The sequence below is a fragment of the Eutrigla gurnardus genome (genome assembly GCF_963514095.1).
Source record: "Eutrigla gurnardus genome assembly, chromosome: 3".
Taxonomy (NCBI): Eukaryota; Metazoa; Chordata; class Actinopteri; order Perciformes; family Triglidae; genus Eutrigla; species Eutrigla gurnardus.
Genome location: NC_139917.1, coordinates 22,329,331 through 22,473,509, shown reverse-complemented (window position 1 = coordinate 22,473,509; position 144,179 = coordinate 22,329,331). Strand labels below are relative to the sequence as shown.

Genomic DNA, 144,179 nt, shown 5'->3' with positions numbered 1-144,179 from the left:
CCAGACTTGCACTTGCCATGTTTGGTTAACGTGGTGGTTAGCTTTATTTATTTTGCCCATTTTATGCAGGATTCACCCCTCTCAGGATGGGGATGGGGAGGTAATAAATCCGTGAGGTGTCATCGCGTTTCCCTCCCCTTTGCCTGGCATCTGCGAGTGCTACGCCACTTCTGATTAGTGCCGCCTTTCCCTCCCAGAAAGCCAGCAGACAGGAACAAACTGATTACTGCCCATCTTCAGGGGATTGGAGACACCTAACAGGAGGATTACATTAACATATTAACGGACGCCCCTCACCTGCAGCCCTCCTAATATCGCTGCCATGCTGCTTTATTTTTTTGGAGAGGGGGGCTGTGTGTGTGTGTGTGTGTGTGTGCATTTCATCTTCCGATTCCCTCTCTCAGGGTGCTCTATCTGTCATTGATGATAGGTGAAGAGGAGCCTTTGAAGTTTTTTCCGACATAAAAAGGCGCAAATAAACGCAAACACATCCTTTCAGCTACTCACATGAAATTAGGACCCGCTGCAGACGGGGGGGTAGGAAGCTGGCCTCCGCAGCCACACCTAATCACTCTGACGGCAGCAAAGACTTCAGTCTCTGCTCTACTGGGAACATCCGAATTAAGAATGAGGGGGGAAAAAAAGAGCGCTTTAATCTGCCTCAGCTACTTTTCCACTGTTTTAAACAATGTTCCGCGGAAAACAAAACAACAAACAACGAGCGGAAGAGGGGAGAAAAGTTGTGCCGCCCTCTGAAATAAATATGAGGAAACTTTGAGTTGGTTGACAGAAGTGTGGATGAAGTTGACTCTGGCTGTGATATCTTCACTCTTTGATATTTCTCGCTGTGGAAAAATCGTAGCGTGATCCTATGAATCAATTACAAGGGTGGACGGGATAGTCCCTCCTATGAACTACCTCAGAGTACAGAGTAACAGCACAGACAGTGATAGTTATCAGAACTGTAAGTGTGAGAGGGGCTCTTCGCACATTATTATTTGAAGCACTGCTCCGGACAAAATGAGCTAACTGCCAAAGGAGATAAAGGGATTTAGAGATTCAAAAGAATAGAGATTTAAAAATTAATGGTGGAAAGGATTTGCCTTCATGTTTCTACAACTTGTAAGCAGAACATGACTTATAAAGAGTCGGGCAGACAAATTGCTTTTTAGAATAAAGTGATGGTGAAAGGGAAAAAACAAGCTGTGAATATTTAATGGGTACCACAGCCTCTTCACAAACAAATCAATATGGTGATAGTAAACATAAAGAGGCTCATACTGTGGCATGCAGCCCGGGAAAGGAGGGAGGACAGGTGTCAGTGGGCCCAGCCACAGAGTTTAGGTTCATCTTGACATTTCTGAAGGTTAAAGGATTGTAACTGTCCATCCGTGTCAATCACTTTGCCCAAAGGTCACAGCTAGTCTATTTTTCATTAATTATACCCTCAGATGTCTTCGGAGCGCACGGACACCTAACAATCCCAACTCCCTCAACAACAGCCGCTGAAAGGTTGTAAGAGAGGAATACATACATAAATTTATAATTCAACATTTACAGCGAAAGGCCTGGTTAGGTTTGATTTCAGGCCGATGATTTCTATTTGCTCCCCGCAATTAAAAAAAGACAGTGATCATCCTTTCTATCTATATTAGCGAGACAACGGTGCTTAAAAGGAATACTTGATGATGCCTTACTGATCACAATCACAGCAGTCTGTAGCTGAGAGTCGAAACGCGCTCAGTGATTATGAAAGATCTGCTGCTCGTCTGCTTTTTTCGACCGACTTTTATTGGTCAACGTGCCCGAAGGAGCGTTTTATTTCAGCTGTGCTGAGTTGCAGTACAGGGTGCATCAAGCCTGGGGAACTATGTGATGGTCTGATGAGTCATCGCTATGCATCTGGATGAATATACATTTGAAGAAAACCAAAGATGCAAACATTCAATCTATAATAATATCAACGGTCATCTACTAGGGGCCATTAGCCCGAATGATTGCTCTCCAGTGTTGTACAGTAGAAACTAAAAACAACATTTTACACCACCTCACAGTTCCTTTTTCTCTCACGGCGGTCAGGATTTCAATTATGCATAGAATCAGATATAAGCCTCAATAAACGTGCATCAGATGGTCTGAGGATTGGGAATTGTAGAAAAGACATTTGCGGTGGACATGAGGTCCTTTTTCTCCAAATTAGTATTTGATATACATATAGTTTGAGTGCCTACATTTTAGGAAAAGTATTTGTTGCGGAAGCCAAACCCTTCGAGGAACAAAAATAAGACGCATTTCAAACTTTTACTAACACAATGGTGCACATGAGGCTTCAATGAAAACATGTAATTCCCCGTAGGACTGCAGACACAGCAACAAACATTTGAGTGCTAAAAATAAACTGGTTTTGACTGAAGCAAACTCATCACTGACTTCTATAAATTGGTTTCAACCATGGGTCTTTAACGGGTGGACTGATCTAGTCCGAGAGACAAATGGGAGGCCACTATTGTATTGCTACTGGATATAAAGATTAAAGCCAAGGACAAAACAGTCCTAAACTGAAACATATGAAACTGAGAACAGTGTGCCGAGTTACCCGCAAAACAGCGCCGACTCCTGCTGCAGCTGAACGGAAACGAAACAAAACAGATTTCTTCTTTCTTTTAAGATTTCTGCTTTTGAACACGTCTTTTACATCATAGCTGTCTAGTGGCACATTTTTTGAAATCATCATGAACGAACTTAATGCACAATCATTTTTTTTTTTTTAAATATGTTACTTTTTCAACCCGAAGTGTTGATCCAGGAAACCACTAGAGGCGAACCTTCCCCGTTACGTTTGCAATGACATTACTCCAAAACAGCAGCTCGCCAGATAGATACAAATGGTCATATCCTTGGTTCTATCAACTTTTAAAAAAATCTGATTTTAGGCAAGTTGGATATTCAAATATAGTTGCATGCACCGGTAGCCATATGTGGGTTCAATGGTCTGCAGCATCCAGCAGAGAGAACTGGCATTCTTAACACATACTTTTCTCTGAATTGTTCCATCCTCCCCACAAACAAAGTGCCAACATGGACAACATCCAGAGCCATCGAGAAAGGAGGAACGCTTACTCTTGACTGTATCAGAAAGGTGACTTAGGAAAGGACAAGCTTGAGATGCTGCAGTTAATAAGTAAACATTCTGGGACATTCTTATTTGCATAGCAGTCTTCTGTCCTGGCTTGTATTATGATCATTTTGTTAAGTTTGTTTGTGTCTGCATCTCTGTTGAAGCGTATTCAGATTACTTTACCCTCCAGAAACTCGAGGTCTATGTGTAGATATGTGCACCATGACCAAGGAATCACAAGGAATACCTTTTTCTGTGAAGCCCTTGCACCTTCTTACACAGAGGCCTTTGGCCTTTGTAATACTTAAAAGCTTGTGAACACGGTTGTAAAATTTACTGGACATTTAAGTACCTGCTGTTTTCATATCGCTGCTGTAATTCAGACTTCTGTTTTACTTACTGTGGGCAGGCCTTGTGAACGGGATTATACAGTCTTCTTGTCTTACGCTGCCCGTCACCTTTGACCTCCTCTGGAGCACTAAATGCTTTTCTTGTCTTACCATGCGAAACAAGGCTGAAATAACAACGTCTCTCTTCCGCTCGGGGGGCATGTAAGAAAATGGCACACAACCTGAATTGAACAATAGCATGTGCACTCAGAGCACCTCTCAAAGCATTCCCCGAGCAGGATGCTCCACTGCTGTGACCAAGCCCTAAAGTGAGCGCTGGACTCTTCTGAGGCATGAAATAATAATAACATCCCACTTCCGTCTCCCTGGCAGAGGGGAGGGGAGGAAAGTATACGAGGGCCTTCTATTGTCACCGTTCACTAGAGAGATACCAGTATCCCCGAGACTTTAATGGGAAAGACAATAGGGCTGGCCTAAAAAGGCTTCCCATTAAAATTTAATCAGAGACTTTTGTCTCTCACTATATGTGACGATCTGTGTGTGTGTGTGTGTGTGACTACAGGGACAGGTAACAGCACTCACAGCCCATCTTCATCCCCTCTCATGTTGTTTGTTTCAAGTTCACCCCTTCCCCGCACCTTGGGAGAGTTATTTCATTTTCTCCCAGGTGTGTCACTATCCTCCTTTAACCACCCAACCACATGGCAACTGCTCAACAAAAATGTTAAGGGCAAATTGGATTAACACCACGGTCTATGGCCCGGGCACTTAACAAACACAGATGCACTTAAGGGAGCCCACAGAATGATTTGTGACTTAACAAAGAACTGGAGAGATGGAGCCTGGGCATGACCACAGGACTGGTGTAATATGTCATCTACCGGAAGAGCTATCAGCTCAGCCTACTGGAAAAGGAGTAAACTCCCAAGTGCTGAAGGTAAATTATATAGTGGCAACCGCTTCTCTCCTACTTTTGTGGCTGAGACAAACATGTTTTTGTCATCAAATAACAAGTTTTTTTTTTTGCCTTCAGTAGTACTCATATTAGAGGCAACTTCTTTTGTTTGCAGTGTTGTATCCTCTTTAATAAAGACAGTTTGTACGGAAAGAAACTTTTTCTTTTACTTGAGCAATGAAGTTGGCTCATCCTTGAATCTGCTGTTTTCCACACGCTTTGATGATTACTAACTAAAATATATATTTTTTTCTTTTAGATTTTTAGCATTATTCGTTTTCTTCTGGGGCAACCAGCGAGACGAATCAATAGTGGAGGTTAACGTATTAGTATGATGAACGTGTTGACTTTAAGGAAGGAGAACTGACCCCAATAAACCTTGAATAAATTCCAACATTATGCAGCTGTGGCCTGTTGCATTAAAAGGATTCAGGGAAAAAAAAAAAAGCATGTTCATTACTCTCGCTGTCTCTCATTCTCCCCGTCTATGTCTCAAGTTGTCCAGTAGGTGTGTTTAGAGAATGTAGAATTGCATTTAATTATGTCAGATAGCTCATTATGAGTGGAATGTTTTAAACGGACGATTAGAAGGCACATTGTATAAACAGCAGAGGGGTTAAAGGCTAAAAAGCAAGTGCCGAGGTTCTGCACAGTACAAATGAGGCTTCATTTAAATACATATAGCGAATATGTCTTTTGTGCTGTCTTTACTTGTACTTTATTTCCGTCATACAAAAAAATCCATTAATAAATGCAAATACTACAGGGCCGTATCAGTATCATCTGGTGACATTTCATGGCGGGGCTTAGCCATTGATTACCTCTCTATGCTTTGTAATTGTTTCTTCAAGGTACTTTGATCCCGTGTGCAAGTGAAGTTCCACATATGGATTTCTTTCCAATTAAGGCTGGAATTATTCACAGGGGGTTCACCCTTGACGGCCGGCAAACAATGACATAACATTGGAAAAACATTTTTGAACCAATCGATGAGAAAACAAACCAAATGATGTTGGCTGAATGATAAACAGCTCTTCTCCCTGGACCTCCACCATCAGGCTCTTAAGAGGTCTGATGTCAAGTAGAGTGACAAACACACACACACAAGTAAACACACAAAAACAGGCCTGATCTTGTAGTCTCGGAGGCAACTCATCCTGCAAGGATTCTGCACCACCTGGAGATGGAGAGAATAAGCAGGTAGGGAGTCGAGACCTACGGGGAACACTGTTCCAAAGGAATGGCTTTATGGAAATGAGGGTTAAAGGGAGCATCGTCCGCCCTCTGATAGGGAGCCTATGAAGCGCTGACACATGCCCCCCCGCCACTCTCAAACATGAAACCATGTTATATGAGAGGGGGTCACCGTTCGCCCTAATCACGGCCGTGACATGACATGCTGTAGGTTGCCCCTCAGTGTTAAATATTTATGTCAGCACCGCCGTATTGCCTTGATGGCTGTCAAGACTTTGACACATGCTCTCTCTCTTTCTCTATCCCGCTCTCTCTTTCTCTTTCCATTAAAATTCAACAACAAAAACGGGGAAAAATTGCAGAAAAACACCAAAACACAAAAGGCGTGAGTCTCATGTATTCACAACAGTCAGACACCTTAGTGTATATGCAAAGGCGTGCGTTATTTTCACGTGTTTCTTTGCTTCATACACAACTCATGCGTCAGTGTTCAGAGATGGAAAAGTCCAATTGGGAAGCTGTCCCAAAGACAGGATGGAAATGATCTAACTAGCCCTATCTATGCACAATTCACCAGACTGTGGGAAGTTTGTGTTCTAATTAATGTCGTCCCAGTTAAATAACCTACAATTAGCTAAACAGTGTACGACGCCGAGCCGACATGTGGATTTGTGTCACCCCTTGATTAACTTCCGTTCTTTAGCTCCGAGTGATTTCACTCACATGACCCGATGTAAAAGGTTTTGGGGGGTGACTGAGATCACTGGAGACAGTGCTCTCCTCCTCTAGTATTGCCCGCTCCCCCATGATAGGTGTCAAAGATATTCTAATGAATGTCAGAGTACATTTCAGGGGGCCATGCTCCGTACAAACCACTGGAGTGGCCCATCTTATGGGGCTGCCAAACCCCCCTCCACTGTAAGCTCCCCACCACTCTCTTCATGTTCAAGAGGGTTAAGAAGATTAATCAATGTCAATGTCTTTTCCCTTTTGAAGCCAATAAGGTGCACACTGTCTGGCCATGCCCAACAGAACATCACTTTGTTCCGTCGCACAGCCGCCCCTTCGCTGCCCTCACTGACCCCCCAGCAGTCCCACTTGTCAAAGTCAAGGGGGCGTTTGGCGTTTGGTAGAGACTGGCCTTCCGGATAGCACTCAGCTCCGCCCTGCTTGACCTATTCTCTGATATTTGACCACTCGGTTGCAAGACACTTGCTCTTTCGAGCTGAAATGTCACTGGGGCATCTTGTCAGCTCGCAGACACCTCGGCCTGACAAGCGATTTTACTTTGGTGTGCTACAAGGCAGAAAATACAGGGCCGTGGCCGTGGCCTTGACGCACACAAACTGTCAGCTAGCCAGCAGGGCTACTTGATTCTGACTTACTGGCCAAGTGTTAAGACTCAGGAATTGTGTAAAATAAAAACAATGTAAATCTGTGGCTGGGACATTATATCAATATCTGCAAAAATGATGCAGGCCACGCATAAGAAATTAAATATGTAGTCCTGTGATCTCTGGCAACAGCATGAGAATGCACTGAACGAGTCTAAGTGAAGAGTTTGGTTTCATTAATGACAACAACTTAAAGCAGGTATCCTGGGAACTAGATGACACAAAAAGTCAACTGATAACCTTTGACTTCCTCTGCACTTATAACCTCTGGTACTTTCCCCCTCACCTCCCATCCCTCTCCCACCCATCCTCTCTCTTTTCTTGTCATTTTGACCCCCATCCAGTCTATTCACCTTTACGGTTTTCACTAAATCAGCATGTTCTCCAGTTAAATGAGGGAAAGCACACCCCCTCTCCCCTTTCTTTGACCGCCAGTGGCATTGCAGCATGAAAGAGAAGGATGGGGATTGGAAGTAGCAGTCACATCATTTCTGGTTTGCGCAACCTGCTCAAAGTTTGCAACTAAATGCTTGTCTTCAGTCGAGCTGACAGGGGAGAAGTGGGTGCTCAGTGAACCATGGCCGGGCTGCCATGAAATGACAGGAATCATTGGCATACATTTCAAACAGCCTCGCGCTATCCTATTAAAGTGCCACATCCCCACTTTAAAACAGACAAGAAGGAATCCGCTTTGATAGATAGAGACTAAAATGGCTTATTGATTTTCTCACCCTTTTTTTTCGTTGTTAGGAACTTTTAAAAATTAGACCCCAAACTTATCTTTTTTTTTTTTTAATTGCAATAGATTGGGAAAATAAGAAATGTGGTCTCTCGTGACATCACAGCTTCTGTCTAATTAAATTAATTGAAATGTTCAAATTGTAATTAAGGAAATACCACAGCACAATATTCCAACTATGGATTTTCCTGTAATTATAGGATAAATATATTAATTTAAATGTTGGGCAGAAGGATGAAATAACACAGTACAACCTCATTATTAATAATGACTGTGTGGTTGAAAAAACGCTATTTAACATTGTTAATGTTAAATTATGGTGACCCGAATGTAATACACCTCACTTTTTAATTGTTTCTTCCACAGCGTTTACCAGTTAATCACATTGTTATACGTTAGCCCTCCTTGTGTACAGTTTCAGTGGAGTTTCTGGCTTGAGTTTAGCGAATTTTATTATGCCACAATTTGTTAAATCACCCAAAGATAACGAGTGATCCAGTAAGTCATTAGCAAACAAAATAAATTAAAACGAGTAACCAAGCAATAAGGCCCTCCAACAAAAGTATCTACTGGTGGCGACTGAAATATTCCATGCACAGCATAAATAGATATTGTGCATATCTGAGCTGACTTTATTTTTTTTCATAATGCTGATTTATAGTTGTTTCTATTAATATCTGAATGATCTAATATGAATAGAATAGAGGGATGGCAATGAAAAAGTATTCACCACAGATACTTGACTGCTTATAGCCTTTTGATTTAACTGCTTATAGTACATTTGACCCATTATGACAGAGGAAGTAAGGAGACGTAATGGTCCTTTAAGCAGTTTACAAAGCTGTTAGAGGGAGTCATGAAGTAGAATCAGACAGGGGGCGAACAGTTGGACAATGGTAGAAATGTTTGAGGAATTCGATTTTAAAAGTGGATCTTATTGCGTTATGCTGATGGTTTGAAGTGATACCCGTGAGGTTAACACTGTAAGGATAACCATGCGGCTCATATCGAAAGCTCTAAAGTGCTAAAGACCAATTGGCAGATTTCTCCACAGAAGCTCATCAAACTATTTTGTTTCCCAAGAATATTTTTAGCATCACTCCAAATTCAGCAACGTGGCTCAGCGAGATGCGCGACTTCGTAAATATTGTACTGGAAGATAATCATATTAACATAATTATTGCAGAGCTGCCCGAGGCGAGTGGTGGTTCATCCAGTGTCAAAGGGCTTGTGCCTGGCTGCAGGGTTGGATTCGATCAGTTATCTCCCAAACATCCTTATACTCATGTCAACTGCCCACATTTTTTTGATAAAAAATACATTAGGCCTACATTTTGACTTAATCGAAAATTGAGGAACACCTCGACACAGAGCGTGTTGATTTAAACTTGGGAGCAGTGCTCCGGATGTATTTTCTATGCTCCTGCACGGCTTGATACAAACACAAATCCGCGGGATTAGCCTAATCGGTGACTGTGGCCAGACAAAGTCCTAACAGCCTTGTCAAATGCTTTGTGCCTTTCAGAATAGAGACTGTGTTCTGGCCCATCAGTTTCATAAGGCCTACATTATGGATCGTTGAGTACGTTGAGACGCCCATAGCAGGGGATCTGCTGCCATGCTTGATTCCCACACTGCTCAGCACAAAATATTACAGCCGTAGACATGACATGGTGTAAAACACAATGATCCCGGGGCCACAGCCATCTTCCCCTCATCTATCATTCAATCTTCTCTAATTAGGGTCTTTTTGTCACACTGAGAGAGGGGCACTGAGTAGCACTTCTGGGGATGTGAATGGTACAAAAGAGAGGGTCTCATTTCCATGTGACAGTGTGATGGAGATTGAATGTGAGCTTTAGGAAGATAAATGGGCATCCCGCAAACCTCCGACACTATCTGCAAAGCTGCTCGCTAACCCTCCCAGGGGGAATCGCTTAACTGTGAATATTTGGGGCCTCTTCCCTTAACTTCTGCTTAGATTTGTCAATACCATGTCAGGTCTCCCACGCATTGCCTTTAAATTAGCGAATACGCCGAGGCAAACGAGCAAATCAAACCATCGGGATAACGTTCAATACAATGATTTTAGTATTCAATTAGGTTTTTGGAATTGCAGGTGGAAAGAGTGTTTGTCACGTCGTTGTAGAATAAAACCATGATAAAATAAAATGATCCGTTTGCCAAATAAAATAGCAATTTTAGTCACAGGTTTACATTTTGACTGTCAGTAATTATTAATAATTTGTTTAAGAGGCAATTTAAAGAAGTTCAGATGATATGTAGAAGTTTCTCTTAAAACAAACTACTATAGTACAAGATATTTTCATTGGAAATTCTACAAATATATCTATTGTATAAATATTATTTTTACTATTCTAAAAGGGATTCAAAACAACTTAACAAAAAAATATGCTGACATATGTCTTTAATATTTCTATTCCCTGTACACCATGGTCGATTCTTGCCAAGAAAAAGGTCCTATTACTTTTTATTATTTTAAGTCCAAACTTAAGAAAAACACAGATCAACGGTCAATGATAACATTGTATCATCACGGCAATTTCTGATAACTTTACAAAATAGAGCTAATTCTCCAACTTAAGAAAAGGTAATTATTTCACTTTTTCTCAAATAGTCTTCATTCGTGACAGAGTGTAGGCGTGCACCAGAGGGGATGAGTGAATGTAATTGAGTGTCAACGGGTGTAGGGTGTGTGTGTGTGTGTGTGTGTGTGTGTGTGCAGGGAGGGGTCAGTCTCTCTCGCTAACAGCCCCAGCGGCCCTGCTTTAGGCCCGGTGACAGGGCTCTGTCTCTCAGCCACACTTGACTGGGTCCCGCTGACACTCAACTGTCAAGCCGGCAAGCCCTCAACCACCGCCCTAACATGCTCTACAGCTTCACCCAATTAACTTGCTTTCACTTGACAACGCGGCAAAGAGCTTCATAATAGGTGGTCAAGGTGCAGTGTGTCTGCTTTCGCCCCTCTCTGACGACTAGCAGTGCGCATACACACACACATCGGAGCGTCTTGCCCCCGCCACCCGCCTCCCTCTGCTACCTCTCAATGCCTTTGTGCCTCCGTAGATCTTGCAGGCGTCTCTTGGCTGCCTCTGCCTGTTCAGTGCACTGTGACAGCGGGAGGGCATTGATCCAGGAGAGGAGGGGGGGGGGGGGGGATGCAGCGGGGTACAAACGGTCTTGCACGAAAACCCCACGTTCACTAATCCTGCTGGACAAAACCCACTATAGAATACAAAATGATGTATGCAGATATGCACGTCTTTGAGCATCTATGCCTGCATGAACGCCTGCTAGCTCGTGTTAACATGCGTCCATGCACGCTTTGTAGTTTGGTGTGTGCCTGTGCATGATATTCATGTGTATTTGAGAAGGTGACTGTGTGAGTGTTTGTGAAGTGGCATAATCTTCAGCTCTCTCTCTCTCTCTATTAGACATTCAGCAAGTTGGACACCAAGCCAGACTGGCCGATGGAAGGAAAGTGATTTGACCCCCGACTGCGCGTTTGGGGAAGAGGGTCTTGAAGCATGTCAGCTCCGCTCAGGCTCCACTTCCCCTCTGTGTCCTTCCTATTTTTTCCCTAGTGCCAGCCCCAAACTTTGAAAACATCCACCTTAATAGGACCTAGTCAGCGAGAGCTACTCTTCCGTCTATCAAACTGTGATCCGAGGTGTCAGCCCGGGCCGGCTTTGACAGAATGTCTCCAAACGAACAGTACAATGGTGTTTCCTTCCCCAGCACTCGGTCTACTCTAGTGTAGCCCCCTGACTGCCTGGCCTCTCCATCTCACCACACCACCTCTCCACTAGTTCGCCTGCTTGATTTCACCTCATAGAACACCTTGCAACAGTGGGTTGACTGACAGCCACAAGCCAGCCTAATTGTTTTCTTTGCCAATTTAGAGCGCTTCAGTCTTATTTCCCTTCTTAAGGAGATGAACTTCCTGAAGACGGAAGATGTATTAAGTAGCTCATCATGTTCTGATCACGATGCCGTATCAAACATGTGCTGCTGTTTTGCCAGACAATGCGATGATTAAAGCAGCGAGAGAACCCTTGTGTATACCTGGCATCGTATGTTTCTAAATTACATGGAGTTGTTATGGAATGTAGAAGCTAAAGTTTTATGCGCCTGCAGTAATTTGACCCAAAACAAATGCCTTATACCCCAAACTCCAAATCGTGTATGTACAGAAAATAAATATTGGGCTAAAATTCCCACAACATAACAATCCCACTAGATCCATTCTTCACTCTGCCCAAAATAATATAATTCACTGCTGTCAGGCCCTATGGCATCCCAAATTTGAGCAGCATCGATCGAGGATATTGACCATTCACCAGATGCAACTCCCTGCGTTTTAGCACAGTGCACCGAAATTATATCTGGCCTTCCTATTAAACAATGGGCTCCCCAGTGGTCCCCATTACTGCTTAATAAGTAAAAACAAATATGAGGAGGTGGAAATTAACATTAGTAACTATAAGACATGCATTAATTTGTATCACTTGCAATACTCGCATGGACATTTGCAAAATGTTAATGAAGATAACCGTTCCATGCAAATAACAGCACTTCCGTTTTGTTCAGATTTTTGTAATGCTCCTGAACCTTTACATTTTCAATGCTGTGCCTCTGGGCATCCTTCACTGTAGACATCCACTGAAAAAACAGAGAGCGACTCGGAGCTCCACGTTACTGAGGCCTAAGTGTTGTTTGGTGTGTGATCTGATTGCGATGTTGAGTTTTAACTATTAATACAACGTCCGGGCTGTATTAGGGTATGCTTCAACCGCCAGAATCTCTCTGATGACTTCCCCCGGCCGAGGCTTTATCCAATAAATTAAAAATAACACAGCGAGCTATGTGTGAATCGGAGCTTCTTTTGCACCCCAGACCATTTTAGGTGAAGGAAAATAAAGTCTCTTTCTCAAGGCTCAGAGTCGAGGCGAGCAACTGAGATAATAGGCATGTGGTTTCATCCGGAGTTTTTCGCAGCACACCTGAGCTGCAGTGGAGTCCCGGTCTCTCTCCTCTCCTAAACCAAGTGCACCCCTTTGGCTGCCGGTGTAGTTTGTCATTCAAATTGTATGAAACTACTGTGGATTACCATGACGAGGAGGCCAACAGCACTCCGGCTATACACGGCAGCCTCTTAAGACACTGCTTGATGTAGTTTTCTCATTGTGTGTGTGTGTGTGTGTGTGTCTCCCACTCGACTGCGCTGGTGCTAAGATGGCAACACTTGCTCCTCTAACCATCCTTGAGTCAACAAACGAGTCCACACTAGGTGCTATTGGAGGAGCTCCCGGTGGTTTCCCAAGTGGCAGCCAGAGTTGGTGGAGAGACACACACACACACATACTTTCACACGCACCGGTTCCAGACTACTAGCTGGTCTCAAGGACACTCATGCGGTTTCACATCTAGTCAACCACCCAAATAGACCATTTTGGTCTTCCAGTTCACTTTAGTATCCGTTTCCACAAAAAGAGAGCACTGGCACAATATTATTAACACTTAATCATTTCCTCTGACCTAAATGATTTCTTTATGGCGCTGTGGAAACAGCAACCAAAGTCAATTGGGTTCCTGGCTGAGTGTCAGAAGTGTCTTCAGCAAGCCCACATACACACACACACACACACACACACACACACACACACACACACACACACACACACACACACACACACACACACACACACACACATGCACACATGCACACACATATGAACACATATGAAATGCCTATGCATTTGAGTTGTGACTGCGTTTACCTTCCTGCTTTTCTCAGAATCAAACATATAATATGAGTGAATCTTGCTCATATGTGTATTAAAGTGAAACTGGAACTTAGTGTAAATATTTCTGCACGGGCCCTCAAGTATAAACTGCCTGCTTTATGTTTTATGCTTCAAATTCATGCCATGGCTGCTTCCTTTAGTGAATTTTCTATTCATATCAGGATAAGCGGTCTGTTCTCAGGAGTACCATTAGAATAAGATAAGTATTTAGCTTCAAGGAAAAAGCCTTTGAAAAGAAGCCCTCGCTGTTATAGTAGCAGCAGCAACATATCTGAGAAGGGGAGACTCATTATTTGTTGGAGCGGGATGTGGCTAAGAACAATTCCAGGACAGAGATTACATACAGTGACCTGTATGTTTTTGCTCCCAACGTTTCCCATGAATCAGTGTTCGGTTCATCCACTGCGTTAAATGTAATTTTAGCCCACGTGAATTAATAATTTAATTTTACATTTAAGAATGTGGCTTAACTGAAACTTGGCTGCAACCCTGTTTTTTAAGGAAGAAACGGCAGTCTGGAAAATAATTAAGCAGGAGAGGGAGTGAGAAACGGAGACAGACGTGTGTGTGTGAATGGGAAAAGAGGAGGAGGGGGCCGTATTTTAATGCCTGTTGTCACCACGTAATGTCCTCACTACGACAAAATGCTGAGCCAGAGAAACCGGAGAAGACTTTTCTAAAATCCCCCTGCTGCCTCCAACATATCTCTGGGATATTCCAAGAGCAAAACGTATAAATCTGGCTCTTTCCACATCCAAGTCCCTCTCCTTAACACTGAACTCACACACATATAAACACACACACACACACTGAGACGCACTAAGTCCCTCAGGAACTATGACTGCAGTGTGAATACATACTGCACACCAGCGGGCCCTCGTTGGAGTTGGCCTTGGCTGGGTTATATTGAGCCTATAATAACATGCTTTCAGTGAGACAAGGTGTTGGTCCTCTTTAAATTGTCCTGCTACCAAGTCAAATTAAGAACCTTGTGTCATCTTTCTCTGAGAATCTGCCCAATGAGTCACACCTCAATTATTTGCAGGAGGTTTAAATCTGGACAATCCCTGATTATTGTTGAACACAGATGAGGGGGCCGGCGAATCCCAGGGCCATTGTTTAGTCAGTCGTCTCCGCCGTTTGCCAGTTGCATTCCATAGTCCTGCCATGATTTGTTTTTAATTTACTTTCTCTTCCCACAGCTTACATTTTCTCCCCATCTCTCATCTCGTTATGTGCTCGCGGGGTGCGCACAGACTGTTTGTGAATGGATGCGTGTCCTCGCGGATGTATTTATTTGTTTCGGTCAACCACAAGCCGGCGAGCTGAGGAGGAACCGTCATTTAGCGTAAACAGTCGGAGGGAAGGGAGGGGAGCGAGGAGAAGAGAGAGGGTGAGGTGGGGGATTAAAAAAAAAAAAAAAAAAGGATTTGAGGAACATAAGGAAAGACAAAAGGTGGAGCATGTTTGGGAAAGCAGCGACTCTCCTGCAGGGCCTGGGGGCACGGCGGCGGCGTACGTGGCCCGTTCCCCCACCTGGAGCTTGTCAGGAATTTAATGCCGGCTCTAACGTCTGAACCGCACAGCAGGAAAATGAGGAGGAGGAGGGAGAGTCGTGGGATAGGAAATACTCCCCACCTTCTTCATGTCAAACACAAGTCTGTGTGTGACTGTGCTGTTGCTGCCACCTGAGGGACACATTAACATCCCCCCCCGCTCCCCGCCAGACTCATTCCCCTCCCCAAGTCGCACGCATGCATGTACAGAGACACGATTACACAAATATAAACAGACTCTCTTTCACAAACTCACTGACTGTCTTTGTTGCCTGCCCTCGGGGTCGATTAGGTCGCAGGAGCAGGCCTGTCCCCATATGGAGGCTTTTGGTCCCACGCCCAGTTTGATTTCCCCTCCGCCTCGCTGATTAAATCAAGCTGGACATTTCTGAGGAGGTGGGAGAGAAGGAGGGAGAGGAACAAGGGAACGAGAGGGGAACAACTGCCAGACTTTAGGCAAGCAGCGACGCGCCGTTCCAGATAAGTCACACACACTTGTCTTCCCTCTTCCCCCGTCCATCTTTCCCTCCATCCTTTTCGTCTCTCAAAGCATTCCAACGCTTGAAAAATGAACCAACGTATGTGCTTCATGACGGAGCGAAGCAAAAATGTCATCTGTGGAGGAAGGGGAATGGCAAAGTCTTTAAAAAGTACATAAATCTAAATTACCCTGAAGGACGTGGTGAGAGGACTCGGTAGTTGCTAACACGTTCATGGTCACCAAGCTGGGCGAAGCAGCAGGGGAGCAGGAATGTGGGACAAAACCTGCCAGCTGGCTTTAGAATGGAGGACGTTCAGCAAACTCAAGTGTCCACGCCGATGTGCTGCCTTTGGTGGCTTGTCATTTCACACTCGTGTGTGTTGATGCCAAATACTTTGTGTCAAAATAAACCAAACAACTATAATGCTACCATATAGACACTGATGCCTATGTAGCTATTTAGTTTCTCGGTAGAGTCCATCAACGAGTGATGAGTCGGAAAGCTGTGGTTCTTGTGGGGAAGTAGGACAACAACAACAACAAGCTGGGCTAGTCCGGTATACTGTGTCTTAGAACGATGATATCATGACTCAGTGAGGAGGAGAAAGCAGTAATCATTCATCCCCATCAACCCCCTCTTACATAAACCGTCATTGATCTTCCTGATCACTTGTGGACAGCCTCACAGGAGTGAAAGAAGAAACAAACAACTGTACTGTCCCGTCTACAACACACACAGATATGCAAACGCAAATAATACGCTTTGTGACAATTTAGGGAGATTTGCAAGTGCTTGCATGGGTATTGTACATGCACAGACTAGATCTAAGGTTCTGTGTGACCACTCGATAAGATGAAAGTCTAAACTGCCTCCGTAGTCTAGCTGTTTTTGACTCTGGAGGACTTAAACCAATTTACACGCCAGCTCCTTCCACCTCCTCACATATAGCCCCATGATGTTTAAATTAAAGAGGGAGGGAGGGAGGCAGAGGGAGGGAGACAGAGGGGGGAGCAGTGTAAAAGAGAGAAAGGGGAAAAAAAAGTTTCCTGAACATAGTAGAAAATTATTTTCTCTGGACAGTTTTAAGAGTCGACATCCTGTGCTGGAGTTCTCTAATCATCACCAGCGCAATTTACAATCAGAACACACAGAGAGCCAGTTCAGACCAGCTCATCTGTTGACTTTGGCCACAGCTGAGCTCCGCGTCCTGCTCTGTGTGTGTGTGTGTGTGTGTGTGTGTGTGTGTGTGTGTGTGTGTGTGTGTGTGTGTGTGTGTGTGTGTGTGTGTGTGTGTGTTGCCATTTGAGACTTGGGTGACTCGGCACTGGGCCCTGACAAGGGCGGGGTGAACGTCTGTGGGGCTGAGGCGACCGCACACATGCACATGTTCCCTCTCTTTCTCTTTCATGCACACATTTGCATGCTGTGCGTTTTAGTTTTTTTTTGCACAAAGGCACACACCATAAAAAACAACTAAACAAACATGGAAATGCACACATGCATGCATAAGTAAGATTTGGGCATAATTGAGCACTTGATAAACACAAGATATGCACACCAACAGGAGACTATTGCAAAACACACAGCCTCAAAAACAATTTGGACAGATGTATTACCACAAAAACACACACACACACACACACACACACACACACACACACAGTTCAACGCATACAGTAGGCTACATGCAGGGAAAAAACTTCTCCATCCCCATAACACTCCTTCAGTGTAGCCGTGGTTCACATTGCACAGCCCCTTGTGTACATCTGTGTGTGTGTGTGTGTGTGTGTGTGTGTGTGTGTGTGTGTGTGTGTGTGTGTGTGTGTGTCACAGTCAGGATACTCTCCCACCCACAGTTTCCTTGGCTGGCCTCCACCTAGCCCAAGCCCAGTGCGGTGCTGCTGCCTTGCCACAGGGCTGAACACAGCTCACTGTGTGTCTGCCCCCTCACAGCCCCAGACTGTCCCAACCAATGTGCTTCTGATTAGGTGGCTTAATTACAGCTGTAAAAACAATGTTGATATAAGCCTCAAAATTGCAGTGTGTCAGATACTATTAGCCAACCTTGGACTCCAGCCATTGTTATCCAACTCTTCCAGCGACCCTCCCTCCCCTCTGGCTCCTCCCAATGCTTTTTTTCCCTCACCCTTATGATTTTTTTTCCCTCTCCCCTCCACATTTTCTTCACTCTTTCATGTCACAAGCTGCAACACAGGCCAAACGGCCTGCAAATAAACAGCGGTGGCAAGCCCATTGACCTTGACACAGCCAGGAAAGTCAAAGGAATCTTTCTGGAGGACCCAACATGATGGAAACACATGACAATAAAAGAAAGAGAGAAAAAAAGTGAAAAACATCCACTTCAGCTGATCAGGTGTGAATTACACTTCATTTATATAATTGGCCCTTTGGCCTGGCGTGCTTGACCTTTTTTTTTAGTGGTCTGTGGTTTGTTCAAAATAAGGGCTCTGGGTCTGCGGCACTGTAAGAGGATATTCTATTAGCAAACATTGCAAGACAGCAAAGGCTTCCAGAGAGGAGAGGTCAGACAGTCTGGGACGGGACACAGGACTTGTGTTTTGGGCTCTTTGTGTTTCAGTGACAGTGACTAAGGAGCGGCAGTGCGAGGTATGCCAGAAGTCTGGTCCAGGGAAAACTCTGCAACACCGTTGAGTGGAGGCAAGGAAGAAAAGCAAAGTAAAAAACCTCAAGTATGCAAATCCTGGGTGGTCCCATCTTTGGACCGGTCCGAGAGAAAGTCCCCTTTTTTCCGTCTGTCTCCGTCCTTGAGGCAACTTCAACATCCACTCTCCTGAGAACCAGGTGTTGTGGATGAACGGCAGACATTCATCAGTCTCACTTACAGCTAATCAGCTGAGTTAAGACAACAGGCAGCGGAGAGACCAAAGAGAGTGAGTAGAATTTGACAAAAAGGCGGTGGAGTGAACCGAGGGACATGCCAAGGGCGTGTTTCCAAACCCCGCAGCCCTCCACGGTGGCCTGCCTTAGCCCTGTGGCCGTCTCAGCCGCTGGCACTTCAAGGTTTCCCCAAATGTGTTATGCCAAGGCCCCAAATTCACATTGGAATGAAGAGCGAGACACCGAAACGAAAGCGAGGAAGCAATCTACCCGGGCCCGTATTGATTCTTGTGGACCAGGCAGGGTGTGTCTCTGCATTTCCCAGCCTTGAAAGGCCGTCTTGTCACTAAAGGTGGAGGCAATACAGTATGCCATCGTTTGAATAATTGATGACTGATTCCTAAGTAATCAGTGTCCTCACAAGACAATGCATTCCCTCTCTCCCTAGTGGAGAGAGAGAGCTCGGCCTGTTTTTGTCCCAATGCCTTTAGAAGCAAAAGGTAAAAGCTTTAATGCACTAAAGCCACTGGAAGTGCTCCCTCTGAAGGACTCCCCCTGGAATCGGCTGCGATGGTGTGCCTCTCCTTATGAGGGGGGCCTATCAGAGTGGCCTTCCAGTAAAGTAAGCGGGAAAGAAAGAGAGAGAGAGAGAGAGAGAGAGAGAGAGAGAGAAATTAGGAGAGGAAGACAGAGTCATTGAGTAAGATGTGTGAGTGCATGTATGTAGATGTGTGAGTGCACGCTCATGTGTATGGGCTGTAAAATGCTTCCTAAGTATAAAGTTTGTTTAGGTGGCAAGAATGTTTTCAGAAGTGCGTGTGTGTGTGTGTGTGTGTGTGTGTGTGTGTGTGTGTGTGTGTGTGTGTGTGTGTGTGGAATACACAGCTCCTTCCTCTTAACAGGAAAGGAGTACAGTTAATAGCATCACCACCCTTTCCCCTCACGCAGGACGTTGGAACTTCAACCAATCTGACCCTGAACCGTCTTCACAATAATGTCCCACACATCTGACTCCCCGAGACCCCCCCCCCCAAATCAGATGTCCACAAAGCACGAAAATATCCCTATCAATATCTCTGCAAAAATGATTTGGCTGCCATGGCTGCAAGATATATGAATACAGCAACAACAAAATACTTCAGATGCACACAGTTGTGGGAAGGACAAGCCAATAACTACCCGGGCTTATCTCGACAGGAGCAGGTAATTAGTGAGCCGGGGTGTTGTTTCTTCAGGAGAGCCGGGCCCTGAGGTCTCTCACCGGGCCTGTGTGCTTTTACCATGTGGGCTCCTTGTAATACAATGACACAGACACAGTCTTGTTATCACCTCGTCAGCCTCAAGGGTCACACAACACGGTGTCCCCGAAAAGAAGCATGAAAAACAACATACAACGCTTTGACTTCTGGGAACCACACATTATTACATCCACAATATAATCACTGTGTTTGTCTTGTTTAAGCGTATAAGATGTATTATTGAATTCATGCTATTAGAAGCTCCAGCATAATTCCACGTAAGTAAATCCACCAGACTCTGTTGTTCCTCCTCGGCCAGTTATCGAATACCAAATACCTTTGCGTTACCAAAATGTACGTGCAACCACAAGTACTGGAAACTGTAAAGCGGAAACTGGAATCAAGTGTTTTCCAAGTGATTCTTACTCTTAGTCCTTTGATAAGATAGTTTCTGATTAAAAATCTGAATTTTGCCAAGACTGTATTGTATTCGGATAAAGATCTTGAACGATAGATTTGATGAAATGGGATTTTATAAAAGGAAATTTCTCATATTCCTCACAGTGATGGATGGAAAAGCATCGTTTTACAGCTGAAACAATCAGTCTATTAATCATATAGTACATCAAAAGAAAGTAATCTGCAACTATTTTGGTAAACATTTAATTGTTTGGGGTTTTTTTCCCCCCTATTTTCTGAAAACCAAAATATGACTTTGGAAATATTTCAAAGATGAATCTATTTTAAAAAAGGAATCATTAGCCAGCCTTATATGGTTTTTAGTATCAGTGTTTGTATTCCAACTGTTACCTTTTTAACTAATTGTGTGAATTTGTTTTTAACTTCTTTCACAAAACAATTGTATTGTTTTGTTTTTAGATGACAGTTGTTTTTAATAAAACAAAACAAAAAATTAACTCTGTCCCAATGAACGTGGTGAGGTAAAATGTAAATTACAGTGAGAAAGTGCACACATATTTCTAATTGGTGTGCTGAAATGTTTGTAGGAAAGAAGTGAGATCATTTCAATATCAAAGGCACATGTTCGCTTGATTTGCATTAAACAGGGAAGGGTGGGAGCACATTTGGAGCTAAGAGGTGGTCCTTATCCCAATCAATCAAGACATGTTACATGTGCAAAATCACATAATTAAAAATGCACAAATATCATAACTTCTCAAAAACATCCAATTATGATTCCTTTTTATCCCTTATCACATGCCTCTCCTGTTTTCATTATGTTGTGACAGATAAATGAAACATTATTTAATATTTAGTGATGAAACAGGCAAGAAACTCCTCTAACTCGTGCTACAGAAATAAAATTGAAGAGACGGTGAAACTCTCGGAGAAATATGCTGAAAGTGTCAATGCCGCTGCTTGAATATGGCAAAATTGCTTATTTTCAGATTCAGCCACATCAAGCATTTTTTTTATTTATTTTTTTTTTCTGGCTGTTTGTAGAAGAGCTTGCATATTCATGACCCGCCTGTTTTGAGAACCTGTCACTGAGCCTGTTATGTAGCTCTCCCTGCCTTCCTGTTTCAGGATGGCTTCAGAGGCAAAAACACTCCATCAGACTTAACACTGTCCAGCTGACACAGTCGGGCAGTAAAACTGACAGCCAATGGAGTCCGGCCGGGCAAATGAACCGGACGTAATACATCACTGACATAAGGGGTCACCTTCTGTCACTGGTTGAGTATCCACACATTCATAAACACACATGGAAAAGCACATATACACATCAAAAGGACAATACACCCTTCATCCTATTGCATTTAAACACACACACAACACACACACAACACACACACAACACACACACACACACACACACACACACACACACACACACACACACACACACACACACACACACACACACACACACACACACACCATCGCTTGCATCCTCCCACTTCCCTCCTTTTGCTGGGTTAAATCCAGCAAAACCCCAGCCTTGTATTTGACCTGCCTCCCACCTCAGCTGTAAAAGAGCGAGTGCAGGAAGGAGGAGCTGGTAAGCACCGGGCTTCCCACTTCTCAGACAAGAGCAACTATGGATTTCTGACTTAAACTTGGCTAGTTAGAAGGTCAATATAATATTGAAATGCATGGGAATAATTCCCCTCCTGCATGGACAGCTACCTTCATAAATCTGAAGGATTAATAAAACAACTGGGTGAGGGTTTTTTTTTTCGCTGCTATGAAAGTTCTCACTGACAGCTTATCCCCTCGTGGCTCTGTGAGACAGAATAGGTGTTCGATGGGAGATTTATCAGCGTGGCTGGAACACTCGGGTCAGGAGCCCCTCATGTCGAAATCCTCCACTGACAACACCGTATGGGCATACAGTTTGCGTTTTGCGTCGCCGCGCATGCAGGCATATATTTTAGTTCCAGTGCGAAGATAGTATTGTGTAAGTGGTGGTGTGTGTGTCATCAATCCAGCTTCCTCCTCCCACGCTATATGACTGCTGCGTCCCCCCCCCCCCCTCCTCCTCCAAACCCTTCCCTCTGCTGCACAGCCTCTGTACACGGAGAGCTCAGCACGGTCCCCGTGGAATCTCCCGTGTCAGTACATTACCTTATAAGTGGAGGCATTGACTGTGGGGACTCTTTGATACACATTCACATACAGTACAAACACAATTGATCTTCAGCGGAGCATCGGAGGAGGAGGAGGGGGGAGGCTGAAGAAAGATCTACACACATAAGAGATCACAGGCCTTCTTGTGGAATAAGAACTCGGAGTGCAAGAAGGAGCAAAACGCTTCTTTGATAAGGATGTGACAAGGAGCAATGTTTCCCAGGAGCCAGCCGCGGAGCACTAAACACTATCAGCAATCCGGCGAAGGCTCAGCGCGCCACAGTAGAAATGTAATATTATCCTATCTGTGCAGCCTCACTTTGGGCATAATGTGACTGGCTGTATTAATTATACATTTCTTTTTCTTTTTGCATGAGCAGATTTTCCCCTCAGGGATGCTAAAATAATGACTCCGTCTTTTGACAACATTTGCAGCTCAATTAAAAAAGTGTTTATGTCAATCTTCCCCTGTGTGGGCGCTGCCGGTTGGCTGTGTACACTGCAGTAAGGGGGATGTTGTCATCTACTCGCCGCGAAGTTCAGAGGCCTTAGGTTGTCATGACAATACACCGGGGTCAAACTTCAGCACTGACTTTTCTCTCAAGGCAAAATACATATTCAATGCAATCTCCGCACATACTGGTAAAAAAAAAGGAATTATTTACTTGTTTATGTTTCAGAAATAGGGGGGGAGAAAACATACAAAAGTCAGCAAGTGACTAATCGATTCCTCCTCCATTTATATTAAAAATAGTTGAAGAGAGGGGCGTTTGTGAGGTTCAAATAAGTACTTTCTCTCAGATGTGGATGCGAGCTCCGACAGCAGTCAATGATATGTTTGAAATAAAAATAAATGAATTGACGTGTTTTCGCTCTCAGCCAGAGGAGAGCCCTAATGAGAGTGATCACAGATGCCAAGACCAAACACTTCAAACAAAGGCAGCTTGTTCTTTCATACATGAACTGAAAAAACCCTTTAAAGATATTCTCTTTAAAGAAATATATACAAATCAAAGAGTGACAGAAAGAGATAATGGAATGATGTTATCTGGCGGAGAAAGTCCAAACTGAACAATCACAAATGGTGGGTCTCCCCGCCGCGCTAACGACTCCGCAGCCTCACAGTATATACTGTTAACAGTTGCTATAGCTGTCCGTATTCAGATGAGTTGTGAATATAAGGAGTGAGCGAGTGAAAAGTCCTTCTTAGTCTATTTAAACCCTCCCCCGCAGGCAACAGTATTTACAAGGAAACGGTTATCATTTAGTCTCTGTTGCGGATCAAAATGTCAAGCTCCACAGAGAATCTGAGCAGTGCTGTTAGGGCCAAAAGTGCAGTTTTAGAGCCCCAGGATCTGAGGGAAAAAAATGATTTACAAATGCCCAAATATGTCTAATTGACCTGAAATATAGCCTGTGTGCAGGAACTGTTTGAAATCAATACGAAGAGCGAAAAGAATATCCTTGAAGAAACATTTCAGAAGATCATACCGCATGTCTTTCGGAGCAGCGTTATGAAGTATGCAAGAATTATGAAAACAATCAAGAAGTCACGAAAGGTCGAGAGAATTAAAATCACAGCGGTTGTGGCAAATTAAGAGAGAGTAAGGAACAGCGGTTTTTCACCCCGCACAACAGTATTATAGGAGAACACGCAGCGCTACTGTGGATTATAGAAATATTCGGTGGATTTTAAAGCCGTTTGTGAGTGAATTTCCACGTAACCTATTCCCTCTGTATTTGTTTATGGTGTGTGTTTAGTGGGGTAAATCAATAGGCAGTATTCCAGGCCTTGATTGGATTCACAATTAGCTTGAGACCGTAGGTTTGTTAGATTCAGCACAGCAAACCGACCTTATTGTCTTTCCCTCACGTCAACCGCCACGCCACGCCGTTCCTCTGCGCTGTCCAGGTGCCTTGTGGGTAACGGGTGAGGACTGGATGGAAGTTCCTCCTGTGTGGCAGGCGGGCCGTGACAGCTCCAAGATGCTCTTTGACCTGAAAGGAAGGGAAAACAACATCAATGGTAATTCCCCTTCAAACACATTAACTGGGATGAACTGGGTCCCTCCGAGCCCCTCTGAGTGGACTCGCATTGATCGCAGAAATCCATGAATAAATTTAGCACTAATTGATTTTTTTTTCCTCCTTAGAAAATAAATCTCTAATTCTGAGTAGAGGCAGAGTATGTAGCAGATTGTGCAACCACCTTCCTTTTTTTTTAATGTGTAGGAAATACATTTTGAGAACCGACTTAATGAGCTACAAAAATATTCAGTGTCCTCTCAAACCAGACCTCCGATCCAAGGCGCCTTTTTTTTTTTTAGCGCTGGCAAGAAGTTTTTTTTATAATTTTGTGACTTGACAAGAGTTGATGAAAAAAAGTCCACCTTGAGCTCAGTTACTAAACAAACAAAGAAAATTCACTGTGTTCGGATTGCCGAAGCAACAAGCCCAGAAATTAACACATCGGGTCCTCTGGATTTCAGCTACCTTTTAATTGCCTTCTGTGGGGATTGAAGTTGGAGTTGGAGGGGAAATGGTGTCACATATGCATTTGCAAAAGCTCCACATGCCTTCGCCCTGCCAGTTGGAAGAGGGAACCCGTCAATATCGGTGGAAAGCATTTACAAAAACATACCAAGCATCAGTGTAAATTCTGCACTGGATTTACAAAGGGAGAATATGTTGAAACGGTGAAATGCCAACGCAGTTTTATTCGGACAGATGGAGGGGAAAATGGTGTAAGATCAGTGAGCATCTCCATATTACAAAAGGGAAGCTTAAGAAAATTGCCTAAGGGTTTTTTGACCAAAAACATAACAAAAGAAAATGTGTATGTAAAAGAATATTTTAGAATTTTTTTATCTTTGAAAAATCCCCCAAAATTGGAGACAATATTTAAAAAACATTGTCCGTGTCTTAAATACAAGCATCTCATTAAGCTATTTTAAAAACGAGCTATTTAGCCTAAGGACCGGTATAGTTTTAAAGCAGAGTACTTATCTTAGTCTTTAGTATTATTAAAGCTGATTGAATACACTCTGGAACAAGCCGTTTGCAGTTTAATCAATGAATCCTAGTTTCCCGTTTTGATCTTTTAGCGAGACGTAAAAGTATTTTATTTTATATCATGTGTTTTGCCCTTTGCTTTTCAAATGATTGCTGTGGCCAAACTCACTGCTCACAAAAATAACATAGCTTCGTGGGTGAAAATACACGCTTTTATTCTATGATGTGATCAAAATCAGACAGATATGAATGTTTGATCTGTTAGAGTAGTTTATAAAAAAAATAGGGTTAAATTTACAATTTAGGGTATAATAAGTGCATCATATTTTATTGTATATTTCAAGTTGTCAATTGAAATAGTCAGGGTGCTTATTCTCAGTAATGATTGAGGAGTCTTGATTTGAGAAGTTGCAGATTCAGGTATCATACTGCCACCTACTGGTTGAGGCTTTTCTCAAAGCTGCTCAGTCAGTCAGAGTGCACTCAAGTGAGTTCCTCCATGATTGAAACTATTCAGTGATTTCAGTAAGGACCGCTTCTACTTCAAATGGCATCTATGTGAATTAAATATTACATTTAGTTTTACTTCAAATGATAGATAATATCCTCAGGCATCTGCATTAACTAAGGGGAGGAAATGTCCCGTGGGTGCCCTGACTAAACATCGTTCCCTGGGCCTTTTAAAGCACATGTAGCTGAAGATGTGGTTACGGTCTATCAAGAATCCCTTCACTGACGAACCTCGACTGCTCAGTCGTGCAAAAAAAAAAAAAAAGTGTTGCTGAAATGTTCCTTTTTGTTTGATGGATGAGTTGTACACATAATGGCCGGGCATTACCTCTGCAAATAAACCAGACTTGACATTGCCCTGCGCCGGAACATCTGGGACGCCCCAAAGACAGGATCAAAGGCCCTGCGCGTCCTTGGACTATCTGTGCCAAACATGCACAGCGAGCTCAGGAACGGCTTTCCAGTGCATCTCCGTCATCATCATCTGCCTTCGCTGCGTTTGTAAGTCATCAGCTATTTCTGTTTTAATTCGTTGCAGTCGCGTTCCTCGGAGGATTCGTCATGGTAACAGCGGGGCTGAGATGCAAACTACAGAAATACAGTAAATCAATTTGCGAGCTTATAGTCCCGCAAACAATAAATATATCTTTGGCTAAGTGGAAACATGAATATGATGTTGAAAATGAAGTGTTACAGCCTGATAGATCTCTCAAGCACTTTTTTCCAATTGACACGTCAGACTGAACAGCATATCAACTCGGCTCTCATCTGCACTATACTGTGGGGGCTGGCTGTGCTACAACACAATCCACATTACTTTGTTTGGAGAGAGCCAGCCAACTGCATAACCTTAATTAGTCAAGCTGTATTCATTCAAGTGATTACAATGCCCCGCACAGTAGTGAAGAGAAGCATCTGTCACTTAAACTCAAATGATTTCTCAATCTCTCCACTCAGAATACATTTCTCGTACATTCTGAGGATTATTGGGGCCAGAAATTAAATGCAATCCTGTCTGGGGATGCCACTAATAATATTTTTTTTTATCATAGGTTGGTCTGTATTTTAAAAAATATATTATTTTTAATTGATTGTTTAGTCTAAATGTAAAGAAAATTGAAAAAAGTGATAAATGCTCGAGTCACAAACTGCTTGTTTTTTCAAAATCAAAGATATTCAATTTACAATCTAGAGAAAGGCAGCAAGTCATCTTATTAAAGAGGCTTGAACAAGCTCTTTCCCCTTTTTCTTTGATTAAATTACACAATTAAAATTGTTGGCGATTTATTTTATGTTAATTAACAAATCGACTAATCTTGTCCAGAATATTCCTACATACATTTAAATGGCAACAATGTCAAAAAAAGAACATAGCAAATCTTTATTATAATGTTAGTTCTGCCAATTGGCAAAAAGGACAAAAGGGAGGTTTATCTGGGATTACTTTTTTTTCCCAGGTGCATGATTTTCATTGTGTTTGCCATTTCTAAATCTCCCCAAGGCTGTGCATCTGCTGCTCTCCAGCCTGCACAACTGGGCAGAAAAAAGCAGGATGTCACTTTTATGAACTAGCAGCGGTGGAGAGGAAGGAAAATGACGCAACCATCAGAAAGTGGTTTGGATGGTGAAGCAGGGGCCTTACGAGGGGCAGGTTGCAGGGATCGCCCGCACCTCGGCAGATGTGCCTTGGTGTCACTCCACGTCGGCAGCCGAATGAATCACCCAACAGATGTTTAACGTCAAGGCCACGCCAGCCAAACACACGCACGCCAGCCATGCAAAGATATGCAGACGTACAATTTATTACTACATTAGGAAGTGGCTCCACAAGGGGTCAGAGCGAGGCGTTGATGTTCACCTTCATGCGACTTTGCCAAAAAAAACAACAAAACAGAGATTTCCCTGAAGCTTTACACTATTTTGTGAGATGGAAATAAAATCTTGTAACGTTCCCGTTAATACCCACAATACACTGGTGGAAATGTAGTTGTGCTCCAACTCTCTGAGTCTTATGGAATGTTTTAACAGGATAATGTATTTTCAGACGGCCTTTCTGATCCTTGTCTCATATCAGAACACAACCAGTGGATTTTGAAAGAAAGAAGATATTTTAGATTACTATCAGCATCCGCCCAAGGATTTGCTTCTTTTTTCCTTTTAATGGGACCTTTCATGGCAGAATTAAGATATTTTGTTTGTATCAATTTCCCCCCAAAAAACTACACACAGATGTATTTTTGTAATGTTTGAGGGTTTGTTTCAGGAGTTGTTTTGGGGTGACGAAATGCAACGCTACTATAAAAAATTGCCAATGCTATAAAACCAGATGTTTTCCACCTTTGTAATGTCATACTACCACGCTGTAACAAAACACGTTTCCACATGTGAGATTTTATTGATGATGGGGGGAGGGGGGGTTTGGTTTATTAAGACTATGGATTTAATTTCATACATCCACAATTATTTTATTCTCTGGAACAAGTCCTGAGCCTACTGTCATGTGAGGTAAACAATCACTCAAGGATTTGAATGATCTTCTCACAGAACCAATCATTTTGTGCGTAATGGGGGTATTTTTTTTTAAAGTGTGCCTTGGCACCAAGAACATTGAGAATGGCTGTGAAGGTAAGGAGCTTTTAATAAAGAGTTGCTGGATCTTTGAGAACATTCTTGAGGCCCTTTTCCCCTCTTTTGGAGAAACCCAGGCAGATAAAAGGAAACACTCGGGTGGATTAAAGTGTTCAGAATGTATCAGCATCAAACCACTAGAGTTTTTGCCCTCTACATTTTTCAAACGCAGTCAATAGATCTAAATATTTTACTGTGCCCTGGCCGATTTATTGTTTGATGTTTAAAAACTTGTGTGGAATGAAAGAAAATTCATTAAAGAAGATGGCCCCAGAACGAGGCCCTATACGATCAGCTTTGAAAGTCTAGTTTAACTGGTATATTGATCATTCTCTTTCTTCTGTGACAAAGGCCACCAGGGACGCTGGAGGTGTCGGTGGATGAAGGCGCGCTGCCAATAACACCAGACGTGTGTGTGTGTGTGCACTGTAGGTGAGGCTGGGAATTACACTACTGACACCAACAAAAATCCAATAACTCGAAAAGGTCCAAACAAACATCACATTTTTTTATTTCTTGCTGGTCAAAAGAAGATTTCTGTGAGATAGATGAAGCGATGTGTACTTGAGGGTTTTGATTTTTGAAATGCGTGACAGATAAGACAACATTTGTGAACTTAATTACACAGCTTTGAGGAGCCACGGGAGATAGAATTTTCAAGTTGAGTGTTTCCCCGTTTCATTGAGCATTTAGCCTGTCGACGAATATTCTAAATTTCAATCCGAATTGTAAAAAAAAAAGCAGATATTCGTATGTGAAAATTAATATTGAATTGTGCAAAACCAGCCAAACCTTCCATGGCTGCCCTGTTTGCACTAAATGCACCGCATGACAGGAGTCACACAACATCTTTCTTTCAGCTCCAAAACATTGAACCAGCAGACTTGACAACTGTCAGCAAGGTCGGCCAGGCTTTAAAGGTTCTCTATTCAGAGCATTAAAGTAAAGAAAAACTAATGAGAATAAAGTGTCTGCTCAGGTATAATAATAATACCTGTGCATAAAATCAAGTCCTGTGTCCCAATAGCTAGCCGCCACTCTGCACTGCACTCATACGGCGGTTACTGATAACGTTGTCCCCACAGATGGCATTGTTGCTTTGCTTCATGTGTTGGAAATGTGTCTTTAATTTGATCATGCTATTTTGGAGAAGAAGAAATCTCTGCTGGGTTCACGAAACCAGATACTAGAAAGGTTCAGAGAAATCCCAGAGGATCAAGTAATGTGGATAATAATGTCGTCTGTTTTACAATGACATTACAAGATGTCGAGGCGTATGAGCTTGTATACAGAGTAGGGACTGAATTTCACACATATTAACACTGGTTCCTAATGCTGGGGGAAATGACTGCTCTTTCTCCTTAAAGAAATGTTTTAAAGGAGATATATGGGCAGAATGCTTACACAATGTATATGATACCCATATAGATTTCTGCTTTTCAAGAAGTTGTGTTTGTTAACCTCCTTTAAAAACTACATAAAAATGCACTTCTTCTCTTACATCAATTGCTGTTAGACTATACCTCCCCAAATGTAAACTGGACTAAACCACCAAAGCCCACCTAATGGGTAGATTTCTCCAGCCGTGTTTGCTGACCACTGTGTTCGGCAGCGTCTATCTCAATCCCAGCTTCTGTTTGCCACAATCTCTCGCATTTCTCTTCCTCCCCTGCATATCTGTGCCTTCCTCTGCCTTATCAACCATGAAGATATTGAGTGGAATTACCATTCTGCAGCTGAATCAGCGACTCAGTAAATATGGAGTGAATAAATACATTGACCGGAGGTGAAACAGGTCCTTACATTCAAATGCAGGCAGACCTGCTGGGCCGTCAACTCCCATGAGCAAGTCAAGCTGCTCACTCCGGAGATGCTGGTTTCTCCCGTGGCGTAGAGGCGGGATAAAGAGGGGAGTTCAAGGCATGTCAGTGTCTCTGTCATTAGCAACATGTTTGTCATAGCAAAGGCAGGTACTTGAAGCTCATGAAATATGGCGCAGACTTTTAACAATATCATGAACTACTGAGCTGCTGGAAAATTAAGAGTAGCCCACGGGGAAATAAGTGCTGACAAATTACCCTCCTGCACTGCTGCAACTGAGCACACAACACTCACTGGCTCACTCCCCGCCGCCACTCTGCATGGAGCTCGTACGGCCGAGAACGCCGTCCTGACCAATGGGCATAGCACCCATCCTCCGGTTCCCCCTCAGGGAAACAGTTAACTGTACTTACTATTAACACCGTTAGAGCTGCTAGCACCGTTAGCTGCAAGCCGCCAGCTCAGCCGCTGCCATGGTGGGAACCGTTGAGAGGCAATAAATGTGCTCTCAATCGAATATATATAGCAGCTCTAATGAAAAACATTTACAAGACCTACATTTCACCAGCAACTCCAAACTGTCAATTACAAGGTTGAAAGCAGCTGTTGTAGTTGTAGCTGTTCCTGTGGACGATCTGTGAGGAGATGCTGCCTGCACCAGAAATAGCACTTGACTGAAGTTTGATTTAAATCTGTCAAGAACGCTTGTGTTGCAAAACCACACAGTGCTTAGTTCATCATCAGGAGCAGTGCTCGTCTTTTTATTGCAACTTATTGCTAATTGGACACTGGAATGAGTGGACAACAATGACTGGCATTCATTTATACCATTAACTGTTCAATTCACATGTCCTACCAATATCTGCTTTATCAGAGGCATTAATCAGAGCTTAAGTTTGATACTAAGAACATGTAGCCACACATCGGCATTGCACATGATTTTAGTCTATATACAGTTAAGTGTTTTTTACCCTGGATTTGACAAATACTGGTTTGAATTATTTATTAAAAATGGCATCCAGTAGTTTTAAAGTGTTGCCAATTTTCACATAAAACTAGACAAATTAATCAAATGCATATACTTTTTATTGCCTCAGTGAAACTGTCCATCAGCCCTCTGTCCTTCTGACCAAGTATGTAAGTCTCCTTTGAAAAGACACACAGGACACAGCAGGAGGGGAGATGTGATGTTCTCTCTTTGTATTGACTGACATGTCTGATGAGGGCCCATCCTGCACTTTGGCAGGAGGGTAGGCAAGCATGCAGAGGTGGCGCCCACCAGGGTGCAAGGAGGGGACGACATGGTCGTCCTTCATAGATATTCCATGCGTGGCTTTACCCTCAGCTGCCCTGTCAAGGTCTGTGTATGCCCCTCCAAGGGGGCTGAGACAGGGTCATGGATGACACCCGCCTCTATGCCATACGTGACAGCACAGCTGGGCCGCTTAATGACAGAGGGGCCTGGCCCAGCACACACCTGCCCATCCTGGGCAGAGCAGGCGACCTCACGGGGAGAAAGAGGACCCGCTGCCACGTTCGATGGGCAGATGTTCCGGAGAAGAGACAGCTGCACTACAGGGACCCCTTCATTTCTCTCCTCTCTCCTGTAATTGAAAATCATGTAAAAGGTCAATTGTGTGATACTGGCTGTCCCTCTCTGCGAGTTGTTCCTTTCAGCCAGAACATGACAAAAACAACATTGACTGGATGACAGCTTTAGCCGCAATTACTGCCTATTTAGCTATGGATGTCCATGTAATGACGATATCTGTAAACATTCCCAGTGAATAAATCTCCATACACAAAGAGGTTTGGGCCATCTGTTGGAGGCCATGGATAGGGGTCCCAGGGAGAAACCTAATCACTGGGTACATTACACAGACAATGTTATGACATTTGGACTCCAAATGAAGGAGGACTGGAAGTGGGGATGTAAATACTTTTAATTGAAAACTCTATCAACATTTGCTGAAAAGCAGGCCAGCACCTGTGTAAAGAGTCCACTGTGGTGCAGGGGGTCAGTGCCCGTCCTAAATAACAACAGAGAGTGACCCTTTTTCTGGGTTTCACTCTAATGAGAAGTGGCAAGGTTCTGACCCCCACAGAATTGCTCTCCGTTTGTGGCCGTCTTAAACAGAACCAGCTACAGAACTGTCACACACTATCAGCCTCTCTGGAGGTCCGCAGAGGTTTCTAGACCTTCATAGACACAGTAACCATCCAAATAGACAATGTGGACTCATCAAGTGATACCAAACAGGGAAATGAAATCAACTTTAAGCCGCTTTCACAAGAAATCTGCTGTTTGAAGTATGAGAACCTTGGCCAATATTTTTGAGACGTTTTTTTTACTTGACCTAGATAAATGTAAGTTTTATGGGAACTGGAGAAGGTACAAAATGTTTAGGTGCTCAGACTATGAAAGGCATTGTTAAAGCTAGTGTGCCAGTGCCTATAAATGTGACATCTTATCCCACATTTACTTCAATAATTCAAGTTTGATAAAGTTGTTTTCTTGTAATGAGGAACATGTTAGGGCTCACCCACAAACATGTGGTTTTGAGGAAACTCTTTAACGTTTTAACAAAAACAAGTGCTGTGACTTGAGCACCAGCACAAACAGAATGGAAACAATATATTCCATAAACTCCCCCAAATGAGAACGTTATCAATAACACTTGTGTCTGCAGGAAAAACAAAATGAAGCTCTTCAAGATGCATGTTTCTGGTTTGAATGACCGTAGGCCGTTGCCAATAACAATGTTACCCGCAATCACGATCCAAACCGCACACCCTTGGCACAGCGCGCTGTCACAAATTATGTTTTGATTCTGACCAAATGCAACAGCTTCCTGTCTGGTGCTGTTTTCTCTTAACGTCTGTTTTATTTTCCTGATCCAAATACCAACTAGGGGATGCTGTTTTCACTGCAGAAAGGACATATCTGAGTAGTTAGATGCTGCAGATCCTAGATAACCTGAGAACTTCAAGAAAACAACACCATCTGCTCTCTAAACCCAAGGAAATTCTTTTTACACATTGTTATTCCATCACGGACTTAACTAGGGCTGCCCCCTGAAAGTCAATGAGTTGAATCATCTGTCGGTGACCTCCTCAGTCGACTTGAAAATCTTCAAGGCGTAATTTTTTCTCTCTTTTTTTTTTTAAGAGGCTGGATCAATGAAGAACTTTTTTTGTGTTCTTTTAAACAATGTAATCATAAACACATTTACATATGAATGGTAATGGCAAGGGTCAGGTAAGACACAGACACTGAGGACAATCTGCCTGCCTACACACAGAGAGGCCACAGTGAGCACTAAGTTCACAGCACTGAGAAGCAGCAAGGTCTAGGCAAGCCCTCTCATGAAAGCCACAAGCCACCTTCACCTTGGGCTTTTCTATCCCGACCTTGAGCAAATCGCAGCACACTGCCACAGAGGAAATGAACCAATCGGGGGCCAGCGTCCAGGGGCGGAGTCCCATTACGGGATCGTCCCACACCAAGCTAAAGAAAAAGCAAGATAAAACTGTGGTTGGCTGCATTTTACTATGTTAATGTGATCAAAGTCCTATAAAAAAAAATAGAAGAGGAACGAATATCAAATACTCTCATGACTATGGTTCATGTCCAGAAAACCAAAATATATTTATAATAACTCCTAAATTTAAAGGACCAATGTGTTGGATTGGTAAAATGGCAGGCTCCGTGGAAGAGGACCCGCTCCCTATCATGGTCTAAATTAAGCTATTTTTCACAGTGAGTATCCACTACTGAACGCATAATGATGAATATAATATTCCATTTCTACTAATAGATGCCCCTTAATCCTACACACTGGTCCTTAAAATGGATGAGTGTGTGTATGCCATTTGTATGAGAGTTTAATTGTGCAACTGCATGTGTGTAGCACACAAGAATGCACATTTCAAAGCCAAGACAGCTCCTGGGCTTGCTGAACTTTTGCTTGTTATCAGGAGCTGAGAGTGAAATGGAGAGAATTGATCTTTTGTCTACTGGAGGTGCACTCCCTTGGGCTGGGCCGCTCGCTTGCTCACTCGCTTGGCTGCTGTGCAGAGGGCTCTCTTTCTCATCCCCCCCCCCCCCCCCCCCCCCCCCCACCACCAGCATCCCCTCGCCCCCCTCGTTCACTCTCCCTCTCCCTGTCTCACTCTCTCTGCATGGCGGTTGCCTCTCCTCCAGCTGACACTTGTCCTGCCGTTACTGGGAGAGATGTGCGCTGAGCTGCTGACACCAGGATTGATCTTCCTCCTTTTCCCCATAAGCTCCATATCAAGCTCCTGGAGACTCTGGATGAGACAAAGAATGGGATAAGGGTTGGGGAGGCAGCCGGAGAGGAAGGGAGAGGAAGGGAGAGAAGGGAGAATATTGTCAAGTCACATCACCTCTTCAAACTAACAATGTTTGGTGCAGCGAAGGAAAATAGAACACAAAGTTGACAGTTTTATTGGCGGCGGGAGAAGGAAGTTCACTCTTTTGCTAAATTGTTGCTCAAAGTGACACCCCACCACCAGCAAGTGGATTTTCTTATGCTACTAACAGCAGTTATTTTTCATGAACAGTCTCAGTGGTTAACTATTTCCTTAAGTGAAGAAGAAGAAGTATTAAAAATGAAGCAGTTGCATCATTCTCTAAATAATAGACCCCAACACTTGCCAGGACTTCGACACCACATTTGTATAAGTGAAATCCTCAGCGGTGTGTTTCTGAGTCAAACTGGTAGATTATTGTGCACACAAGATGATTTTGAGGTCACACTTGACAGCACAAATGAAATCGTCACAAGTTATGAATCAGGCTAAAGGTAGCACTACTTTCAGTGTTGTTTGCTTACTTTTATTGTCTTTCTGTTTTGATTGATGTTCTTGCTAAGACGATACATTTACTCACATGTGCCACCACTGCATGATAGTTTTACATCAGCACAAACACACAACACACACACACAACACACACACACACACACACACACACACACACACACACACACACACACACACACACACACACACACACACACACCAACATGCTGTCTGTGTGGAAGGTCTTCAGCGTGAGTGAAGAAAACAGAAAGCTCACCGCTACAAGTCCAAAATAAGCTGTGGAGAAACATTCAAAAAAATTAATAGTTGGATATAAATGCACAAATTAAATTCCTAATAATTAGTTTTGTCTAATTTTATGCAAATAACCAATATAGATGGCAATAAGATAAAGTAAAATGTTGATATTTAGAATTCTTGAGGGTTTACGCTGACTTTGGCATGGTTGAAATTATTTTTCATGATGGTTCTAGAAAGAAAAATAATCTAGAGTCATGCTGTTAATTATAGCTCTTAGTAAGTAAATCGGATTTCTCAAAAATTGGCAGATCAGGCTTTTTTTTTTAAATCAGAATTGGTCAACTGCATTGCAATTGCTGCATCCCTGTTAATTATTTGCTGTGTAATTTTGCTACGGTTTGAGCAATGTTTGAGAGGCTTATTAAATTTTAATTTTAGAGTTATAGTTTCATTAACGCTAAATTGCTTGGTATTCAATGCAGCAGCAGTGGCCTATGCAATATTCTTTTACCCAACAAGCAAGTCACAGCTGAGTCACCAGGCTTCATTGGAGCATATAGCAGAACTCATTATATTTCACTCTTTGGACTCTTGTTTACATTATGTGTTGCTTTGCTGAAAGGCTTGTACTTACCCATATCAAACTTCCTGTGTTATGCCTTTATTTTATAATATACTGTATAAAAAGGTGCCTACACAGCTCATGTGCAATGCAAATGAGTGAAAACTAAAGAGGAGGAGGTCTTTATTGGCAAGAAGCTAAACTGTAAAGGTAAATAACCTCAGACTGAGATCCTGGCCTGTCAAAGGATTGTATCTGTGACAGCCCTCTTCCATGAGCTGCACTGCATTTGAAAAGCACAGTGAGCATTATATTGAACTCCTCTTAGTAAGGCTGTTTCAACTAAATTCATTCTTTAATATTTTAATTTTATCAATACTGTCTTGATTTTTGTGTCGTCAATTTTATGAAATATAATACTTTTCTAATGACATGTTGTGTGCTATGGTCTGAACTAAAAATATCTGTTTTCCCCATTCTAAAAAATGCAGTTTGTGGTAAAATAGCAAACAATTGTGCAAAACACCCAAGTAAATCTTTTAGAAAAATTCCTACATCTGCACCTGCATCTAGATTTCCACCAAAAATGGATCCTTCTTCTCTGGTTCATGGCCTAACCTTCATCTAAATTTCATTGCTATATGTTGACAGATTGTTCCAGTACCCTAACTAACAAACAGCCCCCATGGCAGATCTACAAATGAAAGGTTTAACATATAATCTAAACTAATAATTACACAGAAAATAAAAGCTATGCAGTCATAAATAACACAATCAAAGATTAAACACTTTGATCAAACATTGTGTGCTGCCATACAGTAGAGGATGTATTCTCAGTGGCTCTAGTGGACTTCTGTTGTGATTGTAAGCCCAGGCATCTGAGTGGATTTGACTGGGGATCTTTACAGTTATTACTGTGTTATTGGTATCGTGAGGAGAGTAGACCTGGGAGGAAGGGTTCAGGGTGGAGGGGGGCAGATGGGGGAAGTCTCGCAGCAAACATGATAATTTGCGAGTTAGCCAATTTCAGGAGGCTGGATGGCCCGATACCCTTGGTAAGCATCTGAGAGCAGGGGAGACCGGAGTCGAGCAGGGCAGACCCGTGCGGTAGGAAGATGAATCAAGCTTAATAACAAAGGTTCTAATTGCCCCCCACAACCCCACAACCCCACACCCCCACCTCAGAGCTGAACTCTAATTACGGTGAGAACACAGTGCACTGTCACCCAATATTAAGTTGTTGAAGAGCGGGACGAGATAATCGATAAACACTTAAGTTGGGGAGGGGGGAAGGAGAGGAACAGAGAGAAGCGAGAGAATGAAAAAGTAAGATGCCCCTTCCATTCAGTGGGAACCAGCAGCACCCAAAGCCCTCCTGGCTCATGAGAACACCATTGGGATGGTCCAAGAATGATTGCAGAGCAATAATCCTGAGCGCACAACTCACCACCCCCCCACCATCCTCCTCAACACCCCAATACAAACACACACATGCACGCTCATGTGAACATACAGCACAACGTAGAGCCCCACCTTCCCCACGGGCTGCCCGAGCACGTCCGTGCGTCTGAGAGGAAAGGTGAACACGGTCACCCTAATTACAGGGGCCCCAGCTCTCTAGCTCGCTACCACACTAACACACACTCACCAGGCATAACTAAAGACAGGCCAATTAGGGCGAGCGGGAGATAAGGGAAGTTTTATTTGTATACTAATTAAGCCCCTGATGAAATTCAAAAGGGAGGTGGTGAAGGGGATTGGGGGAGGGAGCGGACGCGTAATTGTGTGTTTGAGAAAAGGTTGCTTTAGGTGCGGTTATCTGAGAAGCACAGCCTTGAGATAGTTGCCCCCTAATCCCATGCTGAGCCCCGGCTATGCACTGCAAGGTCTCTCATAATTTGATCTGTTACATATGAAATGGCAGGCTCCGACAGCGAGATCATCAGCATTGTTTATTGTCTATTTGATCCTCATTTCAGCTAAACATAAAATAAGTTGTCATGCCAGAGAGACTGTTTTGAGACCTTTTTTCTTTTTTTGGCCCTACTTTGAGTTAAAAAAATCTCAAGACAGTGTGGATGAACTGCCAGCATAAGCATTTTTAGCAATGCGCGTACACATGTTATAAATAATATTTCAGGTTTTAACCTCACCAAAGTATGAAAAAAAGAGGCTAAAATATTAACTATCCTAAATAGACCCTTCTTGTAGATTTTGACTTGTCACAGCGGGTAAAGCACTGGTTTTACTTCTAGCATTAAAATACAGCCCTGTTCTACTCAAGCATCCTAGTAAACACTTATAGTGAACCAGCATGCACCATGCCAGGACCTGAAACAGCCTCAATTTAATGGTATGCAGCCATTGTTAAGGTTATTACCTGTTGGTTTCCTGCCATGAAAAGAAAAAATACTCACACAAACTATATTTGGGTCAGCAGGTAGTCTAATTAGTCAATAATCAGTAATAAAATGTTTAAATGGGTTATTAAGTCTTGATGTTGTAGATCAGTGACCTTATTACCTTGTGACCCTTTACATGCCATATTTTGTAACAGGATGTACTCAAGTGCCAGTTTATTAGGTACACTTAGATAAAAGAAGTGCAGTCTAACAGAGCAACACTGCCATGACGCCTACCTTCTTTAAGGTTATAATGTAAAGAGCATTTTGCAGGATGTGATACTGTTGAACTATACTTCATTATTCAAAGAGGTGGTGTGTTATCTAGCCTATGGTCATTGATATAAATGGGGCCTCAAAATAATAGAAACACTATTCTACTGTCAGTGTAACCCAATACAATTCAAGAGCACCACCTTCAATCAAAAATAGTTGAATAAGCACCACTCTGAAACCGCTTCAATATAATAATAAAAAGGGAGGATGTGTATTAGTTAGATGTCTAGATGTACCCAAATTAAACTGTGTGAAGAAATATGTCTTGTCCTCTGATATATGGGCTTGTTATACAGCTAAAAGATGTGTTGTATGCAGTTGATGTCCTAACAACTTAAAGCTAACCTAAAGCTAGCTATAAGTAAAAAATAAAAAAAATAAAAAAAATAAAAAATGGCTGCTGGGCTTCATGTAGTTCAATGACAACACCAGCCACAACATCATTACTTATGTCAAAGATAAGTGGCCCTACTGCATATCATTGAACATTTAAAAACAAATGCAACTTTACACACTGACACAACACTGCTGGGATAACATATAAAGTCAGCTTCCTCGTATAATCTTAGCTAGCAAGCTAATATTTTGGGTACAGTCCGAGCTAACGCTAGTTAGCCGCTTACCTTCCCAACATTAGCGGTATTGAAGGCCCACGTCAGCGGTTGCTTACCTGTCCAGTAAATGTAACGCCAGCTCCGTGTTCGTAAGTCCAGACGCTGAATCCACCTTTCCAGGGTCCCACCAACCGCCCACTCGTGTTTTAGAGAAACGACAACGAACTACGAGCTCATTCAGTCCCCCGGTGAATTGTTTGATGTGGCAGACGTCATCTTTCCGCCAACCGCGAGGGGAATCCCCGGAGATCGCGGTCAACGTGTGACGTCAGAGCATGATATCCTCCTTGATTGCCGAAAATGACAACTTTTGGATTGCTCAAAAATGTTACCATCTTAATAAAAATGTGTTTATGGCGAAACTAAAATTGCTTATGATCAAATGAACCGATAAATAAGCTTTTATTTTAAAAAAAATAAACATATGAATAAATACAGACAAAATATCTATAAAATCCATGAGTCATTTTTTATTTAATTCCAGCAGTATTAATTTGAAAATGTACATTCCAAAGTTGGTCTATATTTCCAAACACAAACTTTTTATCAATCAATCAGCAACATTTACTTTCTCGTAAAATTGAAATGATACGCGGCAATAAAATGAATAAATGAAAAAACAGCTACGCAGTAGATTTATTAAATGTTGCTTTGGTCCAAATAAAAGGGCAGCCAAACATCCCCTTTATGTGAGACAATATTTACTATTTATTGTCATTATTGTTTTTGTCTAATATTATTTTTGATATAATGAGAATGACACTATAGGCCATATTTGATTTGTCAGCTACATCAAAGGTAAAATATGAATTCATAAATAACTGCAGTATCTCAGTCAACGCGGGAGCATATGCAGAAGAGTGGCGTTCCATCATCAATGTTTCTACTTCAACCATCTTAAGAGATCATCATTAACAGTCAATGTTGAAGCAGTTCTGTAAAGATCAACCTGGCATTCATCCGCTTCATCAGAAGCATCGTTTCATCCCTTATTAGAGATTATCTTCACAGAGACCCCCCTGGAATGTGTTGTCACAGTAAGCCATGTCGGGTTGGTTATCAAAGTGGGTGCCCCACGAAGCTTTAGCAGAGCTCCCTCATTATTGGCCTAAAAAAAAATAGACCCCCATGTGGCAAGATCTTCAAAAAGTCAAGCAATCTGGATGATTTGACAGTTCACACCAGGCGGCTGTGTTGCTCATTTCTGAGACCAATTCTTCACTGTTTCTCCTCCATTTTGCAAAGCTCTCTGCTTCAAATTGAATTTGCCAACCAGCACATGAAATTATTAATGATTCGGGCCCAAATTCTTAGTATGTATGCTGCGTTATGTCAAGTGATAAAGGGAAACGAGATATGCAACTTATCATTTAAACACACATTCATTCATATAAGTGCAGCACCTGTTACACATTACAGGTCAACCACAAGAGTTTTGAGATATTGTCTCACACAGATTGAAATTCAAGCAAGTTTGAAGATAAGATAACTGAAATTCTCTCACTGTCACATCCTACCATCAAGTGGAGTACACTTTCAATTTCAAGACATCATTTTAATATTTAATATCACAGTCCAGTGGGAAAAAAATATTTGGATTTCTATTGATTCTCAATAGTCCAATTTGTTCTAGAAAATCTGGCCCAATTTTCAGAAGACAGATTGTGCTGAAAAAACAGACTAATAAAGATTTAGAAGAGTGATAACATTCAGCTATGACCGTGCATTGTGGATTCACTTGCCAGCGAGGCGTTGGAGGAAGATTTGAATAATTCATCCAAGTTAAACCCATTAAGAATATCTGTGTGGACACTTTTTTGATGTTAAAGCCTGTGTATGATCTTAGAGTGCTTTCAAACTATATCTGGCTTTACTTACGGTGTCTGCTTTCCCCTGAAGCGACAAAAATCAACTGGCTGCTGTGTTAATTTTGTAGAAGTGTACAGTACGGAGGTCTCCGCTGCGGTGTGAGGCCAGCTCCCCCATCAGTGTTTCACTGCTCCCCCTGCAGCCTGAATGAGGTCTCTCGAAAACAAGAGCATGACATGTTTTTGATGAAAAAAATAGGTGTGAATATCTCTTACTGTCAACGGACTTTGAGTCATCAGCTCAAAACTTTGATTCACATCCTACTTTTACATCACAATTTTATCAGCTTGACGAGAGTATCACAAAAAAAACATGTGAGAATCGCCACTTTCTACTCTCTTATTAATTCATATGAAATTAATGTTGTTTACTGATTTTCTGCAAACACATCAGTCCAATCTTCATCCATCTGATAGGTTTCCCCTCTTGAATTTCACACAAATATTTGGAGGTGATGCAAACCCCAGCAACAACCACAGGGTTAAAACAGGGTTGTGAGATCTCAGGGAAACATAAATCATCAAAAAATCTCCCAGAGTGCTCCACTGTGAGCGGCAGACAAAGAGCGAGCGTGCAAGCATTTGAATGAAGGGTAATTCAACACGGTGCTTGTCATGGATCGCAAAGAAAAACAACGTTTTGTGATTGCCTCCTACAGCATTAGAGCTGTCAGAGCTAGGGGTTTTTTTTTGCCCAGCGGTCACTCCGATTTTCAAGGCAAGAGGGCTCGACGAAGCCCCCCACAGCGATGGCGAGAATCAGAGAGTCGAGGAGGTTTTGGCGTGTGAAGCAGGTGAGGCAGAGGCTCACCTTTGGGCCCTGACTTGTTTCTCCCAACCTCGACATTGTGGGAGGACCTCTGCCGGCCTTAGGGATATCTAGAGTGTACATTTTGGATGTCCGTCCTCCAGTTTGATCCTCAACAAACTCCCTTAAAAAAAAAAGGACTGCTTATCAAGCATGTAACGGTAGAATCAGCCCCTCCTATGTTCACATATTCCTGCTGTGTGATGAATCCAGCAGGGATTAAAACATGACAGAGGCGAGCCTTGTGACCTCGTGGTGATTCCTTCAGCAGTTATTAGCCGGGGGCCACTAAGGAGAGCTCGGGAGAGCTTCCCACACAAGAGTCAGCGACAGGCCCTGCGCAGGAAAAACTGCCAGCGAAGCACAATAAAGATAATTAGCAATGAGACCACTCGCCGCCCGTAGCCCCACCACCACCAGCCCCATATCCCCCTGATATCTCACCCCCTTCATCCTCAAACTGTGCTTAACTCATCCCCTCCATCTCCTCTCCTCCATTTAACCATGTTCAGTATCTGTCAGTCCAATAAGCATCTCATTCACGGAGTGGTAATGTCTCCGGCTAGTGGAGCAGTGGAGTGGTTTACAGATTTCTGGAAGAGAATAGCTCTCTTAAATTTCTTATTTCCACATGTGTGTACTTCAGTCATCCTGCAGTTCTTTATTTCTACATTTTCTTATTCTTTTCGCTTATCTTGTCTATGTTACATATTAATTTCCTGCGAGGATCAATGAAATATCATTTATATATGTTTTCATACAGATTAAACAAGCTAGAATGTGTTCATTGGTGAGCTTTACAGCTGCTCGTAGGTGGATTTTCTTCCCTTTATACAGAGTCTAGCTGTTTTCTCCTGTCTCGATGCTAAGCTAGGCGTACAAGCTGCTCATATTTACTAGGCAAACACAACAGCCGGAATCAATCCCCTCATCTAGCTCTCGGCAAGGAAGCAAATAAGTCAATTTCCCCAAAATGTCGAATTGTTGCTTTAAGCTTAAAATAAAACAGTGTGCGATGTAACACACCGAGCATTAGCGCTTGGATTCCAGGCCTTAACACCAAACCCTCAGTCGGAGCTTTGTAAGAAGCACATAAAAAAAAAAAAAAAAAAAAAGCAAGGTCGTCTGGTGTTAAGCAACCCATTACTGGACCCACGACACTCCACCATTATCCCAGCCCTTCAGCCGTGTTACTTCAGTCTGAAAACAAGGTAGTGTAATTTAGAATGCATTTCAGGGCAATTAAAATTTCTCAGGCACAATTACTTATTCCCCCAGTGGGGCTGCCTCAATCAGTCTATGTGTGTAATGGGTTTACGGCCTTGACGCGGCAAACATGTCCTGCCTATCTGCCTTGTGCTCTTCTCAAGGCTGTGGTTATTAATTGTGGCTAAAGTTGATAAATAAAATCACCAGTGCTCTTAATGCTAATTAGTGTTTGAGATAATATTTATGATTTCATAAGCACATATTTCTCCAAAGGCTCAGGCATTGTGCCCCCTATCCATCGGTCATAGGCTGTCTTGGATGTAATCTATCTTTGGGGAAAGCAGAGGCCGAACGAGGGGCCAGAGGAAACACAGGCAGTAAATACTAATAGTACTTAGTGGGTACTTTGGGAGCAGGAGTATTTCAGGCTATTTATTGAGCTGGGCTACTAAAGCGCAGATACTGGTTTTTACTGAGAGAAAATATATGATAAGTAGGATTGCAACACAGCATAAACAAATATTCAAAGCAACGTGTAACTGATGCTTTTATATTAACAACTGGATCACAGGACTGCTTGAATGTGAGACACTCACACTGTTTTGGTTCACTCTCACCGCTCTCATCAGGGCCGTTTCCAGATGTTTTTACTAGAAGTACCTGATCAGAACATGCACATGTGGGGTTCTGCAGTGGCTGCCAATTTCTCTTAGAATATGTAAATATAATCCTGCAAAAAATGCTTTATTGTTTCAGAAAGATGATAACAGAAATGCCCAATGAGAGATTTTATTGAGTTATAAAAGCTAGTGGAACAGAGGCTAACCCGGTCGTGATGTCATGTCTTGACTTTCTATATTAATGCTGATGTTCCTATTATTGACTACTATTTGACATGTTCGCCGTAGCCACATAATGAGGTGATTGATAAAGATTTGTCAGTGTTGCATTAAAAGAAATCAGTTAATCGCAGGTTATTATATATCATGTAATAAGTGTGCTGTAGAGAAAGGGTAACAGTAAAAATGTACAGATGTGACTGAAAGTTATTTTTAGCTGGGGCTTTTTTTTTTCCTTTTCATTTACAGAGCAGCTTTGTGGCTTGATCCATTGTGGCTCTCCAGTACTTTGTAGCCTGCAGTGAGCTGCTGAGATGATCTTGACAGGAACCGCTTCCTCTCACTTTCCCAGCTCACAGGCATCGAGAAGCACTTCAGCTACTTTTTTTAACATCACAACATGCTGGTGCCAGTGGCTCACTGGTCTGACTATTGATCCAAGTCACCACATCAAGGTGAGCATCAGTGCTGCAGAGTCCATTGTGGGACCTCATCCTGAAAGAGCGGAGCTGTCCACAGCTCTAGGCGATGCCCGTAAGAGTGACAAGTGCTGAAACCACTTCAAGGAGGCTAACGGTGCCCTCAGCCCTTTCTAGTCGCCGCTTCAAAGCCGAGAGCAGCCTCTGGCAGTTCGCCCCCTCCTCTTCCTCCCTCCCTCCCTCCCTCCCTCCGGTCCTCTGGGGTAGCTGGTCCTCTTCTCCTCTCCCAGGGCCGTCAATGTCAAAGCATGAGTGAGTCCAGTCAAAGCTAGTCGCCCCCCTTAAACACACACACACACACACACACACTTGTTGTTTTGTTTTTTTTCCCTTTTTCCCTTTAAGTTTTCTCTTTCCCTCTGATGCGGAGGTCCCATCCCCTCTGCATGACTGGCCCTCACTGACAAGTGGAAATCACAGAGATCCTACTGGCAAAGGATGGAGAGTGAAGAAGACTTCAGAAGCGTGTACCCTACAGCTATCAGTGTCCTGAACTCCAGAATGAAGACACCAAGCATAGCTCCTCAGCTATATACTATCAACAACTATAGTGAGAACGTGTTCACAAAAAATGTAAAGGGGGGGGGTTTGCTTCATGGTGATTTTTTTTTCTTTTACTTTCTAAGATAAATAAGTGATAGAAAAGACGGAAGAGAGGGAGCTTTACTTTGCCAAAAGGGACCTTGGGTTTTGCCCTGTGGGCATGGCAGCTTTCATTTTCCTCTTTCCTCCGTTCATATTCCCAGTTGGTTTCCGGAGTTATGATTGAGTTTCACATATTGGAGTTATATCTGGCAGCCAGACTTGTTTATCTGCTGGGGCCGATAACTGTACTGGCCAGGGTATGAAGCAGAAAAGCGAGGGGAGGGAGAAAAGGGAGTGGGAGGGAGATACAGACAGACAGACCACTCATATATTCTCATCTCCCCCAGTCTTTTCTCATTGATTTAGCATGTCTTCATCAACAGCCTCATCCAGGTACCGCGTTCTTCCTTTATCTCCCACTCCAGCTTAGACCTCTGGTGTGAACCTGACGGAGCACCCGCCGAGCATGCGTCAGCCGAGGCAGCTGAAAGTGGACTAAACAAGGCCACGGATGTGATTTGTAGGGACATGTGGATGCCATATTACATTTAATAAAAAGAAATCTGCATTTCAGATGTCTGTTGTTTCTGAGATTGAATGAATTCATAAATAGATTTCATAATTTACCGTCCCTAATATCCATGCATTCTTACTCAGGGGAACGCATTCAGTACAAACAGACGTTTGTTCAGGTGAAGGATGAAATCCGGAGAGAGGAAAAGGGTTTTTTTTACCGCGAAGGGAGCCTGAAAATAGAAGTAACGGGTGACAGAAGGCAACACACAATTTGGCTCAGTTATAATCTCACTAAAACTTCCGTGTCACAACACCTTCAAGACAGAGTCTGTCAAGGACTGACTGCTGATGCCGGTTGAAAGGAAAGTGAGACAAAGAGACTTGGGGAAGGTTGAGAGAGAGGGGGGTGGGGGGGGGGGAGACGACTGAGGGAAAGCGAAAGAGAGAGAGCAAGCAGTGCTTGCTGGACCCTGACTGCGTGCGAGGCCTCAATTATTCATGCGGCAGTGCACATGTCAAGAGCCCACAGACAAGCACAACAGCAAGGCCGAGCGCAAATCAAACAGCGCATCCGTGGGCAATGCCCACAATGCACCTGGAGGAACACACCTCGGCGCATTTCTCTGTTGTTCACGGATAAACAGAGAACAAGGCTACCTGAGCACTGTCTGATTCTCCTCAAGAGCCGAGAGCTGCTGGAATAGTCTTTGTTTGTTTGGGTTTTTTTTGTTTTTTTTTCCCTTTTATATTTACTTGCTTCTGTTTTTGGCAGAGATGTTGGTGCCAGTGGGTTCCATCTTTTCATGGCTCATTAGCCCGCTGCTTCATTCACTTTATCTCTCTGAACTAGCTATTATGCCCTTAGTGTTGTATAAGTCCACTGCCTCTCTTTGCTAGTCCCCAACATGTCTACATTAACTACGGCTGAGGTTTGTCTCCGCAATTGCTGGAGGTTCACGGTCGGCTCCAGACTTTCATTCTCACCTTGTCTTAGTTTATCGACCACTGCCTCTCTCTCTATTCTATTTTTTTCCTCTCCATATACTCCCAAGCCTGCTCCTGACACTTGTGCAGACTTTTTTTTTCAATATTATTATTGTATTGTTCACGACTAAAAAAAAAATGGGGCATGCAGCGCCAGAAATCGCTAATCATTCAAGAAATACTCTGATATTACTGGCTTAGATTCATTGTGGTGCAGTACGCTGCATGCTTTATGATTGATCTATAATTGTCATGCTGTCATAAAATACCTTGAACACTAAACTAAATGGCTTGTTTGGGAGGGTTTTCATATTGCCATACAGGGAATCTGCACAGGGTAAAGTTAAACATTTGTCATGTAAATGTTCTGTTTTTCTTGCTCTCATGACAATGACCCATGATTCCTCCCGACTACGCTGTGATTGGCTCAATTGTTTTTACATATTAGGCACAATTAGAACGCCTCAGAGGGGAATGGACAGTCGTAGGCAGCTCTAGAGTCACATTTAGGTCGTTTTGATATTTTTCACACGACTTTATAAATTATTTAATAACCACTCTTTTGTTAAATTTCATTTTTGTGGCATATATTGTATCTCTGCCAGGACATTTGAAAAGAGCTTTTTAATCTCAAAAAGAACATAAGTTTTACACATTTTGTTGTTTATAACTCATCTAAACCATACCGTCTCAGTCTCAGCAGCCTCACTTCCACTTTCACTCAAAGGCCGTCCTTTTAGCGCCCTCTTTGATTGTCTCCCTGCTGTCGTTGACAGGAAGCACTCATGGGTCACCTCGGGTCTGCGGAGGCACACTGGAGTCTGGGACAGTTGCCCACATCCTTGGGAGGACTGCGAGGACACACAGGCAGCAAATGTTTAACGGCCACATGTGCCTGTGTGCATGAAGAGGTTCAGCCAAAAATAGCTCATTCTAACACCCATTAAAACATTATAATTTTAGCCAGGGCAATAAAAAAAATAGCACACATTCTGTGAAAATAGTGTAGCTGTTCTGCCATAAAGTCGACTTGAATTATGCCTTTAAAGTTCTTTTTTAACACTGTCAGGGAAGTGTTAATCAAAATATACGTTTTAGAGTTCATAGTTAGTGGTGGACTGCATTTTATTAAGAGGTGTTTCTAATATTCTATTCCTTCACGCATGATCATTATTATGATATATATAAATAGAATGCAGTCCAGTACAACACCGTCTTTATCTGTGAATTTACACATTTCTGTCTGACCAAACCTAAAGATTATGAGCTGCGTAATGGGACAGGACAGCTGTATTGGATTGCATTAGCTTGTACAGGTGCAGCTTATAAAGTGGCCAGAGTGTACATCATGCGTTTTTTCATGATATATATATATATATATATATTTTTTTTTTTACAGTATTTCCACAGTTGCCCGACTTTTGCAGTTGTATAGATCCTTGCACATCACACATGTATTTGTAGACCTGTGAGACAACTGCTCTCTTGTCAACTCGTTCCCATACTGACTGCAGCTTTCTACTATACTTAAAATAAATTACTGGCCCAATCCCTTTGCGATTGTATCCTGAATTTAATTTTCACTGGCCTGACAGACATAAAACGTGCATCGCACAGGTCGAAGGAGCGCAGCGGCTCTGGGGGAAAAAATCACTTTCTTGAGACATCATTTTACCGGTCAGTGAATCCCATTTCTTCCTTTGTATGGGTTTCTAACCTGCAGTAAATGCAATAATCTCACATATTTCCTGTGGACCTGAACTGCTCAACATCAATTTAGAACAATTTTCAAGGGAGGGCACACAAGCTCTATGGGCCGTTTTGATTTTACTGCAAATTTCCCTTCCCCTTCCCTTCCTTGTTTGCTTGGTCGTGCAACATTGATATATTTTTTACGGGTGAATTGGCTTTTTTGTTTTAAGAGGGTGAAGTTGAAGCGGCACCCAAAGGGCACGTGAAAAGAGGACCGTGAGGTTTCAAACACGTGTGCAAACAAGGGACTTTCTTTCTTCTTTTATATTACAAGTTCAACAATAAGACAAGCATCACAGGAAATTACCTACAATTGCTTGTGCAATGAACACTGCCACCATGTGTGGACTGTTATCTTTGTTTAATGATACAGCAAACATCTGGGAATGAGGAATGGGAATGATGGGGGGATTGTTTTAACTCAAGGCCTAGTGTCGCAGCTGAGAGTCACGCTTGTTCACCGTCCAAGAAGCCTGACATGTGAGTGTCTGCACAAACACAGGTATTTACTGGTCCTTAAAGCCCAATAACATAACCCTTCTCACACCTTCCATCTATCAGAGGGAAGTGAGGAGAATGCAGGGGCTAAAATAAAAACAAGCATTAATACTTTTCTGGATTGGATACCATATTGCGTTCTTACTCAGAGATTTATCAGCGGGTTGATTCTCGCCCCCTTAAACCCCGAGCAGCCGACCTTGGTGTTCTCCATAGTGGCAAATAAGGGAAAAAAATAAATTGTGCAAGCTGAATATTGCATTGTGTTTATGTTTTGACATCTACTGTGAGCGCTGCACACAGGTCCTGCTTCTGCTCGGATAGCTGCTGGGTTAATACAGGCTGACAAGCAACATGATGAGACGTATGTGTGGAAATGTATTATTTTGTGTACATTTCTGAAAGGCATAAGGGGCCAAAGTGTTCCAGCAGCTTCCCGGGGAATTTTAAGGATAGGTTAGTCTAGTCTTGAAACAATACTCACATGCCCAGTATGGACATGAGGAGCAACTAAAGACTGCTTTAATGTACGCTCGGGCATCTGAATGTTGTTTTATTAATGGGTTGAAAAAAATGTGAACTTATGCTTTAATATTACACAATGCACTGTAAAAAAAAAAAAAAAAAAGTCCATGGGGCTGTTCTGGGTATCACATGATGATTGTGCAGAAGGCCAGAGACCTATTTAATTTTCAATGGCCTTTGGTTGCTCTTAGTGGTTTTAATGATTTACTGTTTTCTAATCTGTTTTTTTTTTTTTTAATAAAGTGCGCTTACAAGTTTTTATTCAGTTTTTGTTTTAGATGTGTTCACAGATTCTTTTGTTGTTTTAATTGATGTTATTTTATGTTCACTTAAACTTGTACAGCACTGGTCCACTTTGTAAATGTGCTATATGAATAGATTTGACTTGACTAAGTATTTCACAATATAACTTGTTCTCAAAATTGTTGTTCTATGAGGGAGGTTATGACTTATTGGCCGGGCACATTGACCTCTGGGTCACTCCAGTCGTCAGCATGAGGCTGCCAGGAAGTCACTGCACCCGGAAAAACAAACAGTAGTTACAGACAGACATGAGATCTGCTCATTTAACTGCAAAAGAAGTGTCAAACTATTCCTTTAAAATAACAAGCAAATGGCCTATTCCCCAATACAAATTGAAGATGGAAGGATAGCGAGTCTGCAGTGAAATTATTAGGACCAGTTATTATTAGTAAAGCCATTGTAAACTGCCAGAGTAGAGCTAATCACACCCTCACTGAGGTGTCATTGACCTGACACACACACACACACACACACACACACACACACACACACACACACACACACGTATTCCCCACATCTCCAAGCAAGAAAAAAACAGACTGACTCATCCCAGGTAAACACAGTCGGCCACATCGGTCTGCTGCGTGGACACCGAAAGCCGGCACAGCAGCGTGCTGCCCTGCGATGGCTCCGGTGACTCCTTTATCAGCATCCCATCATTTATGTTGTGTTAATTAGGTCCCTGTGGCTGCGGCTGGCAGGTAGCAGTGGCTGGTAGCAGTGGCTGGTCCCACGAAGGGAGAAAAGGGATGGAGGCGGGAAAGAAAAGGGAAGGGTGGTCCTCCCAGACATAGTCACATTAACATGCCCTCAGCAAAGGCACCAAACTGAGATACAGGCACGTCATAATTAATGTTAGTGAATAATTAATGCGGCTCGATATGTTTGTGTGCACGCTCGTGTGATTTTTGCATGTTTACCCGCGGCCCCGCGTGATTTAGAGAGCGCAGCATCCACTCCGAGGTGCCTCTTCGCATTCTTTGGCCGATGAGGACAAATGTCATCGCGTGGAACCTTGCAGGTAAGCTCGGCTAAGGCCCCCCCCCAGCTCAGCCGTCCTATACCTGCTCATTAGCCCAGGACGAGGTCAGCGGGTCAGGCAGGGGAGAGCCGCAGCACGGCGGCGCCGCGGTGCACGGGGGCCGACACACAGGCGGTCCTGCAGGCCCCGCTGCTGCGTTATTAGCTCACAGTCATGCTGCAGAGGGCCAGTGCAGGTCGCACACTATGCACCGCCGCAGCTCCTATGAGGACGCACACAAGCACACAAACGCACACACGCGCTAAGCTGTGAACAGCAGAATACAAAATAGAGTACACTCATAGAGAGTACTTCCCAGAAAACGTACTCACACACACACACACGCATAAAAAGGCAAGGCTGAGTGGTATTAAGATCCGTATTGACAGAGTGGAATCCCATAAGCACCCCGGTTCTCTCCGTATGTCAAATATTCCTCTAGGTGCGGATCATTCAGTTTTATTACCTTGCTTTAAAATTCAATTGCACAAGAGATTTAAGTCTTTTGTGGAATAAAACACACACAGATACACACATGCTCTGGAGGTATTCCTGTATTACTAACACAGTGAAACACAGATTAAAGGACCATATCAATTTGAGTTAAATCCATTCATATATTTAAAGGCTTTTATAAATAAATATAAGATAGGCCTACTACTTCAACTTGGCATCTCCATTTCACGCTTCTTTATACTTCTGCTACATTTCAAAGGGAAATATTGTACTTTTTACTCCACAGTCGGACCATTTCCAATCTGTTCTGTAACTTTCAATAATCAATTCACGTTTCATTCAAGTTTCCTAATTTTTATGAAAGTTGTAGAGTTTTTTTTAGTGCTTTAAGGACTCGTCATCTGTGTTGGCTTGAATATTCCATTCAGTCCATTCTTGACCTTGGAAGCAGCAGCTAAGTCAATTTGGGAGCCGTTTTGATTACTTGTTTATGTTGGATTGTGCCTTTAATGTCCATTATGTGTACGTATTCCATGTTCCTTTAACTTAGGTAATTTCATTTGATCTGGCATTAAGTTTTGCAGCACTTGTTATATATTTCAGAAAATAAAAAAAAGTTTCACACCCAGTCAACAACATCATTTATGCATCTGAAGCAATGAGGGAATATGCCTTTTGAACACACATTACAGAGGCACGGCCTGACAAGCAGTTTTATTTTTCCTTTTACATACCCCATATAGAATGTAATAAGCCCCCCCCCCCCCCCAAGACATTTAAATTGCTAATCACCACATATCTTTAATATCATACAGACAATAAATAATTTAAACAAATGTCCAGTCGGCATAATTCAGTAACTCCCACTCAAATCCCTCTTTATTTCCAATCATTCCAACCTTGAAACACTTTAATCCGGCGATGTTAAATGAGATGAGAATGAAAACATAATTATGGCAGCAGTGGCTGTTATTTAAACCAGATCAAGGACAAGTAGGACTGCGGGGATGGAGGGATACGGATAGCCATGGAGGAGGAGGAGGAGGAGGAGGAGGAGGAGAGAGCTGTAAATGGGCCAGATCCTCCCAGACCCTTACTTGGTGTACTTTACACCCTTAGTCCACGAACGTCTTCATGAACTAAAAAAACTAACCTTTAATGGCCAGACGGAGAAAGAATAAAGGTAAATCAAGTCTCATACAGACTATTCATGCTGTCGAGCTAAGAGGCTTTTGTGTTTTACTGTAACACCAACATTCACACAATTTGTTTGATAGCAGCGCCGGAGCCGAACGCAACCCGACGCAACACTGTTTACCATTTGTGCTTGGGTATTTGGCACTGTCCAAGCGTTGGAGCGTTTTGCGTCACTCTTGCATCAGTGAGCTTTGAATAAAGAAATAAAAGTTTCTCTCCTACGCGTGTCTCGAGCTGCACGTAAGAAAGAAGTAGGTAAAGTGCTCAGACCCCCCCCAAAAAAACAATGTGCCTCTGAGTATCCATGACTTTGTGGTCAGGAGCGAAGGAGTCGCTGATGGAGAGAAAACAGTTATTTGATAGCAGTGGTGTGTGGGTCCAGATGACTTTGGCTGGGCGTGGTGGCCATGAAAGGAGGGGGGGTGGATGCTGGCCAGAATAGCTGCTGTCTGTGTTTGTGCAGCAGCAGCAAGCCAAAAGGAGCACGTCTGCTTTGTGCCCAGAACCTTCATTGCCCGTGCAAAGCCACCTTAGCCCGAGAACAGGAAAACCACTGCAGGAATAACAAGTCCAAGATGTTGGATAACATAAAGTCTCTATCCACAAAAGTCAGGAATCAACATGAAGAATGTCAATGTTTGCGCAGAGAGAGAGAGAAAAAAGATAAAATATACATTTATTCAGAGCCTGTGCGAGATCAAACAGTAAAATTGATCTGCTCTTCCTTCAACCCCTTGCTCCGCACCCTCCCCTCCATTCCCCTTCTCACCAAGTATCGACTTTCCACACGGGCCATCGCCATGACGACTCCAGCCTGGCCCGCTGTCACCTCTCCTCGGGGCAGAACCCTGACTATTATGGGATGCGGTTCATTTGACTGCCTTGGGCTAAGACGCGTTCGGAGGAGAGCACAGAGCCCCATTCACACACACACACACACACACACACACAATCATGAACTTCTTAACGGGGCCCTTTTGTCTCGCAGCAGTGAGCCACTGGGTCTCGGGGGCCCCCTTCAGAGCACAAACTACAGTCTAATCAAGACTACGACTGTGAGCCAAACTAATGCTACAATTCTCCAGGATCCTCTTGCACGGATCCGACAGGAAGTCAGATTACTCACTGTGGCCCATCAAATTTAATTAATCGGTCATTTCCTTTAAATTGCTTCTTTGCTGACAGTTGGTTTGTTTTTTTTCACAGTCAAGAAATATTGGCGAACTTTCAAGAATTATAAAGGATTTTTTTTTTAAAGTAGGAAGTGACCTAAATTTAAAGTGACATCCTATATCCTGCAGTATTTCAACTTGGTAGGCCTCAATGGTGTGAAAAGCCATTACAAAATAAAGAATATCAGACTTTTAAATTAAAAGCTAAACAATATTTGCAAATAAGAGTCCAAAAAGAAAAGAGTAGAATAGAATGTTTAGAGGTCAGTCCGTGTGACACAGTTGTTAGGAACATCTATCATTAGATAAGATACATTTCGTTGATTTTATTCAGCAGCTGAGTAGAGTTTAGAGACTATACGGAGCGTAAATGTCCAAAATACAATTCATTTGATACCATAAGTGAAGAAGTGCTGTTGTGGCTGGACTGACGCTGGGTTTGGTCCAGTGGTGCAGATATGGATGCAACAGCTCCCGTGGAGGCAGATCTCAAATTGGTCAGGAGGAGGATCAATACCACCAGGAACAGATAGAGAGAATGATGGGCATCCCAGGCATCTCACTGAACTAGATTACATTAGAAACTGAGACACTGATTCATGACCAAAAAGTGGAGGAAGGAGGAAGAAACAGCCAGAGGGGAGTTTTTTCAGGATAAGTCAGCTCTTAAATTTATGGACTCGTTTATTGTTTGTAGTGTGAAGTCAGTCTTTTCAGTTGAGGATTTCCAGTTTTTGGGTGTTGAGAGTTTCGGGAAATGATATTTGTTGCTATTATTTTGTTTGAAATTAGTGTTACAATTATATTGAGTTGAATCCTAAACAATCTCCCAAAAAACAGGTAATGATTGCTCATACAACAAAAATCAATGTATTCCTTCCTCATTGTGATATTTAAAATATACTATATAAACTAAAAGTTCTCAAAACACAAAAAAAATGTCCCTATGATTATTTATACTATTTAATGTTATTGTATTATCAATTCTGATTCATGATGTAACGTATGAGCATGTAAGAAGAGAAAACCTCACAAGCCCGTCAGAGTGGTTTGTGGAATATGGGCACCAGATTTAATTAAAGAAAAATAAAAAGAGTGTGTCTGTGCTCCAATTCCTTGACCTAAAGCTCCTCCTCTGGTCAGAGCTCATCAACACTGGATATCATTTTCAAAAAGCCGTCTGCTGTTGATCATGATCTCTGCTTCTCTGTATTCCGTCAGCCTCTCGTGTGATGTGACAGTGTAGAAGTGGGTGACCAGTGGGTGGCCCCTGTGAGAGCCAGCCCAGAGGTCAGTCGGGTACTGTCCCTACGAGGCAGCCCTGCGGCGGGTCACCTGCTGCCCGCTTTCCCCTCGTTATTTATCTCTCCCTGACAGTTCATTCCTCTTCCTGTCAAAGCCCCTCCTCTTCCATTTCCCCGTTTCTTCCTCTCCTCCGCTGAGTTTGGCACCGGCCCTCCGATCCTTTCGCCAACACCCGGCTACAAGGGCCAAGGCGTGCTGAGTCGACCCCTCCACATCACCCCCGTCCTGGGTCATATGACATCCAGCTTCAGGGGCCTCCCTAACGATGGGGGCCGGGCCACGGGCCCATAAGTGAATGTCCAGAGTGTGTGAGCTGCTCTGGCCCGGCTGGAGGGGCTCCTCTCAGCGGTCCACCAGAGGGGTAATTACCTCCCCAAGTTGGGCTTGGAACTGGACTTCCTGCCCCCTGAAGTCTCCGTGGACTGACCAGGACGCAGTAACCCCCTTTCATTAGGAGCGCAGCTTACGGGTGGAGGAGCCTGGAAAACAGACAACGTGAAGGCCCTCCTTTGGCCGGTGATAAATTGGTTAGCCTTGCAGACGGAGGAGGGGTGGAGAATGACACTCAGAGGACAAGAAGGGGATGAGGAAGTCACAAATACAGTGCAGGAGGAGAGGGATTCTACAGATAAAAATATCCAACGCTGAACTACAGAAGAGATGAGACACAGGAGCTGTGCAGTTTGGCCTCTATTTCTGGGTTGTATCAGCTGGGGAACACACACTATAAGGCATGGGGCCCGAAGTACGAGCAAGTGGTGGGCATTAACGTCGGTGCGGCACATGGTAATCACAAGAAACTAATTGCTATCATCTTTGCTCAGTCACTTAGGCCGCGATTATCCCAAAGCCAGTTGGGTTTCTGTACCTTCCACTACCTCCCAGCGAGCATAGAAAGTATAAAAGCGACACGGTTCGGGGGAAAAAAGGAGCGAAGTGAACATGTAATTAGCAAGTGGTTTCATGTAAGTGCTCTTTGATTTATAATTCAGCATAGCGAGAACCCCTGCTACCCAAGGCTAGTGCTCCTCTGAATTAGCCCTGCGACTGGGAAAGGCTGCATCAGGGTGTGGGGTGGGGGGGGGGGGACCTGGCTAATCTGTGCTCTGTTTGAGGTGAGTTTAAAAAGGGAAGGAGACGTGAGGTCCATACCTGGACACATCAGATCCCAGAATATGGCAGAGGGAGGTGTAAAGCTGGACTGTTATGTCTCTCTCTCTCTCTCTCTCTCTCTGATGAGATGAAATGGTGGTCGGAGTCGTAAATGACCTTTTCAACTCGACTTCAGAGAGAAAAGTTTGATATGATGAAAGCTGCTCACGTGCAATGGGACGTACGCGGCGGTGTATACGTACGTTGCCATGACAACGCATGACCATGCTAGCCTTTATCACTCACGGTATATGTGGGAGAATACGCTTGTCTAGTCGGAGACGAATATTGGGATGGGATTCATTCCGGAGGGAGCGGACGTTGAGATGATCACGTACAAGTATGGATATGATATTAATACCAAGATTGACAAAAACAGGTTATTAGAACATTCACAAAATAAATGGTCAATGGTTTCAGCTTGTAAACGCAAAAGATGCATCAAACTTAAACCTCTTGTCTCTAAATCTCTAACAGGGTCAACTCCTCGACCCGGTCCGCTCCTTTTTCTGTTTTTCAGTTTTTTCAATTCAAATATGATTTGCTCGAGTTCAAAAACTGTTTTGTGTGTATTAAATGGGCAACGACTGCATTTTGTTGTGCATCCCTGTGTTGGATAATAACAACTTCTCCTTCCATTCTTGATAGTTTTACAGTTTCCAGGCTGAAACCATGTGTATGAAGTTATTTTCTATGGGAATTGAGCAACATTATTCCCACTCTAACTGCATCTTTGATAAGGGAGGCTTTTCTGTCAGCAGTGGCCTCATTTTTTTTCCTCCGCTCAGCCTGGTACATACTGGATTCTCTTTGGTCCCCCATGGGTCCAATGATCCCCTGATCATCCTATATTCTGACGCCCTTATAAAGCTAATGTGCTGATTTTACGTTTTCAACCTGCCGTGATCCCCCACAATCCCCTCTGTTCCCTCCGGTTCCGCTTTAACACTCAAGCGAGGATCCGCTGCCGCTTTGATCACGGTCCCCCGTTAAAGGTTTAAAACGTCTCAATTCCTGACGATTGTTGGGGCCTCTGCGGTTTACGTTAAGCATTTCCCCATGCCCCCCTGTCCAAATTCAACACTCCTAAATGAGGTGCCCACTCTCCCAGCTTCCCATCCCAGCGCTGCTTTCAAGTTCCCCCGATTGGGTGCCGCTGCTGTAAGCCCTAGATTTTGTCTCCTCCATCTTTGTCAAGCCCATTTGCCAAATACAAAAAAGACCCAATAAGCTAGGTCTTCATTGCTGCTCTCCAAAGTAATCCCCAGATCTCCCACTCTCTCAAAAATCAATGCAAAGGTTGAGATGAGGTGAAACTCCCTTCTTAACTCATCGGGCTGAGAAGTGATAAAGTCTTAGGATCACTTTTGGGGTGGGGGGGGGGGTGTAATCATTGTGGCTCCATGATGAAACTAATTGTCCTATTTCATGCAGCATTTCAGAATGTCCTTTATCAACACACTTGGAAAACAGGAGAAGAAGGTGTTGATGCTGCTGATTAAATGTTTCTAGAGTTGAGTTCAGGCAGGGAAAAACACTGAAAAACAAACTTTAGAGCTCGCTGGAGTCCTCTTTCTCACCACCTGTAGAATATCAGCCCGATATTCTCCCACTTTGTAGCTCCGGAGAAAAATATCTGGGTCACTCTGGATGTTTGACTGTTTTAACTGACGAAGGGCAGCCATCGGTTGTTTGCTGAAACAGGTTCTCACAATTTAAATGTAAGGATTTGCGGTTGGAATTGGAGTAAAGCAAATATAGCAAAATAGAAAACGAACAGCCTATCCTGTTAACTACAGCTTGCTATTTACCCATCCAGCAGATACAAAACAACATTTACTTGATGTCATATTTCTGGCCACCTGGTGAATGGACGTCCAATATTCACTCTCCATTTAGCTCCGTTTTGGGTCTCCTGCAAACCCCCTGAGGGACAACATTTGGCTTTTGAACAGCTAAACGCTCCATCATGTTCACCGATTGCGAGTGTGCTAACTTCGTCTGTTGGTGTTTAGAGCTCGGCAGGCAGCGCACGGTTTATTAGGTTTCGTTTGTTTCTCCTTTTGTTGATAACAGCTGCTAAGAGCAGTGATAGTAAAGTCAAACAATAAAGTTCAGGGGGCCGTAAATCGAGACAATAAAACGCACCAAAAAGCTATGTACAGCTGAGGGGAACTGCAGAGAGGGGTGAATTATCTTCTGTCAACTAACGGACCTCGAGGTGGCAACATCCAGGTCTGAGAAGTGAAGTCAATGCGGAAGTGCCTTTAACTTGCATTATTTTTAGTGACTAGAAAATGACCCAACTTCTCACTTGATTTATTATCTCAATAAACATTTTCAAGTGCTATCATCTCCAAAACAGCATGATTTTCTAAATGATGGGCTTTAGAATAAAATAGACAATGAAGCAGGCTAGGCTTCAGGGCGGGGCTACCTGGTTATTGACAGGTTGGCCTTGTTCTCGTCTTACAACTTTCACCTTTTCACGGTGTGTTTTCACTTCATCAACGTTAATTGTCACATTTTGGTTGCCAAAAAAAAAAGGTCAGCATCCGGTCGCACTTAGCTCCGCCCTCTCATGTCACTTCTGGCCAAAAAAAAAAGCATCCACCTGCTGACCTTGTCACTTGAAAATGTTGATTAGAGCAGCTTTAATTGAGCTTTTTTTTCTTTTTTAATGCAAATAAACTGTTGCTTTTGGATATGAAACATAAGAGTCAGCCCGTTGTGATACCGATCCAATCTGCTGCCTCTGCATCAGCTCGTCTGACTGAAGAAGGGGGCTAGTGCTGGGACAGCAGTCTGCCAGCCAGCCTTGGCTAACGTCAGCCTGACGGAGGCTCCAAACCAGTGGGGTGGGATGTTCCGCTACAACCCTCTGCCCTATGGTCTCCCGTCATAATTAATATGTTGTTGTATCAAAGTTGAAGCGTTTGCCTCCGAAATGTCCCGGCGCCCAAACCCCCCCGTATGAAAGACCTGACCTCCAAGCAGCTGAAGGTTGCTCTGCAAACTTGGCACACCCCCGAGTGAAAACATCTGCTTTCCTCACAGGCAGGACCGCCACGGACCCCACGTCTCAGCTGGTTCCCACAGCTCGGAGAGAGAGCCCTTCCCCTGTCCTCGCGCACTGACCCCCACATTTATAACCCCAACCCCACCTCCCCCCGCCCCCCGCCGCCGCCTGAGACCTCCTCAAGCCTCGGGCTTAAGGCCTGGACCCCTCCATCACCTCGTCCCCTCTTCCCCCTCCGTCCAGCATGTAGCACCGTGCCAGTGTGGTCACTTTACTGCTGAGAGGAGTGCTCCTGTCTTGTTATACCCACATCACAGCCTGTCGAGAGGAAGGGGGGGATGGAGGAGGAGGAGGAGGAGGAGGAGGAGGAGGCATCTGTGCTGCTCCCACAAAGCGGCGACTGTTGGAACGCTGACAGAAGCATCTGTCATCCCCCTGCCTTCACACACTCACCTGCTGTCCGAGGGCCCGACGCTCTCCTCGCTCAGCTTTCTTGGTGATTGCGTGGATGCCTCCTTTAAAGTTGTTGATGCAAAAGGAAACACCGTAAGAGGAAGTGTGACAACTACGGAGAAGTACACACTTCTATTTGCCAAGTCCTTGCCAAACGAAGCAGTATTTATTAAAGAATATTGCGATGGTGTTAATGAATGTACTGACCTGTGTTGCGACTCTACTTTATCATTCTCCAGTGGCAACCATTCCCCGAACATGCTGAAGGGTTGCCAGCAGTTAGGGGAAAGATGCCAATCCATGTGTATGACACACACATTAAAAAAAAACACACACACAAGCTCAAGGACATCATCACTCATTCAAGTCCAGGGGAAGGTGCCCTTTAGACGATGCCACGCGGAAAAGTGTAAAAACTCTGATTTCACTTATAGTTTGAAGCATAAAAACCTTCATTTATTTACATTGATAAGATTCTGTGTCTCTGTCCTCTTTGGCCACACAATGGAGTCACGGAGGAATTATTCAGTCCATTCATTTAAATAAAAGCAGAAAAGCAAACTTGCTTTGGAAATAGCAAATACTTTTAAGGTTTAAGTAAAAGTAATTCATAATAAATAAACAATTTCCCACATCTTAAGGTGATCTTTTTACATTGTCTTGTTTTATCCATCCAACAGTCCAAAATCCAAAGGAATTCTGTTTAGTATTGGGAGAGATTGGGAACACATGTATTGCTCTACGTGGTGACGGCTGAGCCTTTGGCTTGCAGCTAGTGGTGCTCATAGCAATTACAGAGCAAACTCTCACGTGCTGACAGAGCTAACAGTGTTCACGGGAACCAGAGGTGCTACATCTTTACATGGCAAATCAAAAGTCAGGCCTGCAGCTCGCCAGGCTGTGTCTCTTTCCTGAAAACCCGAAAACCTTGTCTGGTTTCACGATGTGCCAGAGGGCAGCCGGTAAAGTAGGGAGGTGATTTTGAATGGCACCGCTCATATATAAAGTAGCTCCTCTCAGCATGGGAGCGAGGACGCGGCAAAGAAGAGAGGCAGGTTAACAAATGAGTGAGGAAGGAAAGCAGGACTTTGTGGCCCTCGGAGACAGAGTGGGCTGGGATGTTCTGCCAACAGCTCGTCTGCCAGGGTGAAGGAGACACACACGTTGCATTCATATCTGCACACACACACTGTCATCTCTCTACAGCTCCATCCCCGGCCTCTGTTACAGCCTTGTGTCTGAGCAGGAACCCCACTAAGCTGGCTGGGGTCCAACACCAAGGTCTCTCACCTCGCAGACTGGGCAGGGGGCCCTGCTAGCTCCTGTGAGTTATTCCTGGGCATGGACCTGGGTTCCACCTCTCTGTTCTCCTTTTGTCTCATCCACCCGCCTCTGGCCCATCCTGGCCTCCTCGTCTCCCTTATCCCCCTCTCTGGGTCCCTGTGGCTGATGAGCCTGTCCTTCAACCATCAGCATCTTCACACACACACACACACACACACACACACACACACACACACACACACACATGGTAGACTTGGATTTATATAAGATTGCTATCCATATCAGGCCACAAATGTTGAGGTCACCTTCATATACTTTCACCATCTGCAGTGTTTTATTATTATAGAGCACCCCAGAGCCCAATGGCTGACTTATGTCAAGATCATTTTTTTTGTCTTAAACTGTTGATTAGTTTGTTTAAGTTTGTTCAACCTAATTAAAAAAAATCTTGAGGAAACAAACCATCAGTTAAAATAAAAAAAACTATGTTTTGGATCATGATTAGAATTGAAAGGATTTTAACTAATTGTCTTTTTTTTAAAGCAAGAATGTAAAATATTATCAAGTTCCAGGTCCTCATATTTGGGAATTTGCAGCTTTTCTGTTATATCACTGTACATGAGTATTGTTAGATTTTTGGACTGTTGGCTGGACAAAACAAGACATTTGAAGATATCAATCCGGGATCCAGGAAATTGTGATGGACTAGTAGTCCGTCACAATAACTAGTGACGAGTTAATCATTTGTAATTGTTTTTAATGGCAATATCAATACCTTTGATAAAAATTCGAACCAGGCAACGCATAATGTGAGCTTGCTCTTCTAATACCAAAACCTGGAAAGCAATCCATCATTCCTTCCTTGCTACACGCCATGTGTAAAGCCTTCATATCGCCACTAGAGGTCACTCGATATCATACAAAATGGAGTGAAAGGCTTTTCAGCATTTTGTCCATCGAATTGACTGAAAATGAATGTAAATGAATAACACGGCCATACACAGACTACACGTTTCACAGAGCAAGAGCTTGAGGTTAAAGTGGAACAAACGGTGAACAGAGAAATACATGATTTGTCAGAGATGTGGGCCATATTGTGCGGAGATAAACCTTCTGTTGTTGTTACTGTAAAGCTGGACCCTGCCGCCTCAGCATCAGTACCAAGCAGGACAGAGGAGCCGCTGCAGACCTCCCACTCTGATGCTATTTTCAGGTACCAAGAATAACCCATATTTACACCTATCCGCTAACGCACATACATAAACTAAATGGTATAAGTCGTATTCGTGTACAAAAGTAATGTCATTCGTGTCTTTGGCAACGACGCTTAGCGTGCCTGTATCTCATTCTTAAATAATAGTGTGAGAGCGCATGCGTGGAAGTTAACGCCCACTTTTTTTTCAAACGTCCGTCAAGCCGAATGCTAGCATAGACGATCTCTGTAGTGCTAAGATGCTCGGCGCGGTTACTTTCGCGAAAACTTCCACTAATAAAATCCTATTTTCGTAATGGTGACTCACACTGTGGTTCCACAAACATTTACTATTATGTGCTAACGTGCCTTAAATGTTGTAGTTCTGCTTCTTTAAAATTAAACAAGACAAACTACGTGTAATTAACATAGACTCTCGTGCCCCCCCCCCGTGTCTTGCCATATAATGGTACAGTCTGTCGACGTCCTGCGCGGGAGCGGAAAACGTGCATCCGACTGAAGGGAGAAGGAAAAGGAGCGTTGTGTTTTCCTGGTAAGAATCCGTGCTGCAATAACACTTTACAGAGATACGTAAATCTAATCATCTTTCGTCCAGACGTCTGCACAAAGTGGAGGTCAGTGAAGCGGGTTGTCGCACTGAACTGACGTGTACGCACGTTTTACGTGCCTGAGGAGATGCATGTTAATATAGCTAATATATAAAAGGTGTGTAATAACTTCATTCTGCGTCCTTGTTCCAGCTCGGTAATACTTTCAGCATGACTCGAGATTGGAAACCTGGTGATCTGATCTTCGCCAAGATGAAGGGCTATCCACACTGGCCCGCAAGAGTGAGTACAGAGCTTCATCATAGGCGAAATGTAGGCTGTTTTATTACAATTAAACATTTAAACGTATATGCAACCGCTAAAAGGCTGCACATAGCCCATAGACAGACATAAACAATAGCTAAGCACACGCTTTCAGTTTCAGACTTTCAATATATTTAAAAACTTTTGTGTTTTTTCTTCATTCCTCGACCAGATTGATGAAGTCCCAGACGGTGCTGTGAAGCCATCCAATATCAAGTTGCCCATCTTCTTCTTTGGCACCCATGAAACGTTTGTAAAAAGCTCACTGGCGATCTTTGTTATTCCCTTTTAGTTTGAAGGGCTCAAACTTCCTTCTTCTTGGTGGCCAGAACGAACAGAAAGCATGGCAGGAAATGCAGTTAACATACCACCTAATTATACAGAGAAAACTGTATTGCAATGAAGGAAAAGTGGAAAACTACATTTGAGCTCTCCATGAGAAAGTTTGTACAAGATATGCCCTCCAGTAGCTCTAACCATTTAATTGTGCTGTTAATTCCCACAGAGATTTTGGACTCTTAACGTAAAATGTATTTTTAATGGTAAATTGCTGCATTTATGTATCCGGTTGTGGTTATAGAGGTACTATTATCTTCTTTCAAACAGAGCATTTCTTGGCCCCAAAGACATCTTCCCATACCAGCCCAACAAAGACAAGTACGCCAAGCCCAACAAGAGGAAGGGCTTCAATGAAGGATTGTGGGAGATTGAGAACAACCCAAAAGTTGAGCTCACTGCACCCAAGGTACGTCCTCCGTTTTCAGCCTTTTGCTTGGATCGGCTGCACGTCACCTCCTGATAGTTTGACCGTTTGATTGTGGGTGCACTAAAATGTCTCATATGTTATAAATATATTATATATTAATTTGGATCTAGTCGAGAAAAGTTGGGGTGAAAAAAAACAACTGCTCCCATGCTATCTAATTATTAATTTAATTTATTTTATTTATAGTGTCATATCAGAGTCATCTCAGGACACTTAACGCATTGAGCAGGACTAGAATACGCTCAAGATTTCCAGTCAATATAATTTCAACGTCCCAACATTATGTTTCATTATTTAATTTCATTTTATAGCCGGTCGCCCCCGATTCTTTCACTGAAAAGGATTCGGACAGCAACCTGGAAGGTGAAGAGGAAACGGACGACAAAGTAGGTTTCTTCTTTGTTTATTTAAAAAAAAAAAAAAATCTCATTCGCAAGCAAATACATACAGTCGCTTCACTGCATTGACTGGTTTGTTATGTGCCGTCAGCTTCTTTTTTCCTTTTGCTTTCTCTGATCTTCCTCTAATGTGCGTCTGCTTCACACTGAATTACATATCAGTGCAGGCGATAGTCTACTAAATTAATAGTGTGATTTTTGCATTGATAGATTAAAAGGCTTGTTAAGAGTAGTGTGTGTGTGGAACAGAAGGATACTCGCTGACTTTTCTCCCTTTCAAGACTCGTTTACGCCACCACACTGCGTCCTATCCTGTGTCTTGGGTGCATTTAGGTTCCAGGAAGTGAGACTGAGCAGGAGAATGAGAATGAGGAGGAGGAGGAGGAGGAGGAGGAGGAAGGGTCTCTGATCTCTGAGCAGGGTCCTCAGAACCAGGATGTACGTACTTTGCATGCTGGGATCCCATAAAATGGCGCAGGTCGCCTCACACCCACCCTGTGGGAAAGCATGTGACACATGGTGTTTTTTTTCAATTGGTGGTTTGTTTCTGTTTGAGTTTTCGTCGGCGGCCACAAACTTGCATTGGGGCTTGATGTTTTGACTAGAATGCCGGGGCTGGGTTTTCTGTGATGACTGAGATGATTATTTGAGAAAATACAGAGTCTGTGCTGCCCACTAAAAATGCTTTTTATTAGATTGAATCATAGCCAGTGAGCATAGCTGGCTGTTGCTCAGAGTGATTTAGGTTTGGGACATAAACTCTTATGTGATGATGACATGTTTGTTTCTTCTTCTCTGCTTTAAAACTCTGACAACGTGTGTTATTGCTTTGTTTACTGCCTTTTCCTGTCCACATATTCACTAAAACTGCTGTATGCAATTAGTTGACGTTGTTTTATTTCTGCATGGCTTTCTGTGTGCTTTGGAGAAAGGTAAGTTGTGACTCAGTTTATGTATATTGCTCAGGTTTCTATTTTCCCCCCTGCTGTCTCTGGAATATTCCTACAAGTTTAAAAGAAAGTGTCCTAATTCCTTACTGTAAACACTAAGTATACCCAAAACGTTAGTATGGGAACTAAAAAGTATGCTGTGTGTGAAATAAATGGAGCTGCTCATCACGTTGATGAAACGGCTCCACAAACACCTCATAAAACAAAAAGAGTGTTATGGTTTAATTTGGCATTCCAACGTTTATTAACCAGTTAAGTGTACTGAATATTTGTATACTAACTTCAGTAACACTGCATACTTTAAATATGGCTAAATACTATATATATTTAGTGTGTTTTGGAATTTGGACACAGACATTGCTCATGAAACACTGGCACATTTAATACTTCAGGCTGTAATATCACTGTTATACACTAGATGGTGCTATTAATCCAGATATTTGCTGTCCACTTGACATGTATACCTGCTTTTTGGTGAATCATGCTGTTATATTAAAGGGAAGTTTGAAGGCAGTCAAAAGTCAAAGATTAACAACAGCTGTCACGTTTTAGGATTTGGCACAGAAAGAATCCACAGATGTTCCTAAACCCAAGAGGGGGAGAAAGAAAAAGGTCTGTAGTACGTATTAATGTGTTCACTTTACGGTCTAAATGAATGGTTTGTTGAAAGCATTTTATGAGATTGCACATCTTTTTTTTTTTCCAGAGTGATGCTGAGCAGGAGACTGAAAAACACGATGCCCCTGCTAGTCCTGTCAGCTCCTCAGGTAGGCCACGTTGCCTGTGATGTTAGTGCTCATAATGCTAACAAGATGTACAGATATTGCTCATTATTATCATTCAGCTCTCCTTTTCATAACATGGATTTATGGTCTCTGTGTGTTTTTGTGTCCATGTGACCAGAGGGTCCAAAACGAAGAGGCAGGAAGCCCAAAAGTGAGAAGATGCTTTTGCTCCAGCAGCAGGACCAGCAAGGCTCGGGAAGTGAAATGTAACTACATGAAAATGCATATACACATTACAAAATGCTCACGTAAGTCTGTTTCTTGTGCACCAACTTTGCCTGGGTGGAGGGCCCACACATTCATTTTGATCACAAGTTTCTGTCAAATCTGCACTAAAATAGAGCTGGGGTCATATTTAAAAGCATTCTGAGAATACTCTAACACGGACTAGCTTAGGAAACTTCTCAGATACTCCTCTTAAAGTCCTTCGGAGCTTTCTTAAGGGCTAAGAGGCTTTTAACTGTAAAGGTAAAATTCTTGGAGAAAGTACATATTCTAAGAATTTTGTCAGAATTTTCATAGAATTTGTGCTTTTGAAGCTTTTTAAATGCGGCCCCTGTCCCGTAGCCTCGTAACAGACGACCCCTTCTCTCACATTTAGGGACGCTGCTGAGTCAGAGAGAAAGAGAAAGAGGGCAGCAGAGGAAAAGTCCAAGAGTGGAGAAGAGGACAAGAGGAAGAAGGAGGACAGCAAAGGAAAGGAAGCGGAGGCGAAAGAGCCCGAGGCCAAGAAGAAGAAGAAGGAGGACAGCTCCTCGGGCTCTGACGATGAAGAGGCAGGTTTCAAGTCCAACGTGATTCCTACATAATAGAAATGTGTGTGTGTCAGTATGAGGCTTTCACACGCATGCTTTTTGGTTTCTTTTAATCTCAGAAAAACAAAGGCAGAAAGAAACACCAAAACTCTGAGATGGACAAAGATGTGAGGCGACGGAAATCGGATGAATTGAGAGAGTACGTATTCATACGATACCCATTAGAAGTTACCATGACGACCTTATGTTGCTTATTCTGGTCAGACTGACCGCCAATACTCAAAGTATTTAACTTGCAATTATATGAAGAGGAAAGTTAACTATTGAGAAGGCATAACCAGAGATTGTTGCATTAAATTAACTGGAGGAATAACATGAATATTAGATGTGATAACTAAATAAATTGTATTTAATTCATCAGCTACTCATGTTGACACTATATAAGTAAGCAAAGTCATTAGGAGAGGAATGGCAATGTTTCTAACCTGGTGTGGATATTCTGCATTGCAGGCCAAACAAAGATGACGGGAAGAAAAATGAAGAGAAGACAGGGGTCAAGAAAAAGGGTCAGTATTCAAATTATATATATATATATGGGCTTATGTTTGGGGAATCAGGGAATTTTTCAAATTGAAGGCCAATTAAATAAAATATTTGTTGAAGATGACGGAGGAAACGGCTGAGCTTTATTATATTACAATACAAATAAAGTGTATTATTATTATAATACAGGCTTGAACACATGAGGCTGTCGCCCCCAAACAGAAATTACACACTCAGTGTAAAAAGCTGTTGCATATCCCAAAACAAGTTTTTGACACAAATTCACACTTGATTCTGGTAAAAAAAAACAGCAAGTGTTTTTTTCCCCCACAGAAATGTCAACTGACCTAATGCTCCAGAGACTGCACAGTGAAATCAAGATTTCACTGAAAATTGACAACCCTGTAAGTTCTACTAACCGCCATCACTTTCATTTCCTCTACTGACAACTTTGCAAATTGATTTTTTTCTTCACGTTCTCCTACGTGCACTGACAAATCTTTCTGACGTCAGTGTGTCGTCTCACTTTGTATATTCGTCTCTTTTCATGCGTTCCTGAATCATCCATGTAAATCATTTATGACCAATGGCATCCTAATGCGAGTGATTGTGTGACTCCTGTCGTTATAAATCACACGTGTATGCAGTAATTTCACTGTTGATTCATGATTCAAGGAAAATAACAGATGTCGGTCGTCTTCAACGTGTAAAGAGCTACTTTTAACACACTGTGGTTAAGTTTGAGAATTGTTTTCCAGGATGTGAAGAAGTGCTTGGATGCATTAGATGAGATCGGCGCACTTCAAGTGACGACTCAGCACCTGCAGAAGCACAGCGAACTCATCGCCACGCTCAAGAAGGTACGCTCGCTCATCCAAATGTAAAAGTAAACGACCATCGGAGGCCCGTCTTTGAATGTTTAAATCCCTCTTCTAGATCCGCAGATTCAAGGCCAGCCAGGACATCATGGACAAGGCCACCATGTTGTACAACAAGTTTAAGAGCATGTTTCTGGTGGGAGAAGGCGACTGTGTGCTCAGCCAGGTGCTCAACAAGTCTTTAGCCGAACAGCGGCAGCACGAGGAGGCCAAGAAAGGAGCGCTGAAGAGAGTGGAACAAGCCAAGGAAAACAACTCGGGTACTTTTTATTATCCATTCCTCCTGAGTTGTTCTTTATTCCCCTGTCTTTCATTCTGTAGACAAACAGGATTTGTTCATTTGGAGGTTAAAGAACAAAGTAGAATATAATCTTTTATTCAATAGTTTTCTCCATTAAGAAATTGTACATACAAACAACAGAACACCTCTGATTGTATAAAATATCACATTGATTATTGCCTGATGCTCTGGTGAAACCAGCCATTACTGTTTCTTGGTAAAGCTTTGGTCTGTTGGATGCACTTTTATTAGTGCGCTGGGTTTTGGGGATGTTGACACCGGAGGTGGGCGCCTGTTGCACCCATATTTCTATGTCAATCACTCACCTGGAATTGTTGCAGAAAACTGTTTTTTTCTCGCACGCCTCCACATTTAAAACACTTTGGCATGTGAGAAAAAGAACTTCAATAACTCAAAGTAACACGGGGCGAGTAACTGATGTAATACAATCATTTTGGAGGTGAAGGGTTATTTAATCGTTGTGAAGAAATCACAAGGAGACATTGTGTTATTATGCTGGTTGTCATTTCTGACGATTCTAATCATTGAAAATGAAAGAGTAAAAATAAGGAGGTTTTTTTTTGTAAGCACATGGGAGTTAGTACAGTGAGGGGTGGCTATGTCAGGTGATGAGATTATGTCAAAGCGTGTCTGCTAGTTATTGGCAAATCAAGTATGACCAGCTGAGTCAAAAAGGAAAACCAATCAGACAACAGAGACATTGAAGCATTGACTTTTTTCCCCCATCCCTTTTCACGAGGCCATCATAGGATCTCTGTGGTGAGTTTTCTCAGAACACTGAATATAATCAGAGGTCTGCTGCCACTTCTGTGATCCATTGACTTACTTTCTCTAAGTACGTACTACACTTCAATTAAAGAGCAACTCTGTGAAAGGTCTCTTTCTGCAGCAAGGCATGCCAAATGGATGGAACATCGAGTTTGTCTCATTAAGGTCTGGAGCTCGGCGTGTCATCACATGCTCCTGTGAGTTCTGCTCTCTGCGGTGTCGTAGGTTGGGCAGTGGTGTTCTGTCTGACAGAGTCTGTGTGTGTGTCTCTCTCTCTCTCTCTCTCTAAAGACAAGATGACGAATGGCGATATCAGCCCAGAGGAGAAAAGACAGGAGGCGGAGGGGGAGAAGCTCCTTGAAGACGCCTCGGTCGGGGAGAATCACAGGTAGGTTACCCAAACGAATACACAGGACAACACTGATCATTGGTGGTCAAAGGTTCCCGGTGACCTCAGAAACAAAGTTCTTGACCATATCCCACGAATTCATATTCTAATTGCTAAACATTGAGAAATTCATACAGTTACAGTATGAAAGCTACAACGTCCATAAAGAGTAAAAAGGGAGATTTAAAAAAAGAACCCAAAATTAATTATTTGTGGCACATGTGAGATTGAAAGGTTACTCCAAAACTGTATAAAACTAGTTTCTCTTTAGTTTTTCTGGAGTTCCCTTAGTACTTAATTGCAAAGGTATTTCAAATACATTTTAAAAAGTGAAGAAATTCTAGCTGGCAAGGAAAAACTATCTTAAAGTATGAGACTGGCTTTATGCTATGCGTTTCTTATTGTTTGCAAATCCTGTTAATCTGTAAATTGGTACTTACTGACTTCCCTAACCCTCTCTGTCAATCAGCCCCAAGCCCATTGGTTTGTACATGGTTTAAAAATAGAGCTCAATTTTCAGTTTTTAAAAAAAGGGTAATTAATTTCTAAAACAACTGGGACATTTTTGAGATAACGCTACTCAAACTGGAGTAAACATGGCCCCTCATTTGTTTTTAATAGTTATTGGTCAACAGTGGAGGTCTTTGGTTGGTGTTAACCCATTTCCTTTTCTTCGACCACAGTGGCCCGAAAGCTCAGGAGGAGTCCACTTAGAGTGTCCTACATGAAGACGTTTGCTGCTGTACTCATCTAACCTTTGTCCAAACTGACCCGACTGACTGGGATGTCCTGTCCAGCGTGTTTTGATGACTGATAATGATCACTGGTTTCCAGTTGACTGACTGCTTCTGTCAGAGTTGCTGCTTAAAGGTTTCAGTGCATCCAACCCCTCCACTCCCGAGATCTACTGACTGCATATTTTATTTTTTTACTATTTTTTTTTCTTCTTCTTTCAGACAACTAGTTGGATTTGAGTAAGCACTTGTAGAGCTGCAGCTCCGTGAACTTAGATCTTAATGAGCGTGCTCACAGACGAGCTAGTCCTATTTTTTCACTTTTGGAGTAGATTGCATTCCGTTGTACTCGATAATTGCACACGCATTTAAAATTGTTTGACATTTACGGAACAGTTTGATCAGTTTGTACTGATGTTTAATTGTAGTTAGAAATCTTATTACCACGGTTAATAATTGGCTGCATTAATGTTTTAAACATTCACAAACAGAAAAATTCCTTTTGCCAAAGTTCTTTTTACTCACATTTTCCAAGTGTCTGTTTTAAAACTTTTGTTTTTTTGTTTTTAACGTAGATGTAAATAAGAGTATTTTTGTGCCTGTCTGATGACCTGTTTCAGTATCCAATAATAAAGTAGTACATACATACAGGACTCCTTTTGTCAGTTTAAGTGACTCGGCTGGAAAAGGGCAATGTCATATAACTGGGATCTAGCAATGTTTGAATCAAAATTATTATTATTTGGGCCATTTTTGCCTTTTATTGAGAGAGAGTGTGAGAGTGAAAGGTGGAGAGAGATGGGGACGACATTGCAGAAGGTGTCGATGGTCGGATTAAAACCCGGGCTGATGCGGCGCCAACTCTACCACGGAGTCACAGCTCAAAGTTGTGATGAAGCTGATTGACTTAATAAATACAACTTTTTTTCCCTCTCAAACCTTAACTTTTGTGCATTTAGTAATTAATATTTAAATGACTGACTATGAAACTGAGTAAAATTTTAAATCATGTTTTCAGGGTGAAATAGATGCCAACGCTTAGAAATAAGTACATCTTCATTTTTAATGAATGGTTTACAAAATAAACAATATAAATACATTTTTACATAAGGAAATTCACAGCTCAGTTAAACACATTTTTACATGTTACTGTGGATTTGAAACGTCTGTAAAAAAACAAAGCATTGCTGTCCAAAAACAGCTTCTTTTTAAACAAAATATACATTTCCCAAATACGAAGGCATTTCTCACATTTAACTGATCTGATCCAAAGACGTGGATTAGTTAAATGCACCACGGTCGACATACGGATAGGCCAAGAAATTGCCCGCTTTGTTGCCTTGAGCGTCGTAGTGCAGCATCCGGAAGCACTTGTCACAGAAAAGACACGGGTCACTCGGAGCAAACCGGTCGTTGGTAGTAAACCATCTGCAAAGAGTCGGGATGTTAAACTTGTCTTCCCAGCGTGAGAATACCAAAAAAAGTGTTTGTGCATCAGACTTTTACACACCTTCCAATGTAGACGTGGCAGACCGCACACTTCTGGGTGGTGACCCTGTGCTTGTGTGTGAGAAGCGGATACAGCTTCTTGTCCAGGCAGTCGTTCGTATGGCTCAGCCTGTCATTAGTACCAAAAGAGTGAAAAAAAAGGATCAGGCCCAACTTCTTCGTGATGCGAACACAGATTTGTCTCACAATTGTGTTATTGAAAGCGGCTTTCATGCAAACAGTAAATGGGCTCAGAGGTTTATTTTTTATCTACCAGCACTATGGAGTCTTGAATCCTGTCCGACAACGAAGCGCTTTACTTCAAACCATCACATTGTAGGCTTTTCATCAACGTATCAAACCACCACATATAATCGTTGTGGTGGTGTAGGTTATTTACGTTAGGAGAGGATGCTCAGGCGTTTTCCATTCCAGCATGTGCTTCAGACTGAACACAAGCACCTTATTCATTATTAGTTACAACGTGATAAAATTACCTTGGATCACTTTCAGCGAAGAGCTTCCGGACCACAAGTACCTGTACAAGAATGTGACCCATCTCATACGGGCAGTACAGTACTAAAAGACAATTTTGTCATTGTTGTGACGAGCAAGTAGAACGAATAAATCTAGGAAGTGGGTTGACTAATGCGTGCTCTGGAAAAGCAGCCACATACACTCTCTCCTCATTGGGAGCAATTGCAAAAATAAAAAATAAATCTCTGCTCAACTTCCTCTTCTACGTTCAACAATGCCCAGAAATCTTGGTTGAAAAGCCAAATTAAATTGCAATGTTAGGCTAAAAAAAAAACAATTCTACTTCCCAAGTCGTAGACCAACTGTGGAAATATTGATTTAAGACAACAATCTTTTTTTGGCATCTGTGGGAACCCCGGATAATGACAAAGAACACACAGCACTGACCTGACGTCTGTGATGATGACAAGATGTTCACAGTCTCCCTGATGACAGTAGAGGTACGGGAAGCCCACTTTCACTTTCAGATCCACAAATCGTGTGTCCTCCATCTTGGCCTTGCTGTAGGACGGGAAGTTGTGGGTCTTTGCCCATTCAATAAAGGTCCTGAATCAGAAACATGCAGAAAGTACATCAGAAGCTCGTCAAAGACCTATCTTTTCTGCTCCATGTGACGTGAAAGTTCAAGTTTCCGGTAGCCTCCAGGTTTATTCCTTTTATGCTGATTTATGGTAACACCGCCACATCATTTCTCCAACATTTCATTCCCTAGTGTTTCAGAGTGTGGATGGAAGAGCAATGTTCTGCCCCAAATATTTCTCACCAATGTTTCTGGTCCACTTATGAGCATGCTAAATGATTTGAGTAAATGTGGCTGTAACTCTAGTTGGCAAAGACATCTTGAACTGAAGATGAATTACAAGGAGTCAATGAAAGTCCTCTGAACCAAGGTGTCCTTGTTCATGTTCTTATCACTAGCTGATTGCATAAGCTGCACTAGTAACAACACCAGCACAGTGATATATAAAAAGAGTACGTTTTTGCTGAGCTTCATGATCTGTCCCAATAGTACAAGTTTATAAATATTGCATTATTGCACACTGGCAATTAACAGAGCTGGTAAGACATTTTGATGAAGGTTCAAAGGTTCGAGACTCACTCAATGGTTTAAAGTTCAAGTTTAAAAAGAGAGCCACCTTCTTGTGCATATTCAAGTTGCTCACAAACAATAAAATAAATACTCAATTTGCACCAACTCGTAAATTTACTAATTGATTCAATTATTTTTGCTTTAAACTCAGTCGTGTGTTGGCACATCTTTAAAATTTGGAGAGAGCCAGGCTCACTGTTGTCCCCCAACCTCCAGTTATTATGCTACGCTAAGCTAACCACCTCCTGGCTGTAGCTCCTTCTTAAACCGCAGACGTGAGCGTAGTTTCAATCCTCTCATCTTGAAAAGAAAGTGAATATCCTCAAAATGTGGAACTATTCTTTCAAAGGACCTGCGGTAGGATTTAGTGGCATCTTGTGGTGAGGTTGCAGCCGGGTTATACCCGTATACCTGCGTATACCCTCCACTACACCACTGGGTTGCAGACTGCAACCAACTTAATGCCTCTCCGCTCACTCCTCCCTTTCGAAACATTCAAGATAGCGTGAAACCTAGTGTGTGAGAGGGTTGGGCCGATATCCGGTTTCACTGGTTCGGTTCGGTGTAAGGGCTAAACCGGTTTAATTTATGCACAAACCGGTTGAACCGGCATTTGTCCTTATGACACGTTCTGGACAACATCAGCGACCTGTGCTGACGGCATCCAGCACTAAATCCAACGTGCCTTTCATTAGTAATATGCAGCAATAATGACAAGTGATTCAAATAATAGTGTGATTATTTATAAACGGATCGGCAAGTGTCCGTCCAGTCGTGCGCAAAATGCGGCCGCCTCACTCCGGAGCGAGCCGAGGCCGGCATAATAGACATCACATGATGCGGGAGTTTTTGTGTTTGTTTACATCGACGTTTTGAAGACGCGTCACTAGGCGACGCACCACTGGAGCATTTAACGGGCCGAGAACGTAGATCCGAAGACGATAACAAGCCACTAGTTGCTCATACGAGGCCGCCGTTGTATCAGCAACACGTATATGATGCACAGCAACTTTGCTTGCGGTTGAAGAGTCATGTAAATATGCAAGACAAGCAAAAGTTCACCTTTCACAGTTGTTTTGAAGCCACAAGCTAGTCATGATGTTTTGTAAAAAAGAGACACCGTTGCAGTGTTAGGCCACAAAGCAAAGTTATTTATAAACGGTTTGATCGGTATTTTTGACTCTCCTTTCTGTGTAAAAAAACGAATGTATCACTTGGGAGGGTCTGCCATGGCAAGTGCAACGCTTAGTCGTGAAAGGTCGGTATAACCGGTTCAGTCTGGTCTTTGGATTAGTCTCAGACCGGTTTGAAAATGTTTAAACCGGCCCAAGCCTAGTGTGTGAAACTTACTCGCTGATGTCCCGACACTCGGGGTATCGCATGTCGCGGTAGAAAACTCCTTCGAAGAAAAAGAAAGCCGACTTGTAATGATCCTAAAACAGAAGAATGGATATGTTTTATATAAAATTCAGATCTTCTTCTTATGTTAACTTTAGACCTTGCTCGTAATTTCCGATGATCTCTACGTGTGCTCACTTTGCTGATGAATTCTGGAGCGATGTCTGGCGTGTTGCTGAACTCTCCGCACACTTGCAGGTCGCTGACACAGCAGATGGCATCTCTGAGCTCCGCCAAGCTGTGGGAGCCCGTCATCATCAGGGTTATGTGGGGTCTGACGTAGGCAAACTGAGGGGAGGGTTGAAGGAAAATATCAGTGTCATGGACAATAGCAGGCTGTCAACTTTGCAGGGTTTGTGGCACCCTAGTGAAAGCTCACTTTCTCAAAAGTAGCCGGGTAGTAGACGTTGATGGTTAGAATGATTTCTCCTTCAGGGATCATGTCAGCCACTGCCTCAGGTTGCCTGCCGACAGTTAAACGCTCCTGGAAATCACACAGGATATAAATTAGTATATAAAGGTTAAACATGTCCGGCACCTCCTCTGTCAAACAGAACAATTTCTCTTGTGCTTCAATGGACCCACCAGTTCATCAGCGTAGAAGTCGTGTCTATTCTTGGTGACTTTTAAAGTAGCTCTGTGATCTTGTCGTTTTTTTCTTTGTCTGTTAAAAACAAAGCATGCAGTTAATTAGCTTATATGCTGCGGATTCATCCGGGACACAATATGAATAGAAACACAATCATACACTAATGTTCTCAGCGTTGGGTCTGGAGGAACAACATCTGTATCAGGCAGCTGATCCTCAGGATGGCAACGAAGGGAATCTAGACTTGAAAGGAAATCAGGAAAAACAACATTGTGTAACTAGTTTGAAAACTAAAACAATTAAAGTTCAATAAAATTATAACACTGTATAACCACACAATAAAAAAAAAGAACTGACGAAAGCCCAATGACGTTGAGCCATTATCACATCTTCGAAAAACATATTTTAGGCTTTGAAAGCTTCACACGCCATTTCGACTTAATGCTAATTGCTAAATGGTAATGGTCCTTGTCTGCATAATTAATTCACTACAAGACACGAGCAGAGTCAACAACAGACAACATTGTTCTCACAGCTAAAACCAGACACAGCTGTATATTATGACAATTATCCTGTAGTAAATGAGCGTTTGGCTGAAAACTCAAAACTCGGCTCCTTCTGCATTATTGTATGTTTCAATTGTGATGCTACTGTGATGTCCACATTAAATATAATACACATACATCTTGATACTCTAATGCTAATACGTTTGTAGCTGTCACTTTGGCTTGTAACAGAGTATTTCTACTGTTTACGTTACTCTTCCACCATTGCTATTTAGCCAACAGTCATCGTAATTGCTTTGGTGCAATTTCGTTATGTTTTATAAACATATGTGCTACCAGCAGAGAGAGAAGGAAAGAGCCGATGGTAGAATCAATTTCATGGCAGTGTGGAAACGGTGGAAACTGTTAGCTAAACGTTAGCTAGCTAGGCTACGAGTTGGGTGAACGTTGGTGTGACAACCTGCAGATGGACTTCAGGTCACTCAGGGTGTCCGCACCAATCCCCATCTCTTTGGCAAAGTTAGCGTCAAACGTGTCCTCGTCCTCCCGGTGATAGCCGTAGTTACTCGGCTTCAGCCTCTTCAGCCACTCGTTCCTGAAAGAACCGATGTGAAATATGTTGCTGTTAACGTCATTATATTCATAGTCTGGGATGTTTGTGTTCGCGGCTGTCGACGGCTCAGACGCCGCCATGTTTTCCCGAATGACTACGTCAGAGCGTTGAGGATCATGGGTAATGTAGTTTTTTTTTGCGACAAGTAGACGGGACATTGTAGACTAGAGGCGTCAAACGAAATACCCATGGTCAGGTTGAGCATAAATACTGTATACATTTTTAAAATTGTTTAAAGATTTTTTTGTAGTTTTATTTGATTTTTTTTCTTGTCATTTTACAAAATGCACTTCTGTACAATTAAAAATACTATATATCATGGTATTGCCTTTATAACCACATTATCAACATCCTATCAATTGTATGATTCGATAAATACGATAATTATGGAATAAATTAAATAAAATATATTAAATATTTTTTCTTATTTTTCATTAAAAACATGAAAATATTAATTGTATCCCTAAAATCGTGTTTTTTTTTTCAAGTCAGTTATGAACCCTTTAACAATTAAGGCAATATTAAAATTATTTGTTATCAACATTCACACATTAACACATGAATGATAACTGATAGAGTGGGATGTAAATAAAATGTAGATAAACACATTAACATGAGATAAGAGGCAAAACTGCCTGGTTCACATTGTACCTCTCCGGACGCACTCAGTTTACAACTTAAATTTCCAATCACAACCCTCCCCAATCACCAGTGGTGTTCCCCAGGGCTCAGTCCTTCCGCATTATCACCAGAACCCCATCTTCTCAACACACCACACCCATCCTCAAACAACTCCACTGGCTGTCTGCCCAACACCCCCTTTTTAAGATTCTCCTCCCTACTTCTCTGAACTCCTCCAGCCCTACACTCCATCCCGACCACTCCGGTCCTCTTCTTCCTCCCAGCTCTCCGCTCCATCTGCCTCTATGTCCACGATGGGTTTCAGAGCCTTCAGCCGTCCACCTTTAAAACCATACCCCATGTTCAGGAGCGAGAAAATTACAGTATACAGATGAGTTCATTGATCACCTCTCTTAAATCTCTCCCTGACTGCATGCTCCTGCGGGAGAAGGCAAGTTAGTGCAGTGCAGGCAGAAAGGGCAAGTTAATAATGACCCATTTAGCCAAAAATGTCAATCTAAATAAATGTCATTGAGTCAAGAGCAAAAAAAGCAAGTGTGGTTCCAGTTAGACCTGCACAAATCAAGCACTTTGAATACAGTTATGTTACATATAAGAACACTTTAAGAATTTCCCTTTGTCTGAAACTAAATTAAAACTAATTAAAAATATGTTAAAAGACAAAATTACTTATTTCACATGGACCATACTGGAATTTCTTTATTTTATATTTCATAATCATAAGCTGTGAAAACTTTATCAAACAAGGCTTTTCTGTGACGTGTGTTAAAAGTATAAGCGTCATAAAGAAGCTTTCAAAATGATGCAGCAGCCGAAAGGACTAAACCACCGGAAATAAATAGTTAGGCAGGGACATCACATGCATGCAGATTTCCAGAAATGGTAACCAAATTTACGTAAAACAAGCCTTGTGCTGTCAGAGTGGAGTTACACCACTGGATATGCAGCAGGTTTCCCTCGAAGGCATGCGGTCACTTGTGATGGTGACGCCTTTCCCTCCACTCTCTCTCTCTTATAACTCCCAGCGGTGTGACCATTTAATCAAGTTTTAGAGGCCAAAGCCACAGCTTTGAAGATCTTGTACTTTGAATGGCTGTTTCCATTTCATGCTACTTTATCCCTCTTCTTCACTACACTACAGAGGGGAAATATTGTACTTTTACTCCAGTACATCTACCTGACAGCTGTCATTACTGTATTTCTCTTCAGATTAAGATATTTCATACAAAAACACATAGGATTATAACATAAAATGCATTGTTGAACATTAAACCACTGGTTAAAATGTAGTCTAGTTGGAGCCCCTTGTTTTATTTCAAACGTTAATGAGTTGTCAGTAGTTCATCCAAAGTGAAATTTCCCATCTAAACTTTTCTGATCGTATTATTTGACAGTTATCAATCGTTTCACACACACACAAAAAACAGAAAAATACATTCAAATTGGTGCAACATAATTTCGTTTTTTGTCTTAAATCATCTCATGATGTGTCTTGACCCCGAGATTACAGTTGATTTAACTACCTAACTATATCCAGATCTCAACCAGCTACAGAAATCGTTTCGTTTCATCAATACTAACAATCTGATCAATTATGTTTAACGAGTTATTTATTTATTACATTTTGCTGGTGATACTTCTGGACTTTGATTTTACTTATAATATTTCCCCATAGCTACAGGTTTTAACGCAATTAAAGATCCGGCTGTAGGACTACTTTTTCCACCACTGGTCCATCAGGTTAACCACCTTGTTCCGCGCGCACCGTCCTCGTGTCATGGCGTAATTGCGGCTGCGTCTCGCCGCTCTCGGCTAGTCGACATTTAAATTTTTCGTGCTTTCAAACCACAAGCTGATTAAGACTGCAGTTTGTGGGCTGGCCTTGCAAAGCAAAGCCACTCCTGTTGTTATAAATAATTCGGGAGGCCAAATTTTCATTTTGTCTAGAAGTGAGGAGAGCTCCTTCCCTTGACGTTTAGTGCATCCTTCTCAATTCTCTGCCTCAAATGGAGACGAAAATGGACAATCCACTGCAACAGGTAGGTTGTGTTTCACTGCAACATCTCTACGTGTGTTTGATCAGCAAACTGTTGTCTACTACAACAACTTTTACTTGTTTATTTCAGCTGTATTTAAAGGGATTTCTGTCTCTTCGTTTTATTGGAATCAATCATCTGTCAAATTGAAGTCGTTAAAAGTTGTTATTGCATGTATAATCTTTACAGGTCTGAAAGTTGACTGACTTAAAATGAAAAAAAAAAACTTAAACTGTTATCTCACCACGCAGTCTATAGATATGAATCCGGTTCCACTTTATTATTATTATTATTATTATTAGGCTATTATTATTATTATTATTATAAATAAAATGTCCCCCCTTTTCAGGTCGACCTGGACCAAATCAGAGAGGAATCAGTGTAAGTGACATCATTCTGTTATGTTTAGATTTTACAGCAATTTGTGCGTGCTTTTCAATGAATGCAAATAATCAGCCGTGAACAAAATCCTTTATCCGTTGCAAATGGGATGGGAAATCTACTCATTGTGATGCACCACACTCAACCACTAGAGGTCAGTATACGCTATGCGGAAAACGAGGACGGAATCATGGAATTTGACGATGAAAATTGGATCAGATGTAAAACACGGACTTTTCTAAATTTTTTAAAAAACGGGCGAAAGAAAAGAAGAAAAAAAAAACGTTGTCGAGAGTCTGATTTAATGTAATAATCAGGACGCTGCTTCATCCAGCGTCACAGACACACACACACACACACACACACACACACACACACACACACACACACACACACTCACACAGCGATCGATAGTCAGGATTTTTTTCTAACTACAAAGGGGGGCCCTGGAGAAAAAGTTTGGAGCCACTGCTCTAAACTGTGCATACTCTTCAAGTCCCCTTGTTTCTAACACTAAGCTTGCTAACATGCTCTACGTTTTGCATCTTGTCTAGTCTGGGCTTCTTGGCTTTGATCGTCCTGAGCTCCCAAATACTTAATGACGGATGTATGTCCATCTGTTGGGATGTAGGAGCTGACATAAATGTGTCCATCTTTCATTCAGATTGCCTGAAATGGATTTAGAGGCCACACTGAAGGAATGCTCCACTGCGCTCAGCTTTTTTCTGAACAACAGGTTTTCTGATGCTTTGGCTCTCTTAAAACCCATGTAAGTCCCTTTCATAACAATCTCCAGCTGACTGTTGATTCCCTTGTGTGCAGCTGTCTCACACTGCCAGTGGTCCTATCATTTATTCCCCCTCCAGGAAGAGTCAGAGCATGTACCACGCAATGGGCTACAGCAGCATCTTGGTGATGCAGGCAGGCATGACCTTTGAACCCAAGGACATGGATGCTGCCATGGGGTCACTGAACGAGTCCTTGCAGACATGCCAAAGGTATGGCTGAAAACTTTAATTGGGGACAACGTGGTACATTCCTAATCAAGAAAGTGACAGTCATATACTGTATTTAGCTGACTTTATTGGTCACCTCGTCTTAAAGTGTTTATCATATTGTGTGTTCCTTTACTTAGATTTCGGAAGAAAACTGGAATAGTGGAGACTTTAACCAACCTTTGGAGCAGACAACCAGCTGAGAACCTGACGGAAGGTAAGTGATAGCTTCCACATTTAAGCGTACTTGATCCTGTGTACGAGATCGCTATGTTGACATACAGGAAACTCTGCATAGCAATTTGACAACGACCAATTGGCATCTGGATAAATGTCATTTATTCCAATATTTGCATCGTGTTACGAACACAAGTCTTGCCGCTCTGCAGCGTTTAATCATTGTGACGTTTGATTCTGGTCAAAAGTTGAGATGCATGCGGAGCTGTGCTATGCTGAGGTTCTGCTGCAGAAAGCAGCTCTCACCTTCCTGGACGAGAGTATAATCGGCTTCATCAAAGGAGGGATGAGGATCCGAAACAGTTATCAGATTTACAAGTAAGGCGATCGGATGGGGGGGTTTTGTTCAGGGGCGTAATGGTATAAACACTGAAAAAGGAAAAATACAAATAATGGTATGCAAGTATATTTCTAAATGATATGTATTCCAACACAGGGATTGCCAGGCCTTGATCAGTGTCACACCAGATGAGGAAAAAAAGAAGAGCACGCACGTTCATTTCAGGGGCGGCGTCAACATGGGCATTGGATCATTTAATCTGGTGAGTCACAGTAGAACCAGGTATTTTTGCTACATCTTAGAGCATTTCTTTGCTGTTGAGATGTATCATAATTACCTAAGCAACGCTGAACCTGCTTTTTCCCCATTTTTTTTTTGGTAGATGTTATCTCTGCTCCCATCCAAAGTCCTCAGACTGATGGAGTTTTTGGGCTTCTCAGGAGACCAGGTAGGTGCCATCAGTCGCTTTTTCTTTTCAGGAAAACTCATAATATACAGATAGTGTTTGTGTTCACATCAAATCAAATGATAATTTGCTAAATGTCTTACAGGAAATGGGTTTGTCAGAGTTGAGAGAGGGAGCAGCCGGCAACAGCCTGCGGTCGATCCTCAGCACCCTGACTCTGCTGATGTTTCATCTCTACATTTCAGTGATTCTTGGTAAATATCTTCAAGGAATTTTTAAATCCCTCATTCAGCTATGTGTCCATATAGCCGTTTCTCATTATATTAGGATTTTTAAGGATTTAAAACCGTATTCTGCTCATGTTCTTCCCCCAGGCACTGGTGAAGGAAACCTGGCTGAGTCCGAAGCTCTCCTGGAGCCCTACATCGAGAAGTTCCCCAATGTGAGCCAGGTTTTTTTGCCGAAATCATGGCATATGTCACTATATTTCTTAATGAATGGCATTATTTTTTAATTAATTTATTTGCGTCTTGTCCACAGGGAGCTCTTATTCTTTTCTACACCGCAAGAATTGCTTTGCTCAAAGGAAACTTCACATTTGTGAGTAACTTGTAATAACCTGGTCAAACTGGATGTGTGTACACATAAGTGATGGTTCTTAAAATGCAGCCCGTTTAGTTGTTAAATAAAACCCCCATGCATCTGGGTTTCTCTGCAGGCCCAGGAAAAGTTCCTGGCGTGTATCGCAGCACAGGAAGAGTGGCGTCAGATTCACCACCTGTGTTACTGGGAGCTGATGTGGGCCTACTCATTCGAACAAAACTGGAGGGAAGCGTATCGATATGCCAATCTGCTCTGCAAGGAGAGCAAGTGGTCCAAGGTAACGAATAGAACCCTTTCTCCATTCGTAAAACAGCTCATGTGTAAACATTTAACCCCTTATGACAAGCTGAGTGCTCTTATTTTACAGGCCACCTATACATTCCAGAAAGCTGCCATCTTGAGCATGCTACCGGAGGAGGAAGTGACCGAACTGGGAGAAAACGTGGTGGAAATATTCAGGTGTGCTTGTGAGAGAGAACCGTTATTTGTGCGTGCGACTCTGTTTGTAATCGTTGTAAATGAACCCTGAAATACGGTTTGCTTGCAGGCAGGTAGATGGTTTCAGACTCAGGATCGCTGGGAAGTCGATTCCAACGGAGAAGTTCGCAGCGAGCAAAGCAAAGCGATACTCTTCTTCTAACCCCGTGGCACTAGTTGTGCCGGCCTTGGTGAGGACGCTCGTGCACTCCTACTGTCAATAACTCAACATTGGAAAGTAGTACTCGCTTGACAACAGCCATCTTTTTCCCCAAACAGGAAATGATGTACGTGTGGAATGGTTTCACGGTAGTTGGAAAAAGACCCGAGTTGACGAAACGCATCTTGATCACCTTAGAGAAAGCAGAGGAGCAGCTCAAAGACGATCCAAGTGAGGACAGCATGGTTTATAGCACATTAATCAGTGTGTGTGTGTTTAAGTGTGTGTGTGTGTTTAAACTAACAGCCTGTTCTCTACTGTGTAGACCCATCAGAGTATCACCTGGATGACCAGTGTGTCGTCCAGCTGCTGAAGGGTCTGTGTCTAAGACAGCTGGGGCATCTGGTCCAGGCTGAGCTCTGCTTCAGTTATGTCATTTCCAGGTGAGGCCATCTTAACGCCATTGCAATGTTCTCTCTCAGGAAAAGCCTAGTTGGAAAATGAATTGAAGACATTGTCAGAAACAATACACAACACATTGAAATGTTTTTTTTCTTCTTCAGTCCTTCGATCCTGGTGGATGGCATCTGAATCTCACTTTTTTTCACATTTGGTCATCTCTACTTCTTATTAATGTTGGTTCTTCCTCCACTGTCATCCCTGTTGCTACATTTAGCATCTAAACAGACGACTTAAAGTTGTTTTATGGTCGTCAGAATTTATTTCAGCCACAACTTCCTAGATTTTTTAAAAATTGCATAGCTGTATTTTATAATTTTGCATATAAACCTCGTCTGGAAGGGCATGAAATAACTATAATACTTTTTTTTTTGTTTTTGCAGTGAAAGTGATATCAAGTATAACAACTACCTGGTGCCATTTACCATGTATGAGATGGGCCTGTTGCACAAGCAGAAAGGAGACATCAACACAGCCATCACCATAATGGAAGATATCAAGTAAGTGTTTTTAGCCCATCCACAGTCCTGGGTTACATTTATTTCCACGTTTGTATTTGTAAAATAAAATTAGCTTCTGGGTGTTGTCTTCCCTTAATCTCAAGGAAGCAATACCTTGATGAAATGTATATTAAAATTCTATACGGCCATGTTACAGAAAACGCTGATAAATGACTTTGTTTGTAGGGTGAACTACAAAGACTACAACATGGAGTCGAGGCTACACTTCCGCATCCACGCAGCACTCAACACTATGGGCACTTTTGCAGCCAAACTTCCTCCGTCACGCACGCCAGCTTGAACAAACCAATGAGTAGACCTGACACCCAAAGTCCCTCTGCCCTGTTTGCTGCCTTCGGCTCTGACTTGAAATCCTCGAGATAGGCATCATTATGCCAGCTGCTTGATAATGGTGCTGCATACATCCCAATTTACTGTTGCAACCCGAGTAGTTTTTATTTTTATTCATCTAGAACAAGAACAGTGACTCTGCTATTGAATCTTTTTGTAAATAATAAATCTTCTTTTTTTCTGTGCAATATGAATCAGCCTGCTTTTGATAAATTGCCTAAATAAAGCTTATAAATGAAAGTGTCCTATATTTAATGGTGGCAAAACATGTAAGGCATATTTATGCTAGGTGGTTGATACATGTGACCTCTGAACAAATACAATTCCAAATACAAAATGAAACTTGTGTCTGTGTGTTTATATAAGGGGAACTTTACAGATAACGGCTGGTAACTAGGCCTCATTTTTTAAACCGCAATTAAGGTTGAGAGTTGAATATTTGCCTTAACATTTTAAACATTATCTTACTGCTGTATTTTGAGTGAAAACTTGTAATACCAATACTACTCTCTTATTGTAATGGTATTTATTTCTACCCTATTCTAGTCTCTCCTTGCCATTCAACATCCATTGATGCTTTTAATAATGTTATGATACTGGTAGCGAAACATTAAAACGGAGCTTTGAACTGTGTTGAATGAATTCTCCATTTTGTAAACTACAGCACATGATCCTGCCTTCACTAACGAACGGCACTGCCTCGGAGACCCAAGACAAATCTCAGAGATGGTCTCCTTTTTTTATGCTGGAGGCAAAGTGGCGATTAATTCAAATTATCCAAATATGTGTTTCAACTTCCACCATGAAGATCCTCATGTCCTCACATGCCCTATTCAAGATAACCGACTTCTTCTCTGGTATTAACTGGCTGTTGGTGAACCATTGCTCTTAAATTAATTAGAGGATTATGTGCTTTCCTTGACTGTTTACATTCCCCTTTGCATGCCTATTCCTCTACTTTCTCTACTGCAGTTTGCATTTTGTTTTATTTTTTATGTCATTACAATTTCAATTTGATCCAGAGTGCCCTGCCATCAGTGTACATTGATTTTCCTACAATTTACTCCACCTGTTAAAGAATGCCATTAATTACTGGTGGGATTATTGATGGGATTATGCCTGTATCCTATATCATGTTAAACCATCTTAATTCTGATCTTTCATATTATGAAGGAGCTATCTTCTAAGGCTCCACTTTGTGAACAAGTTTTCAATGGGGATTTCCTGCCATTGGATGCTAATGTGTCTCAATGGGAACGATACCATCTTGGATTAATAAAGTATTTCAAGTGGGACCTTGTCCACCTTCAAAACCTTGCAGGACCCCAGGTATTTGAAGTGGACAGTAATGCATTGGGCAAGGAGGCTGACTACTTTGAATCCACATCCCTGGAAAAAAAACGAGTAAATTGATTATTTGACAATGAACTCACCTCTTGTAAGTCAAGAGCATGGAAGGCAGTTAAAAATAAATAAAAATAATAATAAAAATGAAATGATGTTTGATGTTTTTGTGTCATCATAGTAACGTGATGTCTCATTTTTAATGATACCGTTTCACACCCAACCAGTCATCAGGTGATGTCAGTCCCTGGGGGGTTTTCAGGGTTTTTAGGCTTTAGGGGGGCATGGGACTGAATGATTTCAGACACACTACAACCACCAACACAGACTCTGCTGTCAGTGCCGGTGACCACGTGGGTGAGTGAGCTGGTCAGCTGACTGCCGGAGGAGGAAGAGGGATGAAAATGGAAGGGAACCGGGACGAAGCCGAAAAATGTATTAAAATAGCGACGAGAGCCCTCGAGGCCGGAGATAAAGAGAAGGCGTTGAAGTTTCTCATCAAAGCGGAGAAGCTGTATCCAACGGACGGGGCGAAAGGTAAGGGCCGTGTGTAGCTGACCCGGCCGGGGGCTAACCTAGCGAAGGACCCACTGTAATTCAATTACCAAGTGTAAGCTAGCAGAGCTACGAGCGTTGGTTAACATCCCCCACCAGCAGCCGTCTCTGGCTCACAGCAGGTTATCTTTTGGCTATCTCATAACACATATGTATATTATTACCTAACGTTAGTCGAGAATAAACTGTCTTTAAGACGGGGAAACCCATAGCAACACATATCTGAGTTAGCGTTAGCTCAACTAAGTTGTGGGCCCAGCTAACCTAGCCAGCGCTTCCCCGTAGTGGACTTCTTAGCTAATGTTGATTTATATATATATATAGTGACGATAAGTGAATACGTGTTATAGACTGTACTTCTGGCAGCTTTCGATGAAGCAATGTCACACAACAACTAAGCGATTTGTGAATCGTTAATCCACGATGAAGCCACCGAAGATGGATGCTAACGTTAGCTTCCATTCATTGTAAACACTGAAGATTAGCAGACCTTTTCTTTTTAAAGGGCTTGTGTTAGCTGCCGTTTCATTTTCACTTCAAGTGATAGACGTCGGCCTGTTCGTGTTGAAGGCTCTGGGTCCCAATGAGAGGGATATAGTCGCGGCTACGACTTAATGCTGGCCAGCTGACTGCCAATCCTTTAATTGAATGAAGGACTCGGGGTATATAAACGAATCCGGGACACACAACTGTCTGCGAGGTAAACGGTGTTTAGGCTGAGAAAGAATGGAACGGACAAGCGGATAGTCGGTCCTTAAAATGTTCTTTAACATACAGGATTGTGAGAGACTGTTAAAGACACGTCGACATTGATGACAAGGAGCTCCTCCATGTTAAATTGTAACCTTTCAGTTAAAAGGTGAGCGAGTGAGTGAGTGAGAGGAGCAGTAATGGATGACAGTTGCCAGGCTTCCCACAGGAAGGTCATTCCAAGCTTGTACCTTGAAAATACACTACATTTAGGTGTGCATTGAAAGGAGCAGGGGATATGGGTACTGTGTGGGTCCCAAGATCAGAGTTCACAACGCTCAGGTGAAGATTCACTTTCTGTGAGTGTGTGAGAGATCAGGGAGTGTATCCTCTGATGTTGCAATTCAGGATGTTGCAGGTGACGGGTTGACTGAAGAAGGCAGGCCAAAAACGACACCTGTACACCTGCTTTCCTCATAACCGTTGAGATCACTGCAGCTGTGTGCGGGGGTTGTGCCTGTGTCACAGTCACTTTAATATTTGAGTTGTCTGGCATCAGTAAACTGGTTATCAACTGGCACATGAAACCTAGCAGTTTCCAGTCTACGGTGAATGTGTTCACATTGTAACGCGTTGTCAATACGATATCATTAAAATGCAGCATCAAGAGATCAAATGCATAGATTGAGCAACAGATTAATAAATTTAACTATTCATCAATGTGGGCAAATGAGGTTATTGCAGCTGCATATTTAACATATAGCTAAACAAACATATTTAGCACGAGAGGCTTTTTTTTTTTAATACGGTAATCATGACATTGTCGACATAAGTAATCTCGAGTGCTGTGGAAAGAGGGATTATGGTTGTGCAACTGCAAGCAGTGTGCTTATATTACACATGACTGCATAGTGATGAGTTATCCATGCATAGACAATAAGGAACATTATAACAGTTAAAAGCATTTGCATAGTTAACGTGAACATAAAGCAAACAAAAAGTACAAAAGTACTGTGCACTTTATCACGTTTGTCACTTTTAAATGCTTCTATGTTCATGTTTAGCCATTTATTGGAACGTTAAATTGGAAATCCTTACTGTGTGAGATTGATGACCCTTTTTGTAGAGACACGGTAAGTGGAAAGATACGCTTCATTACCTTTTAATGTGGTCACCTTTACCTGACTTTGCAGCATAGACGACTGTGAGGATTTACTCTATTTGTTAGGGAGCTGCCGCCATGACAACGCCAGGTTACAGCCAACGTTAACTTGTCTTGCATTGCCCCATATCACAATGCATCACATGCTAATAATGCACAATCTCAGAAATCATTACATGCAAAAAGCTTGGGCAGATACTGAAGTTAATAATTTGTCATTTAGTTAATCTTCAGACTTTTCCTCTCTTCTTCAGCTTTGTTGGACGCGTTAATGAAGAATGGGAGCTCAGCGGGTAACGGTGCGTACCGTAGGAGAACAGCAGAAAGCACCGGGGCACAGCCGCAAAGGGAAAGCCAAGAGACCGGTGGAGGCGACTCTTCTAAAGGCTTCAACAAAGAGCAGGTTGAAGGTGTGCAGAGGTGAGGACATTAAGGGTTCACTTTGCTGTCATGTTGTATTTCTTTTCCCAGAAATTGGTACTGTGTTCAACTCCTATTTTGGTCCTTTCCTTCAGTTGGCCATGTGACAGCAGTACTGTTTCTATCATACTTGTTTCATCCTTTCGACTCTGGCTGCAGGAGGACTCTATAGTCTCTGTAGTGTTGTGCACACAGCTAATTGTCATGGGAACCTTGTAGGCTTGGTGTCTTCCCCATGAGGGGATAAAGTGAGAGACATTTAGTGGTGTAAACTAGATAGAGATTTAGGCAGTCAGTGCATTTCTTCCACAGCGTAGGCCCTTAATCATTTCCTAGAGTCCAACTTGAGTGCATTTATCTGCTTGTCTTTATGCAATCCTACCAGTCTTTTCACACAAGATCCTTTGGGGAAGCTTCAGTGGGTTAAAATGGCATCAAAATAAGAACAGTTGTTCATTTGCATTAATATGCCTCCCATGTGACCTCATTATAACCTTACTCCAGTCAGTGATTCAGTGAGAGGTAGACTGGGTGATAACTCATTATCGGCTTTTAATACCTCATGGTGATTTGATCGTATCCCAAGTTATGATTTACACCAAACTGTAATCAAAAACTAACAAAATGACTTGTGAAGCGTTATTTCTGATGTATGAAAGTGGAAACATTGAACATTAGTTTAATTACTCAAAATGTGATTTGCTGTATTGTATTTGAAAAATGTTTTATATTAATTTTGTAAGAGATTTCAACCATAGGCCAGTGTATGTGCTGCTGATCCACTAGAGGTGTAACGATTCATTCGATTAATCGATGAATCGATTGTCAGTCCTATAGATTCAACTAAATCGATCTGCTAAAATAAATAAATAGAATGAATCGTTTTGGCTTCACCAATAATCGATATAAATGCATTTAATCGGATAAATTGTGATTCTTACTTATGATTAATATTTTAATACGTTTAAGACACTCTCCCCTGCCAGCATGTAGTCTTTTGAATAATGTTCAAAATAACTGAGCAATGTTTAATTCCATTTTTGTATCCAGCATAAAATATTATGCAGGGCTACTTTTTCTAGAATAAATATGTTATTTTTCACCTTTCAGAAGAATACCGATAGTCTCACTTGCATTATTGCATGTTTATTTCATGGATATAGAATTTTGGTTACAAGTTACTGAATCGAAACGTGGTTTACTGAATCGAAACGAATCGTTACAAAAAAAAAAATCGTCCTTGAATCGAATCGCCAACTACTGTATCGTTAATCGAATCGAATCGCTGTGAAGCCAAAGATTCACACCCCTATGATCCACTGTCAGTATGGGATTATTTTCATACTTCTGAATGAAGCACGTAGGGGGAGAGGACGGACCATTTGACATAAAATTAAAAAAGATGGCCTCAGGAAAATACATTTTGGTAGACACGGCCCCTAATCAATAAATTATACATGCTTGACATTTAGAAGGTGACGGGGAAAGGAAATGTAACCCAAAAAGTAAACTCGAGGACAAAACATTTTTTCACCTGCCTTTCTGTTGGAGTGGTGAAAATGACCCACTGGATTGTTTTTACCCGTTTCACTCTCTGTTCCTGTCTTTCAGAATAAAGCGGTGTAAGGACTACTATGAAGTGCTGGGTGTCAATAAAGAAGTCAATGAGGATGAGCTAAAGAAAGCCTACAGGAAACTAGCGCTGAAGTTCCATCCAGACAAGAATCATGCACCTGGAGCAACAGAGGCCTTTAAAAGTAAATGATTGTTCATACTTATCTAAACTATTTTAAATGCAATTTAACACTAACAAAAAGTGTGTGAGATGATTTATGTCTACAATTTCCCCCTCCTCCAGAGATTGGTAATGCATATGCAGTGCTGAGCAACCCAGACAAAAGAAGGCAGTATGATCTGACAGGAGGAGAAGAGCCGAGCAGCCCGGGTCACTCACATGGAGGAGGAGGCGGAGGAGGCTTCGACTTCCACAGGGGCTTTGAGGCTGACATCACTCCCGAGGACCTCTTCAACATGTTCTTTGGAGGTGGCTTCCCCTCCTGTAAGTGAGCACAAGAAGTTCATCATTTCCCATCTACATTTGATTTGTGTTTTATCAAAATATATAGATTTTCATTCATATGTCATGATTACTTTAATAGTCAGTAGCTTTGTTTTATAATCTAGATGTGTTTAAAGTGAGAAATATAACCATGTGATCAGGCTGTGAGACTCCTTAATTCATCTCCACTCTGCACCATATTAGTTTACCCTGTATTGTACAATGACAACAAGTGAAAGCGTGTACCTTAATGTAGAACAGGATGAAATGTAGATTGGAATACTGATCTGTAGAGTAGGTGCAATCAATGGCAGTTCTTTGTATCTGACCTCAGTCATAATGTTTTTGTTCCACAGCAAGTCCACACACCTTCACCAACAGCAGAACGAGCTATAGCCATCAGACGGATTCCCGACAAGAGAGAACAGAAGAACGGGGAGATGTATGTACACAGGTTTCAAATTTGTAGAGGATACACTGTGTGCTCGTGTGTGTAAATTAAGTACTAATTGAACTGTGTTTACCTCCAGGGTGGCTTCTCAATGTTTATCCAGCTGATGCCCATCGTGGTCCTGATTTTAGTGTCAATACTGAGCCAGATGATGGTGTCGCCTCCACCTTACAGCCTCTACTCTAGACCGTACGTCCACACACGTGCACACATTTTCTGCATCACTGTGGCAGACTTGCTTGTTGCTTGCAATGGTAGGAAGCTAATTACCACGACATGACCAGTTGGCACAAACGGCTCATCCTTGAGTGAACGTGACGCTACAAAACACCTTCAGGGTGCAACGTAGGTGAGCATTTACTACAGTAGCGTTTTCTCACAACAACTTGTGTCTCCTCCAGGTCCACGGGTCAGACTGTAAAACGGCAGACAGAAAACCTGCATGTCGACTACTATGTCACTAGAGATTTTAAGTCTGAGTTTAAGGGCTCGGCACTGCAGCAGATTGAGAAAAATGTGGAGGAGGACTATGTATCCAATGTCAGAAATAACTGTTGGAAGGAGAAACAGACAAGTGAGTAACCCTCAGAAGTAGCTTTCTGAATTCAAGAATAGCTTCTTTGCACTTCCCTTACACCTCACTCACGTTGTTTTTCTGCTCCTCTCGTCTAGAAACGGACCTGCTGTACGCTGCCAAGGTATACAGGGATGACCGAATGCGTAAGAAGGCAGAACTTATGACCATGGATAACTGCAAGGAGCTGGACAGACTAAATAAGCTTTTCAGGGGAGGATGAGTTGGATGCATTTAGATTGTGTAAATGTTTATGAATAGATGTGTATGTTCATGTTTTTTTAAGGATGATTCTTTACACTAGAAGCGAAAACTTTATGAAATAATTTAGCTCTATTGTTGAAGTTTTAAAATGTCCCCTCTCCCCATACACTTCCTCACTTGAGCCTGACCCCAGGAACCGCCTTGTCACATCTTAACGAAGCAATCTGTAGAAAAGCCTCAGACTTCTTTCTTTTCTTGTATTTTCCCGGAAACAAGATGAACAAGGACACTTGATTGTAAAGGCATGTGCTTTGAGTAGTGAGAACCCAACCAAATCACAAACGGCTTTCGGCATCATCTGCTTGACGTAAATGTAATCTGAGAGACTTGGTAGGTTGTGTCCTCCAGCCAAATCCATTTTGTGAAGAACATGGGGACAATCGAAGAAAAGAATAAGGCTGGCTGCTTCTAGCTTTCTACTCGCCTCGGAGTGTGGATGAAGGTCAATGGATCATGAAGAGAGACCTGGGATTTTTTTGCTACAAGAGAACGTTTTATGTCGTCGTCTTCAAAATGTGAAGTTGGTTTGGACTAAACATGGAAGGACATTTAAACTGTTATTCATACATGGTTGTACATTTTCATTTCTGAATGTTTGAAGTTTATGCAGTTATTTAAGAAACTATAGAAGGAACGGATTTTCTTCAATGCTCGCCTAATCATTTAAATAAAAGTAAAATTATTACTATAGACTGGATGTATTTTTGTCTCCGATTCAGATGCCAAAGAGCCAATTTAGCCAAATTCTATAAAATCTATACACTTCTTTGCTGACACCTGTATGTATGTGTATGTAGCCATGTTGATAGTGTTGCTACACGGACTATTTCTTTTGTCTCAGTCTTGAGTAACCGAGACATTGTTGACCCTTTGCACAGTGGTGGAATGTAACATGAGTACATTAGCAAAAGTATTAAGGACATATTACTGGCTACTTACCAGTGATGTGAGTAGTCCCTCCCCCCTATGTGTGTCCCTTCTGAAAATTTGATGAAGCCCATTTCTTACAATTATATATTCCTTGAGTGAAGTGCATACATATAGGCTAAATTAAACACAGATTCCATAGAGGTTAATATAAAAATAATATACAGTTCATTATAGATTAGAATGTGATGTATGAACCTTTAGATTTGAAGATTAAATGTGTTGAGTTAAATATTTTTTGAGAATGTATACAATAATTTTTATGGAAGAATCTGAATCGTGTCATGGATCCCACAAAACAATTCTACATTGTACTGTGGTGGAAGTGAAAATAACAGAAACACAAAGGGACCCTAACCCGCATCCACAGACACCATAATATGGACCCCTCATGTATGGATAACCTACATGGGCACCTTTAGGATCATTAGCTTTGGATCAGCAATGGATATACTGTGTATATATATATATATATAAATTCTGACTCAGAATATCTTCAATCTCTTAAATGCATCGAAAAATGAATATTTTAAAATAGCACACAGTTGGGTTTTTTCTTCACTGACGCTGCAACTAGTGACATCATCGCTATTGGTTTATCAGCTGTCACGTGACGGTGTCAAACCCGGAAAACGACATCCACGGCCGCGACAGGCACGCAGGCTCTTCTGCTCGGTGCCTGTAAGAAATGAAAACAACCGTAGGTGGAACTTAAGATGCCAGCAAGACAACATTTTTGAAGAACCAGTTATAATGTGTCGGAAAACGGTGGCTTCTGGCTCTAACGTTAAGTGGACGATGCACTACCACAGCCACGTCTGTGTTTTGCTGTTGACTTTGTACTACTGTGGAAGTCTCCCGGCGGTGTCTGCCTGTAAGCAGGAGCCAGAGACTCCAGACTGGAGGATGACTCTGAAAACGATCCGGAACGGAATTCATAAGATTGACACGTACCTGAACGCAGCACTGGACTTGTTCGGTGGCGACGACGGGCTCTGTCATTACAGGTGTAGCGATGGTAAGCCAGCTCCTTTCTCTGCCGGGACCGATACCTGCTGGTGAACTGGCACAAACAATTATTTACACCTGTCCTTTCCCTTGCTATGTCAAGCCAACGTTAAAATAACCAGTACCAGATTTATGGATAAATATAGGCGACTATGAATTTGACTTTGGGAGCCAGAGGATATACATTATCGCCCCTATGGCTGCCCAGTAAGCCATTAATCTGTGGTTTGCTGATGTGTTTATCTCTGACAGCGAGATAACTGACAGAGGCAGAACAAGAAACATCTTCACCTTTGCTCCTCTCTCCCAGGGTACAAGCCGGCTCCTCGTCCCGGATACAAGCACCCACCGCCCAATGGATGTGGCTCCCCGCTGTTTGGATTCCAGGTAATCTGACAGTTTGGGAGGTTTAGAAGAAGCAAACTTCCTCTTCTACATTATAAAATGCGTAGGTTTTTTTTACAAGTACACACAGTATACAACATGTATACACATGTGGATACAAACAGTCAGTTGATATCCAATAGCCAATATGTTCGGTATTGGGCTCAAACATCCAGCATCAGTCAGATTTAACGATACTAAATCGTAATCAAATAACATACTTTGTTGTTTTTCATTGACAGTATTGGTTTTAAATAAATGGCTGCGTTTTTTGTCGTTGCTGAAACTTTATTCTTCAGATTTTACTAGTCACAGACCCATTATTTCATTATTGGATTTGAGGGAAATCTTTTTCATTTGAATGTCATTTTAAAATCCGTTATAAAGAGTGATAAACCTGTTTTTCCCACCCCAGTTTGACATAGGCATCCCGTCCATGACCAAGTGTTGTAACCAACATGACCGCTGCTATGACACCTGCGGCAGTGAGAAGCACAACTGCGATACACAGTTCCAGGACTGTCTTGAGACCATCTGCAGGAATGTGCAAAGGACTCTGGGATTGGCCCAGAGTGTCCAAGGTAAGAGGATGAGCCAATGATCATCATTGATCATCTCCTTGTCTCTCAGTCGTCCGGCTATCGACCTGGAAGTTGATATCAATGCTCCATCTTGTCCGAATTCCTAAAATGCATCTCAAGGAGTGAGGAGGCTCGTCCACGCTGGTGTGGAAGTCTTTTTGGCATCCGCAACATATAAAAGACATGTGAAAATAAAATAAGCATTTTTTGTAACATTGAAAATTTGAAATATCCGAAGTTCTGTATTTAAGATTTGAGGTGGAATTCTAATCAAACATATCTTGCAGCATGGCTCTCTATGCTGCTGTGAGTGTGAATGGAATAGTTAGTAGGACAGTAAGGTGTTTGCAGGGGCCTCTCTTTTCAAACCACTGTTGTATATTATTAGCTTATGTTCTTGTTTTTTCTGTTCTTATTTGGCAGCCTGTGAGTCAGCAGTGACTCTGCTCTTTGATGCTGTTATGCATATGGGATGTAAGCCATACCTGGACAGCCAGAGAGAGTCCTGTGTGTGTCAGTATGAAGTGAAGAGAGAACTGTGACACCATCGTAGGATCAAGACTGTGGAACGGACTGATTCAAAAGCACAACACTGACAGAAGGATGCCAGCAGTGACGTTTTCTTTCAGATTTTCTCAGGGATGCTCCTTTGGCTTTCACTGACTTGTGTCCATCGCCTCCCTTCATTGGAGTTTTGATATGTAGACATCTACTAGACAAAGTAAACGTGAAAATACCTAGAGGACAGTTAATATCTTTACAATGCAGTTGATTATTTATTTTTTGTTAATAATGTTATTGTATTTGCCCTGTGGTGGACTGTAAACAGGGTGTTCAGAGTTTCCATGGATTGTGGATGTTTGGATAGTGCTCAACACTTTATTATATGGGTTTGTAAATTCCTAATAATTCCCAAAGAAGTTTTGTTGTAAAACAAAAAAAAAGGATGTAATTTGGCACCGATTATGGGTTTAAAAAAAGAGACGGTGTAAACTGAGCTGTTGAACTGAGGAAGTCCCTCCTGAAAATGGCAACGGGTTTTGATCTCAGCACAAGAAACTAAACCGACTAAATGAACGGTTTCACACATTTGTCTTTATTTTTCCTGTAATTAGCTCCAAATTTTTTACTTAATATTAACAAAAGTTAAAAATAACTTATATTTGTAAAACATCACACTGGTGACACACTGCGAAGAAAACCTGTACTAAACTGTCATAAAAAATAAAGAAACGTTTTATTGATAATTCTGTGTCAGTTGTCATCATTGACATTTGTGTTGAAACTATGTTTCTTGAACGCAGCATCCAGAGGGGAGTCTAGGGACCGCTGAGGAGCGGCTCCCCTTTATCCCTCAACCAAGAGCAAAACAAATATTTCAAGTAAAGTTTATAACGTGAGAAAAGGAAAAGAAAGTCTGGATCATAAATTAAACCTTCGTTATTTCTTCTCAACTGCACAAATCCTAGTCTCAACTCCCCGTATTTGAATGTCTGATGACTCGCTGTTGCAATGTGGCAAACACGGAAGTCCTGACTGTTGACCTTGGACTGACAGGCGCGACAGCCAATCGCGTTCTCCGGTTTTAGCTCTCCGCCAATGAGTTACAGAGGTAAGGGGAGGAGCCGGGGCGTGGCTCCTCCCCTTACCTCGGCGTTACTTTGACGAAGCAAATTCATTTTTTCAGCGGTGTCAGTTGGAGTCAAGAAGACAACCTGCAAACATGTCTAACACGGCAGACGACAGATGCGGAGGTAACGACCTTACACGTATAACTTTACTTTAAAGGAAACATACGTGTGTGACCTTTTGCGCACGGCGTTTTCAAAAGTTAGGGGGAAAAAAATATCTTTTCAATGACTTCGATGTGACGATAACAAGCTCAGTATCATGAGTGAACCTGTTTACTATCGTTTTACTACTGTTGTTACATGAGAGTTTCCGCTGCCATTGTTCTTTGTTTTCAGTCAGTCACAACGTTAGGTTCATTAAACCATTCTCAAAATATCAGCACTCAATATACTTTCTCTCGCCTTCGCAGGAAGCGTTGCTCAGTTCAACACATTGGCAACAGACAGGGCGGGTGAGTGACACTCATTTACATAGTCGCTTCCTTGCTTTCTTTTTTAAAGGGTTTACTATCAGTGAAGTCCGAAGTACAACCAATTTAAACAGGGTGATATTAATCATCAATCTTAAATTGCCTCGATTTTTACTGCACAACATGTAGACAGGATGTCACTTCCCCATATATCCTGTCATCCTGTGTCATTTAGAAACTGATCAGCACTGTTTTTATTGGGGGGAAGAAGTGAAAAGTCAGAGCATCAACCAGAAGCCAGAAGAGCTGTTTCATTGCTGTTAACTTGTATTATGTTGTTTAATATTTTGTCCACCCAATATATTTGTCAAGTAGTATTGTAAAAATACAATTATAACATTCATTAAGTTAGGATTTTATTTCAGGGCTGTTGTATTAGACTGCAACAGTTACAGTGTAACTAATAAACTGCCAAATGAGTGTACACAAGCAAAGATATGTGTACCTGCTAATTTACTTTTTTCCCCCCAGTCAGATAATACCTTGCAAGTTGTCAAACAACCTGAGCTGCTGCAAACAAAGTCCAACCTACATTTGTGTAGGGTGGGGTATGGAGGTGTCACTTTTGGCCTCTGTTCTTTTAGCAGCCTTTGGCATCTTTCTCCACCTGTCACTCAGGCATTGAAGGCTATGGAGACTCTAATCTGTCAGAACAATGGCTGCTTGACCCCTTACCAGCAGCACTGGAGCAATTCATGCACCTGTAGTTGTGCTGCTTAACAAAGAAGCCTGAAAAGCCCAATCCTACTTTGTATTTGTGATATTTAAAAAAAAGAAGCTGTTTTAAGCACGTTGTTTAGTAATAACAGCATATTCTACTTTGCTGCGTGGGTATTCATATATGTGTTGTGTTTTTTTTTTTATAGCGTGCACGGAGAACCTAACAGAGACGGATGCATTCATCAGAAGGTAAACACGTTTCACCTTGTTTGTGGAGTTGAAGCTGTAGATTCTCACCAGCACTCATCTAATATTCATTTGTTTCGGTGCCGCTTTCATGATGAAACAGCTCTTTAGCTTTGGATCCTGCAGAAGAGTACAAGATGGACAACAAAAAACGAGGGCTTGCACTCATCTTCAACCAGGAGCGCTTCTTCTGGCGCCTGGGGTTGAGCGACAGGCACGGCACCAACGCTGATCGCTACAACCTGGAGAGAAGGTAACACTTGCCAGCCAGCTGCTGGAGAGGGAACATTATATTCTGCGAACGTGTGCAAAAGAGCTTGTCTGTACATGTTGAGCAAACTGTAAAGACTTTAACCTCACCTCTCTTTTAGACTGAAGGAGCTGAACTTTGAAGTGTGGGCTTATGATAACTACAAACAAGTGGAAGTGTTGGATAAAATCTGCGAAGGTAAACACATGCATGATCACGTGTGACACTCAAATGACTAAATATATATGCGGAAGGGCAGCGCCTCAACGTCATTGTTGTTAACCTGCTTTTACACTTTTACTTGTGTGGCGAGTTTAACAAATACCTGATGTCCTACCAGCCGCCGAGGCCAACCATTCAGATGCAGACTGCTTTTTGCTCGTCTTCTTGAGCCACGGCGAGAATGATCACGTTTATACCCACGACGGCAAGATCAGCATTCAGGACATCACATCCCTGTTCAAAGGAGACAAGTGCAAGAGCCTCGTGGGAAAGCCGAAGATCTTTATACTGCAGGTACGTGCAAACAAAACCCGGTGAAATCCAGCAGAATACGGCAACAATGCGGCGTTACCTGTTTTTGAATGCTTCGCTTGGAAATCCATAGTTCCTAAAAGGTGAAGGTCGATGTGTCCGTCACTAGGCATGCCGCGGAGACAAGCACGATGAGCCAGTGATAGCCTGCGATGCCGTGGACAGCGAGCTGAAGACGAATGAAGTGGTGGTGGACGCCAGCGCCGTGCACACCCTCCCTGCTGGGGCCGACTTCATCATGTGCTACTCTGTGGCCGAAGGTGAGCCGGCAGGGAATGTTTAAAGCTCTCAATCTGCTCATGATGGGAAAATCCACTCTTCGTTTCATACGTTGAAGGTGTAAACGTTGAACAGTAATCCTACTTAGTAACTAGAGTGAATTATAAACTGTGGCCCTGAGAGCTCAATGACATCACACACAGCGTTTAGGACAAAAACACAAGCAGGAACAAGTAGCAGAGACAACAACAGACGGTTTCCAGGGGAGTCACACAGCTGAGACACGCTTTTGTTTGTAACTTATCAAGTTGTGGAAGTCAGCGATCCCTGAATCATGTTAGAAAATGAGCTCAACGGTAGTTATGTGGGGCTGCACGGTGGTGTATCGAACCCGGTTCGATTCCCGGGTTCGATTCCCTGGTCGGGCTGGAGTTTGCATGTGTTCCCTGTGTAAGCGTGGGTTCTCTCTGGGTTCTCCGGCTTCCTCCCCCAGTCCAAAGACATGCAGGATGGGGATAGGTTCATTGTAGGGTTAGGGTTAGGGTGTAAATGTGAGTGTGAATGGTTGTTTGTCTCTACATGTCGGCCCTGTGATGGACTGGCGTCCTGTCCCGGGTGTACCCTGCCTCCGCCCAATGACATCTGGGATCGGCTCCAGCCCCCCCATACATATGTTAAAATGTATACAGACCCTTTCGGAGAGCAGTTAGTTAATTGTTACAAATTAAGAAAAGTTATCTACTTATGTATTTTCTTACTTTGATGTATATTCTCTGGGCTAAACTTTTTCACCTTTTTGCTATTCAGTCAGTAACTATCCTGTCCTGTCACCCGTGTCGTTTGTTAAGGCTACTATTCCCACCGAGAGACCATCAACGGCTCCTGGTATGTCCAGGATCTGTGTGCGCTGCTTCAAAAGTACGGGGACTCCCTCGAATTCACAGAATTACTGACGCTGGTCAACAGGAAAGTGTCGATGCGGAGCGTCGGGAACAGCAGCGACCGGAACGCCATTGGGAAGAAGCAAGTACCTTGCTTTGCTTCGATGCTCACCAAGAAACTATACTTCCGACAAAAAAAGTAACCGTTTCAGACCTCAGTGATAAAATGAGCTGGTTTTATATTCATTCTGAGGGAACGGGGGTCTCCTGTGAGATTTTAAAGAATGTTGCTGTTTTCTCTAGTCTTCAGCATTTTGCAAATGAACACTATTATTCACAGATACACTGAACAATCGGTTAACTGGCAGCCATAGACTTCACAGTGAAAATCAATGGTTATAAAATAACAGGAACAGCTTGTATTCACATGCACTGACGAAATGTGACCTCAGCTTGGGCCTCATTCCATTCCAAATTGTGTTTGAACTCATAGTGTAAAGTTTCTTGGGTGAAACAATTAACTGCTTAATAAAGGGGTTTTAAAGGTTTTGCATTTGCATGACAGTCGAAGACAAAGTAGGGTAGAGGAGAAATCATGTCATGGGATTTGATTTACTGGTTTATCTGGTCCCAACTGAATACACCAGATACACCAGTAAGTCAACTCAACTGGTTTCCTGTTGCCAGGGTACACCCCTCAAACATTATTAAAGGTAATATATTTTTATGAAATAAAACATCAACATTTAGGAAAAGACAGCAGAGACTTTTTTTACACAGCAAATGTCATACGTTTATCAACTCTTGACTATTAAGGCTTCATTTCCTGTCCAAATCATGAACCAGGGGACTCACAACCTCAAATAAACAATTTTATCAAGACCCAAATTCATATTTAAATACATTATCTCTATTATATCTACCATAATTACTCTGATAACCAGTTCAGCCCAAAACATCCAGCATGAAGATCTTTTCACATCCAATTCCAATTTACAAGACTATAATGTATAATTCTTGAGACCGTGAGAACTGCATTATAGTTTAAGGTGTTCCTGTTATTTTATCAATACACATTTTGTACTTTCAAGAAATAGCTTCTCAATCGTAGGATTATGGACCACGATCTGTGTTCTTTTCTCAACCACTTGTCACATATTTGCGTTCTTTAATCCGGTTTAAACTACTGTGGTACGACACAAATGTTGCCTCGTCCTGCAGCTGACTTGTCTTTCCCTAACAAGCTGAGAAGACAGAAGATGACATTTTTACAGGCCTCTTACGAGGAAGCTGATAATATCGGATGAGGAACATGCCAGACTATTTTCCAACGTACTTTATCTCGCGAGGCAGGTGACATAACAGCATGACAACCAGGGTTTAATACTTCCATTATCTTTCTAGAATCACCAATGAGCACAAATCATCTCTCCTAACGAGGCACCACATAAACATGCTGTTTGTCTTCCGGCTCGCTCCATCAAAAAGGGAATTCTCGTTTGTGCTGTTCTTTGTGTTGTAGCAGTTTACAGTACATTCAATAATGCGTATTTGCACCCAACATGGCAACGAACACCCGTGTGTAAAGTACCTCAGGGAGGAGAGGTGTTTTTTTTTAAAGAAAAAGTTGTACTATGGACCTGAAACACCTCCAGCTGTGTCACATGATCTATGACTCAGGAAAAACAAAGCTACCAGCATACATTGATCCTGTATTTTTGTGGTCTTACTGTTGTGACTTTGTATAATAAAATCTGTGAAATTTGAGTTACTGTTTTATTCCCGATACCGTGATTACATCCATCTTGTAAAAAAGAAAAAAAGAGCTCAGGGTTAATATTTGTCTTCCAGCCACACCTTCCCATAATAAGACCGATCAGACAGACAGGAGATTCTCCCAATGTCTGGGAAATACTTTTTATTTCAATAGTTCTCAAAGACATAATCGCATCATTATCAAGACGGTAAACCAAACACAGAATGATATGGATTCCTGGTAAAAAGGCACCATTATCAAAATAAAGCAGAAATTTAGTTTTTCCTCTGGAGTGTTTAAAGATGGGAGTTGTCATTAGTGGCAAGGCTTGGTTCATGGCTTTGGCTGGATCTGTTCAAGTGGCAGCTGATATTCAGTCGGGTATCTCAGACGTCTCAGGTCCTCCTCCACCTGACGCACAGAAAACAGTCACACAGGCCACTTGTTACGAAAGGTTAATTCAACGGGATTCTCACAAGGTAGTGACTTACAATTGAGTGTATGAGAGTACAATTTTCATTTCATCAGAACAACAGTTTTCCCATCATCCCGCCTAAACTGTATTTTGGGTTAAGTGCCAATTAGCAAATGTAACAATGGCAATATGCTAAATGTGAGCAAGTTAACGTGCAACATTTAGCACAAAGCAATTACATCTGACTTGTTTGCTAATATACTTACATGTAGCCGTTCTATTACATCAAATCAAAAGCTTTAATGTAAGTGGGTCACTGAAATTGCAGAAATCTCTTGACTGATCTTTGTGTGTCCAAAACCCGCTGGTGAGGTAGACTTTGTCTGTGGGATTGTAAGAAGTGAACCAATCAACCAACCTCAGCCAGCTCATTCTTCAGTTCATTGTACTTTTCCACGTTGAACTTTTTCTTGCCGGCCTCCTTATGAAAGTAATTCAGGAACTGTCTTTCTTTAGCGTCTGGGTATACGTAATCCTGATGGAAAGAATAAAGTGGGATTGCTATTAATGTGGGGAAGAAAAAAAAGCATCTGCACATGATTTTGTACAACAGAGCAAAGTTTAAATAACTATGTTAAATGAGGAGTTAAAAAGTAGACACGACGATTGATATCACTGTAATATCTGTCCATTAAATATGAAATCACAGCTAGCAGCTAGCAAACATTTAGCTTAGCATAAAGACTGGTGCTTTCAGGACTTCAAGATTTAAACGAGGGCTATTTAAGTGTTCACACTGTGAAGGGGATTTACTTGAAAATAAATATATATCCGCTGAGTCCACATCACGTGACGGAGTCTGGAGTCGTAATTCCACATTTTGGCCTCTATGTTAAATTGGCTTTAAAGCCCAGGGCTCTTGCTGGGGGCTGGTGAGTCTTGTCATCACTGTGAGGTTGCCAGGCTAGCAGCAGAGACATGAAGCCACTGTGGGCAGACAATAAATAATTCAGCACCTAACCCCACATCAAACCACACATTGCCATGTGCTGGTTGGCTGGTTTCAGACAGAGCCAGGCTAGTTGTTTCCAGTCTTTATGCTAAGCTAACTGCCGCCGGCTATCGCTTCCTATTTAATAGACCGACATGAGACTCAGATTGATCTTCTCATCCAAACGGTTCCTTTATAGGAAATCAGTTAAAGTCCGTAACTGCTCTTTTGACTTGCCTGTTTGGTAAGGACGTAATAGGCAAAGACTCCAATGCTGGTGGCATAGGTGATGAAGTAAGTGACGGGCTCCATCACGTCCCATGAATAGACCCACCACGTGAGCCAGGCCAGAGCGCCACCCTGCACGGATAACAGGGCCATGCCGGTCCAGACCACCCTGGAGCTGTGGAAACCTGCCGTATGGGACAGCTGCGCCTTCATCTGTCAGGGTCAGGCGACGATACAAGAAGGGGTGGGTTAGCGGCTGACAAAATGAACGGGACAGATATGTCTTCTGTTGCTTTCACTGTCAAGGAGATGCAACAAGGGTCGAGACACATCTCCCACCTTCTCCAGCGGTGACAGCTCTTGTTTGAGGTTGTCCATCCTCTCCAGCAGCTCCCTCTCTTTCAGCAGGTGGTGTTCAGGCAGGTGGAGGGCCGCGTGCAGCAGATGCACAACATGCTTCATGTCCTGCAGGTCCGTGGCGAGCTCGCTGGTATACTCTGCAACAAAAGGCACAGGAAAAAGTGGACGGGATGAGAAAGGGAGAGAAGACGTGCTTGGAGAGATAACCACTGCCGTTTATCAGCAGGCTTTAGGAGATGAATGTGTCGTACCCTTTTCAGGAGAGGTGACGTTGTAAACGGCATCGTTGATGACCAGCTGGAAGTCCTTGTCCAGGAGGGTGTCTATCAGCGCGGTGTCGGCTACAGGCTCGCCATCTGTCAGGAGAGGACACATGTCCAACTCACTACTTGTACTGCAATCACATAACAGCAAATAGATGCTAAAGAAGAAGGAGAATAGACTCCAATGTTGTATAAGCTGTCCTATTTCCTGAAATGATATCGATCTGTCTGCCACTCGGCCTCGGGTGGTGATTTCAGCAGCTTCTGAACAATGTGCCTGCACCTGTTTTTCAGTGGAGGTGGTGTAGAAAAAAACATGTTTTTCCAGTCGGGAGAATGTGAGTTAAGATGCACTGCAGGGGCGTTGCAATGTGCAGTGCAGTGAAATCCCAAGATGGATCTGAGGGGTCCCAATATGATTAATAAAAGGACAGAGAAACGGAAAACTCTTCCTCATTTTTTCTTGTGAAAAACTGTTTAACATCTTAAAAACCTTCAAAAGAAAGCACTTCAGATGGGAAAAAAAATCACTCATTGGATGAACTGCTCATGACTTACACCTGCATTAAAGTAGTACTCCACCAATTTAGTCAGTGGTGAAAATTGGTTAATGGTAAGCGCCAATCCAATCCATTCAAACCACGTTTACTCCTGACAAAGAACCTGTCAAACCACTTTGCAACAAGAAAGTGATCAGCTGAGCTAACAGATGAAGAGGCCTACCCTTTGAGAAAATCGAGGTTGTGGTCCCGGGGTCCTCTCTCTGCAGATCTGCGATCAGGTCTCCTACGCTCATCAGCATGGGTCTGAGGTAAAACAGACACTTCTCATTCCTGGACGGCAAGGGGACCTCCAGAACCAAACGGCCATATTTGTACCTCAAAGAAACGTCTGCAATAAACAATGAGGAGGAAATGAGTGATTGTAAAGTCCCAAACAGAGGGCAACTGTGTGTAGGGTGTACAAAATACAGGAACATATTATCATGTGGATGTAGTGACTGTATATTACCACTAGAGGGTGCGAGTGTATTGTAGAAAAGAGCTTGACAATTTCCAAGTAGAGGCAGCCTCTGTTGAACCTGAAAAAGAAGAAAGAAAGTATTACCAGCTTATTCACTTTGTTCTCTGTATTCACTCTACACCCCTCCCTTGGTAAACTGACACGAAAGAGTAAATGCATCCAGAGTATCCTGAAAAGAAGGTTCTGGAAAAGATCCATTCAAAATCCGTCTGCCAACATCAATTGAGTTTTCGGGACTTTGGCTCTACTCTGAAAGTGATTTTACCATAATATGAATTTCTTCATGCTCCATTCCTAAATGGTATGTCATCTATCCGACCACCCGATATTACAGATTCTAAACCAGCTCCCTTTTGCTGATGCACTTAATTAAATAATAGGCTTGTAATGCTTAATGACATGCCAGCGTTTCTCTAAATAAACAGAGAGTACTGCTAATTATTCTAATACTGTCTCTTTTAGTTTACATGCAAACATATATTTCTACTTAATATCTAAAGCCACTGGGATGTGCAACAAAGCAGCACAAAGCTACACACTTTACAGAAGACATTCAGCTTAATACCTCAATAATATCAAACAAAATAAAATGTACTAAATGGATTCACAATAGCAGCATTAATAAAACATTGTGTTCAGAGTAGTAGTATGGATTCATACTATGTCCTACTGTAATCTGTGATGAATTTCCTACTAAAAGCTTTGAACACCAGCTGCTGTTGAAACACACGTTTGAGCCTCCAAACAGAACCCATTCGTCCATAGCATTTCCAATTAAGCTGAGGGACGGGGGGACGGGGGTTCCAACTGACATCTAGGGATGTGGCAGCCGTTCTCTCCCACCTCGTGATCCTCCAGCTGGGAATTCGTTCGATCAATATCACATTAAAGAGGAATAAGGGAGCCGTCCATTTTTACAGGCTGGGGAGGCAGACCAACCTTGAGGCACAGTGATAGAATAGAATAGGGCCCAGATGTGCAGAAGTCCCTCACAGGAAAAACAGCATTCACGCGCAGAAATTAGTAACTGCCTTCGGGAACTGAGGCTCTTGTTTGTTGTCACATTAAACAACAAGTCATACTGGATCACAGAAACGTAGGCAAGCTATACTGATTTGTTAGCTCACTGATGATTTAGTGCATCACACTGTGAAGGACATGATTTCATAAATACATTGTGAATCAACAAAGTGATCCCAATGAGACCCAATTTAAGCTGCTATGCACGTGTGAGATCTCCAGATGTTATTGTATAGTGGAAAGCTGTCACAGAGCCTTATCACTTATGCATCGGCACACCAGCTCCCCATGGGTAACGGGAAAATGTATTTTAAGGAGATATATGTATAAATTCTTTAATACCAGCGAAACAAGCATGGTGGTGTCCAAAATCATAACAATTGACTTGACAGAAAAACGGGGTTGACAAGAGTTTGAAGTGGCGATACATGCAGTGTGGTATAGAGGGACAAAATCCATCCCTGTGTACGTGTAATGTTATAGTTTAATATAGATCTAGCCATAACCTGCAATGCATGAGTTGAGACAGCGTTTTGTATTAAGTGCTCAGTGTTAAACCAACATGTTGGGAACCACTGACCCTAATACAACCATAGACATTAAAAGGGATAGCTGCCACAGATGGAACATATACATCTCTAACAGTTGACAAATCTGCAATATCTCACTGTCATCATATAGGAGTGCAGCCATGCTGTCTAGTTGCTGTGCCTCCTCATAGTTAACCTCAGGGAGCAACACACCCAACCAATATGTGAAACAGCCTGGAACAGAATCTTATAAGCCTCCCCTACTAGCGCCGCAGCCTTAGCGCCTCATCAAACTGAGTGGTGCAGGCGCTGACTGCCAAAAATATATAGTGTGGGTGCATAATGCCAATACCACGTCACTCTCCTTAGCAATCACTTCACGTCTCTGTAGTTCAGTTTGGCTGAGTGACAATTGTGCTCGGATTGCTAATGTGAAAAAAACGTGATCTATCGCTAGGCATCAAGGGGCGAGGCTGTTTGTCTTTGCTGAATATGTGTGTGTGTGACATTATTTCAATGGCCGACTGAGTCCAGGCAGTTTATAGTCTATGTGCATTGTGCACCCATACCAATCCCATGCCAAATCAACAGAACCACTGTGCCAGACAAGGCCGCCCGAGAGCTGTGCGACGAATAATAGTCCATTTCCAAAGCCTTGCTGCCGTCTCTTGGTTATTACGGTCAGCTGCACACAGCATTATAAACATGTAGCTCACCGGCTGTCCATGTGGCAGTTACAAATGGTCTTACACGGCGCTATAATAACAATTAAGAACCATTAGGCATGTTTATAGCAAACATGATGTGCATTCAAGGGGAGGATTGTTTATGTGACAGACGAGTTCCAAATTAGCTGAAAAGCAGCGGACGACGTGCTATTATTCATGACACTCATTACACTCCATGACAGAGGAAGTGCAATAATGATCTTTATGTGCCTCGTGGGGACAATGTGATTGTAACTGCGTAGAACTCGCAGGTACAAAAAACAACAACACAGAGAATCTTCTGTTAAAGAGTGTCTACAGCACAGCAGGGCTTTAAGCCAAACGCTGACGTTAGCACGCCAACTTGCTAACGATCATCATAACATACTGATGTTTAAAAGGCTAGCCTGCTAACACTTGCTAATTACAATTATATGCAAAGCACGGCTGAATATCATTCATTTTGCAGGTATTTGGTCACAAACCAGAGTACTGTGTAATAAAACATTTCCATCCATCTAAATTAGGTGTGGAGATAGTTTATTCAAAAAACCTCATGGTGATGCTGGAGATAAAGTCTGGGGGTCCCAAAAGTCATATTTCATCACCCGGAGGCCATTAATGTCTCTACAAAATTTCATGGCCCTCCATCTCATATTTATTGATATTCTTCAGTCTGGAGGACAAACCAAGAGCCCCTTATGCTAACATTGCTAGAAACAGCATAGTGGGTGGATACAATGAAATTAATTAAATTGTTAAAGGTGCTATATATATATATATATATATATATATATATATATATATATACGAGATTGGGAGCATTTCTAATGCTCTCAACATAATAACAGCTCTCAGCACGGTGACGGCTGAGGTCGCAGCTAACAGTCCTCACGCAAATGTACCGCTCTCCTAGACGGGAGCAAACCACCTGCCCTGAGCCGACGTCTGACTGCAGGAATCTCTCAGTCAATCACTCAATGTCCCACAAGTCCCATGCTACAGCCATTAAAATGATTTAAACCTACCATCTCTATGGGAACCGGAGGGCGGGTGCTACCCTTCCACGACTACACAGTTCTGCTTTGAATATCCCATCTTGCACCTTCAATCCTTCATCACATTCTATTTCTAATTAGTTTACATATCTAGAAGCGATATCGGCGATAGTGTTAACAGTGATACTGGCACTATTACACACACGTTACGCTCAGAGGTCCTACACCTCTACACAAATGTGGGGTGGACAGACTTTACAAGCCGTGCACCCAAATGCCAGCAGGGTCAGCTCATGTGTCGGAGGGTAAATCAGTTATTGATGTAGAAAAATGCCCAATCTCAGTGTTACATATGATCAATATCATACAGCAAACACAAGTAACAGGCAATCACACCACGTCACAAGACAAGACAAGTACAGGCTGCAGAGAGGGGTGGGTCCTGCTACTCCACCCGATGACTAACTGGCTTTTCAATTGAACATTTGTTCTGCACACTTTTAGAACGCAGGGCTGTTAATCCACTGTCCTTCACACATTTTGGGAGCTGCAGGGAAAGACGCTGCACACCCGCTCCTCATCTGCAAATGACTTCCTCTATTCTTATTCTGTCTGAAAACAATCAGCTGAAAGCATATTTATCCCTTGAGCTATACGTTTCTTATTTATGCCACGGCAACAGGAAGAGAGGAGCGAGAGAAGACGGTCATCTCCCTCCCTCTCTTCAGAGGAGCAGGCTGGGATCTTCCCGCTCAAGCAGTGATCATGGTTATTATGGTGACAAGCGGCCTCATTTTCCCTGCAGCCTCACAACAGCGTGCTCCATTATGAATCCTGTCAGAAAAGGCCTGTTGCATCGAGACTTCCGAAAGACATCTCCTCCCACTCCCATCGAGGGTTTGACACCAAAAAGGGAAAGTGACTTTTCCACACACACACACACACATGCACATGTGATAATAGCTTGCAGGCATGACTTGAAGCAGGGGGAAAGGAAGATATGTGAGGGTGATGAACGGCATGAAAAGGCTAGAATGAAAAATGGAGGCTGCCAGGAGCAGAAATTGAATTACTCCCTGATGCCATCAGGAACAGCAGCACTGTACCATGAAATGATTTGCATTGATGCATTTTGTCTTCTGCTATTCAGTTAATGATGCAGTCGTGTTCGGAGTGCCAAGAGGAAACACACTAGGTTTGTGTTTTTACAAACACGCCTTACATGACAATATGACAACTATCTTATAAAATGATATGGTAAAAATGTGCAAAAACATGGAAACACACCAGATCAAATGGTTAAATTCAATTTGTGCTGGGAATGTGAAGATGGCCTTTAGTCTAGCAGGTCCAACATGTTCCTAACAGCTTTCCAAACAAGAACAGTATGAGCGAAGAAGGTAATTATCCGCTTGAAAGACCATTCCATCAGTCTTCACTGAAACCAGAAGAGACTTTTTTTTATTTAGACAATCCTTAAAGGACTAGGACATTTCCTCGTACAGTAGCCTGACTCACTGGATGTAGACTGTGCGTATACGCCGCTGTGTATCTCTTTTGCAAGGGCATAGTCACTGCTTCCTGTGCTTAGCACCACTAAACGTTATCATCATGGGCCAGAATGCTAATGTGTGGTGCCAGACCCTCTTCAGCGCTGTGATAGGTCCAGCTATGCAAGACTACTCTTACAGTTAATCGCTACTCAGCCACAAAACTCCAGGCTTAAAATCAGCAACGTTAATTTCCTTGCAGCCGAGCTTGGCACAGCGTAGGAATACTGAGGAGGGGGGGGTGGGGGGGGGGGGGTCACCGGCTTGGGAAACCATGTGATGGATGAGACAGTCAAAATCAAAATCATCAAAAAGAAGCAATAACAACTATTCCAAAGCAAAAGGGAAAACAAAATTGACTCCCTGTCCCTTTGCCTCTGTTCTTTGGTGAATCATATTTCCCCTTTGGTCCCACTTAGCTGAGCAATTCATCATCACAGGGTCACACAAGGACTCCGTGTATAATAGTTTCTTGGATTGAGACAAACTTGAAATCTGTAAGCAAAGTATCAGGTAAAAGTTTGCAAAGGGATTAACAAAGAACCTAAACCGGTTTCATATGGGATTGTTATCATTAACACCTGCTTAACTGCGGCCTCTAAATATAATTTGTGACCATAAGGTTGTAATTAATGAGGTTTAATTTGAAAGATTCAATGACAGATCTCACATATGTCCAGCATGCATTGTTGACAAGACAGTCCACAACGTTAAGTAACACATTTATGCTTTTATTTTAACCGCCCAAATGATATGAGTTGTTTTATGTATGCGCATTTCTACAAGGAGTCAATAATGACTTGGCTCAAGCAGACTGCAGGTCTAAGCTTTAAAGCCTGTGCCAGACAAAACATATTCAAATATCACTAGGCGAATGGTGTTGCATAGGAAACGCATTAAACTTTTATAATCTACTTCAAGTGTTGCATAAGTTTCTTAATGTCACCTCAAAAGTTTTGAGGAAGACTGGAGACGAATCCCATTCACACCTGTTATTACCTTATGATCTGTATCTAGATACGAGTAGAGTTGCTGCAAAGAATGAAAAGAAGCATTTTTCGCCATAGTGTTCAAATATGGTACAAATAATATTCTTGTTTTCCAGATTGACTCGCAGATCTGGATTTGCAAATGATGGCAGCATGGCTGGTTGACTCATCAATAAACATTGTGGGTCTCAGCAAGGTCAAGGGAAGCAATGCTGCCGTTGACCTTACTTATAATTCATTGGCAGAGGAAAGGGGCTCATCTTTTTGCTATTCCTGCTTGGGACAGGAGGAAAAGGCAGGTTGAGGGTACCCTTCACCTTGTTGTGACAATTACCCACATTACTCACACTTGGCTCTGATCTGATTACACTGTGAGACAGCAGCTTCAGATACGTTATATTGCAGAGCATTCAAACTATAATGGGTTCTGCATACATTTACATGCATTTTCTCATATGAAACCTGCATGTTTTTTTTCTGGCAATTTCTTCTTTACTGGGCAGTTGATATTAGAGAAGCAAAACAGGAAACAAGTGGGGAGAAAGGGCTATGACATGCAACTAAAGTCCCCAGCTGCAGTTATAGGATATGCTTCTTGACCCAGATCACATGTTAACCCCGGGATTAAATAGAGTCAAAACTGTTCCAATTCACTCAGTCTCTCACTACAGCTCGGTTGAGGAATTTTCCACACTGAGCAGCGCTGGTCTCAAGACGAACAGCTTGATACACAGTGTGAAACACAAATCTAAAAGACTCTCTATGGGGATGTCTCGGTGCTTCTTCCAGGGATTCATTCCTATTCCATTTCTATGGATGCTGCCCTCACAACGAGCAGCCTCTGTGTCTGGTATGACTTGTCTTGCCACTGAGAAACAGGCAGTCAGGCTCGCTGAAATGAAACCATCTCCGTCCGGACGTTGAAAGGTGCAAGACAGCAGACGGAGCCAGCTGGCAGACAAAAAAATGTCAGTGACAAAGTGCTGCTTGTTTCAACTGGTTGATGTTTTGAGGATTACGGTTTCTGTAGAATATTTCTCTAATCCTGGCATATATGTTCTTATTATTTCAACACACTCAATGTATAAATATATAAACGTGAAGGAACGGCCATAACATAATAGTCTTCTCCTGTTTCATAATGTGCAGGGTTGTCACTCCACGCTTAAAAGGATTACATTTTGGGAAAATCGGCTGGTCAGCAATGACACCCGCAGTCCAATGCAGTGTCCATATGAATCAGCACTGTGCAACCAGCGCAAGGTGCAGTATGTTGGGAGGATGTTTAACCTGCTAAAATACTATTACTACTTCTACTTCCCCCACTGTCAAATGTGGAACAACACTAGAGCTGTATGTTTCAGATGTTGTGTGATGTAGCATGTAATACATCCAGGATTCACAGGGATTTTCTTCAGGGCAAAGTTATGACTCTGCAAACTACTATGAAAAGAGGAATTTCAATTAATTATGTGCATGCTGTGCATAGCGATTTGCAGACTGAGGGCTCCTCCTTATAACTGCTTCCACAACTACACGATCTTACTTCAGGAGATACCGTATTGGATACACAGGAGATACTGTTTAAAAAAAAAAAGAAACTGACTAGTTAGAAATGTCAACTTCAAGGAGATCAATTTTCAGTTGCATATCCACGAACTCTGATTCAGTTATCCCTGTATTGCAGAGGCCAATACTGCTTCCCAGATGATCTCAGATAAAACTGACAACTTGCTCTCTGGATTTCTAAAACTGGTTTTGTATGCAGCAGTATTTATATATAGTCTGTCTCGTCAGTCTGGCTCTCAACAGGTGTTGTACCAGCCTATTCAAAACAACCCGTTGTGCAGCCACTCCTTTAGAAAACACACTCTTGACCCGAGTTATATTTTGTTCAACGTCAAGGTTTCACAACAGTGCTAATGATCAACCTAGGTGAGGAAATTACATGGCATCTGTCTTCTGAGACTCAAACACTCACACAGTCTGTAGGTCATGGGGTCATCCTGGTAGTCTAGGGGTTAAGTACGCTGACCCCGCTTGTTGTGTGTATTCAAGTAAACTCCTTCTGCTGTCCCATCAGAGGTTAAAACATAAAGGTTGTGACTTTAACCTTATTTTTGTGGAGCATACTGATGAGTAAGATGACTTCTGTTTTTTTTTTTAAATAATGGCTGCGTTCAGTGTTGTCTTTACCCATAGAAAATAGGGTTTGCTGTTGCATGGATAGCTGGAATAATACTTTGTATGTCATTTGAAAAAGGGGAAAAGGGAAAACTGCAGTTGATTTTACATACGATTCGGTCTAAAAATAGAGGCCATCTTAGTCATTCTTGCATGCAGGAGTGACTCATGGCTGCTTGTCGGTTTAACGGAAATAATGTTGCTCTTTTTTCTTTTTCCAATTCCTCAAACTGTAGGTCAGTATTCTCTCAGTACGGCGACTACCACGGCGTTAACAATATAGTATGCACTGTTCTTCCTGCACTGGCAGAAATATGCTGCCTCCACTAGGGATCTGCCTCCTCGCGACTTGGCTGACCTCCGCAATTTTTTCTGCAAAGGATGATAAAATTGGTAACACAATAAAGATTTAACCAGCTGATTTAACGCCTCATTAATAAAAATGAGTGAGTAAGAACCACACCACAAAAAACCTCTCTTAGTGGGGCCCTGTGGGGTTCCACTTTATGCAGTACTGTGGTCACAACTATGCATTTAATGATTTGTGCAGACAAGGCAATTTACCCTGCTGCATCTGTGACTATGGCTCTGGCATGGTGATCAGTATTGAACGATATACAAGCCAGATGGTGCAGAATTCTAGCACGTGTTCATCCTTTATGCTGGACATATACTGTCAGCTGCAGAACACAGCAATGGTAGTGATGTTGCCTGGGATGTGAACAGGCAAGTTCAAGTTTAGAAGCAGGTTTAGCAGCCTTATAATAAAGGTCTCTTTCTCTATGAACAGCTCCACTACTGGAGAAGACACACACACACACACACACACACACACACACACACACACACACACACACACACACACACACACACACACACACACGACACTTGAATTATTTATTTGTTATTCTGAATGAAAATGACAGCACACACAAATAGAGAGTAGATAGTGATTAACAGACAGACAGAGGGAGAGAGAGAGAGAAAGAGAGGGAGAGAGAGAGAGAGAGAGAGAGAGAGAGAGAGAGAGAGAGAGAGAGAGAGAGAGACAGCTGCTGTGTGGAAATGGATGATATTCAACCACAAGTAAGAAGATAGGTCAAAAAGCCTGATGTTACAGAATACAATGAGTTGTAAAACGAAATCCTTCATTGAACAGTGCCTTCAAATGTCCCGACGTTAGCTATCCGACGCGACCACGGTTCAGGCTACCACAGTACACCGTGTTGTGTTCAGAAAGCAGGAAACCAGCCCGTCAACCAATACTATTTATCGGTTAAACGGGGGCGTGTGTGACCTTAGCGAAACCCACGACGAATTAAAAGTAATTAACGTTCGATTAAAAGGACCAAATTACCTGGTGGAGAAATGTCACCGGACGAGTAGTTTTGAGACCGCAGCGGAGAGGCTGAATACTTCCCAAAAGTCTCGCCGTAACTTTGCCGACCATCCGCACCGAAGCCATCGTCAGCCGTTTTAACCGTGTTAGCTGTGCTGTCCGGGCATGCCGGTTAGAGATACCTCCACGGTTTACGAGGGTCCGGTGTTCCGGGAGGAAAACGTGCGGTCGTCTCTGTAAATATAAACAGATGAGAGGCGAAGACAGCTACGGGACGGAGGGAGGAACAACCCCGCCTGAGCTGCATACCACTTCCTCCTAAACAGCTCGGTCCGTCCGTGTGCCAGACTACGATTCCCTCCCCCTTTCTCACCCCTTCTTCCCCCCCTCTTGGTGGTCTGTTTTGCATGAAGCAGCCAGCAGGGAGCAGCTGAACGTTGTGTCCCAACTAGAGATAGGTAAGTTTGCTGTCCTGTGTATGAAACCCCCAAAAGAAAAGATATGTCTGAGAGCTGTGTATGTGTGTGCTCGAGTTCAAACACGTTTTAAATAAATAAAGAAACCGAAAGGTGTTAGCTAGCAGCTAGCATTAGCAGCTAGCATTAGCTAACGGTTGCCCCCACCCCAGCCACCAATGGAAATGCGCCATCTTTGATTTTTTTTATTGACGTGCTCCATGAAGGTTAATTGAACTTTTGTGACCTTACTTGATTACAAATACGTTTTAAAATAGCTAAGAAGTAAACCTGGCCATTGATGCATTTTAATGTTCGCTCAATAAGCAACTTCATCAGCTCTCTATATCAAACAACTGGTGCTTCACCAGCACTGTTGGGGAAATAACTTGGAAAAACAATAACCCATAGCCCATAAATTATTACAGTGCTTTAACTAACTATGCTGCAGAAGTAATTAGTGACATTACTCATAACATTTCTCTCACCTCCACTCCGAGCCTCATACCACTACAACTAGAAATACTGGATTCAAACAATGGTGTAACTCGGGGTCATAATATGTACGGATCCCAGGAAGACCATAAACATGTGCAACATTACTTTAGACGATGAATATTCGTACAGTATAACAAATAAAAACCACACCAGTCAGTGTGGACCAACACTCCCATTCATCTCCTGGCAAGGCAGCAAACGAGCTTGTGTCCTCAAATGTCTCTATTCTCTCCAAAACTAATAAATACCTTTTCTACGAACACAGATACATAGGCGACTATTATGTATACATCCGTTGATCATTTGCCTGCTTTCTTTCTGCCCTACAGGGACCGTTGCACTGAATCTTGTTTGATTGGTGAAAGTCACCCATATTCCCAGAGAGAAGATGGATGACAGAAAGGCTGGAGGCAACCAATATGCTTTTGGCAAGGTGGTTGTTCCCCCCCACATTTTTACAGAGAAACTGTAGAATGCTGCCTCATCGGTGTGCACACATTGCAATTTACTTGATAACAATGTGTTACGACTATTAATGAGTGTCAGTCATCATGTGCGAGCTTCCCTTGACAGAGACTCTAATGAAATTGCAGAGGAAATCTTCAGCTCAATTACTGTTTTCTTTTTTTCTGGTCAGCTATTATCCATCACCCGCTGCTAGATTTATCCTCTCATATTGTGGCCAATATGAGAGGATTTATAAATGAAAGAAACTGAGTAAGACCGGATTCAGCTCTCCTAAATGAAGTCATGTATGGGAAGTGTACCAAGTTTATTTTTCTAATGATTTGGCTAGTGTGCCTTGGGATTTGACATTAAGAGAAGCTGCAATTTAATAACAAAATCTGCTTGTGTAGACATTTGTCTGCAAGTTAATTATGGAATAGCATCATGGTGCATACAGTAATTAATTTCTGTGGTAACAGAACTCTTTGAATCACCACAGCTGGTTTTACTGTAGACATTAAGGTGTTGTCTTTTAAGTTTTATCTCTGCATTGGTTATTAATTAAAAATGAAAAACAATTAAATTCATTGTTTCCCCCTTCATAGAAGATTGATGGTAAACTACACTAGTAGGATGGACTTGCACCTTTTGATGAGGTTTTTATGGTGTATTTTTGATTGGTCTATATTGCAGGTTAGATGGCTCTCTTGGAGAACCTGCTCAGCTACACGGTGGCTGAGATTGACAGAGAAAACAGCAGACTCAAGCAAATTGCATGATGGGTGAGTTTGTACATCATCTCAGGGTGGGTTATCTTGTTCAACAGACAAAGGCTGCCCCCTTGTGTGCTTGGTGTGGTATTATAAAACCATAATGCACAAGGAATACTTAAAAATGAACATTGAAGAGTTACTATAGTGGCTTAAGTCCTACAAATAAAAAGAGGATTAATTTCTATAGAGCAAAAATCTACATGTAACCTTACTGAGGTTTTGCTATTTAAAATAACGTTAACGTTATATTATAGTTTTTTATTTCCTTATTTGAACTACTGTAACATGGTCTGGGCAGCTACATCTCCTACACATCTCAAGAAATTATGTACTATTCAGAAGAGATTCATAAGATTCATCTCACATTCAAATAGATATGCTCCATCAGCACCACTATTCACTAAGTATTCTCTTCTACCAATTCACAAATTGAATAACTATCAGATTTGTTTGTTTGTTCACAAGTTCATTTACAAGAATCAAGATCTCCCTGTCACTTTTCAAAATTTCTTTACCTTCACTCATAATGTACATTCCCACCGCACTAGACACAGTAATAATCTTACTCTATATTTACCCTTTATCCGCACATCACACCATCAGTTTAATATGACATACAGAGGTCCAATGTTTTGGAATGGACTATCTCCCTCATTAAGATCCATTTCTTCTTATTCACTCTTTAAAAAGCAGTTAAAAATACATCTCAATTTCTCTTGAATTTCCCACTCTTTCCTCTCTCTCTTTCACTCTCTCCATATCCCACATCCTTACTCTGTCCTTTTACGAGTTTAATTAATTAATTAATTTTTTGTATATTATCTCTCTCTAACTATTGTCCTTATTTGTTACCGAATTACTTTGCACTTTATCTCTCTATTTTTTTCTCATTTCTGTTTTCTTTTGCTCACATAACATTGACCATGTATGCACTTTATCTCCTTTTTATGTTTATTTGTTAGCTATTGAAATTTGTCTTGTTGTAATTTGTTATAGGGGTGGAACCTATGTACAAGCCAACCGGCTTCGTTCCCTCCTTGCACCATTGAAATTTGTGTGCTAAATAAATAAACTCAAACTCAAAATAGTGGAGAGGATTAAACAAGCTGCATTACAGTACTATAAGGGTAAATTTAGCACCATCTTGTGGTATCATACAGCAGTCAGATGCTCTGAATATGTTTAACTTCAATAACACTTTGAAATGATGTAACAATCTGACCCAGTAATCAAAGTGAATGCATGTGCAAAGCAGTATGATTTTACTGACATTAAACACATGCACCTTCAAGAGCACAAATTGTTTCAAAGAATGATATGTTTCCAAACAAATTTGATATACAGTTTATTGTTAATATTTAAAAAAAAGGATGAATAACATGTTCACAAAAGTTTCCTGCAGTTCTTTCTGCATATCACATCAAACCCAAACCCTGGTGTTGAGAGACTGTTCCACACACAGCGGCACGCGGGAAGTTAACCCTGCATTTTTAATATCTGCAGACTGAATATCAAAGGTTTGTGGAAAATTATAGATGAACCATGACAAGTCAAATCTATTTGAGTTAATTAGATGGAGAGAGAGAGAGAGAGAGAGAGAGAGAGAGAGAGAGAGAGAGAGAGAGATTTTGAAAACGACTCCATAATTGCACCAATAGTTTCACTCAGTGTTTACCATATCGGATATGTAATACAGGACGACCTCGATGCTATTTGGATAGTCACCATCCACTTTTTAGAGTATTTTTGTAATCAGTATAACTGTATAACACCACTGGCAGTTAACTGGTGCTTTTTTTTTTTTCTTCTAAAACCGGATGATTTATGTTGTTCTATCGGTGTCGCCTCGGTGAATATGATCAAAAAAATGTTGCCGACTGGGACTTTAATCATTACTTATTGGCTGCATCAGTAATGATTAAGGTGTATCCAATTACAGGAAGTTCTTACTTATGTAAACAAGGTTTTTATATTTTTTATGTAGAGATTTATATAGATCGGTTTTCACTTTGGCGTTAAAGGTCGTGTTCTGTTGATCAGTGTCTATAAAGCTACATTAAATTCCCTTTTATTCAATATGGTAAATCGATAAAACATGAAAACCTCCAAGAGGGTGAATACATTTTACAGGCACTGTACCTTCCTCACTCGTACATAATGGTAGTTGAACTACTGACCTGAGGTGCTGCATGTTTAAGGTGTCCTGATGTATTATTTAAGCTGATTCTTGCCAATCAGAAATGTTTGTGCCCATGTTGCCGTCTGTGTGTTAATATCCAACATAGTAGGAGAAGGTGTATTGTGAGTGTGTTGGCTAAGCAGAGGCAGTAGAAAGTGGAAGGCTGTCTGAGTCAGAGGGACGGGCTGTTGTTTGAAGTGCAGGGGAGTGCGGAGCCGAGGTAATTGTGTCTGACGGGCGGCGATAATGATGAGGCGCAGATCAGATCAGCTGCAGATCCCCTGCGTCCAACCCCCTGCTGCTCGCCTTCACTTTTCCCTTCTCTCCTAATTGAGCGGGCTGCGTCTCCCCAGAGCCCCTTTGTTATTATTTATTAATAATTCATCACTAAATAATTCACACCCTTGGACCGGCAGTGTTAATTGAGCTGGGTGGGGTGGCAGTGCTGGTGTGTGTGTGTGTGTAGAAGGGGGGTGGTGTAAAAAGTAGGGAGGAAATGGGAAGTGGGCCTTCCTCAACTTGTAGGACAACAAAACATTTTTTAAATGTCTGTAGGGATGAGGCTTTGAGGCAACTGGACATTCGAGTTGTACATCATGTTGTTTGTGGTTGGGTGGGGGAGAGGGGAATGACTCACTAGAGTTTATTGTGATTGGAAGTAAGGTCTGAAAAGCACTTGCATCTTAATCCTCACATAGCTCACTGATGATATTCAGCCCCATTCTTTGCCTGTTTTAGTTGGAAGGGAGGTGTGTGTGTGTATTTTAATCAACAGAAAGGTTCTTTAATGAGAATCCTTTTAGTCATTTTCAAATTAACATATAAAATATTTGCAGATCTCAGATTTGCAGAACTGCTATTTTTCTCTGACTTACTTTTGGGCTTTTGGACTATTGGTTGGATAAAACGAAACAATGTGATGATCGCACATCGGACTAAGTTTTATAGACAAAATGTTTTGTCGATTTTATAGTGAAAGTATAGCAATAGAATATTAGTATGAATGCATATCGCTAATAGCCTTTTATAGAGATTAAAGAGATGCTGGAAGTAACATTTACTGTCATTCAAATCATACAAAATAAAATTATACTTGAACGGACATTATAATTAATATATTATGGGTTATGGGTCTAGCATGTGGTGGTGCCTGAGAATAATGTTGAGTCAGTCGGGTTGAATCCAGCAGCAGAACCGCCCAGTAGAGGTCAGCATCAGATCACCAGAATATCCACCGCAAACAGAGGAGCTGCTTCGTATGTTTGTAGGCTGCGACTCATTTGGAACCGCATGCTTTGTTAGTATTTAATTATTCATGCAACCTTTCATTAACACAATAAACAAATACAAAATTGCACAACAGCATAGAGGGAATCATGGTCACACTGTGCCAAGAATGTTTTCTTAAGAAAATGCCTGCTTGCTGATTTGTATATTATTGCTGCGAATCACAAAACCCACTGGTCGCCTCGCTCTCACTTTCTGCTCACTTACTAGTTTTCCACTGGTTATAATACATAAAATATGAAGAGGTTATATTTGAGACTTTTTGTTGGCTGAATAGCTCATCACATCAAATCAAGAGTTTAAAATATTAAGATGAATTTAAAATTGAAAATGTTGACTGTTTCATAACAAGTTATCAAATCATTCTCTCTGTGCCCGGTCTTCCTCAGACTCAAACACTGGCACTGTGTCATGTCGCTTGGGCATTGCTTGTCTTCAGAGCATTGCCTCGTTGATAAATCTCTTTTAAGCAGAGCAATATATCACAAAATCAAAGCAACTCTGAACCCAGTCTTTTAAAAGTTGCAATTTTTTTGTTGTTTTGGGGAATTTCTGTGTTCTGGGGAAAAAAACAAGTTTGTTGAAAAAAACTCTCCCCAGTTTGTGTTTCTTTGGGGAATGGTTCATCTGAAGCTGTCGACAAGGTCCATACAAGTCTCCTGCTACCACGGAGCACACAGACTGTCTTTCATGCTGCGGTGGTTTGGGACTCGAGAGGAAGGGCCAGCAGAGAGGATTCTGTCTAGCCGAGCTCAGTGTATACACTGCATGTATTTTTGTAGACATCGCCGTAGACTTCACTTAATCTAAGAGGACATCAAAGCATCCTATGCTTCTCTTCTACAGCTAAATCCTTCTCTGGTCCTTATTACCAAAGTGCTCATAAATGCCTTTGGGGAGTTGAGAAGAGGGAAAAACACAAACAAAAAACAAACATGTTTGCTTTTATCTTTCAAATAACTATTTATGCTGGTACAAATGAGCATTCTGAGAGGGTATCATATCATATCATAGTGGGTGAAGATGTAAAGAATCATGCTGACTGAAGAGAACAAAAAAAGAAGACGGTGTACAGCGGAGTAATTTGTGCCTGTGACGTTTGCCAGAATGTCATCCTCGCTGGTGGATTTAAGTGGGCTGCCAATCTCAAAAAGGAAGGTTTTTTTTATTCACCAAGTGGTTTCAAAAAGTGCCGGGCGAACATGAGATTAACAAATGGCTTGCACCAGTCTGCTTTTAATTTATTTTTGATGGCTCTGATGTGAGCATGGAAGTGAAGGGACGGGTTGTATACTCCAGTGGACCGCTGGGCCGGGGCCGGGGAGTAAACAGGCTCTCAGCGGCGCAGGAGTCTTTCCATCAGGATAGAGAGTATAACCCCATGGAGATCCTAGAGAGTTCTGAAGCCAGAGATGGTGAATAATAGAACAAAGTGAGGATGAGTCTTCTGAGGTTCTACTGCGCTTCAACACCCCTCCATCGCAGCGAGAACGGCTGTGTGCGTGTGAGAGATGGAGATCGCATTGATAGTTGTAACTTCTCTGTGACGTATTTTTTCTCCTGTAGTAAAACGCACCATCCCTGAAACTTTGTTTAGAAAACATTATTGTAAGCTGACACAATGACAGCTACACATAATGATAAACCCTGCATTCATAGGACGGCATCCAAATCTAGTCCCAGGGGCCTGGGGGCCCTTCTCCTTTCTCTCTCTCGTTTGCTTATGAAAAATTCACCACCGTCACCCCCACCCCCTCTACGTGTCTCTTCTGTGCGTCTCCAACACCGAGAACTGACATGCGGTAAACGGAGAAATATTCAAAGGCAGCCCGGGTGCTGCCTGTCTCCCAGAGGGGTCTTCTCTTTACCCCCTCACCACTGCTGAGAAATCAAAACTCTTTGGACGTCACATAGGCCGATTGAAGTTCGGTGCCTGCTCTGGAGCGGTCCCTTGCCCGACGATGGCAGGCGTCATTAGCGCTGTCAGTCAGGTCCTGGCAACGGGGCAGCGCCGCAGGGCACCCTAAGGGCCCAATCACTGTTGGGGTCCCCAGGAAAGGGCCATCAAACAACCCCGTACGATGATGCTGTGACCCTGCATCGTCGAGCTTCACGCTCATCCCCCATTGATCACATGGTTAATAGCACAGCTTCACACTTTCAGCCCTGTTTTTGAACTGTGATGCAAGGCTGTGGTCTTGTATTTTTAATCATTGACTTCCCATTGGCTTGGGTATGGAAATGTGCACCCTGGAATGCCATATAGGAGCCGTCCTATTGAAGCTCTAATAATGAAGCAGAATGAAACTTCTCTTACAAACGGCTCCCCAGTAGCGGCAGTGGGAAACGGGGCCAGTTGTTGTTTTTTTGCATCATTTTAGCTCGCTTTTCCCAATGTGTTGCAGTTACAATGAGTCACATGATGCAATGAAAATAAATGAGCCAGTGGGTGCTTCTCTGTCCAACAATCTCAAATCCTGGAACAATGAGATATCCACGAAAATCACGGTACACAATTCAAATACAGGAGCAAACAAAACCCAAACAAAACAAAGCAACCTTCTTTGAAGAGCGAAAAACTCAGACTGCCGAAGTTCCTTTCAACAATATACAGAGTGCAATATTCTCTGTACCAGTATGTTATTCAGAGCGTCCCTCCAAATATTTGGAGAGAAGGAGGGGAGATGAAACGGGGATAGAACAATGGGACTTTGGCTGTGTTATGGCGTTCGTGTACCTCGCCCCGCCAGCCCTTTGTAGTGTGTGTTGTGTAGTGTCCGCATCGCCAGTCGGTCCCCCTCTTGTTCTAAGTCCAGGTGGGGTCTCAGCCCCACCACCCCCTACTCCCCCACCCCCGCTCACCCCTCCCCCACCCCCCCATCTGCCTATCTCACACACACCTGCTCCCTCACTCTCTCTCTCACACACTCACACACACCTTTTTGTTTCCAGGCATCCAAACACAGATTAGTGAGTGAGTTAAGGTTTTGCATTTTAAAAAGTGATTTCATAAATATCATTCTTGGATTGAAATTGGTGCCTGTAGTCCAAATTTGGCATTGCCCATAAAATAATGTATCCATCCATAATGTTGATAACACTGTAAAATATTCTGTTTGATTGTTTCAATTCAGTGACATATAAGAAGGTATTTTGTGCGTCAGGATTACGTAAAAATGGAGCTGTACTTAATATATACATATGATATATACATATTAATAAAATCATATATTATTGATTACAAATAAGATCACTGCTGTCAACTGCTGTGCATAAAGTATTTTGCTAATTTATTCAGACTTTCTTCTCATGGACATGGGTAAAATATTCTCTCTAGTCTATAACAGTGAATAACTCCGGAAAGTTGGGCAGAAAGTTTCCCTCATTTTAAATGCATTTCAAGTTGCCCTTAAAATGCCCAAAAGCAACACATTTAAAAGTGGTAAGATATCTGTTTCATTTTATCTCACAGTCACATCAAATCCATGAGATAAACCCACTGCACGTTTTCCCCCTTTTCCCCTCCCACTGTGCAGTTCCCAAACAGACCACTGGGTGATGCTGAGATGTGCGCCGCACGAAAAATGAAGTTGTTCAGTCTGGAACAAAGAAAATAAAGTAATGATTTCTCTGTCAGATATTTGGCTTTGGGTTCAGAGCGTTGCTCGACTTCTTAGCAAAGGGTGATCATTAGCACGTAAGAGGGACTGTAGACTCCCTTTATCCAGCAATCAAAGGCAAATAACAACAAAAACGAGGTCTGACCTATATTCACACTGCAGCAGCATCCCAAAGGAATGACAGGTACCCAGGCATCATGCACCCTCCTAGCAATACATTCACTTCCTACAGGATGTGAAGAGTACATGCGACCAAAACAAATATGATCCATAACCTTTTACTTTTGTTAATATGGATTGCTAATCCAACATAGGATCAATACATTCATACTCGTGTTCAGTATTAAATTTAAATCTGGCCCCCCTCTCCCTCTCCCTGTGGAGGAGTTGAGGTGGTGTCTATGGTCAGCGTGTAGAGGCTGTGTCTTGTGGAGGTAATCCTTTGGTGATCTGCCCTAATCTGTCACAGATACGCAGCTGAAGCACAGAGAAGCTGTTAGAGAAGGGGGGGGGGGGGGGGGGGGATGAGAGAGTCAGAAAGGGGGAAAACTGGATTATGGCAGTATGTCTGCATTAACTCATTGGCCTTATCTCTTAAATGCTCTGCGAAAAACAGCTTTGGCTTGTACACAGGGAATGGTGCGGTGTACATGCTCGGATGTATGCGAGTGTGTGTGCGGGTGTGCATGTGTATGTCATGTGAGCTGAGCTTATTTCATGCCAGCCATACAGGCCTGAGAAATAAGTGTGTCTATTGAGGAATACGCCCAGTGCCACCTTGTGCTAGTTATAGCCTGATAGCCATATGATTCAGTTTCCATTTCCCCCGCTTTGGTTGAGCGCAGCGGCCGATTTGCTTCTTGGAATACAGTTTCTGAATTGCGAGATACAGATATAAAGTCCCTCTTTGTCCCCATATCTAAGAAAGATGTGCTTTTGACATCGTTTTTCCTGTTAAAACCACATGCAATTATGGTTTACACGGTTATTGTGGAAAATAACTAATTGTCGGTTGTTGCAGATGAATCTGTCTCACATGTTGAGTCGTGCCCTGGTTTGGAGCCTGATTTACCCAGCAGCGTACGAACACACACAAAATTCACAGTCATAAACACACACACACACACACACACACACACACACACACACACACAAACACACGTCCCTAAACACACCCGCAGAAAAATCTCAAAATGTGTTCACTCAAAACGGTTATAAAACTGATACGTTGATTGATACAGTCGCTCCCTAACGCACACGGCCAGAAGCACGCACAGTCCTGCACTCATGCAGTTCCTCTTGTCTCGTCTTGGGAGGGTCACCCCTCGGCCCTGAGAGAGAGACTGTGTGGATGCTCCCATGTTTATGTTTGGAAGATTAGCAATGATGAAAGAATGCCTTTTCAAGTCTGGGCTAGAGGGGCCTCTGTTCAGTGCCCCACCCTTTCACCATACGCACACACACACACACACACACACACACACACACACACACACACACACACACACACACACACACACACACATCCTCTGTCTCTCTCTCTCTCTGTCTCTCTCTCTCTCTGTCTCTCTCTCTCACACACACACACACACACACACTTTTATTTGTGTGTGTACATACATAGTCATACACACCACAGGGACATGTGTAATTTCATCATCAATCCCCACATATTGTACTCTATAGCCACCATATGCTCACCACCACATCCAGAGTGCAGAGACACTGCCTTCAAATCCACGCCTGACATTGATTCAGTGGTCTCTCTGGGTCCTGGATCTTAGCCGCAATGTACGTGGAAACTGCACTGACACTTCACCCTCATCTATCCTCTTTCCTCTCATCTTCCCTTCATCGTTGAACCCCAGTGAAAGAGCCTCATTGTTCTGCATTGTCTGTTTGTGGTCTCTTAGTCTTTTCTCCCTCATTTGTCCCTCCATCTCTCTCAGTCTCTCTTGCAGCCATATGCTTGGCCCTCTCCATCTCATCTCCTTGTGGTGTCATGGATTATAATGTGACTCATTCATTTTTGGGGGTTCCAATGTCAGGAGATCAGCACAGTACTCTCGATCTTCCTTGTCATTATCTCTCCCCACCAAACCAAACAGAAGAAGTTATGAGGTTTAAAGCTGTCTCTCTCTGTCTCTCTGTCTCTCTCTCTCTCTCCGTTGTGGATTTGGATTAGGGAATCCCTCAGTTTGAGGGGACAACATGCCTGGGTAATTGGTTTCCCATTAACTGTATTATAAAGCAGGGTTTTCCAAACAAAACATGATTACTAATGGGTGAAGCACGCACCACATCTAGGCCTCACCCAGAAACATGATCTAAAGAGGATCCTATTCACTCTTGAACTTTTCTGTTGTCTGACATGCATCAATCACGGGTTTGTTTGACCAGGTAGTACAGGTTCTATTGTGTAGCTGCTCTCCTTTTAAGCAAAGCCGATTCTGTTTTCTTTGGCTCCTTGTCAAGGCCCCACATGAACATTTGACTCACTGCAGAGAGTCATACTTGGGGAACAGCTCATACTATACGCCAGAGTTCCTTCTCGTCTTTAAACCGGCACTTTGATATTACCTGATTTTATTACCCAGCATGGTGACTGTATCCAGCTACCTCCTTTGTTGTCTTGGCAAGCAAACCCTCCATTTATCAAATTGTTGGAACCACAGATGTAATTGAAGTTTTAAATATGATCACTGATTCTGGGGGGGCCCTGGCTGTTGAGAGGCAAAATTCCCTCAGGTCCTACCTAGCAAACAGTGGAAAGCACCTTTCCAGGTGAAGTCATGAGAGAGCAGTTTTGCGGTGGCCAAATAGGGGAAACGGAGGTGTGCTGTTAGAACAAACTGGAAGCTACTCAATTAAGCATATATCTCAATGATAGTCATTATCTCCTGATTGGCTTGATAATGTGTTAGCACCAGAAGCCAACGTCCTGCTCCTAGCACAGAAGAGCAAGGGAGAATAAAAGCTAAAGACAGGCAGACATATCAAGAAAAAAAAAGATGAAAAGCTGTTGTAAAAGCCAACTTAACCTGGAGGCACTGGTCTGGCTGCCTATGTGGAACATGATATGTCCTCCGTGACAGCTGCTGACACTGCTAGTTGTGTAGACTCAGAGGTTGGGGAATCATTAAAGAGTGTGAATGGTTGTGTGTGTGTGTGTGTCTGTGTTGTGGCGGTGTGGGGTCGGGGGTTGGCATGATTATCCAAAAATGCCACAAGGCAGGTGATACACCATCCTCCATTTTTAGAATGGTTACTTGCAGATTAAATTGCATTCCAGTGTGCCACTCGCTCCATGAATGAGACGTCTTGTGTGCCGTGCCTCGCAGTTAACGACACAGAAGAATGTGATGTCACGGGGATCTGACCTTCATCTGCGTGACCTTAATACAGATCGTTAACACTGTAACTGCAACAGTCTGCCTTCTCTGCTGCACAAGAACAGTGCTCCATTATTTGTCATAGGCGCAAAATAAAGGAAACAAACACATTGACTTAATCAGCCTTGTCCTCATGAAACTTGTATGAGCATTTCGCTCAACATCCTGGATGTATTACACAGTATATGTCCCCAATATGATGTCTGAGGAGCCGGTCCAAATGCAGGACAGGATATGTGTTTGGACAGTTTGTTGATGTAGATGTACTGTATTTTTTGTACATGGGGAGCAGATGGCACTACCATTGACCCCTCCGTGTGTCTTCCTGTCCCCTAGCTGAACCACAACGTGAAGGGGCCCTTATCTGGTCAAACTGGGCGGTGGGGAGGGGAAGGCTTTGAAGGCACGCTTGTGTGGCGATGCAATCAGGCAGACTGCTGAAGGGCCGCATCCCCCCCCCCCCCACAACCCCTCCTGTCCAGTAACCCTCTTTGCCCTTCCATTGCCATTCGAAGCTGCAGAGGGATGCTTATAGAGCGCTCCGATGCTCCCTGGGTGTTGTTTGAGCAGCAGAGGCTCATGCACGGGTCTTGGGAATTATGCGGGCGGTATCACGTAGCGTCCTTCCCATTCCCCCAATAACAAGTAACATCTCTGGGAGAATCTCTTAGTGATAAAAACACTAAGGGAAACCCGAGGGATTCGTTGCAAATTTTCCACCCTGGACAGAAAAATAAATAGAGATTATCTATAGAGACAATATGATCCCAGTGGTCCCCCTTACTCTACCCTCCGTACGAAAGACACAGATAAAGCTTCTCAGATATCAACTGAAAAAAAAGAATGTTTTCTGAGATGTATTACATGAACAGTTAATGGAATAGGATGTACTGTATTGATCTGAAGACAAAGCTAATACCATTGTATAAATGTTTCAACCTGCTGTCAAAAACCATGTGGGTGTATCTGCACATCAATTAAGTTCATTTCACAGTTGTTATTGCACACAGTGTCTGTTTGTTTTGGCTGGTAAAGTGGGAGAACGGTCTACTTTGAGTCATCGGTCAGGTATCATTGAAACTTTGCTTGTAAGATGTCCCTGGAGCCAAAGAAAGCTACTGCTTCCCGTTCAGATGTGGTCAGTCGATTATATACAGTAAGAACATTTGCATGTTAGCAAAAATGTATGCCAGCTCTCCCAGATTCTTCCAATTATTTCTTGTGATATAAAAGACATAATTTCATCTAGCTAACCACTTTGATGCTTTCATCTTCTGGTAATATGTTCCACACTAGCATTGTAACAACACTCTACCACTCACAGATATTGATTTGGATTAGTCTCTGTCACGTTCGGGGATTGCGTAAATGAGGCTCCTTTTTTTTTTCTTTATTCTCCCCTCACTCATTTTCGTTTCCCCTCTCACTGTCACATCTCCATGCTGCCTCCGCACAGGCCCTTTGATGTGCCTGCTTTAATTTGGAGCTTAATGGAATCTGTGGCACTGCTGTGCCTATCGGTGGCAGGATCACAGATCCCAGGGTTCATTGCGGTATGCCTCCATTCTGGTGAGTGGGTGTCAAGATAGCCGTGAAACAATGGAGGAGGGCCTGTAGCCCTAGGAGATGCACTGCATTTCTAATGCAGATCCCAGAGTATCGGAAGCTCCTGTCGGGTTATTGCCAGTGTGTTTCACTGGAGGAAATCCCATCTATAGCTCAGTATTATGAATAACTGTTGACTTACCAAAGAAAAAACAAAACATAAAGCCATTTCATTGATACAACATGATGTGTTGGAGTATTATGTGTGAAAGAACGGGCGAAAAAATGCAATGTAAAAAATAGAATTAGTTGGTTATCCATGAAAAATATTGATAGTCATAGTGGCAACAATAACAACAGCTGTAGTTACAGGAATAGACCATAATCATAATGCCACCAGTTCAAGTTCAGCCACGGTCCCTTGTTGCTAGTTTAATCAGATAGATCCGCACACCAAGTAGCTCCTGTTAGAAGAAGTTTTATTGCTGCATAACGTTTCAAGCACCAGGTATTAGACACTACCCATATATACACAACCCATATGACTATTTATCTATTATTATAAGTTGTTGTAAGGAAAAGTTACGCCAAAGAAAAAAAATTAAACAAAGTATTAAATGATAAAAAGGTCTAATGTCAAACTTCCTCCATCTTTGTCAGTACAGTGTGCATACACACATAATATATTCAAAATGCATGTCTACTTGTATCCTGATGTGCAGTACAATATTTCTGTCTCTTCGCTAAAGATAAAGAGATTTGCTATTGGACCATCATTAGCACCATTCCTATAGATTATTATGAAAATACATAATGCTGACAAACACGAGTACTTTTAGAAGTTCTTCAGGAGTCTGGACAGTTACTTCCATGCTGCTTGTATCTCTTTCAGCAAAACAGCAGGTCTTCCTCGCGAGGGATATTTTTGACTGTTATTACTGAAATATTTATGTTTAATAGCCAAACCTTCTGGCTCATAAAGTTATGTGTGCCCTCGGGTGGCAAAAAGATCATGTCGATTTATTCCTGTTTGGCACACTTCATATTCTCCCGTCTTTTAGTATATAGGTTGTTTTATTTCATTGCTCCCATCACAACCATTAGCAACCTTGCTTTGAATCACTTAGCATTATCTATTATCTATTCTTACCATTTGTTGCCATTGTAGATTTTTAATTTAGACCATCAGGCTCGAAGTCTGGGCCGCTCAGAGCCCAGCAGTGTGACCGAACCTAGAAAAGATGTCAGGGATTTTACACACTGCAGTCCGGACTACAACTTTCAATCCATGGGGGTTGTAAATCAAAGCAGGTGGTTTCCTCCTCAAAAACCTCTCCACAGGATACAGTGCTTGGGGCAGCAGGTTATGAGCGAGCGATGATAAAAGTATGGTCATAAATCAATTCTTCATCCCTATCAAAGGCATATTTCAATCGTTGTATGTACCGTTTAACTAGCATGCTTAAAAAAAAAAAAAAGAAAGAGAAGGAACTTCCATCTGTGTGTGGAAAGAAGACAGGATCTAGGATCTGAGGCCTGACGAGAATACGCCCTCAGCCATGCATCTGTACCGTATTCAAAGACACTAGCAGTCATGTTCAGGCAGTATGCTAGCAGGGGAAATCCCCCAATACAGGGGCCTTTATCTCTCCTCACATACTCAGCTTAATGAACGCTGCTGCATGTAATGGCACATACAGGAGCTGTGTTGGAGGTGCTTTGCCTCTGTCTTTCATCCATGTTTGTATTTGATGTGTGCCTGCCAGATCATTATATTGCAGGGAGAGTTGTTTATTTGAGGTCCTGCCTTTTGGTAGTAGATGTGTTGTTTTCCCCCTTTTTAATAAAGTAGAATCTGCATCGCACAGAGGTCAGATACTAACACAGTACTAACACACTACTGCATGTGTGGCCCTTAACTGCAATCAATATATTTATGTGAGGTCTCTGGCCAGAAATAATACATATTTGTTTTGTATCAGCTAAAAGCAAACTATGTCCATTCGACCCCCCAGATAAGGAGAGCATGTGGAAAAACTGCTTTGAACACTGAGACATTTAAATTTCACAGCAAAGTTTATTCAAAATAAAAGACATGTATGCTCACAATCTTTGAAATGCCAATGCAATCTCATTTTGGGTCAACAAATAGAAATTATGAATAAATGTAGCAATATGAAATGCCATATGTCTAACTGGCAGTGGGTAATTGAGTTTTCTTGTGCACAGAAATTAGATATTGCCAAACATTTCAGAGATTTTCATGCATGCACATTTCATATTTTCAAAGAGCTTTGGTCAAGAAATTAAATATTTTTTAACAGTCAAAGCAATTAATTCTCTGGAAAGGCCTCAATTCCTGTGGGGTTCAGATTAAAACATTCTACTGAAGCTGATTCAAGAAAAAAAAAATGCATTATTACCAGCTCCTGCATTTATTTGATGTCTGACAACTCCTCATACAAAGACATATATTACACTTGACTTCAATGCAGTTCAAAGCAAAATATGTATTTTTTCTCGCTTACAGTGGTTTGAATACTCCTCATGCAGATCAAAGCAGAAAAGTTAAATCTTAACTTTGGCCAAACTCAAATTCCAATACACCCGTAGGCATGTAAACAAGATTTTCTTTGTTTGTTTAATCTACCTTATACTACATCAAGTTAGAAATCGGCCTCTCTGGACCAACTGCTGTTGCTACAGTGAGCTCCTGCTTCCTGTCATCGCTCCCATGCCTCTGTGAATGAACTCAGTGATATTTAAGAGCCATGAAGATAAAGGCACATGGGCAAATTGCTAATACCATGAAGTAGTTTGCTGGCTGTTGGAGCATGCTCTCTTGGGGCTTTGATGTATCGACATACAAACCTTTATGGCTGCTGGTGAAGACAACACTATAGTCAACCCACGCTTTAGGACCCCGAGCTCAACTGTTTGCACTCTTGCTCGTGAATCGATGTGTGTAACGAACGTAACAATGAAGCAGCTTTAGCTGAGCTGTCTGAGCTGTCTGTTCCATTCAAATTTGACAGATGAGGTGGTTGTGGAGCTGCAGCCCCGACTCTCTTGGCCCTACCTGTGCAGGAGAAGCCTCTCCCTCTGATGTCCGTCTTTAAATTGACTTGCCTTTTCAGGCTTTGACCCTGATGTCTGATGTAAGACCCAGACACCCTCACATCAAAGGGAGCTGGGGTGGGAGAATGGATTTCTATTTTGGAAGAAATATTGACTTTAGGCACTAAAGTGAGTCCAGCTTTTCCTATCCTATGTGATATTACAGAATATAAAAATTGATTCCCCCCCCATTTTTAATTAAACAATTAAACATCTGTTTTACATTATTTGGCCATTTCTTCTGGATGGATATACTGGTAAGTGGGTTTATTTTCTCTTGATATTCCCTGAATATAAAGCTCACTACAACCAGACACAAACAATACTTTTTTTTTCAGGGCTGCAATAATTATGGTGTGATCAGATTTTGTTGTTGTTGTTGTTGTTTTAGAATTATATATATAAAAAAATATAAAGACAACTTTGTTATATTTAAGCAGTAGCGGAAGAAGTATTAGCATCCTTAACATTAGTAAAAAAGTGGCTAAATGTATTGTAAGTAAAGGTACAGAAGTATTAACAACAAAATCTACTTAAAGTATCAAAAGCAAACGTATTCATTTTGTAAAATTGCTCCTGTTTGTATTATACTATTATACTATATTTTAATACTGGATTGTTGAAACTGATTCATTGACATAATTGTTATGCAGCCGGTCGGACTGATTTTAATTATTACTTAACAGTTTAAACTGTAAGAATGCATCCTATATTATGAGATGATGATATGTTTTTATGTAAAAAAAGTCCCTCTGAAATATATTGAAGTAAAATAACTACTCAATACTAAAGCAAAGTGCCTCAAAATGTTACTACTTTTTCAACTACTTTTAGGACTTGGGTAAATATAGTTTACGTGGAAAAGAAAAACCATCCTCCTGCAGGGTTGAATCTCTAAGTTTAGACACACTTCAATCTTCACAATTAAATTAGGGATGTGGAGTGTGAGAGGCTGGATCCTGCAGACCAGTGTCAACAATCACCTATAGTCACTGGAGACGGGGGCCACCTGCTGCTTATCCTGCAGGCCCATTCTGCTGCAGCATAAACATACCTGCACTGCTTTGGGACTGGGTCATCCGGGAGACACCGAACACACGCATGGACACACACGCAGAGCGTAGAACCAATTCTTGAGGCCTACAGGTGCTGATTTTACTGATAGCTAAGGACTGGCTTTGTCGGATTCCAGTAAAGTCTCTGGTAAGAGGAGCTGGTGAGTCACACTCACTGCCAGGAAATGCTGAACTGGCAGCCCAGTACTTTCCAGCTTTTTTTTAAATATGCACTTAGCCAGCATTCATTTATCATCAACATCAATCATGTTTTTAAGTCACAGTCATGTTATATGTGTCAGGAGTTTGACAACAAATAACATGCAATGGGTTTATCAAAAAACCTGAACCATTTTATAGAGTGATTAAAAGAAGAGGGGAGACTGGGACACAAACACACACACACACACACACAAACACACACACACACACACACACACACACACACACACACACACACACATTGAGTTAGACGCGTAGAGGCCCAAAGATAACACTAAAGCTCCTCATGACGAGACTGTACTCACACACACCCACACCTAATGGCACTACCAAAGCTTCCGATGATCTTTGTTGTGAAAAGTTTGCTGAGACTTTAGAGCCATCTTCAAGGTTCAGTCAGCCGCTGTGCTCAGAGAGGAGTTTGCGAGATGGAAAAGCATTTAAGCTGGATTCGCAGTGGGGATCTCCGCAAAGCACGCTCAGAAGACAGCAAAACCAAGTATTATACAGCTTTCTTTGAAGAGTGGGAAATACCAGTTGTTATGCTTCCCCAAAATAAGCAGCGCAGCACACTGTGGGTTTGTACCTTCCATTTTTCTCCTTGTACAAATAAAACTAAACATGGGGGGAAAGGCAAACACACACACAGCCATACATGAGCACACAGGAAAACTCTTTTAGATTGAGGGACACGCTGCATACATGAAAAAGCCCCAGTGATTTACTGTACTTGTACACGCGTACACACACTACAGACACATGGCAAACCACTTCCTAACCCTTTACCGCTAACTAGAGTGTAGCAGTCTGAGAGTTATGTCCCTCCTCTGACTGCTCTTTTCATAATCGTCGGCTGGCTGCAGCTGCAGCCTCAGCCACAGCGCTGCCTTGCTCAGGAGCCTCCGGGAAAACAGAGCCAGCCAGCCAGCCAGCCACCTGTGAGGTTGGCTGGCTGGCCCGGAGCCAGAACAGAAAACAGATATGAAAGGTAGTACCTGTGAAGGCGTCACACTTGTGCAAACCGCATACACCAACACTCTGGCGCACACACACACACACACACACACACACACACACACAAAAGGAAGGATAATTCCCTTGGCCACATGAAAGCGGGAGGCGGTGGGCAGAACGCCAGGCAGCGCTACCTGGAGACAAAGGAGCAGCACCTCTGGGGGGGTTTGATGTTCATCTGGGATTCAACATGCTGATGGATCCTGCCTGTGAGGGGGAGAGGCAGTTTGTGTTTTTGTGTGTGTGCGTGTACGCAGATGAATATATTTGAGCCTGCGAGCGATGTGTGCTCCCAGCATGCTGCAGCGCCGTAGTCTGCAATTAATCTCTCCGACATCAGGCCTTCCCCCAGAGGGGGCAGATTTCTCTCTGCTGCTACTGATCTCCGCCGCACAGCGGGCCTGGGGGCGTGTGGGCGGTCTGGGAGCTCACCCAGTCTACTCAGACAGGATGGGATCCACCTGAGACATGAACGATGGTACAACTCACCTGGCTTGGCAGGGTAGATAGTGTGATGTAAGATTAGATGTGATTGTTGCCTAATTAAGCATAAGAAAGCACTTTAAGTAATGTCATGACATGTTTATTTTCCTCATCATTAGTTTCCTCTCATGAAGCTACCTGTCATTGTTGCTGCCTCGGTAAAATAAAAGTTTTAGCCGAGAACTTTAATACATTATTGTCATGGGAAAACTTAAGTTAAACAGTGTTTTGCTTTGATGATGATGCATTTGGACATTATCCGATTGGGTTTTAAAAAGGCTTTAAGAAGGCGTTTGATAGTGTCTCAACTCGCTTCGCTTTTTCTTCAAATCATCTGACATGAGAATCACCAGGATTGAAGGCACAAAGTTTTCAAACATCAGCAAAGGCAAATTAGTACAAATATGATATTTGTAGGTATTTGTACTGTATATGCTATCTGTATGTTTTTCAACATTACACACACATTGCCAGAAAATGAATCTGCAAATATTTTGATAATCCAATAATTGTTAAGTATTTATTTCATGAAAAAATGTGCCAATTTATTAATTTTTTTAGCTTTACATGGAAATTGAATATTTTTGGGATTTTAGACTTTTGATCAGACACCTGTGATGAGCATTTTTCACTGTTTCACAAACCAAAGAATTAAATTAATTGGTGTGTATCTGTATTTGCATGACGATTATGTAATAATCTTCACATGAATTGAAAAACATAATCGTTGATATAGCTTGATTGTAAAAATCAAGTGTTCCGATCGTATCGCCCCTCTTTGGTTGGTTGGCATCAACGAATGAGCAGTGACCTTTGCGTGACATAAACTGAACAAGAACCCCCCAAAAACGGATGATGTACTGCAAAACAATGCCTCTTGGTTCTGTTCCACGTACGGGACAGCTGACTGACGGCACCGGTGGAAACGGCGGTGCTGCTGCTGGTGCCAGATAATCCCGTGTTTATGTTTGCATGTGTATACTGCGACATGCACGGTGTCACTCCACATCAGTACAAAGGACCTGTGATGTGAGGATTACCACATAGAAGCCACGCGGTGCTTTTGGTTCCTCGCGGTGGGACGACGGTTTGCTGCTGCGCACCACCAGCCTCTGTACTGTCCTAATGATGTTGTCTGAGCACTCAGGGGTGGAGATGTGGGGGGGGGGGAATGGGGGAGGGGGGGATGTTACTTATCTCCACTGCTCCGCAGCATTTCTCTTAATTAAAACTCCTATCTGTGTCTTTGAAGTTCATAATGAGTCAGTTTGGTTACGCAGAGGAACAGGGAGAAAATAAGGCCAGGGCTGATATTTATGCTGTTATTTCTCCACCTCTGGTATTTTGACACTATATTGGATGTATGTTATTGCGTGTTATGCCAGAGAATGAGTTTGTAACGTGTTGTTGTGGAGTCTCTTTCTCAGTCATTTACATGAAAACAACCTAGAGGAGTGACGATGTAAGAAATTAGGCTGATAAAAAAAAGGAGCCAGTGCTTCTCATTTTTTCATTATAGGATGTGAATGGGTTTAATCTTATCACTGGCTGCTCCTCACAGCTTGTGCTGATCTCTCTCTCTCTGACTGCACACTCCTGCTTTCACAGGCCTTTCAGATTACAGTCAAATATTACAGCCCGTGACCAATCTCCAATTAACCAAATGTTGTAGGGGTATAGTATCACCCATGGCTCCTTTCATGCTCCTTTAACGCCTTTTCAAGGGGCTTGAATATTTTTCACTTCTGCAATATGAAATATGATTCTGTTAAAGCCTCCTTACTCTTCCCGCACGTCACCAATGGAAGCTTAACCTAAATAAATCAGTCTTCCTGTAATGTATTCCTAAATCAGCCTGGAATTAATTGGACCTCAAAATTGTATTCCAATCAAGTAAATTACCGCAGCATCCCAGTTTTCAAAGGCTGACCAAAGAATTTCAGTGTCTCTAATTGACGTTACAAGCTACCTGGTGTTATCCAGCATTAAATTGGCTGATCTTTGGACAGCATCGCCTATTTCTCTGGTTTTCATGTATCTCCTTTGTTTTATTGCATGCTTTGGCAGTGTTTGTTTGACTGTCTGTCCATCCGTTCATCGCTTTGACCTCATGTCCATTCCATTCTTGTGATATCTCAGGGATTTGCCACTTAGACTCAAGGATGCACTGATTCGAATTTGGTTGTCAAAGGTCAAGGCTACTGTGACCTAAAAAAAAAACACCTTTTTGACCATAATTTAAGAGCTGATATCTAATTTTGACAATTTAACACAAACGTCTAAAAGTATGACATTTTTGGACGGACGTGAATGTAAACTGCAAACCGGCTTTTTGGCGGAGGACTTCATCCCCGAGGCGATATTTCTCGTTTCTTAAATTAATTTATATCTACCCTTTCTCTCGTGTTCGTGCTTCACTATCGTGCCCATATGCTCTCACTGTTTTAAAGGAAATAGGAAAATAATTAGAGACTGAACATTATGGGTAGAATAAATCACAGAGACGCAGGCGGGTCCAGTCACGACAACCAAGATGCAAACTGGTTTGCCAACATTGGCATTTATGAACAGATTGAAGTCTCCTCGGCTGGGAGACTATAAATGTTTTTACAATGTGTGCTATGATTTGTTGACCTGCGCTAGTCTTCATTTGCGAGTAAACACATGTTTCTTGCAGTCAAATCTTTCCTCGACTGCTTTTCTTTTCGCTTTGCTTTTTTGTTTGCTCACCGGTAGATGAACTTCAGCGATAACCTGAAGTCTTTCTTTATTCCCTCACTTCTCTCTTAAGCTCCAGTAGCTCAAAGCTGGCATCTTCTCTGTTTTCTTCCAAGCAAAAGAAATCAGCACCTTCATTTTCAGATACACTGAAACTGCAGATAGCTTTATTTCTCCTTCTTTTCCCTGAGTCGAGAGAACTTCAAACGAAAACCCAGAAAGTGTGAAGCACGTTTGATCACCAGGGACAAATATTGCAGCTGGGAACGATGTAAAGTTTGGAGAAGGTGCGGTGACATGCTCGATATTAGGAGACAGAAGCAGATTTACTCTATGCTGTCTATCATATATGGCAAAATTGTGTCTTTGTGTTTTGAAATGAGTTTAGATTCAATTTACTTGTACTCCTATGTCTGTTTTTGTGAGTTACCATGTCAACAGTGACAAACAGTTGGTCTGAAATGAGACGGACATGGATGTGTACTGTGTTGCTATAAAGACTGATGACTGTGGGAATGACGGCTGCGAGAGTGTTTTGGCTTTCTTGTAATAGGTTTCCTGTTTGAACTACCATAAAAACAGTTCTGTGGCTTTTGATAGCTAATTGTTTTCCATGACTTTTTTTCTCTGCTTCAAAGGCAGATTTGATCAGTTGCAACTGTTGTAGTTTCATATTTCAACTCTTGAACTGATAACTTCAGTGTTACGCTGCTGTAAATCTACAACAGGCTGTGAACACCATGACTGTTTCAATTACACCTAATCAAGCTCTGACTCAAGAAATCAAACAAATTATATTTTTATATGGAAAGAGCACTCATTCTTTCTCCTTAAAGCAATATTAATAGATGTTTTTGTCCACTTGGGGGCAGCAGAACAAGCTGTTAACACAAAAGCATTAATATAGCAGTAAACAACTATTTGTTATGTAAATATATATTGGAGTAGTGTCTACCTGAGCAGAGCGTCTGCTCTGTGTCTACTCTGTGTGTGTTGCTATCCAAGCTTCTCCTTGCTTTGTCGACACAACCCGGCCGGCCATGCTTGCTTTTAGAGCATAGTCGTGCATGTGAGCGTGTCTCGTGATGAGCTCAATGCCGCTGCTGGTGGCAGCTGTTAAAGCTGTCCTAAGTGACGGCTTGGTCACGATAGCGTAGCAACCACCCTCCAGCTCGGGTAAACACTGTTAGCTCTGTGAGGTTTGCTGTAGTTTGTGCTGTTAGCGATATTAGCTCCATTAGCTACGAACCACCGGCTTGTGCGTCGCCATGTTGAGGACCATTGAGAGGCAATTGAAATGCTCCCAATCTCGTATTATGCACCTTTAATAGTTTTCATGTGGAATCATGCTTCAGGCCACTTCCAGAATATCTAATAGTCACTCCTTTTTGCTCTTTTTGGTCTTCACCAATGCCTGAGCGACATATCAATCTCTTAAACTGCTGAATGCTGCACTGGGTTCACCAGCTAGGTCCTCTCTTAGTCATTCTGCCGTTTGGTGCTGTGCAGGTAACTTACAGTGGGTTTTTAGTGTTTTTTTTGTGTTTTTTTTACAAGAAACAATTTTAATGCCTGAGAATGAACCCAAATCATTAAGGGTAATACTTTATTCAAAGGGTCTGAATAAGCTGACATGTAGCAATAACATTTAGTTGTCCTTTCTTTGTAATATAGTACTAATAACTGTAATAATTATACTGTATAATTGTATTCCATTGGTCGCCTTTCAATTATTAATTCCACTAAATTTTTAGCACATGTTAATCGTCTTTAATCAGTAGCATATTGTTTTTTTTTTATGATTTAGCCACACTAATACTATAAGACTTTCTAGTATTTTATCCTGGTTTCTTCTAAGATTTTTAAGTGCCTGGATTACCTTCCTGCTTATCCGGATTTCTCCATTTTCCAAGAGTACCAACACATTTTGATCTCTGAGGATACCTGTTATTTGTGTGCTGTCTCAGAATGTAGTGCCTATATTCTTCATCATTTTTCGAACTTTTTCGTAACTCAGTATATTTGCTTGCAGAAAAAGAAAAACAAAAAAATGACAGATGTTAAAATGTTCTGCGTAGATTTATTTACATAATTATTTAATCCATTCATTAGAAAAACAATATTGATTAGCAGCTATGAAGCTTTAATATTTTTAACCTTAAGCTCAAAATAAAACGAGAAATGCAGGAGCAGAGGGAAGCAAAGTCGACTTGTTTATCGTAGATCTCTCAAAGGCCAGGGCTCCAGCCGATAGCAGACTTTCCAGAACCCTTATTATTGACATACACAGCCCAGGGCCTGGAAATTGCCTTTCTGTGTCCAGAGGCAGAATTCACTGGAGCATCTTGAGAACGTGCATCTGCAAGGACACAGAAGTCCTCTTCAGGTCTAAACCTTTGATCCTGAAGAGACCTCCACCTTCCTTTTACCCCTAAGGTACAGGCATCAGTGTAATTGAAGATCATTACTAGCCCACAATGCAACCCTCTCAGCGACCGTCTCCATAATGGAAATTAATTGTGCGGCGTAGAGCAGCTCACAACAGAAGAAAATGGAAGCCAAGAGGTAGAAGGAGCGAGGGACGTATTCCAAATTGAAATGAGGTGGAAATACCCTGTCCGTGGTGCCATTGGTTAGCCAAGGAGCCGAAACGAGCAAGATTACTGGCTTACATTTGTAGCTCCTCAGTGTTTTTGTTTTGTTTCACTGAAGTGGGGTGGTAAAGGGGGGGGGGGGGGGGTTGTGTGTGCACTTCAAAAGAATTTGCAACAAACCTAATTCATCTGAAGCGTAGGATGAGCTGGTAAGAAAGATGAAAGATGAAAGTGAGTTGGCATGGAAACAGAAAGCACATCAGTGCTCGCTGGCACACAAAAGGGCTGCCTGTGTTGCATGTTGCATTTCAGTGGGAAGGGATCCAAAGAGGCTTCAAGTGCTATCATGACCTTACAAACAAAATTAGCCAATTATGACTAACTAGGGTGCTCAATTTTCACTTTTTCATGAGACCGTGCTTATCATATTTTTCTCTATTTTTACATAGGCCTATAATCTGGGGCATAGAATCAACATTTTTGTTACACACCTTCGAGTATATTTCCTCCACGCTCGTTGTGTTGGATTGTCGATGATCAACGTGAGAGCACATTCACGATTCCCAAAACGGCTATAAAGCTCATTCCATTTCTGTTTCACCCTTTTTTTTTCGACCCCTGGCTGTTCCGATCTCTTTTCTTATCACTTTTTATCTTATCGTAGACGCAGGTGAAGTATTAATTGGCGAAAAGTGAGAGCCCATATATCTTTTTGTCAGCATTTGATCTCAGGTATAGGGGAATTCCACAAGTTGCTACTGGGCAGACCTCCAGTGCTGCTCTTGCTGCCTCTGCTGTTGCAGCCTCCACACACACACACAAATACATGCATGCGCAGTGCATAACACAAAAACAAGAAAAGTAAACCAAAAATGAAGAAGTGTGAAAGTCTCTAAAAGAAAGTTTTTCTGCAAACTGCAGCAGCATTCCTAGAACAAACAAAGTCCAAGTAAGGGAAAACCCCCCCATTAAAGCAGACAATCATTTCCAGAAAAGCAAACATTGTACAACACTGTTGCCCCTAAACATTTGTGGTCAAAACATTTGAAACAAAGCCTCTAAACAGGTAAACCGCCAGGACACAGTGTTTACCATTTCATGTTCTCTCTTCGCAGAGGAGTTTGATCTTTTTCTCCCGTATATCCCGCAGTGTCACAAACACAATGCAGTGTCTCGTAGCTTCAAAGGCCCACTGGTGACAGGTTCAGGGGGAAAAGATCAAATATTAATTTCACAGAATGGAAATTTAAATGAAATACAGTGAAAAATAGGAAAAATAACTGCTTGTGTCACTGGTGACAGGGACTCGCTGGAGAGGAAAAACCTTTGGGCTCTCCTTTGTGTATTTTTACGGTGGTGACGATCACTGTTTCTTTCTTAATTCGCTTGCACAGAAAGTTTCATCCTTTTAAATGAGTTCTTTGTTGACAGTCAGAGAGACAGACAGACTGAGACTATGATTTTAATTATTACTTCCCTCTAAAAACCTTCTTCAACCCTTTAATAAACTTCGAGGTTTCTCACTCACTCCTCACTGTAGCCAACGTTGTGTGTGAAAGATCGCAGGCTTGTTTTGCCCTTAATTAAAACTTTGCAGTTTGTTGCTTGTTATGGTACCAAATGTTCTCATCATATCATCATATTAACTGGCAATCCTCTCTTGGCTCACTTTTTGCCTGCTGCAGAACCATCAACAAAATATCCCTGTGGGCCTCCATGGCACGCCTAGCAAAGAGCTAATTGAATTAAACCGCATTAATATGACTTACTGTATGTCCTTCCAACCAAAGAAGAGCTTCGCCCTCTAATGCCCTCATGTTTATGATCATATTGGATATTGATTCCAGCACTTTAAAGAGATGTGCGTTTTATCATATCATACAAACAGCTATTTTCTTGTTTACAGCATAACCCGTCCAAATCGTAAACACAGATAGCAAACACATGCACGCACAATTCCCACAGCAATTTGAATACCAATCCTCGGCAAACACCCCTTTTTACTCTTTTTATGCACTTGTGGAGGACGCAACTTAATCTCCCTCCTCTTAGAGGCGAGCTGGGTTCTCAGCTTAAATCTGGGCGGTTTGCAAACCGATTGCTGGATGAGTGTTTCATCAATATAACAATGATAACAACAGGGCTGACCTCATGAAGCCTCCAAACAAACTTCACAGAGGGAGGAGGAGCGCCCTCCACTTCTGGTAAGTGTGTGAAGAGGTGGAGGGCTTTACTGGATTATGAGGATCCCCGCCTGGCTTGCACACGCAAGGGAGCATCTGCGCTGAAAGTCAGGATATAAGGAGGATCCATCGCTGCCATGATTGTTTTCCTGATGTCACGTTTTTCAATTTACATGAGCATCATTAGCCACAGGTATGCTGACGATCTTGATGCTTCTTGTCAAATCCTTCAGCGCAAACCAGAACCTCGTCCTTTTTCTGCTGCCGTCCCGTGTGTTGTCCTCTTCCCCATACTGCGCCATATCATTCCTTCTCCCCCTTACATTTTGTGTATGTGTGGATGCATCTGAAATGTGAGAGACTGCTCCAGCAGGGTAGAAAGCGGAAGGGAGACCAGCCGGCACATGTTGAAAGGCATGGCTGCTCTTTAATGTGGCTCCAGCTCGGGAGTCCTGGGCCTAATGAGGTGCTGTGGAGCTGTGCTGCTCCATCTCCCATCGCCTACACACCAGCAGCCCACATACTGCCACCGCTGCACCATTGAGGATCATTAAGGAGATGCTGCCCAATTCCTCTTGGGACCTGGAAAGAAAAGAATAAAAAAAAAACCCTCAATATTGGCACTCAGGAAGAGTTTGGGTGAGAACTTTGCTCTAGTCGCCAGTAGCCACACCCCGCAGCCAGCGCACAAACATTCACTCACAGCAGACTTAGTCTTGACCAACACTAAGCAGTAACAGTAGCATCTGTCTAAGTAAAGACAGATGTTACAGTGAGGTGAGCGATGCCAGCCGTGGCATCGTTTAATATATGATCAGCAGAGACGGGCAGGGTTTCATTTAAATTTGTTCAATTCTGCTCCCTGATTGTCTTCTGCTTATTGTGGTTGGTTCTTTCTGATTCTTGGCCTTTTATATGAGTAAGAAAAGACACTAAGTATGTTTAACTTTCAGTTTCAGCAGGTTTGACCAACCATGAAAAGTCATAAAAGGGGACATTTTTTGCTAAAAGGGTAAAAGAAAACTTAAATATTCTCAACACAAAAGCACAAGTGTCATAAATGTTCACTGCAATTAATGTTTTATTTTATTGCAGATGAATCCGTCCATTATTTTCTCAATGCATTTTTTTAGTCTAAGAAAAATGTAAAAGTCTCCAAATTGCTTGTTTTGTCCAACAAATGGGTCCAAACCAAGAGGAAGTCACTGTCACATAAGATAAAGAAATGCAACAAATCCTAACATTTGAGTTGTCAAGTTGGCACTGGACAATGATAAATTACTTTAAACGATTTTTTTTAAATTAGTTAATTTTCTGTTCATAAAAAAGAATAGATAGTAATAAATCAGTTGACAAGTTTAGCTCTAATGACTACATTACAATTGAGCAACATGCTGCAGGAAATACTTTTTCATATTAGACAGAATTCTTAGAGAATAATTCATTTTCCACAGTGATTATTTTTTTTTTCCGTATCGAGATGTATATCTTTTGTATAGTCATAGATTTTAGCACAACATCCATATATTTATAAGCCGTAATATAGATGATATTGCATTGGGAATCAATACGCATGCTTTATAATGAATCCCTGCTTCTTAAACATTTAGAGAGATTTCTGATCAGAAGCCGTTCTTGATACCCAAACCAATGCAGACACATTCATAGCATTTTTTTGGATTTCACATAATAAAAAATGTACTCATAGACAAATGTACTCATTAGACATAGATGATCATGTGCAGTTCACAAATCTAATCTGAAAAAAAAAAAGTGTAAATGGAGAAGCGAGAGTCTGGACAGTTGGGTTGATTTAACACACAGCCTCTCATACTCCCAATATGTCGACACGTCTCACGGCAACAGACTTTTCAATGCGAATTCTGTGATCGAATACGTCAGATTTGAACTTCTCTGTATCTGCATGTGGGTGTGCTGTCTGATCGAATATAAATCTTTTTCCTATAAATTCCTCACAACAAAAGCCCTCAGTTATTTTCGCTGCTTACTCGTCCTGCCTGCAGTATTAATAGACTTGTTTCATCCAAGAATAGCTTGGATCCTAATGGCATTTTTGGATGACAAAAGAAGAATTGAAAAGACAAGTGTAACCACTGCCTTCATTTCAGCTTTTCCTGGCTGGTAGCATTATGGATAATGTAGTCTTTTATACAACACTGTGCATTATATTACCATTACTTAATGCATAGAATGGAAGACTATATATTATGCTCTTAACTGCTTCCTTTGAACTGTTCTTATATATTACCAATTATGATAATACATGGCATCAGCACAGCGCTCATTAATACAATACGAGTGGACTGAGCAGCTTTCAGGTGTGTCCCAAATGTAGTTATGTTGGAACATTAACTACAAAATCATCAGTCATTTTTTTTCAAAGAGTGTTGCATCTGATAATACCTGACATCTCAAAGTGTTAAGTAAACTATTTGGTTGAGGTTGATTTCATTGAATTTAAATTATTTCAACAAATGTGTAGATTTTCTGGTAATTTCTCACACACAAACCCCCCCAAAACGTAACTCCACTTTATGCATTATATTATATGTCTAAGATGTAAATGATTGCCCCATAAACACTGCTAAACAGCTGTTGCAACATTAAAGTGTAGCAGGGGAGAACGCTTAAAAAAATTCCTGAGCAGGAAATATTGGTGCTGTTATGTGTATGTCTGTAAATGCATGCGATGCCGCTGCTGGTGCTGTGTGACAGTGGCATACCGCCCAACGAACAGGATGAATAATCCCCAACACCATCAAAGGATCTTCAAGTAGGGAGCTCAGGCCATGACAGCGGCACATACAGCGAGTCTTCTAGCCTGCCTCATACCCCCTGGGGCCAGCAGAGGCCGAGGAGAAAGGGGAGAGAAATAGAGAAATGGGGAAAATGACAGGAGAAGAGAAGGGGATGGAGCCCAGAGGGGAAATTGGAAAGGGGGAGAAAAGTGGAGAAAAGCAAAAAAATAAATAAAAAAAATTTAAATGGAGGAGAGTTGATGGTTGAAGAGAAGAAATAATGTGAGTTGCAGTAAGGTCAAGAGCATTTAAGAACAATTCCTTTGGCTGGTGGAGACAACGAGTAGTAGATCATGGTGTGTCCCAGCCTGGGAGAGTCTGGACATAACATGCTGTGATGACTTGTCACCCTGCTTGCTTTTAACGGATGGCCAGTTTAAATCATGCAAAAGTCCAA

The 144,179-nt window shown here is 42.2% G+C and overlaps 8 protein-coding genes across 10 annotated transcripts; 6 read left to right on the top strand and 2 right to left on the bottom strand.

The window, feature by feature from the left end:
* The first annotated feature begins 62,311 nt into the window (after positions 1-62,311).
* psip1a (PC4 and SFRS1 interacting protein 1a) lies at positions 62,312-70,623 on the top strand. 3 transcript variants are annotated; one of them, XM_084006195.1, is made up of 17 exons: positions 62,312-62,385; positions 62,594-62,683; positions 62,877-62,953; positions 63,311-63,449; positions 63,782-63,856; positions 64,202-64,306; positions 65,371-65,430; positions 65,525-65,585; positions 65,722-65,809; positions 66,205-66,379; positions 66,478-66,557; positions 66,869-66,924; positions 67,235-67,305; positions 67,660-67,761; positions 67,838-68,039; positions 69,140-69,236; positions 69,920-70,623. In XM_084006195.1, exons 2-17 carry the CDS (start codon positions 62,612-62,614, stop codon positions 69,948-69,950), a joined length of 1,491 nt encoding a protein of 496 aa, XP_083862321.1. In that variant the 5' UTR covers positions 62,312-62,385; positions 62,594-62,611; the 3' UTR covers positions 69,951-70,623. The 3 variants fall into 3 exon arrangements, with proteins under 3 accessions (XP_083862321.1, XP_083862323.1, XP_083862322.1); XM_084006196.1 differs by having other exon boundaries at positions 62,381-62,467; XM_084006197.1 differs by lacking the exon at positions 64,202-64,306.
* Positions 62,915-80,804, top strand: LOC311011550 (tetratricopeptide repeat protein 39B-like; the record flags this gene model as incomplete). Its single annotated transcript, XM_084006584.1, has 5 exons — positions 62,915-62,918; positions 79,918-80,019; positions 80,117-80,248; positions 80,386-80,462; positions 80,671-80,804. The coding sequence occupies exons 2-5, from the start codon at positions 79,925-79,927 to the stop codon at positions 80,802-80,804; spliced, it is 438 nt and encodes a 145-aa protein (XP_083862710.1). The 5' UTR covers positions 62,915-62,918; positions 79,918-79,924.
* On the bottom strand, positions 71,020-76,272 carry snapc3 (small nuclear RNA activating complex, polypeptide 3). The gene is made up of 9 exons (XM_084006203.1): positions 76,039-76,272; positions 75,232-75,315; positions 75,069-75,147; positions 74,863-74,967; positions 74,622-74,771; positions 74,436-74,518; positions 72,383-72,541; positions 71,481-71,588; positions 71,020-71,398 (listed from the first exon to the last, which is right to left on the bottom strand). The coding sequence occupies exons 1-9, from the start codon at positions 76,269-76,271 to the stop codon at positions 71,251-71,253; spliced, it is 1,149 nt and encodes a 382-aa protein (XP_083862329.1). The 5' UTR covers position 76,272; the 3' UTR covers positions 71,020-71,250.
* Positions 80,805-80,936: 132 nt separating the features above from the next.
* LOC311011316 (tetratricopeptide repeat protein 39B-like) lies at positions 80,937-83,706 on the top strand. Its single transcript, XM_084006202.1, has 12 exons — positions 80,937-81,024; positions 81,145-81,210; positions 81,314-81,422; positions 81,543-81,610; positions 81,709-81,768; positions 81,887-82,048; positions 82,139-82,230; positions 82,319-82,439; positions 82,528-82,639; positions 82,734-82,851; positions 83,251-83,367; positions 83,554-83,706. Exons 1-12 carry the CDS (start codon positions 81,001-81,003, stop codon positions 83,666-83,668), a joined length of 1,164 nt encoding a protein of 387 aa, XP_083862328.1. The 5' UTR covers positions 80,937-81,000; the 3' UTR covers positions 83,669-83,706.
* A 1,723-nt stretch (positions 83,707-85,429) lies between these two features.
* dnajb14 (DnaJ heat shock protein family (Hsp40) member B14) lies at positions 85,430-91,929 on the top strand. Its single transcript, XM_084006204.1, has 8 exons — positions 85,430-85,599; positions 87,724-87,889; positions 89,501-89,646; positions 89,748-89,948; positions 90,305-90,390; positions 90,479-90,588; positions 90,801-90,973; positions 91,072-91,929. The coding sequence occupies exons 1-8, from the start codon at positions 85,461-85,463 to the stop codon at positions 91,194-91,196; spliced, it is 1,146 nt and encodes a 381-aa protein (XP_083862330.1). The 5' UTR covers positions 85,430-85,460; the 3' UTR covers positions 91,197-91,929.
* An 873-nt stretch (positions 91,930-92,802) lies between these two features.
* Positions 92,803-95,271, top strand: pla2g12a (phospholipase A2, group XIIA). Its single transcript, XM_084006237.1, has 4 exons — positions 92,803-93,182; positions 93,483-93,559; positions 93,972-94,137; positions 94,561-95,271. The coding sequence occupies exons 1-4, from the start codon at positions 92,918-92,920 to the stop codon at positions 94,677-94,679; spliced, it is 627 nt and encodes a 208-aa protein (XP_083862363.1). The 5' UTR covers positions 92,803-92,917; the 3' UTR covers positions 94,680-95,271.
* A 549-nt stretch (positions 95,272-95,820) lies between these two features.
* On the top strand, positions 95,821-100,795 carry LOC311011328 (caspase-6-like). The gene is made up of 8 exons (XM_084006223.1): positions 95,821-95,891; positions 96,179-96,220; positions 97,105-97,147; positions 97,248-97,397; positions 97,516-97,592; positions 97,735-97,910; positions 98,038-98,188; positions 98,996-100,795. The coding sequence occupies exons 1-8, from the start codon at positions 95,861-95,863 to the stop codon at positions 99,229-99,231; spliced, it is 906 nt and encodes a 301-aa protein (XP_083862349.1). The 5' UTR covers positions 95,821-95,860; the 3' UTR covers positions 99,232-100,795.
* Positions 100,652-113,699, bottom strand: LOC311011326 (calcium uniporter protein, mitochondrial-like). The gene is made up of 8 exons (XM_084006220.1): positions 113,400-113,699; positions 104,053-104,122; positions 103,765-103,932; positions 103,030-103,134; positions 102,758-102,915; positions 102,428-102,631; positions 101,618-101,734; positions 100,652-101,195 (listed from the first exon to the last, which is right to left on the bottom strand). Exons 1-8 carry the CDS (start codon positions 113,505-113,507, stop codon positions 101,118-101,120), a joined length of 1,008 nt encoding a protein of 335 aa, XP_083862346.1. The 5' UTR covers positions 113,508-113,699; the 3' UTR covers positions 100,652-101,117.
* Positions 113,700-144,179: the final 30,480 nt, after the last annotated feature.

Coding starts and splice junctions, on each gene's coding strand:
- psip1a (XM_084006195.1), top strand. CDS start 62,612: ATGACTCGAGATTGGAAACCTGGTGATCTGATCTTCGCCAAGATGAAG. Junction 64,307..65,370: donor AGGGTCCTCAGAACCAGGAT/GTACGTACTTTG, acceptor GTCACGTTTTAG/GATTTGGCACAGAAAGAATC. Junction 68,040..69,139: donor AGCCAAGGAAAACAACTCGG/GTACTTTTTATT, acceptor CTCTCTCTAAAG/ACAAGATGACGAATGGCGAT.
- snapc3 (XM_084006203.1), bottom strand. CDS start 76,271: ATGGCGGCGTCTGAGCCGTCGACAGCCGCGAACACAAACATCCCAGAC. Junction 75,148..75,231: donor CCAACGCTGAGAACATTAGT/GTATGATTGTGT, acceptor TGTTTTTAACAG/ACAAAGAAAAAAACGACAAG. Junction 74,772..74,862: donor ACCCGGCTACTTTTGAGAAA/GTGAGCTTTCAC, acceptor CCCTCCCCTCAG/TTTGCCTACGTCAGACCCCA.
- LOC311011316 (XM_084006202.1), top strand. CDS start 81,001: ATGGGCATTGGATCATTTAATCTG. Junction 81,611..81,708: donor ACATCGAGAAGTTCCCCAAT/GTGAGCCAGGTT, acceptor TCTTGTCCACAG/GGAGCTCTTATTCTTTTCTA. Junction 83,368..83,553: donor ACCATAATGGAAGATATCAA/GTAAGTGTTTTT, acceptor CTTTGTTTGTAG/GGTGAACTACAAAGACTACA.
- dnajb14 (XM_084006204.1), top strand. CDS start 85,461: ATGAAAATGGAAGGGAACCGGGACGAAGCCGAAAAATGTATTAAAATA. Junction 87,890..89,500: donor CAGGTTGAAGGTGTGCAGAG/GTGAGGACATTA, acceptor CCTGTCTTTCAG/AATAAAGCGGTGTAAGGACT. Junction 90,974..91,071: donor TTGGAAGGAGAAACAGACAA/GTGAGTAACCCT, acceptor CCTCTCGTCTAG/AAACGGACCTGCTGTACGCT.
- pla2g12a (XM_084006237.1), top strand. CDS start 92,918: ATGTGTCGGAAAACGGTGGCTTCTGGCTCTAACGTTAAGTGGACGATG. Junction 93,183..93,482: donor TCATTACAGGTGTAGCGATG/GTAAGCCAGCTC, acceptor CCTCTCTCCCAG/GGTACAAGCCGGCTCCTCGT. Junction 93,560..93,971: donor CCCCGCTGTTTGGATTCCAG/GTAATCTGACAG, acceptor TTCCCACCCCAG/TTTGACATAGGCATCCCGTC.
- LOC311011328 (XM_084006223.1), top strand. CDS start 95,861: ATGTCTAACACGGCAGACGACAGATGCGGAG. Junction 97,148..97,247: donor ACGGATGCATTCATCAGAAG/GTAAACACGTTT, acceptor ATGATGAAACAG/CTCTTTAGCTTTGGATCCTG. Junction 97,911..98,037: donor CGAAGATCTTTATACTGCAG/GTACGTGCAAAC, acceptor GTCCGTCACTAG/GCATGCCGCGGAGACAAGCA.
- LOC311011326 (XM_084006220.1), bottom strand. CDS start 113,507: ATGGCTTCGGTGCGGATGGTCGGCAAAGTTACGGCGAGACTTTTGGGA. Junction 103,135..103,764: donor AACCTCGATTTTCTCAAAGG/GTAGGCCTCTTC, acceptor CTCTCCTGACAG/ATGGCGAGCCTGTAGCCGAC. Junction 102,916..103,029: donor CGTCACCTCTCCTGAAAAGG/GTACGACACATT, acceptor CTTTTGTTGCAG/AGTATACCAGCGAGCTCGCC.